The sequence below is a fragment of the Cupressus sempervirens genome, chromosome 6 (assembly GCF_028749045.1).
Source record: "Cupressus sempervirens isolate cs-2001-9-10 chromosome 6, ASM2874904v1, whole genome shotgun sequence".
Classification (NCBI taxonomy): Eukaryota; Viridiplantae; Streptophyta; class Pinopsida; order Cupressales; family Cupressaceae; genus Cupressus; species Cupressus sempervirens.
In genome coordinates, this window is record NC_143123.1 from 462,204,197 (window position 1) to 462,348,375 (window position 144,179).

The window sequence follows — 144,179 nt, forward strand, 5'->3', positions numbered from 1 at the left end:
TTTTTTTGATTTGAAAGAAGCACTGGAAAGCTGGTTCTGAGACGGAGACATTGGTGTAGGTATTTTTAGGTTTTGATGCAGTTTTGTTGCTCATTTTTGTAGTTGATGTCCAAAGTTCTATTTTTGACTCCGACAAGCTTATCTTTTGCATCCCATGTCTATTTTTTGAAAATGTTATATTTTGGGAAAGCTGGTTTTGTCATCTTTTTAGAAATGCTGTCATTTCTTTTAGATTCTGGCCCATGCTCTTTCTATCATATTTTTGACATTTTTTCTCTATGGTGGATATCTTGGGTGTTTCAGGTCCAAGAATCATTTTTCTAGCATGAAATATTTTTTTTGGATTGTACTATCTTTTGTATCAGCTTTTTTTCTTTTTAAATCATTATAACTATCATTTGTAAGCACTTTTATGTAAATGCATTGAGATAAAGTGTCACTCTTGCATTTCAGGTTTATGAATGTTGTTTTGAGATAGTTGTACTTGCACTATTTTATAAAGCACCATGGGGGGGATAGTTGTTTGTTATTTTTGGCCTTCTTCCTTTTTTTCCCCATGCAGCATCGGTGTGACTGTGTCTTTATAGGTGTTTGTAGCTCTTCCCTCCCTCATCGTTCTTGGTTCTGTCTATAGAGGATTTTGGACCACCTTCTTGGTTGCCTGTCATCTCACCCCGTCTGCATTAAGGGGGGTTATTCTATTATTCTAATGCATCCTTGGTTTGATGGTTCAATAGTGTGAGCTATGTATTCAGTGGTTGATCCTATATACGAGGCGATTGCAGTGGCTAGCTACCTATGCATTTCAGTGAGATGGATCATGTACCATATAAACATGCTCAGTTCATGCCTTCTTCTTTCATGGAGGTTCTTCAGATCAACAGTTTCTTTTTGATGGCAGAATTTGTGACTTCTTCATGCTTTAGTGATGTTCTTCATGATCACTTCTTGTTCCTATTTTAGGGGACATTCTTCTAGTTGGAGGCTTCTTTAGTCCTTCACTAGGTTACCTCTTTTTTGGGGAGGGTTTTTCTCACGTGGTTTTCTCTCTTTCCCCATTTTCAGAGGTTGCATCTCTTTGCATTGTACATGGGTACCTAACATGGCCTTGTTGTTGGGACCCATTTTGCATTTCATCTTATTTTTTTGAGCTTAAGGCATTCCCCTAAGTTGCACTTAAAGGGGGGTGTTAGAGTAAATGATTATTTATTCTATTTACTTAAGTTTACTTAGGTTAATGCATGTAGTTAATTGTTGTAGTGATGAGTTGTTGAAAACATGGGAGTTTGTTCCCTTCTAACATGTTCCACCTCTTTGTGGAAGTGTGCTTAGTTGTCAACCTTATCTTCTACAAGCTTCTTTGAGGCCTTTATATTCGGTCTCTCTCTCATTGTATTTTCTCAACTCATTTTTCATTATAAATACATTTTCATTGTTTTTGCAATATCTTCTCTCAAGTTCGTTTAGGGTTTTTCCAAGCTCCACCTCTTCCTTCTTGGTTTCTCTTCGACAGGTTATTTGCATGCAGGTGATCTCGGTGAGCTGTGGAGTTGGATTTCATCAACTCCTACACATAAATCATTCTCCATTTGTTTTGATTGTGGAGAGTTACGAGTGAAAGAGGGTAGAGAGCTCCAAATGTTTTTGTGCCCTTGTGATCAGTGCATTTCGTTGTTGTGATCTCTGTATTTCATTATCATGCCCTTGCTCTGTGATTTCATTGTTGTGATCTCTACATTTCATTGTGGTGCCCTTGCTCTGCAATTTCATTGTCCTGCCCTTGTGATCTCTGCATTTCATTTTCATGCCTTTGCTCTGTGATTTTGTTGCCATGTCATGCTCTTGTGATATTTGTGCCCTTGCTTTGCAATTTCATTGTTGTGTCGTGGCCTTTCTCTAAAATTTTCTTCAAGGGCTATGTAAATATTTGTTTTTGTTCCTTATAAACAAGTATCTCTTTATATTTCCTTCTAAACATGTATATCTTAAAAATCTTTTTTAAGGCGCTTATTACATCTTAGCACAACATAAAATTGATCTAGTTGTACACATATTCCAGAATCCAAAATTTAAAAAAAAATCTCACTCAACCCGTGCTAAGTGACTTACCTCAAGATCTTGCACAAAAATAATGCAGACTAGGAAAAATGGGCAAAGTTTGCAAGAAATTTTACAAAAACATATCATAGTAGATTTTTTTAAGAAAGAAACTAGCCATAACCCAATTAAATGGGTCTAGTTGTTGATTAGTTGGGTTGATTACAAATTCATGTAGAAAATTCATAAAATTAGGTACAGTAAAATGAACAATTAGTTGTTCCTAGCTAGCAGGATCAAATACAATTTTCCAAGGTGATAAAATTGCATATGTAAGGAATTGAAGAATAACTTCAGTGAAGAGTTGAGTGTAAGGAGTTGAAGAAGCAAGTTCTACTTCATTGTAAATGTCATAATCACGAGGCTCATTCCCTTACAGAAGCCTCTACCACAATGATATTACCTCTAAACCATGCAAAGGATGTTGAAGTGGTTCCTATCTTTGAAACACTCTTATAAGCATTTGATACTTGGGTTCATCATAGGGAAATTGTACCAATACTTGAAACACTTTTATAAGCAAATGCAAATGCAATACATGACAAATTGCACAACTTGTAGTCCTCCCGATATTAGGACTGTAAATTCTCAAAGATGCTTGCAAGTGGTTCCAATGTCATCATACCTACCATAACACTTTCTTGGATTCTATCCAATGGCTCCCATAATATCCTCTATGTTGTCTAGTTGTTGTTTCTGTCGTGTAGTCTCTTTCTAAAGCCTCTCCTTCTCCTTCGCTCTCGTGCCTTAAATTTTGATTATCAAACTTATGAATATATGCCTCTACCATATCTAAAATCAACTTCACATTGTGTTGCAACTCTGGAATAGGTGTTTGATCATTGATAAATTTCATTTCAGCATTCAATTTTTCAAGATTGGTCAACACACCCTCACTTGCAGACCTCTCATCTCAAGCACTTTCTATACTGTTTCAACACCATGTTCTTGCTTTCGAGCTAATAGTTCTTCAGGTGCATTTTATTGTAAAACATTAGTTTTGTTGAACAATTGTAAACTCTTAGAAAGTGCATTGTTATTTTCATATATGTATTTATATGTATGTATGTATGTATGTATGTATCTATAAATGTTCTTTCTGTGGACACCGTTTGGTGCTCCCCCTATTGGTGTTTGCCCTTTGTATTGTTTCCAGTCCCTTAGACCCTTTTTGGTCTCTTGTTGGACATTAATAAATTTATCTTATCTTATTTTATACATATGTATATGTATATATATGTGTATATAAACATACATAGACACACATATCTGTGTGTCTATGTATGTATGTATGTATATATATAGTGAGATCTTGTGGATTATAAACAAAAAAGAAAAGAAAACATGACATTAATCATTCCCCATTTTTTAAAAATTGATTGTGGAAAGTTGTGCGCAAAAGAGGGTGGAGAGCTTTGAATGTTGGTGGAGATCAATGGAGATCTAGGATTTTGTTGTCGTTCCCTTGTGATCACTACATTTCATTGTCATGTCATGCCCTTGTGATCTCTGTGCCATTGCCCTGTAATTTTCTTCAAGGGGAGAAGAGGTACCTGTGTAAATGTTCCTTTTTTTCCCCTTCTAAACATGTATCTCTTGTTCATATATAATAGCTTTGGTTAGATTCAAGGATAACTGATTATGATGATTGTATGCATATGTTCATGTATGTATGTATATCAGTTCACTATGTGAACTAGTTTACATGCATACATACACACTTGCATAGTACTTGTGCTAAATTAAATTAATCATTCATGTCTTGAATTCACACAAGCAATTATCCTTGCATTCAAATGAAACTATTCATACCAAACTAAGTATGCATAAATCTGTACTTACAGATTATATTATCTCTTGGTGATTGAGTAAAGATCTCGTGTAATATCATCCAGGTAGTGATCAGATGCATTCACACTAAGTCATAATAGGATCGAGAAGATGATCCATTTATGTTACTTCATACTTGTTTTATTGAACATTTTGTTTAATATAAATAGTAACACTAGAATTATACAGCTACAACTAGTACTCTTGTTTATTTTATTTAATCATATACATTTAAGAACATTATTTTTCTTAAATGTAGATTGTATATTATTTTATTTAATCACAATATGAGCTTTCTGTATGAGTGTAATTTATTATTTGGATAAATCTTTGGAACTGCTATGGAGTTTGATAAAATGATAATGATGGATAGAGTGTGGTAATTGTAAGGCCAGATTTGTTTTACTCAATTGCTTAATTTCTTGAGTTCATCTCTGACATAATTCTAATTATGTATATGAGGATTATATATTTCTTCATTGTTCCCAATATCTATGTTCATTCTAAATATGCACTCTTGCTCATTTTTAGCACATTCTTTGACAACAATTTATCTTTTTACTATTGTTAGGGCCTAAGCTTCGGAATCAATGTAAGTTAATTATGCATGGTAGTAGAATTTCTCCAATTTATCGACATAGTGCTAAGTGGAATCCAAAAAATTGCATTTCAATTCTCTGTTGGGGACATAATCATATTTTATTCCTTGATTTTGGATGTAGTAATGAGAGTTTTAACTTAGGCCATAGGAGAGCATTTGAGTTGTGAACTTAAAATTGGGAACATTTGAGCTAGAAACAACATCTAATCTTCTATAAGTCTCTCTCCTCTAAACATCCAATACACAGAGCCATTATCATCATGAGTAGACTCACTCTCCTCAAATGAATTCAATCGAAACTATTCATACCAAACTAAGTATGGAGAAATCTGTAGTTGCAGATTATATTATCTCTTGGTGATTGAGTAAAGATCAAATGCAGTTTTCCTAGGTGATAAAATTGCATATGCAGATGTATGTATGTATGCATGTATGTACATATGTATATATGTATCTCTGCATCTTATTGTCATGCCCTTGTGATCTTTGCATCTTGTTGTCGTGCCCTTGTGATCTCTGTATATGTATGTATGTATGTTTGTATGTATATATGTATATATGCATATGTATGTGTATATATGTGTATATACACACACACACATATGTGTGTGTCTATATATGTATGTATATAAACAAAGAGATCTCTATTTATATACAGATACATATGCATAAACAGAAGCTTCTCTAATCACCTCCTAGGGGAAATTTAAAGAGATACATGTTTAGAAGGAAAAGAAAAGAACATTTACATAGGTACCTCTTCTCCCCTTGAAGAAAATTAGAGAGAAAGGGCACAAAGATCACAAGGGCATGACATGACAATGAAATCACAAATCAAGGGTATGGAGATCACAAGGGCACAACAATGAAATGCAATGAACACAAGGGCACTACAACAAAATCCTAGATCTCCACTGATCTCCACTGAAGGCATGATAATGAAATGTAGAGATCATAAGGACACAACAATGAAATGCAACAATCACAAGGGCATGAAAATGAAATATCCACCAATGTTCATAGCTCTCCACCCTCTTTCACGTGCAGATCTTCACCATCAAACCAAATGGGGACTGATTTATGTCATGTTTTTTATATATATGTATATATATAATCAACTTCACATTATGTTGTAACTCTAGCATAGGTGCTTGATCCTCTATAGCTTTCATTTCAACATTTCAGCATTCAAGTTTTCAAGTTTCGTCTTCATTATATGTTTGGTTATGATTTCCTCCAGTTCAATTATAGTGCATCTCAACTAGTTGCTCTAATGATGCAATCACCCATCTATCTCTAGATTATGCAAGCACTTGTTGTTTTATAGAATCTAGATAGATACTGAGAGTTCCAAAGCCATAAACTTGAAGACCATCATGTGTGTGTGCCACTTTAGGGAAAAATTGGATGTCATGTTCTTGTACATATATTTCAATCACTTCCTTCAAACTCAACTAAGGTGCATCCATGGAATTATTCAGGTGAATCCCACTGCCCATGGAAGTCAAGGCTTGTTGCTGATCATAAGCTATTGTTGCTTGTTGTTATTGAAGTGCCTCAAATTAGTGCTGCTTCATCACCCTAAGATAGCTTACATTCTCTCAAGCCCTAGGTTGTTCCACAGTCATACCCTCTACATATTGATTTACCATTTCAAGCACTACATTTAGCTTACTTCTTATCCTCTCATTAGCAAGAAGCTTTTGCCGAAATAGTCCTTTCCACCCTAAAAGCCACTCTTTTACTTCATTAAAATTAGGACTTGAACAAAGCCAATGATACAAAACCTGCTGCCACTTTGGAAAAAATGTTGCCTCCAATAGTGCAACCATATAATAAATGGGAATAGCACATGCTTGAGCCATAACCCACTTAAATTGGTCTAGTTTCTGATTTGCTGGGTTGATTACAAATTCATGTAGAATTGTCATTAGATTAGGTACGATAAAATGAAAAATGATTTGTTCCCAGCTAGCAAGATTAAATACAGTTTTCCAAGGTGATAAAAGTGCATATGCAAATGCATCACTTGCACTCCAAACATGAAGTGCATTCCCCAATTTATAATGAATGGTTGGATATTAAGGCTCCATACGCTGGCCCAACAATGGAAGCCAAGGATGTAACCATGCATGTATTGGTATAGTCTCCCTGCGAGGATCCCAAGTATCTACTGTTGCTGTTAATTTGGGCATCACTATATGATCCAAAATGTTATGAAGTACTGAAGCTGATAGTAACTTCTCCCATGTCACCAAAAAATGTAGCATAGGTTTAGGGTCCCTTGGCTCCTACAAATTTGTAGCATAGGTCTAGGATAGTAACTACTTACACTCAACTCTTCACTGAAGTTATTCTCACTGCCATAATAACATTACCTCTAAACCATTCAAATGATGTTGAAGTGGTTCCCAACCTTGAAACACTCTTATAAGCAATGGAAAAGCAAATGTAGATGTAATACATATATTACTATTAATTATGTATATGTACGTATGTATGTATATGCATATATACATATGTATATGTACATACATACACACATGTGTTTGCCTATGTAGGTATATATAGAGAGAGAGATCTTGGCACAACAGAAAAATTGATCTAGCTACATCCATATTCCAAAATACAAATAATAAAACAATAAAACTCACTCAACCCATGCTAAGTGACTTACCTCAAGATCCTGCACAAAAATAATGCAAACCAGGAAAAATCATCAGAGTTCACAAGAAATTTTACAAAAACATATCATAGAAGGAACAATCAATTGTTCCCAGCTAGCAGGAACAAATAAGATTTTCCAAGGTGATAAAATTGTATATGTAGATGTATGTATGTATGCATGTATGTATATATGTATGTGTATATGTATGTGTATATATATCTATATATGTATATTTGTATGTATGTATATATGTATGTGTATATGTATGTATGTATGTATACACACACACACACATATATATATGTGTGTGTGTGTGTGTGTGTGTGTCTATGTATGTATGTATGTATATATACAAAGAGATCTTGTGGATTGTGGAGATCAATGGAGATCTAGGATTTCGTTGCTGTGCCCTTGTGATCGCTACATTTCATTGTCGGCATCTCGTTGCCATGCCCTTGTGATCTCTGTAAATGTATATATGTATATGTATATACATATATACATATGTATATGTATATGTATACATACATCTCCACACATCTGTGTGTGTCTATGTATGTATGTATGTATGTATATAAACAAAGAGATCTTGGCACAACAAAAATAATAAGAAAACTCAACATGTAGCATGGCCACAGATGCGATGACAATGCCTATTGGTAAGTAGATTCCTCTTTCTCTCTCACATTTTTCATGTGTATATTTCACTTGAACTATTATTTCTTAGGGGGCATTTTGTAATATTGGATTCATTTGATGTAGGACTCGATGAGGACATTCTTGGATGTACCCGTGTTAGATGTACAGGAATCACTAAATAATTGTGATGAATTGCTTATGAGCAATGAAGATGGACTTTTCCTGAGAATAGCAGGAGGCGATGAGGACATTCCAGGCACTTTAAAGATTGATAATTTCTTAAAGATTTTTGATGTTAACGAGGAATCTAGATGTTGGGGGGGGGGATGAGTTTCCACCTTCAAGTGGTTGGCCTTGATTAGTAGAGAATATTAAATTATTTTTGAAACCAAGTGAAGCTCAACATTAACCTATGATTGCATGACAACTAATTGTGTGAATCTCTTGGTTTCAGGCAATGCAGAAGGACACCGTAGTTCAATATGCAATCTCAATTCATATGCATAGACCCATTAAATAAATGTACACATGGTGGGTTTTTTCAGCTTCCCCTATTGTCCATGCATATAGAACACAGTTGCAAATGCATTCTCTATTCAAAGTGGCATTCACAAGTTTATCAAATCAATGGTATGATGCCAACGGGAAATTTATTAATGGAATGAATGAATTTTATTAATGAATGAATGAATTTTAGATGTTAATAGGGAATTTAGACGTTTGGGGGAGGGGGGAGTTGGGTCAAATGAGCTTCCACCTTCACGTGGTTGGCACTTATTAGTAAAGAATATTAAACTATTCTTGAAACCAAGTGAAACTCAAAATTAACCTATGATTGCATGACAACTAATTGTGTGAATCTATTGTTATTCCTTAGACTCGTATTGCTTCCTGAATTATCAAAGTAAACATAAGAAATATTTTAGATCTCATTATAACTAGAGAAGCTGGGTGCCCTATCCATGACTATTAAAGCCATAAAAAGAAGGCATTGACTTCACCTGTTGAGGAGGAATATCTCGAGACCAAAGGTGGAACCATGCCATGACTAATAAATCCAAACAAGAAGGCATTGACTTCACCTCAATAACCTACTTTGGAGACCAAAGACGACATGGAAACTATCCATTTTCAATGTCCCTCCACATGTCCCTCAAGTGATCATGCATTCTTATCCGACCATCTTGACCCTCCTCAACAAGACATCTGTTGAAAAGAGTTCCCCAACCAAGTGTTCCATAAAACTTGACGTCCCATTTTGCAATGGCCACACTTCTTCTTTCTCCAATGAAGAAATATGTTGCATCCAAGAACATCTTCTCTTGCTTCCCTAGAGCATCATAATGACTTTGAGCCTCTTTGTGATGTCCTCATGGGGAATCTGGGAATACTTATTCAACGTTTGCCTCCAATATTTTTTTTTGAATGATGCAGCAAGTCATCGCAATTGCAATGGCCTATTCCAATGGATAGTCATCGCTCCCATATCAAAGTTGTCGCATACCTGTCACTCCTCCAACGACCTGCTCCAACGAATAGTCATTGTATTTGCGATGGTCTACTATTGTAATTTTGACAACATGAAGATAAAACTTTTCCCTTGTCATCTTCCAAGTTACAAAAACCTTTTCCATCGCAATTGTGATGGATGCCCTTGCCGTTGCAATTTGCAATAGCAAAAGTTCGATGCCTGTTTGACGGGAGCCAATTCATGGTACTATCGCTTGGGTGACAAGTGGCCATCACAGTTCGGGCCCAAATGTAGTAGTGATGTTGGGGTTAATAAAAAATCTTCACTCCCACCCAAGCTTAATGCCCAACTTGATCTTAACACCATTAATGAAAGAGTTGAGAATATTAAGACTTCTAATGGACACTTGAATAGAGATAATGAACTAATATGGACCCTAAAATCTGTTGTTGTTGAAAAGATCAATGGTAACACAATAGATTCAATGAATGAGGAGTCATTTATTGAATTCAATAATAAAACCTCTAAGAAAAAGAGGAAAATGATTGAGAGACAATCTCTTTCTAATGATAGTAGAAAATCTAGATAAGATATTCTAGATTGTTTTAATAGATTGTATAATAATTCCAAATCATATTTGGAATGTGAGAGGTCTAGAGATTCTTAACATGAAATACATGGTAAGAAAATGGTGCAACAATATCAAGTTAAAAGATATTATATGCCTACAAGAAATTATGATTGTGGGTTTCCAAGCTTATAACATTTTGAAATTTATATGGGACCAATCTATAGGGTTTTACTCTAATCACCCTAGAGGCAAAGGTGACACTACTATTTTGGTTTGACCACAATGGGCTGAAAAGGTTATCTCAAATGGATACTCCCCTTATCATAGAGCCCTATGGGTTATTTTTTAGCAGAATGATATTTCAATTGGGGTATTATCGGGGTTGTCTAGCCTTATGGGGGTGGTTATCAAATAGCCAACCTAAAGAACATTGGATTTTTGTTGGGGACTTCAATATGGTGAAAAATAAAGAGGATAAGAGTGGGGGGAATGTTCATTATTGGAAAGGAAATGAATTTTTTTTTTTGGTCAAACTTCAAAAGGAAGTTTAGAATTGTTGATCCTTTAGCTCTTGAGAAGAAGTCTTTCTATGATATTTGGTTCACATGATGCAATAATAAATCTGGACATCAAAGAGCTTATTGTTGACTGGACATGATTATGTAGAGGATCCCATATTCTCTATTGAAAATCAAGATGGACATGTCCCTATTCGTGTCTCTCCCTTTTCTATATCAGATCACCACCCATTTTATGCTAATGTCTTTATGGATAACTTTTTAGATAGTAGGAAAAAGAAAAAAGTAAGTTTTAAACTCAATACTTCCTTGCTTAATGATGAAGAGAATGATGATGCCATTATAATGATGACTAGTCTTTGTAAACTCTATAATCAAGGGCTAAAAACTAGGAATATGTGGAACCTACTAGTGGAATCTTGGAGGAAATTATACCAAATTATTGGTAGGAAAAATGCTATTGATTGAACGAAGGAGGAAAAAACACTACAGAGCACATTGAATTCCATTGAAAAAGAACTACAACTTAAGGGTTGTGATCCTCAATTGGAGCAGACATTAGTTAGGATTAAATGCCAATCAAGAAGAATTCAATAGTACAAGATAAAAGGGCAGAAAGATATAAATCAAATTAATAAGGTTTCTACTAAGAAGATATATAATATGCTCAATATTTTTGATAGGGTGAACCATGGTTGAAAGTCTGAGTGTTCAGACTCTAGGTAGCAATTTATCTTAATTTTTTTCTAGCACCCTCCTTGTGAGCCAAAAGAGTCTTGCTTTAGATGGTTATTTTTTTTGAGAAAACTTGTTGTTGGTAATACTTCGCCACATGGATTAGGTAGCCCTATTATGTGTGGAGCGTGTTCAGTTCTATAATCTTTTGAGAATCTATGTTTTGAGTGTGTTTATGGCCATGGTGTTTGGTCCACCTTCTTTGGGTCACCCATTGTTAGGATTAGTAGACCCATTCTTTTATGGAGTGAAATTTTAGCTGGTTTTGTGGAGTCTTTTGATTTTAAAGCTAACACTTTCTGGTCTATTTTAACATGTGAAATCTTATGGTTCCTTTGGAAGGAACATAATAGAGAGATTTTTCAAAAGAGGAGACAACTTACTGAGTTTGGATACAAACTCGTACATTTTATAGTCATCTCACAAGTTGTTCTTGCTTTAGAAATTTCTAGAGATAGGTTCATGGTGCTGATGTGGGAGGTACAAATCTTGATTCACTAGGAGGACCTAGTTTCCTACCAATACTTTTCTATTCACAGGGACATGCTTAGTCATAGAGAAATTGATAACCTAAACCAATTCATTAAAGGATTAAGTATTGAAGATAGATCCATTGATACAAACAAAGTGTCCCATGTACAAACTATACTCAAACATATGGATTGGGAGAAATGACAAACAATTACCAGATGTGTGGAAGGATACCTCTCTCAAGCTTAATTTGAATCTTTTTGTATTAATAGATATTATAGATTGTAGGTTACTTCAAGTTGTAATTAGTGTAATCAATAGGTAGTTACTTAGGTGTTACCCAATAGATTTCTAAGTTTTTTTTGAGACTGTAAAATTATAAGGTAACTCGAATACCTTCTAAATCACTGATGTAACCCAACTACTTTAACTATGTTAATACAAAAATATCTATCGCTTATAGCATAATAAATCACCAATGTAATGATAACTATGAAAGCACATAAACACCAACACAATCAACACGAAGACTTACATGAAAAATCCAAACTGGGAAAACTCACGAAGGAGCTAATAATCATGAAATGAAAAATATCAATTAAGGTGACATTAACTAACACCAACAACAATTGAATTGATAGATCTAACAAAAAAACCACATACCTTTAATCAATCAAATTTTCTTGGATTAGAGAAACCAACAATTGAAATGTGAAGAAAACATTTTAGCTTCTATATTGTCGGCTAAGAGATGCAAGTTCTTGTAGACTTGAGCTTTAACAAACTTAGAATTCCAATAAAAATTAAACTAGGTATGGTTTATAGTCAAGTTTGTAATGAAAAATACATGAATTCAAATTGATTGACAAGTGTTTTCAAGGCAGGATAAAATTATTGACCTCAACAAATTCCAAGTGATAGGAAATATTAAAACCTTTCCTATAGAATATGAAATTGTTCTATCTAGGATCTTGAAGGCGCAATCAAATGGATAATTAGATATCATTCAAAGTAGAATTACTAAGATGGGAAGATTTCATTGAGGATTATATTTTGCAACTTTTAAATGAGCCTTTCCATTATAAATGTTTTTAAAGGTAGCATTTTTCTTGTTGGAAAAGAATGCTTGGAGTAAGGAAGGGATTAAACTTAAGGAAGGAGAGTCAAGCTCAAATCAAGTATGACTTGAGGGAGATAATTTTTGAAACCAAATTTGCATCAAAATGGAAGAAGATCAGAGATACAAACCATGGACCTATCAACATAGAAAAGACAAGAAATTGAATGTACCAGAGCAATCCATCAAATTCGGCAAGGAAAATGGTGAGAAATGGAATTGTATAATTAGTTGCCTTCCACTAGCAATTCAGTGCAATGAGTTAATGGTAGAATGTGTCAAGCATTATGAACCACAAACACAGAAAATATATAATCTAGGTGGGAGACTCGTGCGATCACTTATGAAAGTGGACATATGGGATACATTCAATATTCTTGAGCATAAGGTTGGAATTTACATGTTAAAAGAAGCCTTGAAACACTACAACGCTAAGAATCACTCCAAGGAAGCATCACTCTGTTCCCAAACTTGAAGAAGTGGTATTTTCATGAAGATATTAGAGATCTGATCGTTATGTTGAGTTGAGCTATGGAAAATTCACAAGATGCACTTTTTCAACCATGAATATTATATTTTATATTTAAAAAAAGATAAGGCAAGGATAATCAATGACAATTTGGATCTTCAATTAAGAAATTCGGAAAGGAAAAAGACATTTTACATAAGCTTCCATATGATATATAAATTATTGCAAGGCTTCACAAGTATGTAGTATTAAGATGTATAGGCTCGATTGGGTCAAGATTAAGGTGATTCATGTTGTATGACTGCTACCCACAATTACATTTCCCAAAAAAAACCAGATCTAAAAAGAAAATGATGCTTTTGACATGTCTGTTGTAAGGACATTATAAGGAACTTCTCAAAAGAGAGTATCAAAGCAAATTTAAAAATTAGTGCAGAAATAGGGTTCATGATACATTCAAGTTCCAAAATTTAGTCACATTAGGGTGCTAGGAAATTCAACTTGCCCGAAGAAACTCCTAATATTTTTAAGGAACAATTTAGTGGTGATGGAAGGTGTGTTTAAATTGCTTTAATACGATAAGATTTATAAGCACACACAAACTAGGATATCATTTCCAATTCATCTTGAAAACTCAATCGAGATTCGTCCTTCACTTAAGCAACCGCAGCAGGAGGATAATTTGAGCAGTTCCCTTGAAGGAGGAACTTTGATCCATATCACCAAATCAAGATATCTTATGGGACTAGGTATAAACATCAGACAAAAAATTCTGGTAAAGAAGATTGAAAGAAAAATCCTCTAGATTAATAGTGGAGATAATTAGGATATATAAGTGCCTTCAAGTTTCGGATCAGCTCGAGGAAAATATAAAAAATGACTATAAAACAGTAAAGGATAAGGACCCTCCTTCCATCAATTGGCTTGAAAATGACATTGACTTAAAAGCATCGATGAAACCAGGGACAACATTCATCGAGTATTAGGTGGATCAACATGTGGCCAAATTGAAAGAAAGTGGAATTCCCTTGATTTATAAGTTGATGAAGGATGTGGATGAGCAAGGAAGAATCATCCAAACAATCACAAAAAGTCAACAATAAGCAAGGAAGTGGATGCAGCAAGAAAGGAAAAGATAGTGCCGAGGCATCACAAACAAAAGGCACCAAAAGGAAAGAAGCTCTAAATCAAGGATCACTATAGAAGAAATAGAAATTGAGGGCCACTCATTTGGAAGCCAGTGCTTCTTCCATGCAAATGAATGGCATATCCATTGTGCATAATTAAGAGCCCAATGAATTTGCAGTAGAATTGGACGCTACTAGAAGTTAGTCCCAACAAGTCTCCTACTGATCGGCACGCAAATTTTTCCTGAGTCGAAGATCTTTTAGATGAGTAATACAATATGATTGGCAGTGAAGACATTCCTAGGGGTAGTGAGATGTGCTTCCCAAATGAGAATTTCAACGAAGATTTGATTGTGGTATCCCAAGTGGCTAAAGAAAATGATTACTAACTTAATCATATCATAACAGTAGTATGTGTCAAACACCAAGATCATACGTATGCAATGTAAACATTGGGGCTGTTTTACTTGAATACACAATATCCTAGATTGATTAGGCATTTAGAGCTTCTTTGTTTAGGAGATGATTTGATATTTGGCATTTCATCTTGGAATTCTAAGTGTTTCATCTAGCATGTTAAAATGGTCACAAAACTAACACCAATAGTAAGCTACTGATTTTGTTGTATTAAGGTATCATAATCATGACAATGCTTATTGTATTAAGGCATCATAATCATGCTTATTGTATTAAGGTGTGAGGCCTCGCCCCGACCCTTCGTAGCCTTAGTTGTTACTTTATCTTTTTGTTACTCACGACTCGAGATGTCGAGACATTATCAGATACTTGAACATATCGTATTATTTTATGTTGTGTGATGTTATTTTCAGATATTTAATGTTCGTCATTTAAGGTTTTAGGTATATGTATGTTGATGAATTAAGTAAAATGTAGGATTAACACATTAATTTTGGAATCTTTATGATGAAGGATATAAGTAGGATGCAAGAAACCCTGATTGATGTATGTTTCAATTTATGTGAATTTCTGATACGTATATATGTACATGTGATTTTCGGGACTACTGATGGTGCAATGAGTGTGCAGATATTTTTTAGCCGAGGAAACCGACGGAGGAACAGAACTGATCCCTATATGCCATTTGTGGAAACTTTTTTGTTCGTAACTAAATTAATTGTGAGATGTATGAATGTATCTTTCTATGTTTAGTAAATGTGAATGTCTCGTAATTATGTTCTGTTAGTGTCGCTTGACACTCGTAAATTGGTTATGTTCTTCAGTATGCTGATTAGGGTTAGTTGTGTAACCTTTGGACCCAAGTTAGTTTAAGATAGTGTCAGTTTGCTAATTGGGTTCTTAATTGAGGTTAGTCATCCCTTAATCCGGATTAGTGCATATTCTACAATGTTAGAGTTGTTAGATGGTCCTATTTTATTCCTAGCTTTTGTTTGGCTCTAAACCTATTCCTAAGGCTTTAAAACATGTAATATTTATACCCAAGGGGTATGGGTATGGGTTAGGGGTCTTTTCCAAACCCTAAGCCCCTTTTATTGACTTTTGAGGCCACTCAAAAAGTCTCTTTTTGCTTTTGTGCGAAAATTGACTATGGCTACCATGAGTTTCATTACCCCACCTCCACTTAGTGTTTAACCATAGTGTGAGGTGAGTTAGGAGTTTCTAGAATTGTAAGTGGGTGGGAGAAGTTATTGATCCTTTTGGTGGTTGAGTTTGAGGCTTATTTAGAGGCCCTTCTTGGTCTAGTTGGGGGTTGTTACCCAATCTCTACATTTAGAGAGGAGTTTTGAAGATTGAAGCAAGGAAAGGGAAACTCTACTCAAACTTGTTCATTGCCATTACCTCTTGTGAAGGTAGGAAATTCTCATCTCCCTTGTTCAGTTTCCATGTTTGTTTCATGTTTATGCTACCTTGTTGTTGTTTCAATGTTTGTATGTTTGTGGGTATGTTGGGGAGCTTTGAAAATCATGTTATTTTTCGATGATTTCCTTTCATGTTTATGTTTGCAATTTTGAGATTTTTCTTGCATGGGTGTTTTGGTATTACTCACCTTTGGAGAGGGCAGAAGTGACCAATTTTGGGAAAGGTCTGTTTAGTCGGACTCCAACCAGTGTAGAGTCTCTTCTCAGGATGAGAAGAGGGAGAAAGGGTAGGGTGTTATGGGCCCCTACCTATCAACACAAATCTTGTATGATTATGGTATGTCGAAATGGAAGAACGAAAGTTCTTGGTATATAGCCCCGATTGGACATTTGTTTGGTGTTGTGCTTGACTTCTCCTGGTTGGGAGAATCCACCTTTCCCTAGTTTTTGATTCATTGTGAATCCTTTTGTGAAAACCTTGTATGAATATGCATGTTTGAATTGTTTCTTGGACATGCTTGCTGTCACCTGATCAGATTTTGTTCCTTCCACGGTTCTTAGAAAAGTGATGCAGAAAAAGATAAATACTCCTTGATAAGGGCCATGAAGGAAAATTATATTGGATTGTTGAAATTTTGGAAATTGGAATCCTATGTATATTGTATTTCAATTTTGTTGTAGTGGTCACGACGCCGGGTTTTCTTCCTGGTTCTTTCCCGGCTGAGCTTTTGAATCAGGTTGTTAATAAAATAAGTGATTGAGTAATTTTTGCTTCTCTTGAAGTTTTCATATTTTATTTTGTCATATGAATGTATATCAAAAATAAGATGAACGAGGATGTTCAATTATGCAAGATTCAATTTGTAAATGTCTGGTATCTTCTTTGAGTTTGATATGATTTAGTTCATGGTTGATTGTGTTCAAAGTAAATTTGCAAGAACATGTAGAAAGAATTATGTCAAGATATCCAAACTTAAATTTGAAACACAATAGAGGAAAGAACTTTGTGTGTTTTGATACTCCCTTCAAATGAATAGAACATTATCATCCTGATCTCCTTATTTTCTCAATTGCCCTAAGATTAGTTTAGTCACTATGTTATTCAATTGTGCTCCATCAGTTATAATAGATAGTTAAATGAATATGTAGATGATTATTCCATGTAATGTGGGTATCATTGAAATGCATAGCATTTAGGGATCATAGAAAATATTAACTAGGAATTCATAAGAGATTTACGTAGATTTTGATGATCTTGCAATAGTTGATTTTGTGGAGCATGATGCATAATAAGGTGATAAGTTAATATCATTATGAATTAAAACACCAATCCTATAAGACTCCATAGTAAGACTTAAACCTACAAGTAAGTTTCGGATGCATGTAAAAAAAAAAAGCCTGTAGTAGCACATATATCATTCTGAAATTGTATGGCAAAAAAAAAGGTGAGTTCATGCTATTACAGACTAATATAATAATAGACCAGTAATAAAATAAAACCTATACTTTATAAAAACTTAAATATCCTAGCTAACTAATATCTTTTCTTACCATTTAAACTTTAAGCTTTAAATTCCTTGCATCCACTTGACGCCAGCTCTTAAGAAGGTTATGATTAGCCTTTTTGCATGGTAAAACGTCAATCTAGGGTGACGTCATCCTGTACACCACCTCTTGACTTTGTGCAAAGGTTGATTCTCACTTGGGGAATGCGTTGTAATCTCTTGTTTAGTGTTGAAAGCTTTTTGTATGTGTGACCATTTTGTCTTGGGCGTCACCCTCACTTCTTTTTTTTGTGTAAGGCACATCTTCCTTGGGTCGACCCATCCTTTTTGCATTTGCTTGGAAGTTGGGAGCCGACGTGATGTAGGTAGCTGCGTATGGGTCTTGTTTCATTTAAGTGCAAACTGCCCTTTTTCCTTTTGGTCGCCCTTATCCTTTACAGTGATCAGCGCTTGGAAAGCGCATGAGTTTTTGAGTGGTCGATGTGACATGTTGGGGGGAGTAAGATAGGATGTGAGGGGTGAATAGTTAGGCTAGTGTTAGGATTTAATTTTTATATGTTAGTTTAGGATAGTAATTTGTTAGGATAGTTAGGATTTATTTGATGTTAATTTTATTTTATTAAAGTTATAAGTTAGTTAATTCTATTGTTTAGTTTAGGTTTTAATTATGATAGTTTCTTTGTTTAGTTGAGTTGTTTTATTGGGATTTAATTAGTTTAGTTTAGATTTAGTTAGAATTCATTTTTAGTTTTATGATAGTTTGATTTTAAATTTAGTTTAGTATATGTTATTTTCTTGCTAGTTACTTTTATTATTTGTTAATAGTTTTAGTAAGTTAGTTGTAAATTAAGTTAGTTTAGTATTAAATTATTTTAAAATGTAATATAGTTTGGATTTTAAATTAGTTAGTATTTTTTATATATAGTTTTTTTTAAAATTTAGTGATCATTGAATTTTGGTATTTGATTTATTATTGTATTAGCATTATATTAAAAAGTTTAGTTTTGTTATGAATTAAGTATCATGTTAACTTAATATTAATGGTAAATTTTACGTGAGACTCATAAGAATGATTAAAATTGTTTTTCTTTAGTATTCGGTGGAATTTCTGTTTTATTTTATTATTCAATTAGAATGCAAGAACGTAACCAATTATCGATATCAATCTTTTAACGAAAGTTCTGATCTTAACAATGTATTCCTCCACAAGAGTTATCAACTTATGATGTAATGAAAAGAATCTTTTCTTGTAATGTGATCGCAAACTTATCAACTTGAGCATTATAATAATTATTAATTTAAAAAAAAGATTTGTGTGTTTTTGCCCTCGTAGTTTGGGCATGACATAAGGCATCATAATCATTATAGTGCTTATTTATAATCAAGTTGAAAGTCGCATGTGCTTTAAGAGAGTGTAAGGTAATATTAGCTAAGAGAATAGTTGACCTTGGCAATATTAATGACACAATAGCTTTATACTAATGAAAGATGAAAGTTAATTTGTGACATGAGATATAGATAAAATAAAGTATTTTGTGAATATGACTCAAATAATTGTGATCTAAAGTACTGTGAGATTGATCCTCAGTGGATTTTATTAAGAGAAATTGTTTCCATTTGCAATCGCTTTTGCGACAAGAATGGTAACTGATAACTATTGTCTAGATTCTTGTAAACGCAATCACGTAGTATTGTTCTAGGTATACAATGATTAATAAATTTATTTTGGAAAGACTCGTGATAAAGATTTTATAACAATCATGCTTTTTCTTCTAGTGATCATATATATAGTCATCGTGTTGTCACTCTCAAAAAACATGTTTATATTAAAAATGAATAACACTCACAAGACTACTAGTCTATGACATCAAGAATATTCTATTTTTTTTTTTTTGAAGTTCCTTTCAATATAAATTGTTGTGGATCTTGATGAAGTCATCCAGAGTAGGACCCTAGATAGCTATATAAGGTAGGATAGCTTTATTTTATTTGAGGATCTGATGACTTTCAAAGAGGATTGCATTGTGATTACGGTAATGGTTTTAATGTATTTATTCTTCATAATAACTAAGAAATGGTGAGGCAATTACATAGTTAATTGTCGTGATGTAAACTAAATTTCTGTGTTGCCGTCATTCATAGAAAAGAAAAGAAACTATTTGGCACAGTCAAAAGACTACTGTGATTACAGACTACGGAAACTCGAAATCTTTTACAATAGTAAGCAGATTATAAACGCATATATTATCTCATTTGCTTAAACAAACTGTACTATTTATCTGTCCACGGCATATATTCTCTTCAGCAGATATTGTGTAAGTGTTCCTCATTGCTAACGGGTTATTGCATTAATTGTTTGCACATTTTATGTACTTATCCATCAAACTGATTGTGTCATTACATTCACTTGGATCGACATAAAGCTATCCTCCTACAATTCAGTAAGAAAAAAACTGAAGATACCGGTAAAAGTAATGGATCGAAAACAACCAGCGTTCCATCTGGTGGACCGAAACTGCACGCTTAATTCTCAACTGAGCCACTAGAATCTTTTTCGAATTTGTCTAATTTGAAAGAATACAACAAAAATTGAGGCCATTACGAAGAAATAGGTTCAAGATTTTTAGACTATTTTCATGAATTATTTTGAAATAAATAATTGTTACAAACCAAAGATATAAAAGAATAGATATTTACAAAATCGTCTTATGAACTGCTAAGAGAAAGAAGTGATTGGAGGACGAGGGAAGATACAAATTATGTTGCTTGTTTATGAATGCTTCTTCTTTCTACCCATAGTTCGGAAGTTTTTATGCAACTGCAGTGACCAACCTATCAGAAAGACGAGAAGCACAGTTGCAAATGATAACCAAAACTTCAGAATCCATGAAGGCATTGGCGTGGGGTAGAGGCCTGTTCAAACACAAATAGGCGTAGTCACTCACAAACCATTTCAAATTCAAACATAAACTTCGAAAGATCTTATGTATAGGCACGTTACCCTTCCAAAAAAAAAAGTAACGATAACAGAGAAGAAATGCAAAAGCACAGATAAGAACTATTACCATGTCCAAACTTAATGCAAATTAATAGCTCCATAATGCAGATGGCAAGAGAGAGCCAACAAAACGTTCCCACCTTCTTTATTGATTTTCTGCAACCATCCAAAATGTTACGGTTTCAGTTCATAGTGTCAAAAATTTAGCGCAAATTATTTACTTCAAACTGTTTGATTGCTTTTTCTTTTAGGGTACTATTTATCATATCATTTTTGCAGGCATATACTCATTGTTTCTATGCCTACTCAAAGGAAAAGTCATCTCTTCGGATTTGGAGGATATCGTTAAAACTCAACACATCCAGAATTTTAGGGTAGGATTAGCAATGGCAGCCAGAGATTCCAACCTAACAGTGCCAGCCTAGTTCCACAGAAACGAAATGTCTATCCAAAAAAAAATCTATAATGTAATTTAATGTAATAACAATAATCCGCCAGAAAAGAAGATGAAGTATAACGTATCATAGAAGATTGATACGGATCAATGTTTTAATAAACGTTCAATCCTATAATGGAGTAAAAAAACTCATAATTACACATCCACATAGGGGAGAGGATCCAGTAGTTGAGCGCATTCCAATAATTGTGACAGTAGTTGTTAACTTAAAACCCACCCTTGTTGATTTAATATCCAACATTTTTGACAAGATTGTACCAATAGATGTGACTTTAAAGTTGTTCTTGTTAATGATTATTATCCATAAGTGAATGAAAAGTGTCCCTTTTCCCCAAAAACAACCAATAGTGTGATGCCACATCAGCTGCACAACTATAGGGATCTTCAATGCACTATGATTGGTCTCACTTTTTTTTTGGGCTGTTTTGGACACTTTGACAAAAAGCATGCTGATGTGACATCATATTTAATGATGTGGCTCTGAAACCTTAGTTATAAGCAGGGGACTTGCCAAGTAAGCTACTATCAAAAAATGAGAGTGATTTGAAATTTCCACATAGGATTTTGAGAAGTGCGAAGTTAGGGTGCACAACTACTAGGTCCTCTCCCCTAATTCAATTCAATAATAGAATATATTATTGATAAATATAGAAAAAAACAAAGCACACACCCCTAATTGTCAATTCTTTAATCAATATTGTCTGACAAGCAAAGGAAGTGGAAACTGTATCTGCCAGAGCCAAAGTATATTCTACAAAAAACGCGTCTCTCCAAAAATGCATACATTACGGAATTGTCAATTCCTTTGGCAGCATTTCTCGACAGACAGAGAATGTGGAAACTGTATTAGCAGCCCTTCAAAGAAAGATATATAAAAATGAATTTAACAGCGTAGATTAATCTCCAAATTGGTTATAGTCTATCCTAAAAAGGCTCTGGGATTAATCTCCAAATTGACCATTCTATCCTAGATATGAGCTGAATGAGAGGTAGGAGGCTCCAATTTTGTTTTGTTCCACAAATCTGCCCTACACAACCAGCACATTATACATTGCCAATTATAAAAGAAAAATGTCAAGATAATGTTCTTTTTGAATTAAATTGTATTACATATTTTTTAATTAATGTTTCAGATGACACACTACGATTCACCACAGAATGAAGACAGACTAATGGAAGATGCAAATGCAAATTAAATAAATAAAAAGATGGAAGAGGGGGAGATGGGCAACACATGTTACCAGAGTCCACATTAGTGAAAAAAAGGTTGAAAAAGACATAAAATAAATGAAAGAAAGAAAGAAATCAGAATAGATGGAAGCTGCAAATGCAAACTAAATAAATAAATGGATGGAAGAGGGGGATAGGGGCAACACATGTTCCACATTGGTTAAAAAGGTTGAAATTTTTTGAGAAAGAAATTGAGTGAGGAGATTAAAAACTGGCATGAAACGTAAGACTAGGAAAAAGAATGAAAAGCGGCTATATTGATGAAGAGAAAAGTACCTAAAAAACGACAGAGAGACAAAAAAAAAAAGCTAAAAACAGGAAGTAAATGATTAGGAGGGGAAATAAGTAAAGAAACGACGGACCACAAGAAAATAAATAAACAAAATGAGTATAAATGAAATTAGGAAAAAATAAGTTGAAATAAAATAAAAAAATTAATTAATTATGTTCTATGGATGAAATACTGGAACATGAAACAAAATACATTGAAGTTTGTTCAGCAAAAAAATTAAGACAAAGTTCTTCACAGATATCTTTACAAAATATCCAATCCAGATGCTATTACAGCTCAATAGGAAATGCAGCAATGCTTCAAAATGTTCCAGCACTCTGAATAAAAAGTATAATGATACTGTATTCAAGCTTGCAATTGAGGGAATATATGGGTGGTGTAGCTCCGGGTAATTTCAGGAAGGAAAATTGTGATTGTATTATGATGTAACTTCTAAAATTACCACATAGAGCGGACATTGATAGAGTGCCTTCAAACTGAACCTCCATGGCAGGGACGAATTGCACCTACAGCAGGTACGTACAAGACACCTGCAGCCATGGGAGAAGGATGTATGAGAGAGAAAGGGGGAAAAAAGGTTCTTTATAGTCTATAATACAAACCATGTGTTTTTGAGTTTTCACATAATGATAGCGACATGAGACTACCTCCTATTCCTCACAGGACGCATTGTGCTACGAACAAGGCTGATATGAATAGGCATTGCTAAGGAGTTTATTCGATTTATATATTCAACCAATGGTTACAAGGAAATGCCAATAAATACACATGATCCTGGATATACACCAATCAATACGGATCAGTAAAAGACATAAGCATGAATAGGCATTACATTGATTTGTTTCTGGATTCGATTGTGTTAAGATTTTTACTTTCAATGTTTTGAATCACACTACGTGATCTTTCATCCTGATGTAATACAATGGATTGTGGAAATTTGATCTCTTTAAATGAATAGGCATTACTATGGAATTTATTCAGTTTATATATTGAACCAATGGTGACAAGGAAATAGCAATAAATACACACGATCCTTAAGGAAGTATTGATTCCAGCAGACACTGTATACACTGTCATCAATATACAGATCAGCATAATAAATAAAGGACATACAACTACGGTATTTATAGTTTGGAGAAATACTCAAGAGTAATGTAGACCTTTGTCATGACCATATTGCTATGTATAAATGGACTGAATGTGTCCCAGTATATGGGATGCCATATTCTGAGACCATCCCTTAGGGCCTGTTTGGTGAGCAGAATAGGAATATGTATTCCAAAAATTTTGAATTCCTTGTTTGGATGCACCAAAACGGGATTGGAATACGAAGTAAAAATGGAATACGTATTCCATTTTTGGCCCAAAAATGGGGTTTTGCAATTCCACCAAAATAGGTGGTATTGGAATACGTATTCCTATTCCATTTTTTTTAATTTTAGAAAACATAAATTTTCGGGTCCACAAATTCCCATCAAATATTGGCTGAACCAAACGGAGAACATGAATACGTTCTATTCCAGAATACGTATTCCAGAATATGTATTCCTATTCCGCTCACCAAACGGGCCCTTAAGGATAGGGAGGAATTCATCAGATTATAATGTGGTCTGCCTTAGACATTTAGAAAATTCTTCATAAAATAATATGTAATAACAGTAATCAATAAAGCTATTAGCAATTCTGATCTGTCTGTAGTCCTTTGATTTCTTAAGATTCATAGTGGGCACGGAGTTTGTGAAGGGAGAGGAGTAATTCGATCACGTTGAGTAGAGATTCCTAAAATGGGTGAAAACCATGAGGGAACCTCTCTTAGATTGTTTCCACCAAGAGCAGTAATTCTACCATCCACTATAGAATTAGACAAACAAGGAAGACGACCTTATCCTATAGAATTAGACAAACAAGGAAGACAGCCATATCCAGAATTAAGTAATAGTATTAAGTGATGATTCTTAGATTTAATTGCACTTGTACATTTAATTAATCTTAAGGAATAAGAATATAATTATTATAAACTCTACTTAAAATGTATTATGTGATGATTCTGGCATTAAATTGCAGTTGTATATAATCAATCTTAAGGAATAAGAATATAATTACACTATTTACTTATTGCTTTTCGGCCAAACCCAATCCTAATTTTGGCCCCACTTGCATCTCTAGATAATTTCCAAGGCCATCTAAAAAATGTCATTGCAAGTGATTGGAATTCAACAAGAACAGGTATCTAGTTTTGGATCCAATATTTTCATTAGCTTAAAGACTAAAGAAATTGCTAAAAAATTGGCATAGGCCATATAGAGCTAGAGAGATAATGGAAAAGAACTCCTGATATATGCAAACTGCAGTCTCACAAAAGGAAAAGAAAGCTCCTTTGATGATCCATGATGGATTTTTCGGCATTTGCAGATGCTGCTGCCACCTTCCACTAACGCCAAACATCTGACTGCACTTGGAATGGTGTGCAAATCAACTCATACCTCAAGGCTAGGAAAATAGGATCTTCATCTATTAGGTTCATTCAAGTATAAAGAACCAACACAATTTTCTATATATAAACTGCATATCATGGCTTGCATAAGTACTACCTCTAAAACACAGCTTCAACACTTCAATGTTCAAGCTAAAGGTTTCGCACAGTCAACAAAGGGTTGGAATTCAAAGCCATCTCATATGAAGAATATGACTCCAGAGGCCACTTGGTATTCTCTATTCATTCTCACAAGAACAACTAGAAATGTAGAATAAGTGAAATAGGTGCTTCAATATGGACATGTACACGTCATTGCAATATCACTGTTTTGATTGGCAAACGTATGGACACAAGACGAAACATGCTATTCGAAAATACTAGGGACGTTAATAAACTCCATGCTCCATGGTAAAGGTAAATGTGTAACCACTTTTTGGTGGATACTAATCTTCAACTTTCCCCCTGCATTTATGAAGACCATTCACGAATGGACCATTAAAAGTATAAATAATAAGAAATTGAACATGGCTGAGAACACAAACACAAGAATTACTAGAAGACAAATTGTGGCATCTCAATAAGAGCTATAAAATAATAATAAATAATTATATTAAAAAAAAACTTCAAAAAATATATCGACTTCTTAGCTGAATCTTGTGCAAGTTAGACAAGCAACCATTAGAAAGTTTTTTATCAAAGTGGATGTGACTAAGTATCTGGAGTAGGCATGGGCATGTGCACACCTTAGAGAGAGAGAGAGAGAGAGAGAGAGACCTGTCTTGCAAATACGAGTTGTATTCACGGATGGTTGGTACAGCAATAAGCCACCATATGATCAATCTGTAGGCATTTAATGGATTTCTAGGAGGAATCCAGAGACAAAACTTCAGGAAGAATGCATTAAGCTCCACTGTCAGGAAAACAATGATCAAGCCAAACACTTGAAGAAAACGCCAAGGACCTGATAGAGGTTGCCACTCATCCTTGTCCCAATTTGCAGGGGTGAACTGACCCAGAGTGCGTTTTACCTACAACATAAAAATCGTAAAAGGAAATATATAAATATACTGACTAGAAAATTAAAATTTTATGCAATAGATCTGCACAAAACCATTGGATATAGATCTCATTTATGGTCTAAAAACAGAAAGAGTTAGTATTGTTTTATTGGGAAAGATGCCTACTATGTAAATGTATTACATGCATACACATATGAAGTTGCTACAGAGTGAAAGGCTGCAAGTTTCCTCCTCCTAGTAACAAATGCTTAGATGCGCTTTATGCAAGATATTACCAATGTGCATCAAGCAATTGTTTGTGCTTCACTAGCCATGGAGGTCATCTTGAGATGTCCTTTACACAATGGTTAAGATCACTCAGAATCTAAATCTTAAAAATAAAGTTGCTTACTTAATTGGATTAAGCATTAAAGTGTCTAAACTTTTAGGCCATGTTTTACAATGCTGTAAATAATCTTGATCTAAGATGGAGTACTATCAAGCATGGGAATCACATGAACCTGATTGTCATTGTATAGACATACTTCAGTTTTTTTGTATCATGTGCATGTGTCCTAACCATATGGTGCCTCTCTTGGCAATATAATGATGAGAAGAGTTCACTAACATGGGGAGTCAAACTTACAGAGAGAAATGACCCCTGACAGATATATACTACACCCAAGCCAAGGTCCGTCAAGATGGAAACCAGACATTTGAGACATACTGCTTCAATTGGAAGTCTTCCAAATAGGGAAAAAGAGAAATTTATACTTAATTATTATAAACGAGATAAGAGTTTCTCACACCCTGGTACACTCTAATATAGATTGTATGAGGAAGATTTTGCAGGAGACAACTATTAATGTCAGTACATTTACACCAAAGTTTAGGGAATGTGCATTGGGTAGAAAATTCACGACTTCTTGAGTAGAGTCAAAAAATCCTTATGTACGAATAAGAACAGCTAATGATTTGCTAAGTATTTGAGAGTCATTCAAAGTATTCCATACTTCAGAATTTCAATTAGAGAAGGAAAAAACATTTAATACTTGATAAAGCCTGTGCTGTAAATAATCGAACAGATACAATCGACAATTCTGGAAGACGAGATAGGTAAACATTCTGCCTTATGAATACATTATTTCCAGAGCTATATAATTAGATTGGGAATTCTAAAATACAGTATATTTTTCTACTTGGATAAGGAAAACTGAGCATGAAGATAATACTTGCCTTACCCATAATACTGCGCTGTCGACTTATTCCCACCCATTCATAAGTTTTCCCATCAAAATAGCGCACAGTTTTCATACCTGCCCATATACCTTCACAGGAAAAAGCAATAATGACATTAGGACTAGATTTGTATACTGCTCTAAACAATTCATGATAAAAAAACAGAAATCGAAGTAAGGTTTGTGTTTTTTTCTGAAGATTGAACTCTCCAATTTAGGCTAAGTTACAATGAGGTCAGACGTTGAGTATGACATTTGTGGCCCTGATTATATAATTCATAAGCTTTCTTGATGTCTTTTCCACATTCCATGAGCATTCTATATTATTTGTCACAACCCATTTTATTTACTCATTATGTGAATAAAAAAATTGATTATTATATAACTATTTATCTGTGTGCATTTTTCGATACAATGAACTAAATGTGATGACACTAAATACATTTTTATGTCTTAGTATTTTATTGTTTTACGAATATCCATGACTTGATATCTTGTTAGTCTAAATCTTTTCCATAGGTCCTCGTATTTGAATAATTTATGAATAAGATTGGTAAAATTGATTGTGTTTTGCATATCATATACAGCCAATATTTTAATTATTTTTATTGACTTGCAATTATGATATTTTGATTTTGACACTGTCTAACTACAATCTATTCCCATGAGGTGGATGCTGGTCAGTTTTTTCCCCTCTAGCTTGTTGAGTTAGGCATCATCTGGAAAAGGGAGGCTGATCATGATAGTGGGGAAATTGTACCATACATTTTAAGAACTTGTACGCATGCATGAATCTTAAGTTGATTGTATGATAATGCAGTGTAGACACGTAGAGGTTTTCTCGAGTGCCATCACAAGTATTTGTACTTTCATTGCCTTTCTATCATTGCATGAGATCCAATGAAACACAGGGACTCACTATCCCCCCAGCCCCCCTTGCCCCTCGAAGTACTCATCCCTGAGTACCTCCACCTATGCCATTAAGCAACCATGCCACAGCTGGGATGGGTACTTGAATTTCTATTTGAATTTTGATTTTTGAATGATACAATTGGGTATGTACTATGTTACTATGTTAAATGTTCAATGATTTTGGTTAGGGTTGTGGTTTCGCTATATCAATTTGGTATGCCATATTGAATAATCATTTCATAACTAGCATTTCAAGTTCTACATGTATAGTATAGAAGACCCCCCACCCCCTCCACCATCCCAACATTGTCCTGAAATTGAGGCCCTTTGTCACCTTGTTCTAGCATTCCAATGTCGCAACATACCCTAGCATTGGTGTTACACAAATGAAATCTCTCTCTCTCAGAGTAGTATATATGTTTGTTTGAACATGGTATTATGCAAGTGCCATAGGGGGAGTCACAACCATTAATGATTGTGACTCCTTTCAAACACAATCAATATGAATGCCGATTCATATTATGCATTAATTCAGCCGATACATATTAGTTAAGAACGTGTGTGTGTATATATATATATATTTGTATGTGTCAATCACATTTATATATCTGTTCATCCATCATTATTAATTTCAAGTTCATGATACATATGCTTCAATCTGATGAAGCTATATTCTTAACAATGTGTGTGTATGGTATATACATACACATATATATGTACCGTATACGCATATATGTGCATATGTAAGTTTTATTCCCTGTACATATATGCATACTGCCTATAAAACTTGTTTGTGTGTTTCTATATGCATGCATGCATACATATATCTCTACGCACATATGTATTGTATATACATATACATTGAGATATAAGATTTTTGTTTCGTTTATTAGTATTGCCTCCTACTCCTATCATGGTGAATCTGTCTTTGCATCCTCGGGCATCCTCAGGATGTTGTTAATAGTTCCTCTATAAGTAGCTAACTAGGGTCACCTAGTAATTATAATTTGTTTAGTTGCAAAGCTGCCAGCAGATCCAGATCTTGCCCAATTGTGATACTATTGTATCGAGCATCTTTAGGGCTATTTATATCAGTATACATTGGCATTGTGGGGGGTTAGGATGCTAGGACGAGTTTCTAGGATGAGGGGACAAAGGGCCTCGATTTTGGGAATGCAGGGGGCCGGCTGCGAGCAACAAGGGGAAGGGGGGTGTTGTATACTATACATATAGACCTTGAAATGCTAGTTATGCAATGATGTTTCAATATAACATACCAAATTGAAATACTTGAACATATTGCAACACGGACGAGAACAATTGAACATTCAACATAGTAACATAGTACGTAGCCAAGAGTAACATTCAAAATTCAAAATTCAAGTACCCATCTCAGAGGCGGCATGGTTGCAAAACAACAGAGGTGGCAATACTCAAGTACTCCAAGTACCAAGTGCAAGACACTACGAGGTTCTTTTTTTTTTATTCTTTTTATCGGCGAGGGGAGGTCGAGTACCTAGGCTTCAAAATAATTATATCCAAACTTTTTTATGATAATATTTTATATCGATGGTTTCCGCCTTTCTATTGTTTTTGTCCCAGACCTTGTTTAGTATCATTGGAACTCCCTTGGTTAAGTCAGGTCAAAATGTTTGTAGACTTTCTTTTATGTCAATCTGCTTTATGTATCAAAGTATTAAAGGACCTTGTTCTTAATTTCAAATGTCCAAGGAAATGGAAAATCATGTGGTTAGGAAGGCATTTGGAGTTCCACTTTGACAATAACTCCAAGTGCAATCGTGCATTTAGGAGGGGATTTGGAGTTTTTCTTTGTCAAATCTTATAACTCCAAGTGCAATCCCATGGTCAAACAAGAGTCTAAGGCCTTTCAAAGTCTGAATCCCTCAATTTAAATTTTCCCCTTAGTGGTCGTTAAGCTTTAACAATATGTTAACAATGAATGGATGCAGATTTTCATGGAAAAAAATGTGGGTTTTGGCCAAAGTTCCCAGGCTTGAACTTGACTCAAATTTGGCAAGGCAGACTTGACTAGTGAATTGACAAAACAACTCACCAAAGATTTGGCCAAGTGAAAAGACCCTTGAAAGTTAAGAGATTTTTAAGGATTTAAAACTTGTTTCATGCACTCGTTATTGAATAGAGTTTAAAGGCACAATAACATCATCAAATAGAGGCAAGTTTGATCAGATATATTAAATACATCAATCACGTAACTACAAATGCAAATTGATACATTGACAAAAATTGACACACTAATGAATAACCAATATAATCAAACACAACAATAGGCATTTATGCTGACTACATCATCCCCCCAAAAGAAAGATTTGTCTTCCAAACAACAATCCAAAAAGACTAATGACAAAAGTGTCAACAATGACTCATACTACATAAACTCAACGTTGTAGCATACTTCAAAACTAAAACAAGGGTCTAGGGGCAACATCCTAAGTGGGGTCAAGGGGAAGAGCTTGTTGCGAAGGGCTTGTTGAGAGCATAAACAATACTTATAAAGCCCAAAATTGTAGTTTCCAAATATCTTGTCGAAACAAAGCACAAGAACTCAAGGGAATGCAATTGCCATGATAAAGGGTGGCATTCATGTAGCTTCTATTTGATGCTGTCATTGAAACTAAGTGACCCACTCAGATTCTAGACATGACAATGTCCCTACTTCCTAGATTGATTATAACTTGATTACTTGATGTGTGAACCTATACTCAGTAATTAAATAAGTCTATCTGCTATCTTCACCTTATAATCATCAAATTTGATTTGAAATATTCCTTAAGACTTTCTTATTCAAATTCTATTTCAAATTGATATGAGTACTCCCTTTTGACTATAAGTATATCGATGCTCCAAGACTCGTTGCATATTATTCGAGTAGCTTGGGTCGGTAAGCAAAGGTAGCCTAGGCAAGTCAACCCATGACTTGGTGGGTCATTGAGTCAGCAAGTCATGGCCCAACTTATCAAGTTTGTGGTCCATGACTCAGCTAGTAGCAACCCATTCTAATATGCAAAGAAACAAAAAAACATAAAATAAAATCTTGTTTTTACATAAAATAAAATCTCGTTTTTACATATCTTCTCTATTTTTGCCCTAAAAGGTGATCTATTTTCTTGTTATGAGAGGAAATGTGTGTGTGTGTGTGTGTGTGTGTGTGTGTGAGAGAGAGAGAGAGAGAGAGAGAGAGAGAGAGAGAAGAAGAAGCCATAGGTTTGCAATCAGCAAAAAAGAGATAAAAACCTTCCACAAATCACATTAAAGTAGTAGTATGCTTGCATTGAGAGCATCAAGGAGTCCATAGCAGCTGCTCCAAGACTTCTCAACTGATTTGATAGAGATAAGTGTCAAATTATATAGATTTTGTTGGTTTATTTTGTATGTCTATGGATTTTTCATCTTTTTGTTAAGTTTTTCAACTTTCCAAATCTTCAATTTTTTCTATTAAAATAAAAATTGCATACTTCAATGAAACAAGTAGAATGATAGAAAACACTATATTTTAGAGAAGATTATAAACATGTATTTACAATTTTTTATGAAAAAATGTAAGGTTCACTGAATTTTCCATATGTTTCCTTTGAAAATAAAAATTTTCAAAACAAAAAAACAACATAATGCCCAAGTGTAGAGATTGCTGAATTTTTCTATTAGTTTAGAACTTCGGAAAAATACAATACACAAAATGGTAATTTGTTTGTGTTCAACAACATTCACCTTTTTGAAAACATTAATTTTTCCCAATGCCTGAAAAGGATGAGGCTTGGAAATATACTGAAGACTTTCTTCATAGAGGCAAAAATCAAACAAAATGTTATTTTTGTAAAAAAATAAAAATGGTGGACTCAATAGATTTAAATACCTACGTTACCGGGTTCAGACCCTAGAGCTCAGGTCCAGATTCGAGCCCAGGTCTGCGGCGGGTCCAAACAGGGTCCCTGTTTGGATTGTGGGTCCACACGGACACACCGTGGACCCGGGTGAATCCGGGAGTACCCACACCTTGTGGGGCTATAAAGTGGTAAAAAAAACATTAAAAACTGAGTTTTTTAAATTGTTTTTCTTCAAACCCTAAAGGAAGACATATTAGATACTATTCATTCATCTAATCTCTCATTTGCTTTCTCATTTTGCTCTTTCATTTTGGTGTGGCCATTTTGCAAGTTTGAAGAGAACGTTGTAGAGATTGTTTATGGAGTCTCAAATCCTTCAAATAATCAGTGTTGTGTGTTCCAGGTATGCATTTGATCCTTCCTTTTGTTTCTTTCATAGTTTGTTTTTAGTTTTTTTATTGTTCTAATTTTTTATCAAGTTTTGTATAAGTTTCGAAATATTTTTAATTTTTTTTTATAGATTGCAAGAATCATGGAATGAATAGTCAGAGTTCAGTGGGTAGGGAGGGATCCCAAAGATTTAAAATTGATAAAAGCTCTCCTTTGTGGAAGTATACAACAAGAATTGAGCAATGTGTTGGAGGGGGAGGGTATATATGGAAATGTAATTTTTGCCAAAGCCAATATAGAAGCTCATATTACTGGGTTAAACATCATTTTATAGGCCCAGCAAGTCAAGGGATTAGCATGTGTGAGGGGCCCCTAGAGGGAGGTAAAAAGGGGTTGCCGGTTTCTCAAATAGCAGGCATGTTAAAAGAACAACAAGAGGCTGACAAGTTAGTGTCAAAGGTGAAAAAAGATAGATCAAAGCAAAAACCACCAACAACACCCTCTCAAACAACCACTAGACCACATCCCTTCCTACCTACCCCATCTATAGATGAAGATGAAATAGAAACACCCCCATCCCACAAGAGAAGACCATTAGATAAGGCATTTCAAAATGAAAAGAGAGAAATTGTTGACATAAAGGTTGGGCGTTGCCTCATTAGGAATGGTGTTTGATTCAATCCAGTGAGATCACCTTATTGGAGAGAGATGTTGCAAGCAATAAATGAAGCACCTCGTGGTTACCGAGCCCCTGGATATGAAAATTTGAGAACCACCATATTGCATGATGAGAGAAAGAATGTAGAAAACCTCCTCAAACCAATAAGAGATTCTTGGATCCAAATGGGTTTGGGCATTGTCTGTGATGGATGGAAAGATTGCAAAAACGGTCCATTAATAAATGTGATTAATGTCTGCCCCAAGGGGGCAATGTTTTTGAGGGCGGTTGATTGTGAAGGGCAAGGAAAGGATGCAAATTTTATTGCCAAACTTCTCATTGAATCCATAGAGTCTATGGGAGTTGACAATGTTGTCCAACTAATAACGGACAATGCTAAAGTTTGTAAAACTGGAGGTGCTTTGGCAGAAGCAAGATATGAGCATATATTTTGGACACCATGCACTGCCCACTCCTTGAACTTGGCCATGAAAGCAATTGGCACCCAAATTGAATGGGTGAAAAAAGTGTATGAGGAGGGTGAGGAGATCCAAATGTTTGTGACAAGCTACCGTATGTCACAAGCAATTTTCAAAATTTTCTCCCACTTGGAATTATTTAAGGTAAATTTAAAACTTTATTTAGCTTCATTTATCATTTTGTGTCATACTTTATATAATGGAATACATTTGTTTTTTTGTGTTGCTTACATAGTTGATATTTGAAATGTGTTATTATATTAACATGCAATTTGAATTAACATGGTATTAGGTTGGTGAAACAAGGTTTGCTTCACACACAATTGTCCTTAGACAACTTGTGAGGGTGAAAGAAGCATTGTGTCAAATGGTTATTAGCAACAAATGGGGTGGATGGAAGCAATCCAATACAGAAAGGGTCAAAACTGTAAAGGATATGATCTTGAGTGATGATTTTTGGAATAGGGTGGAATATGTATTAGAACTCACCGAGCACATCATGTCTGTGCTTCGGTTTGCCGACATTGATGAGCCTTGTTTGGGGGACATATATGATACCATGAACTCCATGCTAGAAAGAATGAAATTGGTAAGTTTAAATTTTTATACAATACTTTATCCTTGTTTATTGAGAGATGTTTATTTTTTATTTTAATTAAGTTATTAACACTACATCAAGATAATTTACATGTACATCATTTGACATCCCAGGTCATTTCCTGAGGATACCTTGTACAATAAGGTGAAGAAAATTGTTCTACATCGCTGGAACAAGATGACTACACCTTTACACCTCCTAGCATATGCACTTCCTCCCAGGTATTATAACGGTGAGATACTTTCTATTCCTAGTAGAATGGCACCATATAGAGATCCTGAGGTCGCTACTGGGTATAAGAGGGCATTTAGCAGGCTCTTTAGTGATCCTGATGTGGTGTTGAACGTTAGGAGAGAGTTTGTTGATTTTGTCTCAAGCAAAAATGCAGACCCTAATGCAATCAATGACCAAAGTAGAATGGACGCCATTGGATGGTGGTACTTACATGGGCAAAGTTACATGTACCTCCAACCTCTTGCCATTAAGATCTTGTCACAAGTATATTTTTTAGATTTGTTTTCATTTCTTATGGCCACTTAGCTTGTCGAATTAGCACTCTTAAATTCCTATTGTATTGTAAAATTATAATTTTTAACATTGTGTTGGTTGTCTCTCTAGGTTGCGAGCTCTTCTGCTGTTGAGTGGAATTGGAGTACATACTCCTGTATCCACTCAGTGAAGCATAACCAGTTGAGTTCGAAGAAAGCAAAGGACTTGGTATTTATTCACAACAACTAGCACCTCCTGTTACGCAAGGATCCAAGATACAAGAATGGGCCAGAGAAGTTGTGGGATGTACTACCCGAGACTTCTGACTTGGATATGACCATCCAGGATATATCTAGAATTGCCTTGCTAGATGATGAGGACAAGGAGAATGTGGTTGCATCTGGGGCTAGTGGAACCAATTTGGGTTCCAATAATGAGGAAAATGATATAGATGAGGATGAAGCCATTGATCCCTCATATTTTGATGACCCTTGAAGGGCATGTGCATTTTTGATACTATGAGTCTATGATCATCGATAAACTATTAAACATTTGTCATTGACTCATTTATCACCATATTTCAAACTTTATTAAATTAAATTTTTATCTGTCAATCTGATGAAGTAGTCTATGTTTTGAAATTCCATTTTGCATTTTAGTAATTCAATGTATGATTTTATTTACAACATTAACATAGATTAATGAGTGAGTATTTAATGTTTATCTTTGACATTTGGCATTGATCAATAATCAAGTAACATTGATATATTCATTTTATGAAATGACTTAGTTAGTTTTACAACTATGCAAGTTTCTTTATATACATAAATATATGTATATATATATATATATACTCACAAATCCACCCACGAACCCAAATGGGAAAAAAAAATTGGTTCGAACCCACAAACCTGAACCCTAAACCCGAATCCATCCTCGAACCCAAATCAACAACTTAGTTAAATACCATATTGCTAGGACACATCACAATAATGTTGAGGCAATTTGTTTCTATTAAAAACATTTGAACAAGAAAATGAAACTAAGAAGAGATAATTAGAAGAGTTAAATGCTATTGATTTACATTCATCAGGTGCGAGCATAGGCACATCCTTAGTTGTATTGGAAAGAGTTCCTCCATGCCTCCCTTTCGTCCTAGTGCTTTTGCTAGTCCTAGTGCTTTTGCTTTTGCTAGTGGCACTGTACCCTTGGTCCTAGAGTTTGGAGATCCAAGTTGGACAATTATTTGTCACATAGTACTCTTGGCGCACAACCCTCACTTGAGAGCATGGGTTGGAACAAGAAGGTCCATGATGTTGGAAGAAAACAAATTTGTGAGTTTTGGTGCTTTTGCAACATTCATTTATTACTTTTGACTTGATTGCTTTATGTTAAAATTTAAATTAGATGAGTCTCCTTGCCAAAAAAGTAAATTACATGTAGCAACCATTTGAAGGTCAGGGTCAAATTCCCATGTTCATATTGAGTTAAGTGGCAACCTCTTGTTAGAAATGGCTGATGATATGAAAGTTGAGCTAAAAGAACCACTGACAGTCTTAGAGACAAAAGGGTTGCACCATGATAGATAAAAATGTGTTTCCTACATTAGTGATTAATTATTTTGCTTCCCTAAATACATTGAATATTTTAAATTTTGATTTATTGATTAATCAACAATCATTGATAATTATTTTTCTTTATTTTTTTAGGATTCACCATGTTTTTGAAGTCCATTGATGCTTCCTCACATGTAAAAAATACTACATACTGATGCGAGGCTATTTAAGAAGACATACATGAGGTACGGAAAGAAAATGTGGTGCAAGTGGTAATGGATAATGTCGCTAAGTTATATTGCAGCATCATAACTAACTTCAAAGTTTTGATGGATAGGTATCCATAAACTTATTTAAAGTTTTCTTATCACATCTAAATTTAAAACAAATTTAAAATTGTCGTAGGTAAATGTTTTGTGGAGAGAGGCACCCAAAAAATGTTGGTCTTCATGTGCAGCCCATTGCCTTGACCTCATGTTGGAGGATATTCATAAGCTTGAACGGGTAAAAGCATGCATTGATAGGGCAAAAATTTCTGCAAATTTGTCTACAATTATGCACTACTCCTTAGCATTATAAGGCAATACACAAGGCAAAAGGAGTTGGCTCATCCTTGTATTATGAGATTTGCCTCAAATTTTCTCACACAAAAATCCTTGATAAGACAACTTTTAGGCATATGTGAGTGAGGAGTGGAATCCCTCATCCTATGCTATGACTACTACAAGGATTGATATGATAGATTACATTTTTTATGAGGCAAGTTTTTCGACCCCTTGTGTAGAGATTGTGCAAGTAAGTTTATTAGTTTATTACACAATTTTTGATATTTATAATTTTATATGCATTTCTGTTTGTTTGTGAATTTTCAACTTTTCTCTTTTTCATACACGCTTCTAGAGACAGAGAGAAGGTCGATCTAGTCTTCAATGAGGACCATGGTAGACTCACCAAGAAGACAATCAAGTACAACAGATGTTGATCAGAGTGTCACCTCACAAGCAAAGACTATAGCTACTCAATCATCTAGGACCTACCTACACCTTTGTAGGAGGCCGAAAAATTACTTTGAAGTTGAGGCTCAACTAGACCCACACACTTCCTTGTTGGTTCAATGTTTTCTATCCTGGATTCCCTAGGTCCAAATTGGGCATTTTCGGTTTGAACCACCACTCTGTGGGTTTGATCTTGTTTGGACCCACAAGCAAACCAGAGCAAAACCACGGACCAGTTCATACTCATGGCAAGTTCAGAAGTCCTACGGGATGAATTGGACATCCTAGTTATTTGTTATTTAATATAAATGATATAATTATATATATCAGGCTCTTTATTATTATAATATGTGATTATATCATATGTATATATTATATCATCGTCAAATATGTAGTAAAAAATTGCAATGTCCCCTTTCATTTGATATGTTGTTAGCCCTTCACAACATGGCTTTGTGGGCTAACTTGAACTTTACTAGGATCAGCATAAGTTTTGGTCTAGGCACTTAAACATTTAGGCCAATCGGAGTTGATGCAACATAGGTTTCTATATACTTACTATTTACAGTAAGTGAATAGGGTCCATATTTCCAATTTGGTAGTATTTGGACTTGGAGCGTCTTGTCGAGAGCTTTCCAACAAGCTTTTATAGATTGCTTTCTATGTTCGATAGGATGTTTATTTTAATGTTTGAACATTAAAATATTTTCATAAAGCAACTTTAAAATTAACAAGGGAAAATTATTACTCTCTTATGTGGAAAAAGGACATTTAAAAAAGAATATGAGAGTCATCCTCTTGTGCTTAAAGGGGAAGAGGGTGCTCATTTTCAATACGTTTGGTTGTTGATTTTGAATTTCTCTCTCTTGGAGAGCTTTTGAAAAGTTACAACTTTCAGTAGGTGAGAGGACAGAAATCTTCAAGCTCGGATAGTGGACGAAAACCCGTTGTCAGTTGGAGACAGGTGTTTCACATTGTATTCCAAGTTCATCTTTTATGTTATCCAATCTTGTATTAGTTATTGTGTATTATATCATCATCAAATATGTAGTAAAAAATTGTAATGTCCCCTTTCATTTGATGTGTTGTTGGCCCTTCACAACATGGCTTTGTGGGCTAACTTGAACTTTACTAGGATCAGCATAAGTTTTGGTCTAGGCACTTAAATATTCAGACCAATCGGAGTTGATGCAACATAGGTTTCTATATACTTACTATTTACAGTAAGTGAATAGGGTCCATATTCCCAATTTTGTAGTATTTGGACTTGGAGCGTCTTGTCGAGAGCTTTTCAACAAGCTATTATAGATTGGTTTCTATGTTCAATAGGATGTTTGAAAATTAAAATATTTTCATAAAGCAACTTTCAAATTAACAAGAGAAAATTATTACTCTCCTATGTGGAAAAAGGACATTTAAAAGGGAATATGAGAATCATCCTCTTTTGCTTAAAGGGGAAGAGGGTGCTCATTTTCAATACGCTTGGATGTTGATTTTGGATTTCTTCTCTCTTGGAGAGCTTTTGAAAAGTTACAACTTTCAGTAGGCAAGAGGATAGAAAGTTTCGAGCTTGGATAGTGGACAAAAACCCATTGTCAGTTGGAGACAGGTGTTTCACATTGTATTCCAAGTTCATCTTTTACGTTATCCAATCTTGTATTAGTTATTGTATCTGCAATTGATTCTGACTTAGCTAAAGGTTATAGTGTAATATTCATTTTGGAAGACTATTTTTTCTATTGTCAATTTGTATTTATTTTTAGTTAATTGAAAGAGAATTGCATGCAAATCTATCGTTTCATTTTGGGGAAATATCCAATTCAAGATATTACAATAGTATCAAAGCAGTGTATCCTATCAAACTGTGAGTTTTAATCCGAGACAAATCTTCAAAGAGATCTTATCAAAAAAAATTCTAAGGAGTTGGTGAATTAAAAAAATTGGACTTTTGTGAAGTATTAAGCTATGAAATATATCCAAAGGTTTTAATTGTTTCTAATACCATGAATGCAAATATAAGTCAAATTGATTCTTTAAAAAACTAAAGAAACATTTCCACGACGATGTTTCATAATAGAGCATATTACTCTATAGTAGCAGAATAAATATTTGGTGCAATTGCAGGTGACTTTGAAGAATATCCTAAAATATTGTTTGACATATTGCGATAAGAAAAATTGTCGAGCTTTTGGTTATTCCATGGCCTAAGTTTTCTCCCACTAGAATTCCTATCAAGCATGGCTCTTGGATTTGACAAGACACAAAACATTGATCATCATTTGTAGAGCTCTTCAATTTAATAGCAGAAAGGAATTCAATATATTGTTGTGAATACCTTGATATATTTAACTTAAATAAAATTAGGAAATACTCTTCGCTAAAATATATGTGTTGGTGTTAAACTCAGACAATCGTTGTTTCTAGTCTATTGTTGAGTACCCATAGTGTAGCCTATAAAACAATAATAGCTACATGAATCATTTGAGACACTACAAAAAGTTACTAAACTAGGAGGAATAATCGATATTCTACAATTTTCTTGTAAAAGGACAAGTGTCGGGTTACAAAAATTTGGTCATATTCACCCAATAGCATGATTTTGCATGAATTGTGGGCCTCGAATTGATTATCATTATTCATTGATTTATAAATTTTAAAATCAGCAAGTATTCAGGCAAAGGACTTTTGAAATATTCTTCTAATGGGGTCTGTCATAATGGATGAGAGATTGGTGCTATTAATTATTCTCAAGCATTAGCCACAAGGAAACTAAGGCATGTATTGATGTTATTGATTTGGAAGTGGGGCTCCAATAATAACCTTGCTCATGTAACACTAAACATTAGCATACGATTCAATTATCGGGTTGTGCCTTCAAATATATATATATATATATCGCCAAAACTAATGTCTGGGGAAGCAAATAAAGTTTGTGGAATTATCACATGTCATTGGGTTTAATATATTGAAGATGATACTTTAATTGAAATATTGACTAAATTATTTCAAAAAACTTTCTAGATGGTATAGCCTATATCGTGGATGAAATATTCAGACAAGAAGACATAGTATCAAGGACATACTTCTCTGACTGTAGTACATTCCATCTAGCATGTCATTGTGTATCCCAACAACAAGGAGATTCAAGTAGGCTTCTGAGATGGATGATTAATTTTCCTGAATTTGTTAAAGGTTAGACAACAAATGAAGAAATTGTTCGTGAATGTTAAATGGTACATACATGTTCTCTAAAAGCGACAAAAACAATCTGGTTGTGAGGTATTTGCAAGTTAGCAGGAGTTGAAGTTCTAATAGTTGGTCTATATTGGCGTCAAGGATAACTTGGTGAAACATTGTAGACATTTTCTTGCGTAGTCTTGGTGGTTGTTGTAGGTGAATCCTTTCTTGAATGCGCATTATTCCAAATTCATTGTGGGTGTTAGAAGCATAATATCACAACATGATTGATACAACATGCAATCTGGCAAATGATGATAAAACTAATCTACAATCTAATTAAATCTGAATACCGCTTCAACTAAATGTTGTTCTATTGCTGATAAACCTGTGCATTACTTCATTTGATTGATAAATCTATGCGAAAGTATGTCTAGCAAGTTTAGAGAAGTGCTAGGCCAACTTCTTTATTGCATGAGACATTGAAGATTTGACTTTTTCTTTTTGCTATGACAGATTTGCAGTACTTTTCATTATTGGTGCTATCTGAAGTTAAATTCTAGAGTTGGTGGTGGATTTGAGAATACGATTTTGACTCTCATTTGGATGAGCAATTAAAGCAAAACCAATTTGCAGTTAAAGGTCAGTCCAGGTGCAAAGAAACATATAGCCAGCATACCAGGCAATTGTTTGACAAAAATCCCACATTTCTGAAGTAGTGCAACAATTTGGTATAAAGAGTGTTCGCTCTTTTCAATGTGTAGTTATCACCTTCAAAGGTTAATCTTTGCGCCCTACGCTGACTTAACCCAAGCTGGGAAAAAATACATGGCTAAGGAAAAATCACAAAGGATCTGGAAAGTTACAACAGTTGGCCAAAAAATCACAACTCTGAATGAATAGAGATACTTGACATGCATGATAAATATAACAAACTTCTTTCACATATTCATAGAGATTTACCATTCAACAAGTACATGGATTCTCATCCTAAGCTACAAAACAAGAATAATATTGTCAAAAAATAATACAATGAGATATGCACTTTTGGCACAAGGAGCTTGCAAAGGGTAGCATGGGGAGTTTTCAGCATTCAGTAGTCAAACAACAGTTGGTTCTGGAAAAGTAGATCACCCAAATACCAGCGATTTGCAGCCATCCCAGGATTGTGTGAAAGATGTTAAATTTCACACAGGTCTATTGAAAGGTAATAGGGAGTTGGAGGTTTCTTGCAGGGCTGCCTACACTAGTGCTCTTGATGGGCATGTTGATAATGCATTGGAGAAGTTTGTCCAATCGGCCAATGATAATAACTGCACATCTTTTATGAGTGTTTATGCTGATTTTGATCCAGACTTAATGGTCTCTACACACAATATGGATTCTGCTTGTGATGAATTTGTTTTTGAACATAACGTTGTCCCTAATTCCTATACACCGTTGGATAGGAAAGATGACATTTATGATGTGGATATGTGTGATGAAACACAATCTCCCACCACATATGCATTTGACTTCTCTCATCCACCTACTAGTTCACTTTATTTGGAGAGTAGCTGAAAATAAAACTGTTGTAACTCTGTCACATTTTGCTAACATATATGAGATGGTTGAAAAAGATTTTTGGAGGGAACAATTACAAAGAAGATACATTTTTGGAGGGAACAATTATAGAGAAGACACAAGGACTCGAGGAGGTTTGTAGGTGATTAGGTAAGGGATGAAAACAAATTATCTACATCTTCTTTCAAATCATGATCATCTTATTAGTCTCACAAAGACATATTCTAAGGTGTTAAGAAATAAGGAAGAAGTGGGCATCCTTATGAGCTCATAAATGCCAAGGACACCCTAGAGGCTACCTTAGTGGCATTTCATGGAGCACAAAATCAGATTATTGAGCTTAATAAAAAATTAAATGGTGCATGCTTAAATTTAGCACAACATCCAATTACGGGAGTTGAGGAGGTTGTTAGTGATGACAACATGATGTCTAATCAAGTTGAGCATGATTCGTCCACTTCCAATGAACAAATTGTACTTCATGATGAATCATTGAGGGAGGTTGGAGTTATTCATCATGACTTTATAGTGAGGAGTACTCACCATTTTTTCTTTAATCCACATGTTGGCTTTTTGAGTTGCTCTATACAAAGGTGTTCACTCTCGTGACACATATTGTTGGATTGCCCCACAATACCAACATGATGGCTTGGTAATTATATCAATAGGGCACATATTATGATCTTCATTGGTGGAGGTATTACAGGAGCTAGTTTGTGATATCACCAACATCACATAGGTCTACACTCGGGATCTAGGTGGAGCATTCACATGGGTGGTTATGGATCAAGGTGTCAATAGGAGTGATTTGTTGCATTCCTTTCTCGATTGAGATTGTTATACTTTTGAGCTCCCGTCACCTCTTGATATTAGTGGTGTGTGTAGTTACAACCCAAGTCACAATGTTCGACGCATTTGAGGGATGAGGTTTAGATATTTCTGAATATTACTTTTTTGTAAATTATTCATTAAAACTTCACAATTATTCAACTACAAAAACTGGGGGTGTTTTCCAGTTGCCGTGAATATTTAGAAATTGTTGTATTTTTCTGCCTTGAATTCTTAGAAACTGCTATATTCATCATTTGGCGTTCGTTTTTTGGGTTCTTGAATCGATTTTTCTCTATAATAGTCCTTCGGCCATTAAATGCACGGAATAATTTCAGTAGAGGCATATTGGTATATGCAAGCGTAGCAGAGAGGCGGGGAAAAGTCTTGACGAAAGGAGTGGGGGAGGAAGAGCATCGTATTCTTGGTTGGGAAGCACCATTATACAATATTGAACGGTAATATTTATTTGGTATAATGCTTTTTTAATTGTAAATGAAATATTTTAGAAATTTTAATGTGTTAATATTATACTAGTTTTAGAAATATATTTATAGATTTAATGTTTAAATTGTATTAAAACACATTTAGAACATTTAATGCAGTTAATTTTTTTCTAATTCTATTTCTATTAACGTATTACCAATATATTAATAGAAATACATTTAAAACATTAATAGATTTTTATATTGTAAATGAAATATAATACTAGTTTTAATATATCCCTTTAATTTCTTATATAGTTTTTGAATAAAATATTTTAGAAACTTTTAAATGATTAGATTTTCTTAAAAACCATTTTATTAAATAGTTTAAAATTAAATTCTATTAAAATAAATATGTTAAATAATATAGTTTTAAAATTACTACTTTTAAATTGTAAATTGACGATATTTAATTGTTAAGAAATGAAATCTTTGTTATAGTTTTTTATATTATTTTGTCTTATTTTTATAAATTCTTATTAAAAGTTAATAAATAAGAAAAAATTATAATATATATTTATATAATTCAAATAATATGATTATAAAAATGCTATTTACTAATCTTTAACATATCTAAGTTAATTTTAATAATATTATTTAATGTGACATTATTTTATTTTAAAATTTAAATTAACAAAGTTAAATATTTTGACAAAAAATTTAACTTATTTTGTTTTGAAGTTCACAAATTAATAATTTTTTACTTTTTACCAAAAAAGTAGTAGTGTTTTAAATACTAAGTATCATTTTGTTCAATTGTACCGATTGTAATATGGCTCCCAACAAATCAAATTTTGAGGCATGGAAATATATGACTCATAGTGTCCAAAATTTCTTATTGGAAGTTTAAAAAGGGTCATGGATCACTTGCTTGGTATTAGGGGGGGTAAAGGTGGAGGTTTTACTACATGTCCACGTGTGACCCAAGAGATATTTCGACAATTTTTTTTAACTTATTTTGTTTTGAAGATCACAAATAAATTTTTTTTTACTTTTTACCAAAAAAATTAGTAGTGTTTTAGATACTAAATATCATTTTGTTCAATTGTATAGATTGTAATATGCCTCCCAACAAATCAAATTCAGAGGCATGGAAATATATGACTTGTAGTGTCCAAAAGTTCTTATTGGAAGTTTAACAAGGGTCAGGGATCACTTGCTTGGTATTACGAGGGGTGAAGGTGGAGGTTTTATTGCATGCTCACATGTGACCCAAGAGATAAGAGCTATTTTAGAGGAAGAGCATTCATCTTCTATTGCTGAGAAGATGGAGGAGGCACAAAAGAAACAAAGAATTGAAGATGATGTCTCTAGATTCACATCTACTATATCTTCATCTTCCTGCCTACCTCAAGTCATAAGGGCATCAAAAGAGAGTGGAACATTGAGCAACTTTTGGAAGCTAGGTGAGAAATAGCAAGTGGACGATTTACTGGCTGATTTATTCTATACAAGTGCTATTTGATTCAATATAGTTAGAAATCCAGGATTCTGTACTGTAATTCAATGGTTGTAGAGTTTGGCAAAGGGTACATACCTCCCTCTTCTAAGACTTTCAAAACAACTCTCTTGGAGAGGTCAAAGATAGAACAACTATTTTGAGAGATGGATGGTCGAATATATGTCAAAGGCCATTGATCAATGTTTCAGTGGCTTGTCCTAAGGGTGTTGTATTCATGAAGGTTATCGACACTGTGAATCAAAAAAAATAAAACTTCTGAATATATATTTCAGATATTAGAGGAAGCAGTTCTTGAAGTAGGGGTTGCAAATGTGGTTCAAGTGGTTGTGGTTATTGATAGTGCAAAAATTTGTGTGAGAATTGGGAAGCTAATTGAAGAGATGTACCCACAAATTTATTGGAGTCCATGTGCAGCTCATTGTTTGGATCAATTGCTTCATGACTTGGCTAAATTCATGTGAAACATGAAGCAATTCGTAGAGGAAGAATTGTTGCAAATTTCATATGAAATCATCTCACATTGAGCCTTTATAAGCATCATGCATCTAGGGAGTTGTTGAAGCCTTGTGATACAAGATTTGCTTCATTTTATATCACTTTGAAAAGAGTGGTTGTAGAGAAAACAACATTGCAATCTATAATTTGTTCCAAAGATTGCAAAAAATCAACACCCTTAAGTGCTAACGGAAAGATAATAGAGCAAATTGTTTAAAATAGTAGCTTTGGTGAAAGTGGGGCAAAGGTCTTAAATATATGCGGGTCAATTTTTGATGTGTTCTATATGGTTGATGGTAACACTCTTTGTCTTGGAATGTTTTATGAAAGTATTGACCATTGCAAGGAAGCCATTCAAAAAGCATTGAATAATGTGGGAGCAAAGTACATAGAGATAAAGGAGATTGTTGATTCAAGATGGGAAATGATGCACACTCCTTTACATGCAACAACTTACTATTTTTAGCCTAGACGATTTCACATTGATAGACAAGGTGATGCTAACATTATGGTAAGGTTTTATGAAGTCATTAGTAGATTTCAACCAGATCCAACAATTGCACTCTAGAGAACAATATTGGAAATATAGGAAAGCAGAAGAGATTTTTGGAATAGGAGTAGCCAAATGTGATATGGCATGAGATGAGGTACCTAGTTATAAATGGTATATGAGCTACAAGGCAGAAAATCTAGAACTTCAGCAATTTTCGATTCAAACATTAACTCAAGGAGCAAGTTCATCAACTTGTGAGAGAAATTGGAGTTTCTTTGACCACATCCATTCCAAAAAGAGGAACAAGTTGTTGTTTGGAAAGTCAAGTGATCTTGTCTATGTTTGCAACAATTTTAAATTAATCATGAAAAAATCAGCAAATGAATCATCTTCTTCATATCAACAAACTTAAGAAGACATAGCAGTACCAAACATAGATGAGCCCAATTTTTTGATGAGGAATTGGGTGGTGGTATTGATCATGATGCTACACCATCTAAGTCAAGTGCTCTTGATGACTTAGAGCTCTTTTGAAGTTATGAAGTCTTGAATTTTGATTATACCTTTGCGACAAAAACACATCTTTGCAATTGTGATTTCACATGTTTCTTTTGTTTTGTACTTTATAAATGTGTCATCATGCTTATAAAGTTGTCAATTTTTTTAACAATTTTAACTATACTTTATAGGATATATTACATACATTTAAAAATAATAAAAATTATAAAGGCAAATTCAATTCGATTTTTTTTCTGAATTTTGACTCTTCCTGAACTTCATTTTAATTGTATAGTTGTTGAACTCAAACCTTGTGACTTAGTTTACAACTAGAGTTAGGTTCTTGGTTGGATTGAGGACTTTTCTGTATATGATAGCAGCACATGGCAAGTTGATTTGATAGATGATGCACATGGAGTAATCTAGGATCTCAATATTATTATGATTGGTCCATTGTTATTGTGGGGAATTAATGTGTGGCTTCACAATCCTAGACATGTTATTTGTATTAGAGTAGCACAGTGGCCAAGTGGAGCAACTTCCTTGAGATTGATACGGGATCTAGACATTTTGGTCACAGTATGAAGATATTAATTGCTTGAGGGAAAGCAATCTTTCATTAAGTAGGACTGTAATGTCCACTTTTTCTAGACATTATAATCTAATGTGTCGTTACCCTTCAAACCATGGTCTTGTGGGCTAGTTAGGACTTTACTAGGATTAATACCAGTTTTGGCCAAGGCACTTAAATATTTAGGCCAGTCAAGTTAATGCAATGGGGACTTCTATATACCTACTATTTATAGTAAGTCAGCAGGGTCCGTATTCTGGTTTTGTAGTATTTGGACTTGAAGTGTCTTGTCAAGAGCTTTTTGGCGAGCTAGTCTAAGTTCGACATGATGTTTATTTTAATGTTTTAAGATTAAATTGTTTTCATAAAGTGACTAAAAAATTAAGAAAAGAAAAGAAAAAGTCACTTTATCCTATAAAGTTATATTATTCTCTATGTGGAAAAAAGACAATTAAAAGGGAATATGAAGAGTCACCTTGTTGTGCTCAAAAGGGGAAGAGCGAGCTCATTTTCAGCATGCTTGGTTATTGAGTTTGGATTCCTTTTCTCGTTTGGAGAGCTTTTGGAAAGCTACAACTTTCAGCAAGTGAGAGGGCGAAAACACTCAAGATTGGACAGTGGACAAAAACCCATTGTTGGTTGGAGACATCGCACAAGTATTTCACATTATATTCCACATTCATCTTTTTTGTTATCTAATCTTTCTATAGCTATTGTATCTACGATTGGATAGATTTTGGGTTTGCTGAAGATTATAATGTAATATTCATTGTGCAAGACTAGATTTTGTTGTAAATTTGTATTTACTATCAGTTGATTGAAAGAGAATTGCATACAAATTTGTTATTTCAATTTTGGTGTTTCATTTTGAGATAAAAAATGACTTGAAATATTACAGCCACCTGCAACATAGTGGTAAGTCGTAAACCTCTCATCTAGGTCTTAGGTTCGAGTCTATTGAAGCTTAACAAATAATAATAGTTAATTCAAACAAATAATAATAATAAATCTCAACTTTGGCCCATCACCCATCAAAAAAATAATATATCAAATATATGATAATATATAATATTTACACAATATTTATTTAATTTGTTTTTATAGAAAGGGATAAATGATTTGACCTAGAGCTATGAACCAGTGAGGCCACAAATTGGGGATGGCATCCCAATAGGATTTGAACATTGATAGCAAGAACAACAAAACCTAACCAACACAACAGGGCCACTATTGGCATTTAATTTATATTTTGATATTATTAAAAATTATTATTATATTTAGTATATTATTATTTTATTATATCCTTTGTTTAATTAGATCTTATTATTCAAATTTTATTTTTATTAAATCATACTTTAAAATGGGGATGATAAATTAGGGTTTCAAAGGGTTGCAAGGGAGAAATAAGTGAAAATTAAAAAAGTTGTTTATGTTTATAATGTCCCAATTTTACATTGACACCAGCCAAGTCATTTTGACATGGGAAACTTGACTCCTGACTCACTAGCGAGTCCGGGGACTCTCGTTTTGGTAGCCAAAATAGCAGGCCTATACATGAAGGGAAGGTTGTAATAAGAGAAATGGAAGATAGTTTGCACAGAACCAAAGTTTAATTAATCTTAAAATAGATGCTACTCGAGGAATTACTATCAATCTAGCATTGTATTTAATATAGGACACGACAAATTTTAGAAATAAAACATCTCATTGAGGTAACAAGAATCTATAAGAAAATAATGAGGAATTTTCAAAAAAGACCATAGGTTGTTGGCATAACTAATTAATGATGATGGTTGACAGAGTTACTTAATGAGGATAATGTTTGTCAATAGTTGTTGAAGATTGGTACATGATTTAATAACAAGATAATCAATTATATTGTTGTCATTGATGTCAACTATTTGACTAAATGTTTTAATATGTTACCACATATTCATTAGAGCAAGTTGTACAATGAGTTAAGTGTTTGCTATTGTACAAGAAAGTCAAGTAATGTGTTGTGATGCTAAATTTATGACACTAATTTATGTGAAGAATTGGGAAAGTTATGAGTATAGGAATCAAACTGCATAACTATTGAGCCAGTCAATGACGAGCAATTGAATGATTTAGAGGTTTCTTCAAATCTGTGTGGAATTAGTTGAATCTATTGTTGGATGTGATTCATGATAATGTGAAGATGATATGGTTAAGATAGCACCATATAATATTTACAAGTAAAGGTGATTTTATTAGTTGGAAGTGATGTTGACAGGAAAAGGTAAATTATTAAACAAGGTCTTATCAATAAACATAAAAGAGAATAGGTGAACTGGACGAATAGGAATGAACATGTAAATAGGAACGCTTATTGGCATAGTAACAAGAGGATGCATTCCCCCCCAACCCCTCTTTTGCCCCACATGCCGGAGACGAGAGTGCACCAAGGACTTGGGGACTTCACTCCCCTATCCTGAGTAGCACCAGCAAATTCTGCCACCTCTACCGAGGATGCGAGGACGTCCAAGTGTTGACTATTTGCTCATTCGACTATTTATGTTGAATGATCGATGTTCCATTCAATGCAATGTTCAAGTATTTACTCTTTCACATCTTTATATCTTATATTGCAATACATATTTCATAACTAGCATTTAAGTACCATATGTATAGCATATACAACCCCTCCTGTCCCCCACCACTGTCTCCAAATTAAGGCCCCTCTATCCCCCTGTTTCATCGTCCCCCTGCCCCCAAGGCAGCGTAACTATGCTTATCGGCGAATGAAGAATAGTTAGTAAAGATTCAAGGCGTGATTGTAAAATTCGAATTGCCATTGGGATTGATGATTTGGTTTGGACAATTGGATGGTTGTTGCATGATTTATGGAACGAATTGACATTACAAAGATCAAGGTAAAATATTTGAGGAGGATTCTTCAAGAAGTTTCTACATAGTCAGAATGGCTTATGGAGTAGGAACAAATCCAAGGTAAAGATCGAAAGCAAGCCAACGCGGTCGAGAGGAAACAAAGGATGGATGGTTAGATTCATCTAGGTAAATCTGGATGGTTGGATTTAGGTTTAGGGTCTATGATTGTGGTAATTCTACTTAAGGGAAAAGAGAGAATGAACTAATTAGTAGTTGCGTGTGATATACAAAGTTTAAGAAGGTTGCGATCATAGAGGAAGTTACAGTATTGAGTGCGATCAAGTCAAAGGATTGAGTATGGTATGTTGTTAAATTATAGAGCTTTATTGGATCTGATCTAGCAGAGGTAGTGTAAATTACAGATCATTTATTCACTGTTACTCTCTAACTAGATCATTTATTATCTGTTACTCTCTAGCCATTGTAATAATAACATCTCTTAATCAAGTGGATCCTAATAGATCTCATTGTAAAATCCTCTAACCTGGTGACATTCTCAAAAAAGTGTTTAAAATCCTCTAACAAGGTTCCTACTAGCAGGGTATAAAACTTTAACAGGTTTCAGCAAAATCCCTTATGCAGGTAGCACCTAATGGTGTTGTTGTAAACCCTTAACCGGGTAGGCTACTAACAAAGTGTATTTCAAAAGAGTACAACAATTTGTGAGCATCATTCTCACATCGTGGTTTTCACCCTAATCAAGTTTTCACGAGATGTATTTGGTGTTATACTTGTGTGAATATTTTTACGTGTTGCATGTTACACAAAAGTTTACTTTACTTATTGTGCTAAAGTTTAAGAGGTTAAAGTACTTAAGAGTTTGATCAGTTGGGTGTTAGTTGAAGTTTGATTTGGTGATTATTAATTCAACCCCACCCACGCACTCCCCACCTCCCTCCCCTCACCCCTCGGCAATCAATCTTGTACTTACATAGGTTTCAAGCATGACCCCGCAGTGATAGGTAGGGTTTATTACATATCCATAAACTCTTCTATTTTTTGCGTTTCATCGTCCTCATTCAAGGTATAAGGGAGGGAAAGAGTAGTTTAAACATAAGATGCATTCCTCAATTTGATGGAATCATTTTCTCTTTCAAATAATTGTTTCTCCCACGAGATTATGACTTTTTTGCAATCCCCAATACTGTCCTATAGTTGTATTGATTGTTCTCTACAGACCTAATGGCTGACTTGAATCGTCAATCAATCTTAGAGATTTATTCAAGGACGAAGGCATTGAATATGAACAGTGGTCATATAATGGAAATGATGTTATGCAAACTAAAAGGTCAATGATCTTTTTCAATGGACATAGGTACTGTTATTACAGTGATCTTAATGCTGTTTTTTAAGTAGTAGACTGTTATTTTCTTTTCTTCAAAGCATCCATGCTGTTTCTCCATGTCTTTGCTAAGTTTCTTTTATTTGTTAACATTCTTGAAGAGATCGATGTATGAGCAATTTCATTAGCTGAAGACAAGGCAATGTGCTGTTCTACAAAACAGTGAATAGTGAAAGAAACAAAACAGTAATCTATGTATGCAAGGCCAGTGAACATAGTAGTCAAATATCATGATTTCATAGAACATGAAGATCAGCCAGTGTTGAGAGAAGTCACAGTGTCTTGCACAGTAATAGAAAAAAAAATTTTTTAAAACACAGTAAATATGCCTCAGCTAGAGTTGACAGAGCATCCCAATAATTGTCATCAGGATATTAGTAAGTCATGAAGGCACATAAAGGAAAATAGCACAAGGTATAGGTAGACAACTACATTGTCACTGAAGATGGAGAAAAGCATCAGAATAGTAATAAAAGAAGCTAGAATACAGTGGTGCAAAGAAAAATTCAAAAGCGTTGTTCAAAATCACAGCATAAACAAAGGTATATGACAGTCAAATGAAGGGGCACTAACTTGAAATGTGCAGCACTGTTGTGTGTAGAAGACGGTATGCCACAGTTAGAACCGCGATTTCATAATATCAAGGCTAAGGAATGGTGAAACAGTGAGTGGACAGCATTGTAAGCAGTGTAACTAAATTTTTAATGCAAAGGACAATGAAAGAAGTGAAAACGCTGTTCTATAATAGAAAGATAAAAGTATTATTTCACAAAGCATAAAACCAGTGACAACCAATCCAGCGACGAGTGTTTTAGGCATGGACATAGAAGCATGATCATGTAGATGGTACAAAGATACTATGATCAAAGTCTTGGAAAAAGAGTGACCGTTCTAGCAAGATCAATGAGCAAAGTCTTGGTAAAAAAGGGGGACAATCCATGGAAAGAAGCAGTGTTTTGAACAACGTAGTAACAAAAGCATTGAAGAGAAAGGGCATTCATCAAATGATTATTGAGTGGAATCAAGATCTAATGTCAAAGAGCAGAAGAAAAGAGATAAGAACAATGGTATATATGTTATGCCTGCTCTATGTATAAAAGGAAAGTGCTGTATATCAAAATGGTGATATGCATGAAGAGAGAGGCAAAGGTGCTAGTATCTGGTTTTGGCAAACATGAATATAAGACTAGCAAGCTCATGCTGTGGAAAACAAAGGTTATAACAGTATATCAATATTGAAGGTCAAACAAAGAAGACTGTTCTCTTAAAAAGTCTGAGGACGGTGATATCTACCAACAAGGGTAACAACATGATATTCACTGTCAAGAACAAAGGAGTCTTCATATCATGAAATACATAGAGGTGATAAAACAGCAGTCATAATATTGACTATGGATGCAATGAGACTCATCAGAGTCTTCATATCATGAAATACATAGAAGTGATAAAACAGCAGTCATAATATTGACTATGGATGCAATGAGATTCATCAGAGGTTGCTTCTGGATTCTATAGTATAACAGTTTTTGCATCAACGTATTTGGGCAGATTGACAGTGTAAATCAAGGATCAAACAATACAAAGAGCAGATTTCGATGTGAGAAAAATATAATAAAGAATGTACAAGAAGAATGTGATATTCAAGGAAGGAATAGTGGCATGAATGAAGATGTCAAAATACAGTCAAAGGATTTTTGAAGGTCTCTGCTCTTTAGCAAAGAGCAGATCAGAAGAGCAAGGGTGAATTAGCAATATCAATGAAGATGCAAGTAGTATTCAAGGTATAAAGGACAATAGTCAATGCAATACCAGCTAACAGGAGCAAAGAAGTATGCTCCAAGGAACATCAAAACAATACAAAGAGCAGATTTCAATGTGAGTAAAATATAGTACAGAAAGTATGAGAAGAATGTGATATTCATAGAAAGAACAGTGGCATGAATGAAGATGTCAAAATACAGTCAAAAGATTGTTGAAGTTCTCTCCCTTTTAGCAAAGAACAGATCAGAATAGCAAGGGTGAATTAGTGATATCAATGAAGATGCAAGTGGGATTCAAGGTATAAAGAATGACAATCAGTGCAATACAAACTAACAGGAGCAAAGAAGTATGCTCCAAGGAACATGAAAACAGTGGGCAATCAACAGTAACAGAGCAGATTTAGACATGACATGCCAGAGGCAAATTAGTTTGAGTTTTGAATTTCAAAATTCAGAATGTCTTCAATAATGAATCCTACAAATATGGAAACAAGTGGCTTTACAAGTAGAGTTTTGAATTCAAAGGGGTCGGCCAAAGAGGAGATCCACACTTCGAGAAAGATTTTTAGTCTTAATCAACAATCTAACCCCTGATTTGAATGCCCGCAAACAGTGGGCAATCAACAGTAACATAGCAGATTTAGACATGAGATGTCAGAGGCAACGTAGTTTGAGTTTTGAATTTGAAAATTCAGAATGTCTTCGATAATGAATCCTACAAATATGGAAACAAGTGGTTTTAGAAGTAGAGTTTTGAATTCAAAGGGGTCGGCCAAAGAGGAGATCCACACTTTGAGAAAGATTTTTAGTCTTAATCAACAATCTAACCCCTGATTTGAAGGCCCGCAAGGGTTAGCCACCAACCAAGGGGAGTTCTAAGAGTAAAATCAGCATGGCATCTTCAGTTCTGAGTCCTAATTTTGAGGGATTCTCACGTCTGCTCACCCAGCAAGTTTGATTTTAAATTCAAAGGCAGTTGGCACATGATATTTAAAGACAAGGAGCAGCCAACACTTTCAGTTGACTCATATAATCCACTCAAGTTAAGTCAAACAACAGGAGCATCAAGCCAAAGGGAGTCAAGAATTCAAATTTCAAATTGTTGGAACCTTCTCTTAGTATAACTCAAGTTCCCTGTTTTCTCTCAAGTCTTTGTTCACTTCTTCTAAGCTCTGGAAGAAAGATATTTGTAGCTCATGTTCAGAATTTTCAATGCTTCAGTTAATTTCTCCTTTTGATGTTAATAAAAGGCAGCAGCTTATCCTTCTCAATCAGCTGGTTATATGTTGTAAATGAGTGAATTTCAGCAAATGGTTTACTTGTCTTCATTTCAAACAATCTGTTGCCTCAAGAAGTACGTTGAGTACGGGTTACATGTTGTGTAATACTGTTATAACAGCAATTTGTAGTTGTGAAACATAGTGTTTCTACTACACAACTGAAAACAGTGCCGCCATATTAAGTGCTTATGTGCTCAATACTTTTGGTTGAGTCGTAATATCATAAGTCTTGATAGATCAGACAGTGTGTCAGTTGTGAGTTTTACAATTAAATCTTGGTGCATCACCTTTTAGTAGCGGTAGCATTTCATTTCAAGCATCTCTTCCCCTTTTCTTGGCAAATACTAGTTTAGGTGAGTACCAAAAGAAGTCAACCTTCTCCAGAGGTTCATCTTCATTATTGCTTACCCACAACCAGGACATGCTCCCATGTTTCATCAGTAGCTACATTTATGCATAGCTAGGGTACAGTATTTGGTGATAACAGGTGGATAGCATTATGTAAGATTCTATACTTACTATAACTATTTGGAGTAGAAAACAGACTATATTTAATGCTATTGAACATAGCTGGAATACACGCCAAAGCCAAAAAATCTTAAAGGCCTGAAAAAAATCAAGAAAACTTGGCCAGCCTTCGGCATAAACTCAGTAAAAAACATAATCACTTAAAAAATTGCTTAAATTTATTTAAATGCATTTTTCTTGCAAAATTCAATGAGAAGATGCATTCAATGATACAATAGATGAAAATAGAAAAGAAACAAGCTTAATCTAGATATATTTAAATGCAAAGTCGGTACATAATTGCAATCTCACGAGGAATGTCAATGACTAGAAGCAAAATAGTAAAAACTCAAAGTAAATACATCATTACAATTACATCTTCCTCTTCCTTGCTCTAGCAAAAACTAAGGGAGAGGTAGAACTAGAAGGTTTGCACTGGGCATGACTGTGCCTCCTTGCTTGGTATGTCTGAATCAGTTTGTGGTTCGTCCTCCGTCTTGGATGTTGTTGTGCCTCTAGCTTCTCCTCGCTCTAGCAATGAATCCTCATTCAACTCAATGTCATCCAAGTTGAAACCAAATCCACATGCCTCCTCCAAATGATTGATGGCTTTCTTTTCAAAAATCACCACAAATCCGCTTCAAATTGATGGACATCAGTTTTCGAGTGCTTAGAAGTCCTCTCTCAGCAAAATACAAGCAAAGAAATGAGAAATGAAATTAGTTTTGTCCATTTTTTGCATTTATGTGCTGTTATAAAATTGTGATTGATTTTTTAACAAAAACTCGTCAAGTTTTTGCCAAAAAATTCGGCAAGTTTTTTGTACTAGTAAAAGTCATAAAAGCTTGCCAAGCCAAAAAACTCGGAGGGTTTTTGCAACTTGGCTAGTATTCTGCTAGTAGTTCATCTATGCTATTTAGTTTTATTCAAGGAAAGAATATGTCAAAAGTTGGGAAATGTTATGTGTTAGTGTAAATAATTAATTATTATTACACTTTACTTAAGTTTACTTAGGTTAATGCATTAGCATATTAGTTGTCATGTAGACACCTAGGAGTATGCATAGTCATATGAGTTGTCTTGTTGGCAACATAGGAGTTAGCAACTTATTTGAGCACATGGTGTCTACAACATTTCTTTACGAGATACACCTATGTAAACGTATCCTCTCATCATCGCACAAACTCCTGTGCTCAATGGAGGATAATCCACTCTTGGTGGACATGTGCTTAGTTGTGATGTTTATCTCTTTGCTGACTCCTAGTCATTCTAGATGCCTTTATATATAGACACTTCTAGTGTGTATTCATATGATATCCATTCTCATTATTGTTATTATGATCATCCAATTATCTGATAATCATTATCATTTTGATCATTATTGAGATTCTCATTTGATCATCATTAGTCTCTCTTGTGCTATCTATTGAGCTTCTTGATCTTGGCATTGAATTATCGCCTTAGGAAAATTCTTAAATGGTATTAGAGCTATACCAAATTCTTACATTATGTTTATAGGAAAATATCTTTTAAATTGTATTGTATATTTGATTAGTTAATTTATCATTATTTTGATGGTTCAAGCAAGAGATAATAGTGTTATAGACAAAAGATAGTATTTTTATATAGTTAGAATACAATCATTAATAAATGCGTTGACCCTACCAAAGTCATAGTAGTATGTGTTGTTAGTGCATTGTACTCTTAACAAATTTAGGGTAGCCAAAAGTCATCAATAGCCAAGAGGTACCTAGGATTTGTGTGACTAACTACATGTGATAGTGGTTTAAAATGCAAACAATTGGTTCTCAAATTTAGGTATGGCACTACTATAAATGTCATTATTTGCCACTCTCACTAAAGGGTCAGACCAATTCCAGAAGGAGTTGGTCAGACAATTTACAAAAGGAAGACGATTAGCAAACAATGTGGCCTATGTAAGGAGGTAAAGAATTTTGATGTTCTCCTTACAGTTATTATAGAGACCATATTGGTTGAACTTGAGAAGAAGGAAAAAATAGGTGTAACTTTATTATGTTAATTTTGAAGTTGACTTTTGTATAGACAATTTTCACCTGCATGTACCTTATAGAAAATCAATTCCTCAAACCTCAAAAAAATGATCCATGCAAGTGATTAAATATTTTAACTAGATAATGATTGTCATGCTTTAGTTCTACTTGAAAAAAGTTATGTCTTTTAAATTAAAAAAAAATTAGTATTAGGATGGGTGGGTGACCTCCTAGGAAGGCTTGGCGACTATACATGAAACATGGGCCAATAATTATGGTTCAAAAACTACATAGTTGAATTCCAATAGCAATATCACAATTTGACATGTTGTGGTAAATACCTCCCACTCACAAAAGTTAAAACTCTTTCAATGAGTTTCTTTGTTTGCTAACATATTATTTGTACTTAACAATTTTAATTGGGAAGCTTGTTACACTAGTCTATATACCATGTCATCCACTCTACAAGCACAAGGCTACCAAGTAATGAAGCTTGTGGTTGTACACAATGTTCTATATCTACTAGATCACAAGATGATTGAGTACAAAATAGTATTTGTGTGGTGGGATGTATACCTGAAGAGACTACTGGAGATTTATGAGAATCAACATGTGCATACAATCAAGTCAACTTTTAGTTTCAAGAGTTAGATGAGCCTAGTATATTTAATGATGATTGTATTACGAAGTAATTGGTAAAATACTTGCTTGATATTAACAGAGACCAAGAGGTCAATATATACAAAAGAATGAAACGATGTTTCCTTAGGAAATGATTGTAAAGAATACAAACTTTCTATTCTAGCTAGAAGAAAACAAATAGTTATCTACAGCCTAATTGAAATATTAGAAACATTCTAATATTTACAATAAATTACAAATAGATAACCATTAACAAATAATAGACGCTATCTATTATCATAATACCCTCCCTTAATGGTTAATCTATCCACAACACCAAGTTGTCCTCTGAATTTTACAAACTTATCAAGACCAAGAGGCTTAGTGAGAATGTCTACAGTCTAATCCATTGTAGGAACAGATTGTAAGTCTATTGTCCCGTCTTCAACCAGTTGTCATATGTAGTGATAGTGAACATCCACATGCTTGGTTTGCTCATGGAAGATTGGATTCCGGGTTAATTTGATAAAGCCTTCATTATCAATAAACAAAGTGGTCGGTCCTGCTGGTGACATCTTCATATCCCCAAGCATCCAATGAAGCCAAACAACTTCACATCCTACCTTAACAGTCCCTCTATATTCAGCCTCTATGGAGGAGAGAGAAGTTGCTTGTTGCTTCTTACCGGTCCATGTGCTTCTTATATATCTAGAAGTCGACTTTTTATCGTCAACAGAGCCTGCCCAATCTAAATCTGTGAACCCATTGAGTCTAGGATTAGAACTCCAACAAAAAAACAAGTCCGTACTCCGATTCTGAAGTGCTCTTCACATAATGAAGCACACGCTTTGCTACCATCCAATGATCAACCTTGGGAGCTGTCATAAAACATGAGATGTAGCTAACTACGAAGCTGATATCAGGCCTAGTAGTAGAGAGGTAGATGAGGTTGCCTACTAGTTGCTTGTATGTAGTATCATCAACGGGAGAAGATCTTCAGACTCAAACATGTATATCAAGACTACTGACAATGACATCATCCTTCTGGTTATTTATGTGGATGATTTGATCATCATTGGCAATTCAACATCTTTGATATAGGGAATCAACCAGAATTTATGCCAATCTTTTGATATGACTGACCTTGGGCTCATGCATTGTTGCCTAGGTGTTGACGTTTGGCAACAATCTTCTGGTATATTTATCTCTTAGTCCAACTATGCTAGGGTTCTGTTAGACAAATTTCGTATACAGGACCAGGTGAAGCATCTAGAAATCTGGATGCTCCTGTAGGGGAAGCTAGAGGTGTTTGTATAGGGATCACTGGCATATCTAGAGCTAATGGAGCCCTCCAATCAGGTGGACCTAATGGAAGTTTAACTCCCAAATCATGAGTCTTCATAGGTTGATCTGTTGGATCAAGAACATGTGAAACATGCATGAATGGCTCTCGCTGCTCATCAAAGAGTACATCATGACTGTACAAGAGACAAGATTTCTCAGTAACGATCAAGTGGTAGGCTTTGTGAAGACTATTTTATCCAGCAAGCATAAGTTTCTGACTCTTGGCATCCAAATTGGTGCGTGATGCATCAAGGATCCAAACTAAAGCAAGGGAGCCAAAAACTTCCAAGTATTTTGAAGCAGATAAAATAAGGAAAAAATTAATTTCGAAAATAAAAGTCCGAAAATTTCAATAAGAAATTATCATTTTTGAAAAACAATTCAACCGTGCTTTGATACCATATTACGAAGTAATTGGTAAAATACTTGCTTGGTATTAACAGAGACCAAGAGGTCAATAAACACAAAATAATGAAACAATATTTCCTTAGGAAACAATCATAAAGAATAGAAACTTTCTATTCTAGCTGGAAGAAAACAAATCGGTATCTACAACTGAACCTAAATATTAAAAACATTCTGATATTTACAATAACATTACAAATAGATAACCATTAACTAATAATAGATGCTATATATTATCGTAGTAGCATCTGCCATGAAATTTGCATTGTACAATGAAAAAGGGTTGGCCGATGTACTTTTTTAACAAACCTAATAAATATATAACCTATGTTTGGAATTTTGGATACATTATGACTTCTTGTGATAAAATTGTAAAGATAAATTATGACTTCTTTTATTAATATTTGTCATTGATTTTAGAACTGATTCGTATATATTGTGTTAAAGGTCAAATCCCCACCAATCCAAATTCTAGAAAGAAAATGTAAACTTTCTCCCCACATTTCTTTGTCCCACAAACTTACAGAAACACTGAAAATAACTTAATAAAGACACCATAAATATTTTGAAAGCTCCAAGAAACGCTAAAAATAATTGAATTGCTCCTTCCATGATTTACCAAATATAAATTAAAAAATGCATAATATTCAGAAAAACTAAACATAATTGAACAAAGACACCATAACTATTTTTGAAACTAACAGAAACACAAGAAATAACTGACTTGCCCCTAACATGATTTACCAAATTTTTAAATCAAAACAAGTAAAATGTTAAGACATCATAAATATTCAAGCTGAGAAGATCAACGTCTACCCATAACTAAAGGACAAGTTGGTATAAGCTATAAACTCAATTTGCCAATCTTATTTGGTTTAAGATTTTTGTTGGAAATAGCCATTTCAAGCACTCAATAAAATATATATAATAATTTGAAATTTATGACCTCGGTTTAGATTTGTAAATTTATTGAAAATCTGAAACATTTTTTAAGGTCAACCATAAGATGTTCAATGTAAGTTAAGGGCCTATTATGAAGAGATCTTGTAGCTACAACATCAATGAAAGAAGAGAGGACTAACCAAAAAAGTTGCAGATGAGTATATCCAGAATAATACTGTCCCACCAGCACTCATTGAAATTAGGTAGCATGTGGTTGAAAGTAACCTGAAATTATTCCAATATGACATTTAATGATATAACAGCAGTTTCAAAAACAGACAGCAAAGCTCTTGCTCTTGACCAAATCAAAAGTACAAATTCTGATAAATTTTACTGCTGCACATTTCACTTCTAGCGTTCTAGTATTCCTAAGCTTGCATATCTGTTTGAATAAAGCTCTACTTATCATCACATTAGTTTATACTGTAACTGCCACTAATTATCAGAAACTTACGTGTTTCATTCATATTTCAAAACCCTGCCAGTAACTTGTATATCACGAGCTCTAGTAAGCAAAAGCAAGAAACTTTTCACATACCCAATAACTCATCACAAAGTTGTTGTCAAGTATACACCATGTTTTGGCCCATACTTTCCAAAAAAATCCTGGCTTTGGAATTGAAGTAAATTCATTTCATCTTATTTTTTAACCCTATGTTACATATTATTTTTTAATTTGAATCTTTATTTGCATTTACCTCCATCATTTCAAATCCAATAGACAATAACCACAGAAGTGGTTGATTGCGGATCATTATAGCTTTTCCCCACCAACCAAGAACATGAGCTATAACAAATTCATCGAACAATGTTTCCTGAAAACGACAAAAAAACTATTAGAAGTGAACCATCAAAAAAATTCATTGGGATGCAACATTGTAGTTTAATGGGAAAAGTGCAGCAGTGAATGTTAAATGTATCTTATGAAATTTAGTTGAGGAAGTGACTGAAGACACCATACATAAACATTATTAAACCTGCTCTTCGGGTTCTCTGGAGTGTAAATACGACAATCTGTACCATATGACCTCTCTGGGAGTTCTACATTCAATAGAAAAATGTGTGAAAACTCAAAAGTCCAAACAAATTCCAAACTAAAGGGAAAATAACGAAATGAAATTAATTTCAATTATAATATAATTTTGAGTATCTTCCACTACTAATTTCCAATGCACAGAAAATTATTTAGGGTTACAAGATTAGCACAATACCAACACCCAAATCAGGATGAACAAACTTCATGAATTGTCGAGCATCATCACGATTCTGGAAATTCAAAAAAACATCATTTGTGAATCTGAACAAGTTTATTAATTTCACAAAGATGGTTTGAAGTTTAGAACTCATGAAAGAACATTACAGTAAAGGATAGCATTTAAAGCATCATAAAAAATCCTACAACAGAAATAGAATTCACCATCAGAGTGGTATAGAATCAAATATTTTCATGAACCGGAATCAGTAACAGAGAACAAATATCATATCCAAGCACTGAATATCGACCTCCTATCAATGACTTTCTGACATACTAAAGGACACTTAGAAACATAAGTCATTTAGCAACCACACAACACAACTCAGACAATTAACTCATGAATACAAACAATTGGACTTTGTAAAAACATTCATTTCCATCAAACGGTAAGGAATGGTTTGTTGATGTGATACATATAGATGAAACGTGTTGCTGTTTTAGCACTAATCAAAGATTGTAGTGAGCTTACTCCTTTAGCACTAATCAAAGAGTCTAATGAGGACATTAGATGAGGATGAGCTCTCTCAAATCAGTCCTAGCTAGCCACTCCCCTTCCACCATGAAACATTCAGTGCAACGAGGACATTATATGAGGAAGTTGGGTGAATGGTTGCAGAGTCCCAAAGTGTTGCAGAGTCGGGAAGTAACACCAAAGATAGGTGATTAAAAACAAAATTTTCCTCTTTCTACATTAAATGTATTGTATAGCTTGATTCATACTTTTTTCTTTTTTAATGTTGATTTTGTTGTGTAAATTACAAATATTTAAATTGTTGTAATATGAAACAAAAGATCTTAACAATTTGTTTTATTATTTGTTGCAGTATGATCTAAAAGGCCAAGGAAACAAATTTGTCTTATTTATTTTAGAGAAACAAAGAACCCTATGATAATCATTATAATATTTTTAGGCTTGCCAATTATGACATATAAAGTCTTATGATTAATCAAATTGCAAGATATTTAAAAGTCTATTCAAAAATTATATTTAATAATACGTGCAGTTCAGTCTAAGTTCAACATATATAAAGTTATTTTGGTATATACATGTGTATATATCATTTTCCAATATGTGTATATCATGTCATCTTTGTATATAATTGTTTGTTGAGTATATATAATGAAAGGAAATTGGGAGAATGAATATTAAGATTTTCTATTATTAACAATATTTTCCTCAGAAAGCTTCATTTTGACTTTGAAAAATAAGAAAGTCTGTACCAGATTTCGGAGTTACTTCAAACAAAAGCTTGATTTAAATTTATATAAACAAAATCAATGTTAAAACTTTGATTCCTCTAAGTTAAAAGTATATCAGGAGATTGTGCAAGCACTTTGGATCATTTATTCTAGTCCTTTATCATCTATGATTAGAATATCCTTTAATTTTTTTAAAATAGTAGTTATGACCGTTTTTCTTCAATTTGACACATTTTCTAGATCCAAGTTTTTTCTGATTTTTTCAAAAAATCCTCTAGTTTGTTGATGAATTCCCCAAACAATTTATTTTTCTCTGTTTTCTTGTTCTCGTTATGTCATGGTCACTCTTAGGCTGATATCAACAACAATAACAATCTCATGCTTCTCAAAGCCATAGTATCTCAATCATGGTTTCTTGATTTTTTTTGTTCACCTTGTCACCATCTCTCTTAAGATAATATCAGTAACAACAGCAATCTTGTCAATACACTTTTGACATAAATGACAATATGTTTCCCATACTAATTTGACATAAATGACAAGAACAAAGTTCTTTCACATCAATGACAATATTTCCAACATCTTGAAGTTGCCTACCAAGATCCCAAATCAATCCTAAAAATAGCATGAATCTATCTAATGATGAAATGTGTTTTCATTAACTGCTTATCTATATTGTAAAGTTGTTTTAACCAATTTTATCTTTCGTGCATTGAATCAATGTTGCTTCATTATTCATATTGTCTTGCAAAGATTCATAAGTCATACCCTACAATAATAATTGCCCTATCCCTATAACTTCTAACTTCTCAAGCATTGATCTTCATTAAGGAAGATTTCACCATTCAACTTCCATTGCACTACTCTAATATGATGTTACAAGTTGTGGATGTTGAACCAATATAGCTTTACTTTTATTTCACAAAGTGGGTCATCTTCCTTGATTTTCATGCTTTTCACAAACCATTAGTCTACTTCTAAATTCTTATTTGTTGCCTTGTGGTCTTCCCTTTCTAGATACTCTTTAAAAAAATTTATAGGTTTCTTTGAGTATTTTACATGTGGCCTTAAGGCCCAATACATCTTTTCTGTTTTTTTTTTGTTTAAATTTATTTTCAATGTTATACTGGAAAAAATCGCTTTATTACCAATACAGTTAGAGATTGAAAATGTCTTCATACATCAAAAGTAGATTTTTCTTTATATCTTCTCCATCTCCACATCTATCATGACTAACAGTTAATGATTCCTTATATGTCTTCACACATCAATAGTATATTTCTCATAATATTTTCTACATCTCCACATCTATCATGATTAACAGCAGTTTAGAAGCATAGCTATTGCCTGCTTAAGATTCTAAAATCTAAGGCTACTTACTATCTATTCATAAAATTTGTGAAAGGTGTTTCCTTTTGGATATGTGTGACTATTGTTTTTTCTATTTATTAATTTTGACATCTGAATCAAGTCTTGAGTATGCATCTATGCACTCATCAAAGTTATTTTTTATTATGTTTAGCTCTTCCTCTTCCTATGGCTGCTTATCTCTAGGTATTTCCTTTTTAGATATGTGCGATATCAAGTCTTGAGTATGGATATATGCACTCGTCAGAGTTATTTGTTATGTTTAGCTCTTCCTCTTCCTGTGGCTGCTCATCTCTAGGTAAGAAAGTGTGTTGTGTGATTTTGGTTGGTGATCCTATTGGAGCTCTAGGGTTATGCTTTGACCCTATATGATTTGAATTACAAGCCTCTCCATTACTTTGTACACCTGAATAATTGATTGTATTGTTCATACATTTAAGTCTTTGAATGAAAATTTGAGTTTTTTGTTCACAGTTTTTCATTCTCTCTTCTTCCACTTGATTGGCCATCTTATTGTCTCTAACTTTGTTGTGCTAGCCTCTTATAATGTTGCCACTAGACATCAACTATATTTAACCCTTTAACCCACGAGCTGGCAAGACTGCTGCTCTAGATACCATTTGTAATGTGTCCCTTTACAAATTTTCAATATTTTTTAATTAGATATTCAAACACTCACAATAGTTCAAGCACGATTAGCTACAAATATTGAAGCTTATATCCAAATTTGAATATACTAAACTTATATTCTTCTGTAATCTTTCTTCCAGACTGCAGCTTCCTTATTTCAGTATTTACCTTGGAATATTTTCCAAATTTTTGTTTAAAGTTTTTTCATCCACTAGCTTGTAAGAAAAATTAATGGAAAACATATAAAATGTATTCCTTAAATCCAAATTCAAAAATACTTAAACTCATATTCTAAAATACTAAACTTATATTCTGCTGTAATCTTTCTTCCACTCTGCAGCTTCCTTATTTGTACATTTACCTTGCAATGTTTTCTAAATTTTTGTCTCAAGTTAGGGTTTTTGGTCCACTAGCTTGGTAAGAAAAAATAAGGGGTAATATATAAAATTTATTCCTTAAATCCAAATTCAAAAATATGTAAAATGTATTCCTTAAATCCAAATTCAAAATTACTAAACTCATATCCTGCTGTAATCTTTCTTCCTTCCAATCTGCAGCTTCCTTGATTGTATATTTTCCTTAATTGTATATTTACCTTGCAATGTTTTTTTCTAAAGTTAGGGTCTTTCATCCACTAGCTTGGTAAGAAAAATTAAGGGGTTTTGACCTCTATCTAATGAACCACGTATAAAATCATTTACAAAATGTATTCCTCATATCTATGCTTGCTTCTCCATTTATTTCCTTCAATGGTCATTATTCTTGCATGTCCCTTGACTTTTGATTAAATTAAACTTTAATTAATATTTTAGGATTACATTATATATTATTTTTATTATTATAATCTCATTTTATTAAAGAAAAGGGATGGACATTTAAGCCAGAGGCCGCCCGGCAAGAGCCAATATAAAAAAGTTTTTCTTCTATCGAAACAAATATCACTAAATTATCCTATAACTAATCAGCCATAGAAACAATCCAAAAAAGCAAGCTCACAAATGCTATGTCTAGGGTGTCTTAGCACTACAAAATGAGGTAATCATATTGAATAACCTTCAGATATTTTAATTTACTCTCATTCATTCATTTCAACTACAAATGGTTGCAGCTCTCAATTTCATCAACTTTTCATTCAAATTTTAGTATAAATAAGAACACAACCAAGTAAATGGGCATCAATTTGAAAAAACAAAGATTCAACCATTTGGACATCCATTTGAGCAAAGAGAACGATCTCTCTATAGTCTATCACCTAATTTCTCAAACGACCATTTAAATGCCAAAAAAGACGGCAGCATCAATATCAGTATCAACAACTGAAAATTAAAAAATTAGATAAATCAGAAAAGTTCATGCATTCATATGACACCTCGAGTAAAAGCATATTATTCTTTCTTATGAAGCCTTACATCAATAACTTCAACTAAAAATTCAAAAACTAGATAAGGACTTCATGTCAGGCATGTATTTAAATGCCAAAAACAGCAGCATCAATATCAATAACTTGACTGAAAATTCAAAAATTAGATAAGAACCTCCACGTTAGACATGTATGCATATTCAAAGATGGAAATTTAAAGATAGATTGACTTTTTCATTTAAGTGGCTCTTGTTAAAAGGTTATTGCAATCACTAATATTATTGCAACATAACATAATTTAAAGCACATTAATGTGACACTTTAGTGCTATCTGTCAATTCATCACAAGAAAATACATAAATAGATTAATCATTACAATAAAAACTATAACCTAAGTAACAACCAAGCATAATTCAATAGGTTACTTCCTTTATGATTGGCTTCAAATATGTTACCAAATAGGAGTAAGGTCATTCATCAACCTGATGTGGAGGGATGCTTAAGAGGACAACTTCCACTCACTAAGTCTTGGGAGGGATGCTTAAGATGACAATGCTTAAGAGGACAACTTTCATTCACTCAATCTTGCTATGGAATAAGTCTTTAACAATCACCAACTATAAAATCGGAAAACTTCATGCAACCGTACGACACCTCAAGTGAAGCATGTTATTGTTTCTTATGAAGCCTTACATCAACAAACAAAGATCAAGTTCAATACCCAAATACCTTATTTCCCTACTTTATTCCTTATAAAAGTTCTCCCCCTTATATCTACAAGTAGAGATCAAGCTCAAGTATTGTGCCACTTTCGTGCTATCTATCAAATCGTCACAAGAAAATACATAAATATAGATTAATCATTACAATAAAAATAACCTCACTAAAAACCATGTGTAATTCAATAGGTCACTTCCTTTATGATTGGCTTCAAATATGTTACCAAATACGGTCATTTATCAACCTGTTGTGGAGGGATGCTTACTACAACAACTTCCACTCGTTAAGTCTTCCTATGGACTAAGTCTTTAACAATCACCAACTATAAATCAGAAAACTTCATGCATCTGTATGACACCTCAAGTGAAGCATGTTATTATTTCTTATCAAGCCTTACATCAACGTGCAGAGATCAAGCTCAATATCCAAACACCTTATTTCCCTCCTTTATTCCTTAAAAGTTATCCCCCTTACACATCTACAAGTAGAGATCAAGCTCAATACCCAAATGCCTTCTTTCTATCCTTTATTTTTTTTAATGTCAAGGCTCTCCCTTAGATTCTAATTACGATACAACATTAAAATGTGAACTATGTTGAAAAAATTATTGTAAGATAACAACTTGTGCACACTCTTTTCACTGAAGTACCATTACTTTGGTTTAATCTTATGATTTCAGGTAATGTGATTTCTTATTATATTTTAATGGACATTGAATGCATTTACAGGGCATTTATTAAGGCATGGGAAACCAAATCTAGCCAAAGAAGCATCCAATGAATTTGTGGAATGAGGTGGTGAGAATATTGTAAATGTGATGACATAAAGATTTTATGGTTATGTCAATCATCTTAGTCCCTTTAAGAAGCAGTTAGTCCTAACATGTCCCAATATGTCCTTTTGACATTTACGGGCATCCATTTTTTTTCTAAAGGAAAAATGACTTTTTAGTCTCGTAATAAGCATTGTCTCAAAATGCTTCCCCTTTTTAATTCCAATCTAGTATAAATATTGTCGAAAAGAGAGAATTTGTACTCACACAAGGCCATCTAACCATATCTCCAAATGGGTTTAGAGGGCAGCACTACTCAACAATATTTGTTCTTTCCCTTTTTTCCAAGGGTCTCACATTAAAATGTATGGTGTTTTAAGAATTCATAAGATGCTATTAGAAATGTCCCAAGATATGAGAGAAAAGTTAGAAATAATTGAATATCAACTATGGATATCTCAATTTAGTCAAAGGACATGGTACACAAGGTCAAAACATTGTAAAAATAGTTGAAAGATGAGTTGAACACACTAGATGTTCTGCCTCTCAAGGTACAAAAGGTGAAGTCATTGTAAAAATAAATGAAATGTGTGTTGGACACATTAAGTGTTCCACCCCTTGAAAGCAAGTGGATTATTGTAAGATGGTACAAATAATTAGGTATCATGTGAGATAATATTATTTTTATCCCACAAATCCTTCGATGGTGTGTATAGATGATAATATAAAGGAGAGAAGCTATGACTGAAAATTGTTCCTAATTGTTCCCAATCATCGTACTAATAAACATTGTTCTTGAAAGTTTCCCAAGACAATATTGCAATTTGGAAATCTATTCTTAGAAGTAAGAACTATCTATATAAAATATGCTAATAACTTTAAAAGGTTCCCGATAAAGAATACACCTTTGATAATTTAAGTCAAAATTATATCTATCCTTACTCTTTGGTGACCCCTTATGGGGCATATGGCCTTAAAGCAATGTTAATGAAATTCTTGATAGTCAGTCATCACCAACAACAATGTTTTGGTATCAAATCTGTTCAACATTGTTCTTAAAAGTTTCCCAAGACTATATTGCAATTTGGAAATCTAATCTCACAAGTAAGAACTATATATATATATAAAATATGCATACAATAACATGAAAACGTTCCTCATAAAGAATATGCCTTTGATAATTTAAGTCAAAATTATAACTAACCTTACTAATTGATGACCCCTTATGGGTGTTAGAGATTCTAACTGCGATAGAGATCTTTATCTCTAGAAATATGAGCATTATTATCGTTATGGTCTCCTTCAACTAAAGAGGACAATTATGATTAAATTGTAATATTAAATATAAAGACATGTGTTAAGGCATGGAAATACAAAAAATTGTATTTGAAAATAAAGACTTATATTTTGGAATTTGAAGAGACCTTTGGTTGGCACGTGAAGAGTCTCTCTTTATGCATAAATATTGCATCAAGTGTACACTTGAACTTTTATGATCAAGAAAATGATATTTTCATGTGTGTGGCTGGGTTTTTCCCTTCATTTTAGAAGGGTTTTCTCAAGATAATTTGTGTATCTCTTGTATCTATTTGGTTCTACCTTATTGTTGTTCAATCTTCTGATTTGTGGGCAAAAATTCAATAGAGTATTAGAGCCAGGTTAGATAACAACAATAAAGAAAACTTTTTTGTTCATTAGTTTGTGCATTTCGTAAGAAATCTATAAGTGTTGCTAGAATCGATCTTTCCTATTTGAACAATATTCTTCTTTTTGTCTCTTTTGTGTTTGGTCTATTCCACAAAGAAAGAGACATGCATATTTTATGTATCAGTGTCTTGAATATGTTGAAGCTAGTAGTTGTGTCAGCAACTTATCTTGAGGTTTTGGATGTGTATGTTCATTATCATTCTCAGTCATCCGTTTATAATTCCATTTTGTCTTGGCCAATGCATTCTCTTAGGCCTCATTTGTTTGTTGGAATAGGAATATATTTTTATATTTGCTGTCTAGTGCAAAAAAATAGAATATAGAATTGGAATACGTATACTCATTTTGCCCCAAAAATGAGCATATCTCCATTCTAAAAAATAGTTATTGGAATAGACCATTCCTCTTCTTAGTAACAATTTTCCAAGTTATATAATTTTTGAAGTCCACTCGTTGGCGTGCATATGAGTATCATCAATTTGGGGCTCATTTTGCTCATTTCACAACTCCACGAGTTTTTGCTTGGTGCTCATTCGTCATTTTACAACAGCATTAGAAGGTTTCTGTTGGAGATCATTTCACCCAGGTCTTTCACATCTTGTCCTACACTGACGGTCTGCAATTTGAGGGTTTCTTCATATCGTCACAGGTATCTAGCGTTTGCCCTTGATTTTCTTTTGTCTTGTATGCATATGTCTTCACAGTTTGTTTCCAGAACTTGTTTGTGGCACAACTGCCCTTGCATTACGTACTTCAGAGCCATGTAACTGCTGCAGCATCTCAAAACATAAGGCGTCGTTAACTCATACCACTTGGTATCACCATAATCACATGTATATATCGTATGTTGCAACACCAAATCATCTAATCTTGTTGACTGGTAATAATAAGAACTGATTGCATTTAGAGAAGTGTCAATTGATTGGTATTTTTTATTGCTGAACTCTGCTTGTTATATGACCTCCGTCTGAGTTTAACATTGTAACCATAATGGCCTTGTATATGTCGCAATGTTTCAAACTTCCAACTGTTCCTATCACAAGCTGCTCTTATCAGAGATTTTCAAAGGTATAGCTTGCTGATATAATAGTTTTGTTTAGTTGAAGATTAAGAACTACTCCTTATGATTCGGCTATTAATGGTAAACAATCTAGATGAAAATACTAATGATTTTGTGGACCTTTACCTAGTTGATGTTCTTTAGTGTGGTTGGTTCAGGATTGAACAATCTTTCTCTGTGATTCCCCAGCTTACCTTTATTTGATATGCCCTTACCTCAATGTGCGGTTGGTGACGATCATAAAGATGCCTGAACATTCACCTTTCCTGCAATTTCGGGTAATTGAAGATTTTCCATTCCACAGTTCAATACACGGACCCAGTGACAATAATAGGCATCAGCAATTACATCTATTATATTAAGCAAATAAATGTTGCATAGAAGTTAGCTGCAGTAGCTCCTTCAGCATTTCAGCAATCACAGTTCAGAGTCTTTAACGTCTTAATCTTCCTTCACAATGGAACACTGCAGTCCCTCTAAAATCATCTTGATTGGTAGAACCACCTATCTTTTAATTTAAGGTAGGAGCTTTATTCAACAATAGATGCTTGGCTCTAACTCTGGCATCCTTGCATTACGCACCTTTATGATGTTAGTTCAAACATTGATTTTCTCCTGCTTTGAAATCTTGCTCTAATTTGATTCAACAATACTAGAGACTCGTCATTTCTTACTTTAAAAAAAAAAGTTACATAGAAGAATGAAAGGACCATATTCAGGGATTAGAATGTCTTGACAAAGTTGTTTTCACGAGGCATCATTTTGTAAGATGAATGGCCATGGATTATAGAATGTGTCTGATAAGTGCTAAGATCTAGTTATCATATTTGACCAAGTTTTGATGCTGATAAATGTGGCATTTCCAGTCAGTATGTTACTTTGTGAAATCCATTTTTTAATCATTAATTCATGACCAAATTTCAGAAGGTGCAATTGAATTGATTAAAATCAATTGTTTTTAAGCTAGGTCCACCTGAGACCCAATTTGCTTCACCATGGCACTGCTTCAAAGTTGAACAGAGTGAATTTTAATATCAAATCAAAATTATTGGAGACAATATAAGATATTCAGTATTTTAATGCAAACTCTCATTCTCCTACTTCTCCCAAATACCTTCAAAATGCTTTAGAACCAATTTTAAGTCTTTGAAGTTGCACATTTCATTATTTTGGTTTGTTTCATCAAATAGTAGGATCAAGGTCGTCAAATGGATGATTATTGTTCTAACATTTGAGTACAAACAATTTGTAGTTGGCTAGGAATATCATACCCAGAATTAATGAGTACAAGAAAATGTTATTTTTGAATCTATCATTGCAATGGTCAACCAGGGTGTGAAAGTGTACCAGATATTATGGTTCCTATTATAGGAATGCCTCAGGCATAATGTTCAAACATATTATCATATTTTCCTTTCATAAAACTCAGGTGTTCATATCATATACATATATGTATGTATATGTATATACATATACATACATATATGCATATTGAAGCATAGCATCAATTGAAGTGATATACTCATTACATTGAGTATTTGTATTCATGATTTATATGAACATTGTTTTATGTCTTATATATTGATAAGAATTATATATATATGACTTAACTAACGGGCTCTTATCATCAGAAGAGACTATTATGTTATTGGGTCCTTGAATGTAATTGCTTTTCCACCACATGATTGTCGATTAAGAAGCAAACTAATTGTATTTGCTTATACATTGACGATGTTCAGTTATGTCCACATAGGGACATGACTTTGTTGTTAAGGTTGTAGCTTCTGTCGGATTGATTTTATCATGAGATACCTTGTTGATGGTAAATCATCTTTAAGATAAATATCTTATATATATAATATATGTAATATAATATATATTATATATTATACATTATAAATTATTATATAATAATATAATAATGTATTACATTTATGGTTAATATATTAATATTACATATATGCTTAAAGATGAGTTATACATATGGTTATTTATTAACTAATGATGATTAACTATAGAAACATGTCTCTTCATGAGACATGTCTCCTCTCATATTTATGAGTCTTCAAATCTGCATTTTGAAATCATCAATCACATTGGCAATGTTACTACATTTGCGAAAATGATCTTAGAAAACCAACATGGTATCAGAGCCAACTACAAATGTAGTCTTAAACAAACAAAAGGAAAGGGTGTGGGTCTCTTGCATTGATTGTGACCACACCTGGAACATAGCCCGTGAAGTCTCATTGTTCATTAAGTCAATTATTATTAAGTTTCACAAATTATATTGATTGGCAAATTAAGATATAGATTTGTGAGTCAAAACTACATTATCAGCAGTCAAGATTAGAGGACATTATCTGTCAATAACATTAAAAGATTGATTGGATGAAAAAAAACCACATCCGTGAAAACCTAACACATTGTTCTTAATATTGTGGGAATGTATGACAAATATGGGACGTAACTGAATAGAAAAGAGCATATGAAATTTGACTCATGATTTATGTTCAAGTCGTATGACGACTAAATAAATGAAAAGGGGAAGCTACTATGAAGAATGTGCCACATGGAGAACATCAAGCAATTCAATCGATACCAAATTAGAGGTTGCTCCAATAAGGAGCAATTTTATAATGATATGAAGTAACACCAGCTATAAGTGGTAAAGGAATTACAATCGTACACATTGCAAGAGGAGGATGAGGCATTCTTCAAGGAAGGAAGATCTTGAATAGAGAGTATGGTCAAAGAACTATATTATATATCAGTCAGTTTGTCTAATAATGGAGCAAAATGAAAACTGAAAATTACAGTTCTGCACATCCAAATCCGACATTAAAATAAAATAAAATGGGAAGGTCCACCACATGGAAAGAAAATGAAGTTATCAACAAGCAATTCATACTTTAGTGAGATGTGAGCATTGTAAAGAAACCTTGCATCAACACACTTTCCATTATTAAAAAAAAGTTTAGGCAAGCACCTAAGCAAGCCACGTCACCCTTAGAACGGATAAAGGATGGAGATACCAAGAAAGTGGTAGTCAAACTTGACGCATACAATGTTTGGCGTGAGAGTTAAATACTAGGAAAGCAACGTCATCATGTGAACTATAAGCCCTTATCAAGACCGTCAATATCAAACTCCCCTGTGTTTACTAGGAAGAGACATCAGCCACATAGCAGCTCATAGACAAGTCAGTTAAAGGGGACATTACATAATGTGTTTCTAAGTCACAAGGTTCGAGTTCGAGTTTGTGTTTGACAACAATAAAATTTGGATGAAGTTTGACAAGGATAAAAAGTTCGGAAAAAAAATTGACATTTAATTTTCCTTATATAAATTTAATTTTGTATATTTAATAATAAATTGATTAAATTATAAAAATAACTCAACATAGTTAGATGAAACTAAAATAAAATAAATAATTTAATTATTTATTAAAATAAAATAATCTTACTTTAAATTTGAAACTTTATGTTTATATTTTAGTTTGACAATTGATAAGTTAAAATTATAGAAAATAGATCAATGTAAACATTACAACAAATTTACAATCATTATAATGTAAACAAAATTAAAGTTTTAATTACTTATTTAATTAATATATAAATTCGAAAAGTGTTATTTATATTATATGAAATAATAATTCCCCTAAATTTATACTAAGTAATAAATATATCTTAAATATGTACATTAAATAATGTGTTTTAATGTATTATTTAGTATTGCATATACATTTGCCGGACTTAAAAATACTTTGGGGACTTGTATTATTGACTCTCATTTTGACTGCTCACCATGCTGGAAAAGGATTTGCGTTGCAGGGAACAATCTAGACGCCTAGTAGACAATCTCTCTATGCAAATTTTCTTTTGACGGTTGGCGTGTCTTGTATCGATACAACTTGTTCATTTCCGTCAATTCCAACATTGGCATTGCTTGCATCGATAATATTTCTTCATTTTCGGGACTTCCATTCATTCCGCCCAAGAATGTTTTTCAAAGAACCAAATGTATCATCTAAAATAGCCCTAACCCTATTTCGTACGAATTTTGGGGCGAATTAGAATGAATTTTATAGATTCTTTTAGAATTTGCCGAATTTTGAATTTCATACAAGAAATATGGCGAACCTTGTGACACAGATGTGTTTAATAAACAAACACATTTTAGAAGATAGGTGACTCGTCGAGGCAAAGGTGAGAACATTTGGATTGCAAGATATATGGAGAGAAAGCATGGATTTCATCAACCGTGATCCATAAAGTATAAATCCTAAAACGTAGTTTAGATGAAAGAGGCACTGGAGTCATCAAACATTAGCTTCACAAAGTTTATTGGGTGGCGAACTTTCTTTTGGCAAATGGTACCAAACCTTTTAGATAAGACATTGTGGGTCCCAAATAAAAGGATGAGACATGACATAGAAGTGACTTTCATATTGGGTAGTGACAAAAGAGTAAGGCTTTGGGTACCAACCAAATTAAAAGATAGGTATAATAGTTGTATTATTTTAAATTCCCTTTTCTCATTATTGTGTATGAGATATATTACTTGACTATAGCAAGTATATATATAGATATCGGAATTAGGTTAATGCTAATACTATAAATAATAATAATATTATAAATTAGCTAGAAGGATAATAGACAGCAAATAATATGTTCAAAATAAAGATATATATATATACACATGTATATATATATATATATATATATATATATAGAGAGAGAGAGAGAGAGAGAGAGAGGATTGTAAATGCATATATGCTCAAAGTTTATATTTAAATTAGATATTATCTATATTTTATTGAAATGATATTATCATTATGTAAATTTATTTTTCTTTCAAGAGCTATGTGCCTTGATCTTTTCCTCTGAGAATATTATTGTAAGAAAAAGAGGGAGATTGAGATTGAGAGAGAGACTAACATTTCATTAGAGGCAGCCTTGAAAGAGAAGGAACAGATAGAGACTCTAACTCATTTAACCTTCAGTGATCATGATCATATTGATTCAAAGGGAGTAAACCAATGTTGTGATGGAATCTTCAGTGATCAATAAACTGTAACAGTCAAGAGGACTGAAATTCATGCAACTATGTGAATGGGCATACCCCTTGTGTACATCATAAGAAAGTTGTGACTTCAATTAAACTATCTACGAGTCTCTCTTTGATAAATAAAACTTGACATATGAGTTGTAGAGTCATTCAAGTGGCACAATCATACTCAATCATGATATTGGTGTATTGTGGACGAGTTTGTGTTCGCTTATACCATTAAGCTTAATGAATGTTTGGAGCTTCAATGAATGAAAAGAGCAAGTTGGAACTTAGAAAGGAGTTGTCATATTTGATACAAAAAATTTCAACAAAATAAGAATGAGTGCAAATTTTACATTGTGGGGGGGAATAATAGTCAATTTTCCAATTTCAAATAATCTAAATGGACAACTTCTGACTCTTTGTGTGCAAATAAGTATTCATATCTTTACATTTATCTACTCTTTGTAGTCTCTCTCTTATATATAATTCTATACATGCTATAAGGGTTATTTGTCTTGATCTCTTCCTTTATATTTTGAAGATGTTCTTATAGGAAAAGAAAGTTGCTACTTTATACATGCTACCAAATATTGTGCAAACTTAATCTAATGATAGTAGCTCCAAAGACCCTAGTGATCAAGATGGATAAAGTGAGGCTCTTGAAGCATCTTTGATGATTGAGATTATGAGATTCCTCTACATTAAGAGGGAGTATGACACTTCTTCGAAGGCAATGCAACAGCTTAGAAGATTGATACTCAAAGGGAGTCTAGAAATACAAGTGTGTGACTGCATGATTTTGATGGGCCTACTCCTATGTATATCATGAGGAAGTGTTGAATTATCACCAAAAAATCAGAAAATTGATTTAGAGTGAGTCCGACTGGCATACTTGAGTGGAGAATTTATGAGGAAGTAACTAGAGGGCTTGACTTCCTAGGATCGATGTTCAGAGGGAGAAGTTTTCAGATGTCATCCCTTGTGAAAGAAGTTCTAAGTGAAATTCCTTGAAATGCATTCTTCTCTGTGAGAGAGAATTGAGGTGAAAGCCTTTGTAACACCCTCTAACTGGTGGTTACTATTTCACATATGACATGTAATGAAAGGTGACGATCTTTCATTGACATATATATAAACAGAAGGTAATATTATAAGATGACAATCTTATAAATGGTAGACCTGTTATCATGACAGACTTCATTAAATTGTTGTCCCAAAGTGCTAGAAATCATGATAATAACAAACAGAAGGTAATCTTTGTAAGGTAATGATCTTGCAAATGATAGGCATGTTATTATGATAGTTTTGTTCTGGATACACCGAAAGTCATTGATAATGAAAGCATTACGATTACTCTAGATATTGATTCGGACAATTAGAGATCATAATATATGTTATGATAGTGTTCATAACATTGTGATTGTAGTTATTTGACAGGTCACTATTTTAGAGTGTTAATGTGTATAGATATCCTTGATACTGATATCTCATAAAAAATTTGTCACTTCTCCCTTGCTAAGGAGTGTTGAGGTATAGCATCAGTCGAAGTGATATACTCATTGCATTGAGTATTTGTATTTATGATTTATATGAACATTGTTTTATGTCTTATATTATTGATAAGAAATATATATATATATATATATATATATATATATATATATATATATATATATATATATATACACACTTAACTAATCGGTCTCTTATCATCAGAAGAGACTATTATGATTGTCGATTAAGAAACAAACTAATTGTATTTGCTTATACACCGACAATGTTCAATTATGTCCACGTAGGGACATGACCCGAGTTGTGTCTCTACAAGGACATGACTTTGTTGTTAAGGTTGTAGCTTCTATCAGATTGATTTTATCATGAGATACCTTGTTGATGGTAAATCATCTTTAGGATAAATATCTTATATATATAATATGTACTATTTATATTATACATTATTTATTATTATTATATAATAATATTATAATATATTACATATATGGTTAATATATTAATATTACATATCTGCTTAAAGATGAGTTATAGATATAAACACTATAAAGGGCATTTTAAAATTGGCCAAAATTTTGGATGTAACCTAGAATATACTATGTATTGCTACCTTCTCCTTTATTGTTAACTGTTGTAAACTTCCTTCTTTTTGCTTTTCTGAAAATCAGAAATCTCTTCTCTGATTTTCTCTCTCTCAATATCCTTATTGAGAAAGATTATTGAATTTTGTTTAACACTTAGCTTCATTTTATAATAGCGGTTGGGAAAAGTAGAGTTTTACTTGAAGTCTACTTCCATAAAGTAGAGTTCTATTTGAACTCTACTTCCTCAAAGTAGAGTCCTACTTGAACTCTACTTCTAACTTACCTTTATGAGCTACAATTATCAACACTCCCTCTTAGCGAGGAAGGTATTTACCACCACTCCAAGTTTGTCTCGAAAGAAAACAAACTTCACTTTTACCAAGGGTGTGGTGAGTATGTCTGCAACTTGTTCATCCGTCAAAATATACTGAAGCTTAATTGCTCCCTTCAAGACCTTATCTCTAATGAAATGATATCTAATCTCAATGTATTTTGACCTATCATGAAACACTGGATTCTTTGAGAGTTTTATGTAACTTTGATTGTCACAATTAAACACAGTAGGCTCCAAATTTTGATCAAATATACTTGTAAGCAACTTACTAAGCCAAATTGTTTCACAACTTGCCGAATTGGCTGTCATGTACTCAACTTCAGCTGAACTGAGTGCTACTAAAGTTTTTTTCCTGCTAAACTAGGAAATCATGGCTGACCCTAAATTGAAACAACACCCTAAAGTACTCTTGCAATCTGTATCACTCCCTGCCCAATCTAAATCAGAATACCCTTGCAACTTTACCCATCTCCACAAAGGTATTGCAAACCACGCTCCACTGTGCCTTGCAAATATCTGAGCACATGCTTTGCTGCGATGCAATGAACCTTCCTTGGCTCTACCATATACTGACTCAAGGTGTTTACAGAAAAACAAATGGCTGGTCGAGTGTTGATGAGATACATCAATGAGCCAATTAATTGCCTATATTGTCTAGAATCTACCAATTCTGACTTTGAAGAATCATCCTTCTTCAAGTTGGTTACCATTGGAGTAGCTATTGATCTACTATTCTCCATCTTAAATCTCTTAAGGATTTGTCGTGTATACTTCCCTTGACCAAGAAAGATCTCTCTCAATCTTTGCCGAACCTCAAGTCCTAGAAAGTAATGCATCAACCCAATGTCCATCTCAAATTCTTTTACCAAATTTGACTTGCACTCATCAATCAACTTCTCTTCCCCTATAAGAATTAAGTCATCCGCATAGAGCACCAAGATGAGGATCTCATATCAAGTATGAAGTATAAGTATAGGTTGAAATTTGTTTCACTCTTGGTAAAACCTATGCTTTGCAAATAGTTGTCGATCTTGGAGTACCATGCCCTTGGAGTTTATTTGAGTCCATACAAGGCTTTCTTAAGCTTGCATACATGCGACTCTCTGTCATGTACCTCAAACCACTGTGGTTGCTCTATATATACTTCTTCCTTAATGATTCCATTGAGGAATGTTATCTTCACATCCATCTGCTGAATCCTCCAACCTAATTCTAAAGCAATGGATATAACAACTTGAATAGAAGAATATCTAGCAACAGGAGCAAAGGTCTCCTCGTAGTCTACTCCCTCTTTTTAAGAGAATCCTCTAGCCACAAATCTTGCTTTATACTTCTCAACATTGCCATCTGCCGCATTTTGATTTTGAACAACCATCTATAAGTCACTACTGACTTCCCCACTAGTCTTTGCACACATTCCCAAACATCATTCTTCATGGAGTTATGCTCCACCACGACATCTCTCCGCACCTATTGGCTAGTTGCTTCCTCAAAGCTACAAGGCTCTAAGTCTATGATGTTAGTTATCAAGGCCATATACGCCCGGAACTTCTATGAGGCCTACTCTCCTTAAATGTGGTTCTGGGAGCCTCAACATGTTCTCGAGCATCTTTCAAGGTCCGCTCAAACCATCTGGGCCTCCTAACTAATTCAGAAGGATTTAATTGTCCCTCTCTTGAAGTTTGGCCCTTTGTACTAGAAGTTTGTGAACTCTTCACACCTTTTGAATCCTCCTGCAAAATATCCTTTGCAACTGTCGGTGGATCATGAGATTTCTTGGAGGCCAAGTTTTCTTCAAACTTCAAACTTGACATCCCTGCGCACAATTGTCCTTCATTGTATTGGTATAAAGCCCCTGTAGGCTTTTGACTCTTCACTATATCCCACAAGAATGCCTTTCTCACCTGAGGGCTCCAACTTTATCCTCTTCTCTATAGGCACATGAATATTGTAATGTCCCCTTTCTAGCATTCATAGCATGATGTTGTCGTTAGCCTATTTCCCCACAGTCCCGTAGGCTAACTAGGACATTAAAGGGGCTTAGAGGCCATTTGGCCTAGACAGTTTCAGTTGCAGGTCTTTCTGAGGGGTTCTGAGGCAACTTTGGGCATACTTACTATTTATAGTAAGTCATCTTGGACATGGCCGGACATTCAGTCACAGTGGTATGTCGATGGTAATTGTTTAAAATCGACAGGAAAACTTATTTATCATTGATAAGATTTGTTATGCATTGATAAAGCCATTTTATAAAGTTAAATTTAAATATTTAACTTTATTAATGCATAGACTATAGTTTGTGGGAAATATTTAAATTAAAAGAGTTCCCTTTATTTTTATAACACATTGGAGACATAAGGTACATAAAGGGAGTTATGTTTTATCCCACATTGAGAAAACGAAGGATTGAGCTCTTGTGAGAACACTATAAAAGAAATGGAAGAGCTTTTTTTTTGTATGCTTGGATGAAGATTAATGTTATGTTGCTGGATATCTGATTATCGGGCTTGGAGGATGGAATCCCTCTTTGCTAGCATTCTCTTCGCTGTTGGAAGACACAGTCAGGAGGATCAATGGTGTTTTCACTTCAGGAAATACACTGGGTTTCATTTGGGGCGTTCGCATAAAGAAATTTAGAAGGGTTTGAGGTGCAGATCTGAAGTTAGTTATTGCTATAGTGCCGCATGAACAGTATTTTGCTACAGTTGGCATGAATAGTATTTTGCTACAGTACGGCGTGAACAGTGTTGGTATCAAGTTTACTTGTTTTTCCGGCTGATTAGAAGTTTGGAAGGCTGCCGACTACATCTGCAAAATACTACGGCAACTAATTCCAGGTTTCTTCTGTCAAATTTTGATACTTTGCATAATAATTGTTGAATACAAGTCTGAATAGTTGTTGCAGCCTTTAAGGAAGCTGTAAGTGCACGTCTACATTTAAAAATCACCCTTTATCAGCAGATTGAAAGAGTTTCCAGATTTTTCATATATTGTTGAATGTGTGCCAAGTGTTTGTGAAAATGTTATGATGTGTATTATGCATTTTAATGTCACTTCATAGTTGTTCGTAAATCTACTCATTGGAAAGCAATTTATTGAGGACATCAGCTTTATGAGTTTGCATACAAAGTGTTTGACAATATTCCTTAAGTTAAATTTCTACAAGTCAAAGTTCAAATCAGGGGAGGATATTACAAATATAGACTAGACAACCAAAACTCCTAAGATGTCCTATCTCCAGTTTAATTCATGTGAATGCCTCCTCTGGGGTCTTGTCCTCTAAAACCTTGTGAGGGCTCCTGTTTTGTAAATATACGATTGTGTTGCATGCTTTTGCCCATAGAAACAATGGCAAACTCTGATCATGGATTATGACCTTTACAAAACTAATGATAGATCTGTTCTTCCTCTTTGCAACCCCATTTTGTTGCGGATTGTAGGCAGCTATCTTCTCCCTCTTGATTCTTGCATCTTTGTAGAAATCTCTGAACTCATTTGAGGGATACTCACCCCCATTGTTTGATCACAACACCTTGATCTTCTTCCCTACCAGATTCTCCACTAAACTTTGAACTCCTTGAATAGAGTGAAGGCCTCACTTTGGTCTTCATGAAGTAGATCTAGGTTTTCCTAGAGAAATCATCAATGAAGGTGACATAATAGGATGCACCATTCATTGATGCCACTAATATAGGCCCACAAACATAGGAATGTATTAGATCCAAAATCTCTTTGGGTCGAGTTTCACTATTGGGTAATGAAGCTTTGACATATTTGCCAAGAACACAACCTTTACATACCCGTTCTTGCTCCGGACTAAAGTCTGGAAGTCCAGTGACCATCTCTCTTACTATAGGTAGTGCATTGTGATGCAAGTGCCCCATTCTCTTGTGCCACAACTCACACAAGCTCTCACTATTATACACCAGTGCCTAAATGGAGTTACCTTGTAGCCTATATAAGTTGCCTTCCCTAACTCCAATCCTCAAAGTTGTATTTGGATTGGCTCCCTCTAGGCATATAAACACTTGCCCTTTTTGGAAGGTAATTGTGTAACCTTTGTGCTCCATAACTAAGATGGAGAACAAGTTCTTAAAACCAGGTACATACAACACTTCCTGGGCATCAATTGATCCTCTTGACTTAAGCTGAAACTGCATGAGTCCTTGTCCCTTAATTGCATACAAGGCATCATTGCCAAGCTCCACAATGTTCCCTCATTCATACTCAGAAAGTTGACTGACCAACTCTCGTACTTCAATCATGTGACAGAAGGCACCACTATCCAAGTATCAAGGACTTCTAACTATAGTGCTAGTAGAAAGACACGCTACAAGGGAAAAATCATTCTCAAATTTTGTTGCAAATTCACTCAATTGAGTCTCTATTGTTGCTGCTGCTGCTACTTGTGTCTTTCCCGTGCCTTTCTTTTTCTCTGGACATTGAGAAGCATAGTGACCTTTCTTATGGTAGACAAAACACTTGATCTTGCTTAAGTCTTTCTTCTTTTCAGGATGATGTCCTTATCCATAATTGTTAGCTTTGTTGGTGAAAGCTTTCCCTTTGCTTTTCTTAGTCTTAGTGATGAGGGCCAAGTTTTCATCACCACCTCCTTGCTTGTTGAATCTAATCTCCTCATGATTCTCCTCTTGAATACAATCATCCCACAGCCTCTACAATCTGAAACGTTTTCTCAAGCACAAATTTCCTTCACAAATAGACCATATCTAGATTTACACTACTAGATTTATTCAACAAAATAAAGTAGCCGAAAACTTAGAAAAGAAAAACACAATTTGTATGCTCTTCAATCAGTTCATCATTCAAAATAACTTCAGAACTTACAAGAGCTCCTAGTACATGGGAAAATGGCTCTAAAACAAGTTAGACACAAAACAACGAACCTAGAATATACTCGGAATTGCTACCTTCTCCCTTACTGCTAATTGTTGTAAACTTCCTTCTTTCTCCCCTGCTGAAAATCAGAAATCTCCTCTGATTTTCTCTCTCTCAATGTCCTTCTTGAGAAAGATTATTGAATTATGTTTAACCCTTGGCTTCCTTTTATAATAGCAGTTGGTAAAAGTAGAGTCCTACTTGAAGTCTACTTCCATAAAGTAGAGTCCTACTTGAACTCTTCTTCTTAGGTGACTGCTTTAATTAGTTAGGTGGACAAAGTAGAGTTCTACTTGAACTCTACTTCCTCAAAATAGAGTCCTACTTGAACTCTACTTCTAACTTACCTTTATGAGCTACAATTATCAACAATATGTGTATCGGTTGAATGCATTACATCTGGCATTGATAGTTTTGTATAGAATTTATGGTTCATATTTATCGATGATCAAGAACATTATATTTGTGATGTTTGTTTAATGAAGATTCCTAGTTGCATGTTGCAACAAGATAAAGATCTCATATTTAGAGGAAGATGTTGATTCAGAGGGAGGATTCATTTGTTATCTCTTCATGTATGATGAAAGTAGTTCTTGATTGAGAGGGAGTCCTCAAATCCCCTCCATTCTTACATATGTTGTTAATATTTTGGCATAGTAGGTTTTCAGACTCTTGATGGAAACAAGTCTTCGTTGTGATTGCATTTCTTGTGTAATTCAATTTTTGGGTTCGCTTGTGTGAGTTTTTTTAGCATCAGATCCATCATCAAGATGCGAGAATGCAATAATAAAGATCTCATTTTCAGAGGGAGATGTTGATTTAGAGGGAGGATTCATTTGTTGTCTCTTCTTGCATGATGAAAGTAGTTCTTGATTGAGAGGGAGTCCTCAAATCCCCTCCATTCTTACATGTGTTGTTAATATTTTGGTATAGTAGGTTTTCAGACTCTTGATAGAAATGAGTCTTTATTGTGATTACATTTCTTGTGTAATTCAATTTCTAGATTTGATTGTGTAAGTTTTTTTAGCATCAAATCCATCCTCAAGATGAGAGAATGCAAGAATAAATTATGCAGACTAAGCCTCACCAAGGGGCACATAAAACATAAAAGTCAAAAAATAATAAAAACAAAGGGAGAAAAAAGAAGGAAAAACTACACACAAAAAAAGCAAATGATTGAACAAAAACTAAAAACCAAAATCCAAATTCCAAGCCCACAAATAGCTAAAGTCTAACACAACAAACAAAAAATAAAGCAAAAAAAAAACCAAAAATAGATAAACTAATATAGAAGTGTAATGCATATAAATGACCAGGTTATTCACGCAAATAGCCTTGGTCAAGAATAAAATTATGCAGACTAAGCCTCACCATGGGGCACATAAAACATAAAAGTCAAACCAAAAATAGATAAACTAATATAGGAGTGTAATGCATATAAATAACCAAGTTTAATATGCACATAAATGGCCTTGGTCAAGAATAAAATTATACAAACTAAGCCTCACCAAGGGGCACATAAAACATAAAAGTCAAAAAATAATAAAAACAAAGGGAGAAAAAAGAAGGAAAAACTACACACAAAAAAAGCAAATGATCAAACAAAAACTAAAAACCAAATTCAAAATCCAAGCCCACAAATAACTAAAGTCTAACACAACAAACAAAAAATAAAGCAAAAAAATACCAAAAATAGATAAACTAATATAGGAGTGTAATGCATATAAATGACCAAGTTTAATAATGCATGTAATCTGTGCACATTTTTCTATGCACGAGTTTTAAAATAAATTTTATATTAGTTCAAGGCCATTTTAAAAAGGAAAGCTAACAAACCTAAAGGTAAATAAAAGCACACAAACAAAACGAAAAATAAAAGTGGGTAAAGAACAACCACGAGAATAAAAAACAAAGAAGTCCACAGGACTACAAAAGAGAAAGAGAGAAAATAAAAGAAAGAACAAAGACCGATTATGAGTTGTAAGGTCAACTTGATAACTCTTTCAATCCTGGGAGTGAATATCATGTTAAGAAAGTCCATGATGACATCATGTTGAGAGATTTTGTGATGGGAATTGGAAGTCCTATTGAGAGAGTCCATGACTGTATCACGTTGAGAGAGTCTGTGATAAAATGTTGGTTGTAAACCTTACTAACTTGTCATGTTGAGAGATTCCATGATAGCATCATGTTGAGTGAGTTCGTGATTTAAAAAAAAATCATGTTAAGTGATCCCATGATTGTGAGTACTTGTTACAGGTCTATCATATTGAGTGATTCCATGATTATTAACAATGAGTAAATTGTTCTCATGTTGAGAACTTGGCATTTTGGTTATAGCCTTGTGTGACTATTCAGCTAAAGATATATCTCTAGTTAAGAGGGAGTGTTGGAGATTGTAGTTGTGATAGAGATCTTTATCTCTAGAAATATGGACATTATTATCATTATGATCACCTTCAGCTATAGTGTCATGTTGATCTATGTGATTACATTTTATAATTGACATTTTGGTTACAGCCTTGTGTGACTATTCAGCTAAAGATATATCTCTAGTTAAGAGGGAGTGTTGGAGATTGTAGCTGTGATAGAGATCTTTATCTCTAGAAATATGGACATTATTATCATTGTGATCACCTCCGGCTAAAGAGGACACTTATGATTAAATTGTAATATTAAATATAAAAACGTGTCATTCATTTTGCATTAAGGCATGGAAATACAAAGAGTTATATCTGAAAATAAAGAGTTATGTTTTGGAATTTGTAGAGACCACCTTCGGTTGGTATGTGAAGAGTCTCTCTTTATGTATAAATATCGCATCAAGTGAAATGCATCGTACACTTGAACTTTTATGATCAATAAAATGATATTTTGATGTGTGTGGTTGGGTTTTTCCCTTCATTTTAGAAGGGTTTTCCAGGACAATTTGTGTCTCTTGTATCTATTTTGGTTCTTCTTTGTTGTTGTTTATCTTCTGATTTGTGGGCTAAAATCCAACAATGGGGCATACGGCCATAAAGCAATGTTGATGAAACTCTTGATAGTTAGTCATCACCAACAACAGCGTTTTGGTATCAAATGCATTCAACATCCAAGTTTCAAAATAACTTATTTCTCTCACCACATAAAGATCCATTATATCGTTGTCCAATTTTACATACAATAATAATAAGGTTCGTCCATAAATCAAATGATGACTAAGTACAACTAAAATCTAATTGGAATGATAAAAAATACACAATATAAACATGTTTTTATACACAAAAGAAAACAATAAGCTGAAAAGGAAAATTAAGGACAAATACTAGGGGTATTTTTAGATTAAGAGAAACTACATGAAAACAATAAGCTAACCAAGTAAATTAAGGACAAATACTAAGGGTATTTTTAAATTAAGAGAAACTATAAGTAATTTACTAATGTGCAATAAAGATCAATGCTCCATTTCCCTTTGACTTAAATGAGTCATCTTGAGGACTTGAAAAAGTCAATTGTTTCTCTAATAACTTGTCCTTGAATTGAATTTGATCTAATAATTAAAAAAATCTCGTGTTGCTTTTATTTTGCAACTGAGATGATGGAACAAGGATATTATTGTTCTATACTGGCTTATGAAAATAAAGTCAAACCATTTTAGAGGATTCCCTTGACTACTATATATATATATATATATGTATGTATGTATGTATGTATGTATACGTAACCTAGTATTAAAAAGAAAAACATGAAGACACGTACTTCCATTTGTTATCAAAGTGAGTACCTGAAAGAGCAAAAAGGTAAGAGATACTAATAACCATTTTAGAGGATTCTCTTGACTACTCTATATATATGTGTGTGTGTGTGTTAACATAGTATTAAAAAGAAAAACATGAAGACACATACTTCTGTTTGATATCAAAGTGAGTACCTGAAAGAGCAAAAAGGTAAGAGATACTAAATAAATGACTGCTATTCCATGAACCAACCGCCAAATTGCTGGATGAGGTCTTATCAAGATTCTGTTAAAGTCAATCCATATCACATTCATCAGCAACAAGGCACATAAAACTTTTTTCCTAGTATAAATATATGTCAAAATTTATGAAAATTAAGTTTCAAATCAACTCAAATCCCATGTCAGAAAGTCTTTTTACATTCTCTACAAAAACTAGTAATATTTCCAAATGCAACTTGAGAAGTATAAACAAGCAAAAGGTCTTACGTTGAAGGTGCTTGCAGTAAGCAATAACCAAGGAAAACAGCTATCATGGCCCAAACACCCCTTAAAAATCACAAGTTCACATTACATTCAATATTAGCCAAATATATATTTAAAGATAAATATAAAATCTATCATAGATCTCAGTCACTGCTAATTCTAGAAAATCTCCCCCAAAACATGTAAAGTGAATGCAAATAAGTAATAAATCTGTCCTTTTAGATACTAACAGAGAAGTGTGGCTTGTTGGACAATGATAGGACCAGAAATAAAATTTGAGCTTGTAATGAAACTATATTTCAAGTGTTTGGAAAGTAAATATAAGTGTAAAATGCAGTAGCAGCCTCCTTCCTGAGCTGTAATCAAAAAAATTAATCAAAGAATTTTAAAAAAAATGCAGCAGTTGCAGAGAGTACCAATTTTTTGTTCTTAGTCAAAATTTAAGGCACTGAAGCTGTGTGAAGTTATTGTGTACACTGATGTTCCTTGAAAGGAAAATTTACTATGAATGGCATTCAATCGCAGGCAATACCAAACAAATTCTCCCAGAAAATTATAACAGAACTAAAATTCACGACAGTTCATAGATTTACCTAAACTTTGTGCACTGACCCAAGGCAAGTCATTATCATCACATTCAGATTTAAATGAACACAAACAAAATTCATGATAGCATATGAATAATTAATGTTAATGACCAATGTGCTTATATTATAAAAGAAGGTTGATAAAGAGTCATAATTACAGGCAGCTATGTGCATAAACCAAAACTTATAACATTAATTTTTTTTCGAATTGATAGTATATTACAGAAACAATATGCATTTAGGAAAACTACATTAACTAAATAAGCAAGTAGCAATGCAAAAGAAACGCAAACTAAAAGGTTATTTTAAGAGGGAGTGATTAATAAATTATCCTCCAACAAATACAACTTAATCTGCTCCACACATCAAATCAAGAAATCTGGAAAATCAATCCATGTTGTAAACTCAAATTATTGTTCCAAAGATTATGTACACCCACTTAAAATAGAAAGAAAAATAAAATCATATATTAATGTGAAGTTGAATGAAAAATGTGAAACGAAAATACAGAACAGTGAGACAGAATAGAAGACAATAAAATATAAACACACACAGATGTATCATGGTTCACCACAACTTCTGGCTATGTCCACACTAAGAGCAGAGGAATTGTATTATTGAAAAGATAAGTTTACAATGGATACAATAGCATATAAAGCATGTAAGGGTGCGGTCCCATGGAAGGGGGCTTCCTAAAAAAGTTCAGCGGTTGTTCTAGAGATTTTTTAGGATTATTTTAAAGCGGGAGGTCCCATGAATTTTGTAGTGGAGTAATTCTTGAAAAGTTTAAGCTCCATAATTTATGGAAGCATGTGGTCTCATGAATAACTTTTATTTAACATATTTCATTCACTTAATAAATAAAAATGTTTAAAAAAATTATTGATAAAGAAATAGAAATTTGTATGTGATTGACAAGTGGCAAAGAAAAGCCTAAGCCGGTGGAGCAATTTCTAGCCCCCACCTTTTTCTCCACCTGCTCAAATTTAAACTATAAAAGTTTGGGGCTGCTATTATTTAGGAGAAGATTCCAATTAATCCTACATCAAATCATTTTTTGGTTTCATAGGACCACCCACTCCATAAAAATAGATCCTGCAGCTCCCCTCATGGGACTGCACCCTAAGATGATCAGCTGAAGTGTCAAGACAATTGGAGGGAAAACCCGAGGCAAAACCCAAGGCAACTGTTGGGTTTTACCATCTCAACAAGCAATGTCCGCAAGTAATCAAAATAAGTCAATGAACTTAAAAATTCATTCAGTTAGAACATAACGGAGGCAGACTAGAAAATTATCCTCGAAAATTGCATTTGAAGAGTCTTTTTCTTTCCAATGCAAGGCAAAACAGTAAGTGTCAGTCGTTGATTTACCTAAAAGTAAAATTGTGAACGTTAGCCAAGTGTATCACATAAAAACAAGCCCAGAAGTTAATGGCTAGTCCCATGATCTCTTTACCAGACCCTTATCATTTTATGATTAGGTGTATGAGAAAAGGGCAACCAAAACTATACACTCCAAACTGGTCAGATACACACTATCAATCATGTGCACGCACTCAAATTATGATCCAAAATTGTTGATCTACAAACATTAGTGCTAATATTCCGTCCCAAAAACACCAGTTATAATTCAACTTTCACACCTTCTAAACATTGGTGTGAGAATAAATGAAATCCAACGTATTGTAGGCAGTTACCTCTTAACAGAAGTTACTCGATCAGTGTCTGCTGTTTTTGCAGGATCTAGTGCTCCACAAGCCCATCTAAAGTCAGCTTACAAGTAAATACCATTTTGTGGGGTTAGACAAGAGCAGAACATTAGATCTTGCATTCATTATAAAATATAAAAGTTGCACAATTACTTTCATCTTAAAATTTCGAAGCACAAACAAATGGATCATCAGTTTTGTGCAAACATAACCTGAATGGCACAAACCATGTCCACCTACAAAATATGTCAAGCTTTAAAACAGGCTATGCAAACACGTCTTATGTTATGCTATCAGGATTTAACTGTCTTATGTTGTTTTGTATTGGGTATCAGTTCAAGTACATATATACCTGACAGCTTATTTTTAAGTAACCATAAAAGGAAAAGCATACAGAATTCATAGTGATATTAACATTATTTTCTTATCAGTAAAAATATTCTGCAGAGGGGCATTGTGAACCATAAATTTCAAATTAAGCTTCAAGCCTGGGACCGGTTTAATTTCATGCAGAGAAAGCACAAATTGTTACAATTTTCTTAAAATCAGTGGACCTTCAACATTCTGTTCAACAACTTTCTTTTGTCTAACTTCCTCTTTTTTTAGCTTTCTCTGGTTAACGGAGTCAATGGAGAGTGAGTGTTCACTGACATCTTAATTGTTAAAAACAAGTGTAATTTCCTGTAACAAATCGTTCGCCTACATTCAAAACAGACATCACTCGCATCTCTGCATGTTCAACTGGGTACATCAAAAGAAAAAAAATGGAACCTTTTCTCCACTATCAAATCTCTATTACAAAGAAATTAGTTACACCAATAAAGGAAGCAATTGCCTGCAAAAAATATGGATTTGGACTCACATTAGAAGCCCTGCACCTACAAGCAACAAGGAGATGGTATGAGGCCTATATGCCCATGCTGTCCAAGGATCCAGTTCATCTGTATCGCTGCCTAGCTTTGAATCATCGTGTTCTTCAGTTGTTCTTGATTTTGAAGCCATTGGCATTGGAGCTTTATGCTCCATAGCCATCTACACTGGTACCTATGTTCACTGTTGGATAGCCAACAAAACAAAAATCTATTCCTGCAAAAACGAATTGAAGTAAGTTCTTATCCTAGAATTCAAATATCAGTTCATAACTTCAAAACAAAGAAATTGATGTTGTATGTTCTAAAGCATTTGCTAGCTCTTTTACATTATAAAGCTTCTGTGTTATTTTCCAACATGACAAGAATAAAGGCTATGAAACCGAGATTTCGAATGAAGAAAGAGTAAAGAATTTAAATGGCACTTGAAGGGACCAAAAGCAGCGTATTGTCTTCAGACTATAGGGCAAGCTTCAACTTACCCATTAGGCGTTATATTTAATTAGAGACACATGTTCCCTCTTAGTCTGGATTGGATTTGACGAAACAAGTAAGATATAGAGCATTATCTACATTTAGTGCTTCTAAGGAAATAGAAAAAAGGAAGTCAATATTTAAGAGAGCTTTTGTACCTCCATAAACTGTTTGTCAAACAAAGAAAGAGTGCAACTTGCCAGCAAAGAGAGATTAGAAGCCACTCCTGTTGTTCGACTCTTCAGTTTGAATCCCCATTAATAGTCACGCTACCCCAGTTATACAATCACATGCCATAGAATTCATCCTTGCTTTCAAGTATAAATCCTATGTTAAGGCTTAACTTGTTACCAGAGGTGTTGTTTTGAAATGGACGTAAATATATTCCCTAAAAGAAAAGTTCACAGTATTAACCATTAGGTTTTTAAAATTCTAAGACATTATTTCCTCCCCTAAAATCTGGATTGGGACTGCTGCGCTTTTTAATCAAAATGTAGACCTAGAGCCTAAATCCAACCACGTTATTTTCCTGTTCAGACTTGAAATGATTTTCTTCAAATTATTTTAATCATTGCCCATGTGATTCATTAATTTTAGGCTGCACATTCTATTCTAGTAATGTGGCTAGACACTTAAATAATGAATAAAATAACAGTCCGTTTATCCATTTTTGGTTTGCATCCCCAAAGACAGTCTAAATTAGCTTTTCGATTATTACAGAATGACCTATTTACTCCACAGCCATCCCCGTTTTGCAAAAATGGTTCTCTTGACAATCCTCCCTCAAACAAAAAGACAATTTGTAGCCTGCTCATCTAATTTCATAGGTTCAGTTATTGTACCTGGCTTTAGCAATTTCCAACTAATAAAAACATTAGCGTATCATGTCATTATATATTTCTCCACTCTTTGTTTTGCATTTAATTAAGGGATTTATGATGTACACAAAGCTTTATTTTCCTATATACACAAGCTAATAAATGCAGATTGACATAACTTTAACACGTGGAAGTTTGGAGTAAAGTAACAGGAAAATGTGGGCAACTAACCACAAAAACAATAGAAGACCATGGAAGTACAATGTGCACCAATTAACAAGCACCCGTAATTAAGGATTAAATGTGGTGGATAAAGATACTACTTGATGGAAATTCTTTACTAATGGACCTCTCAATATGTAAAGACTAAAAATGCTCCTCAATTGCTTGTGATGTGAAGAAAACCTGTAACCAAATATAATGAACACTCTACAGTACTTGCCAGGGTAAAATCCTGGACATCGTAAGACTTGAGGACTTGGGAGGGGATGTCTATTTCCTGCAGGCAACCTGCTCGCCATTGGGTTTATATTATTGTAATATTAAGAAGAAAACAATAGTAAAAACCCTACCCAGTAGCTCCCAATTCGTTGAGTTAGATACAAGGTTCCACAAGTACTCATTCCTGTGGGGCAAGGTGATGGTTAGGACAGAATAGGACTTAAAGGAGGCATCTCCTTTTCTAGGACTGGTTAACATATGTGGGCTAATCCTGTAATAGAGGTAATTCAAATAGATAGTCTTGTGCTGTATAAAGTAAAGCGCTTATGCAATTGGTATTCTGCCAGTTAGTGCTTAAAAGTCGTCAAATAACAGAACTTAGCAGTCCTGTAAAAGCGAACACTTTGAACGCTCATTCAAGGCGAATATTAAAATGACTCGAAAAAATTGGCCTACGAAAGGTACAGATTCATTCCACGATGCCTAAAATGAATCCATACCGTCCTGTACGCCAGTTATTTGAAACGATTTGCGCACTTGTCTAATTCAACCCCTACAACATAACTATAAGCTTGAAACAAAAGTAACCGAGTACACGCTCACCTGTAACAGTTCTGAAACTCCTGCCGAGATAATTCCCGTACACAGCTTTAAAACCCCGATAAGAGATGTAAATTTCCTCTTAAGCCAATGTACGAAATATTAGCCTGACGATAAAAGAATTCGATTTGGTCAAAAATTTGAAAATGTTTCCTACAAAGCAAAACGTCCTTTTCTGAAATAAATCTGTAAGATACCACGACCTGCTTATAGCACCTTTCCTCTGCGCACTTGAACAAAGATGCCAATTATCTTCGTAATATTTTGTGGTTGTGCATCAAAAACTTAATTATCAAAAGAAAATAAGAAGACTCAAATAAACTGTCTCACGGGTGATGATTGTGCCAAGTTTACCCGTAATCATGGGAATCTTGATGGAGGAAAAAGAAATATCATTATCTTCTAAAAGCACCACCAATCCACCTTTCAATTTTACCTTTATAGGCTTGATTTAGTAAACTCTCATTGCTGGCCTGCACTACAGAACACGCAATATATACCTACGGTTTATCATAAGGGTACACTACACTACCAAAAAAAACGAAGATATGTATAATTTTCACTAATAAAACAACTTCCTCCTAAACTAATGAGAGTCCATACTTCACAATGCATTGTAGTGCTACCATTACGAAGTTGATCAATTTCGACTGTAGTGTGCACATTCTGAGGTACTTTTACAAAGGGATTTGGCAGGATTTCCATTCTATACTAAATAGCTAAGCATGTGTAAATTGGGCATTTGGCAAATGATTCGGTCCATTTACAATTATTAAGTAATCATTAGCAACAGACAGCTGAAAGAAACCATTTCTGACAGCAATGACCCACAGTTTGATCAATACTCACTGGAATGACAAGATCGAGGAAACACACTTTATTCGGTACGAAACAAGCTGATTTTAATTTAGATATTAATGACTACAGGTGATCATAGAATGCTTAATGAGACTGGAAAAAGCACAGAAGTGAAAACTGTAAAAATGGCCTTCTCTGCTGGACATTGGAAAAATAACAAGACTGAAGGTACCCGGCAAGTGGGAAACCCTCCCTCCCAACCCTGGCACTTAGAATTGTAGGGCCCAGCCCATGTTACTATAGTGTGGGATCTGCAATTGGTTTAAACCCATTTCACTATTCCACCCACATTTGATGTCCAGAAACATGAAAAGAACAAATTTGTATGAATGCATGTTCTGTGCGGCTCCCACAGACCACAACCAACTAATCCAAATCTTAACAATTGGACAGAACATTATCTGTGACCCCAATTAAAGTAAAAGCAACATTAGCGACTCCGAAGAAGATCACGGTGAACCGCTAATACGGTCATACGACCACCAAATTTGACTCCTTGAGTGATTGAAACAGAAGATATTGCCGCAGAAAACTGAAACCATTGACAGCACAAACCCTAAGCTTTCCAAACCACGGAAGTGAATGCAAAGTATGATTAATAAAGGCTAAAAAAGCGAAACTAAGGACTCACCTGAGGTCATATGGCAGAAAGCCTTTATTTACCGAGCAGCAGGCCACGAATGGAGCGGCAGCAGCATTAAAAGAAAGAGTATTTCTATTTGAAGAAATTAGGCAGAGTACTAAACCTCTCTTCAGTCGTTTTCTGTACAGAATTGACTGAGATGCTCACATTTCCTGTCACTCTTGCTTCTGTACGGGACGGTTTGCATGCATTCCATGCTCCGTGGAATGCGCCCCGTGCTATCTGGTAAAAAATCTGTACCTTCTGCTCAGGAACGCCCGTGACTATACAGCCACGAAAATGCACTTGCTTTACATCGCTTTTTTAAACTTTTTGAAAAATTGACCGAGTCCTCTCCTTCGTAAGGAAGTGCATTTTCGTGGCTGTATAGACGTTGCCCTCAGGAAGAGCGTCTTCTCCGCTCTTTTATAGAAGGCTGCTTCTACTCTACTCATTGGCGCGCTACACGTGTGACTATCTCACTAGCTGTGATGTGAATATCAGAATTTAACTATGTGATTTTTGAGTCAAACTCGATGACCCATGTTTCATGAGTAGTGATTCAACATGAATCCATCTCTCATGAGAATAAATGGAACACTTAGCACTCATTGGATCTAGGTGATGCTCACAGGGGTGAAGCACCGGGACTTCCCGGGAGGTCACCCATCTCAGTACTACTCCAGCCTGAGCGCGCTTAATCACACAGTTAAATCCTGATATTCACATCACAATTTGACTAGCTGTGGAAATCATCTCCTACTTATCTCACTAGCTGTCAGTAATTGCTCGCAATTGATTTGGCATTTTCTCAATGACTTGATAAGCGTGTGGTTCCATGGGGCTTATGGGTGCCGCTCCTGCTTCGGCGGTTGCCTCTTTATGGAATTTCTTGAAAAGGCCACTTTAGAGTCTTAAAATACCTATATTTAAATAGAATTTTCTTAATAAAGATCAACCCCCACTCTTTTTTTTTTGGGGCATTTCTCCAAGTCGGTGACTGAAATCTCCTTTATCCCATAATTTTGAGATTGGAAAATCAAAAAGATTCTTTTCGGGTTGTTGGTCACCCCGATCATGGTATATGTTTGAGAGGTCCGGGAGAGCAACTTATCTAGCCACAAATGGAAAAAGATAGAAAGAATATAAAAGAATCTCATCACTACTAATTGTTGTCAAATCAACAATACCATACGAGATCCTCTTGTCTGAAACTAGGATGTTCTCGATGGAAGCTTCTACAGTTATTCAGTTGTTAAGTTATTTAAACAAGGTGAAAAATATAGAGACACGCTGACCCAAGTCTATGGTTGAAGAGGGACTAGTCCGAAGAAAGAAAATGTGGATGAAGCGTAATGAAAAATGGCTAATTAAGTAGGACATTGACATACTAGATGTTACATGCCAATTTTTGACCTAATTTAAAATATAGCCATTGAGGTTCACATGAAGTCAATTGGCAGTTTAATTTGTTATAATCTTGTGAAATGGTAAGGTGGTTAGTCGTTATAATTTCAAATGAAGATAACAAGCTAGTTGATCATTTATCATGAATTCATGGAATTGAGAAGATGGTTAACCATTATGATTAAATAATTTATTATGATAATATAATTTAACTGCGGGAAATTTCCTTGCAGGAAATATGTCGAAGGGGTGGAAGCATTGTCAGAAAAGAATTAAGCACTAGAGCATCACCATCACTGGGCAGATGGGTTGAAGACCTAGCGACTTGAAACAAGATACATCTATGGGACCCATATGAGCTATTTAAATAAATAATTTGAGAAACATAAAATAATTGAGTTAAAATATAAAACGTACCTCAAAGGATTTAATATGATCTTTCACATTATTATAATAGATATATCTATATACATACATATGGGTATAAAAATGAGATGGCAACATTATATTATAATAATTTAATAAAATGATGTCACCCCATTAATATTTACATGTACATATATAAATATAAGATTATAATAACATTCGAATTATAATAATATTTGAACTATAATCTTCCAACTCTATTCTTTCCATTTTAATATTCTTTGCTTTTAATCGATTAACTCTTGGCATGATAAATTGACAATAATTAAATTATAATCTTTCCAACTCTTTCTTCCAACCTGTTGGTGTTTGAAAACGTTGTAGGTTTCCAATTACCCCAATGAGAATATGACATATCTAGGGGCAGCTAACTCCCATCTTCAACACATCATTTCAGACACCAGACCAACTATAAGGCTTGACCCTTCTTCACTTTAGGTTCTGCAAGAACTAGGCAGGTTAATCTTGAGGTTATGATGTATGGTACCAGTGCAATTTAAACATAGATCTGAACCTATTTACTACAGATGAAAACCCCTTATATCTCCTAATAACTCATGTCGTAACATAGATCTATAGTAGCTAAATGCGAATCTATGAAATTCATAAGTTGAGTGAGAGTTAATTCCTTTCAGCCCACTACAAGACATGAAAAATTGAATATATTTGATTAAAAGATTTGTGCAAATGACATTCATATTAGCTTGCATCTGAGTTAGTGATCAGTGCCTTATCCATTGAAACATAGAGTCATTACCAGTAGGATGACCTAACTTATTTGCCTTACAATTAAGTTTGTCAACTGAAATTCCCCAATTCCATTCTTACGAAATATCCCCTTCATACACCTAGAAACCCTATCAGAACATTGAAGCAATTACTTAACTCCTTGAGTCAAAAGTAGCAATAGATCTGACATACAACTCATCCAAGCTGCCTTAAATTGAATAAACCTTATTCATTCAATCACAAAGTCAATAGCATATGAAGAATCAAGAGACAGAATAAGAAAACTCAGATAATTCGTGTAAATCCCCTTTTATATTCATCCTTGGAAAGACTGAATACATAAACTGGTAAAACTAAATGAATCTCTAGATAATTCACATGATCTAGCATTAATCTCCATTATCTCAGAATAACAACACATGAAATGAACAGAAAGATGCACAAGAGCGGATGTGTGGCCTTCACTACTAAAACACAGCTCAATAGACAGGAAGCAAAACCATCTACAATCCTAGTTTCACAGTAGAACACTGGAACCCTATTGGTTTCCCTAGAGAAAACTACCAACAACTACAATGGATGAAAGAAAGCAAGATATAAGATGAAGGAATTCCCGAATCTGATCTATGCCTGACATGTGTCCACTTGAAATTCTATCCTTTGCAACTGAATAACCTCTCTCTACCTTCTCCCATCAACTGCTAATCATATCCTTTCTATTTTTCCTTTCCAAATGCAAAATATTTCAGTAAAAGACAAAGATCTGCTAATTGAACCTAGATATGTGTTGGTTGATCAATTTTTAGCCAAAACACCACACATACTCAAAATAACTTGATAAAAGAGGCATTGAATGTGTTTTAGGTGTTTTTCCACTAAATCCTACAACTGGTGACTCAAAACACCTGATAAAACACGTCATTCAATCTCTTAGAGAAAACCTCCTGTAGCATGAACCAGTGGCATTCTGTGCAAAAACTAACTCCATATTTGAAAAATTCAATTTCTCTCGATTCTGGCGATCTATAACATCACATATTTTTCTTACCAGGAACCCTTAGAAAGCCAATTTGAAAAATGTCCCCCTGGTATGAAACTTTGGTCTGCATACCTTTTAAATTTTAAAATTTTAAAATTTTTAAAAAGCTCTGAAGTCTGAACTTTAGAATAAATGCCCTTTTGATTTAAAAGCCTGCACGTACATTTGAGAAAATATTTTAAAATATTGACATTTTTAAACACTTTATATTTTTGCCCTTTTGCCTTCAATTTTGAGGTCAAACCTAATTTGACCAAGTGCCACATGGCGGCCTCTAATTGGCCAACCTCTACATACACCTACCACTGGACTGCCTCGTCATCACCTCGGAAGCAACACCACGTCATCATCGAGCGGGCCCACTGACACGTGTCAATCACCCACATACTCGTTTCACTTGACTGGTGAGCACTTTCATAATGCAGGGATGTGTTGATCGTTCAATCTCGCCACGTATCATGATTTGGGTGCATCTAGTCTGAACTTGCACATCTTTGCCACATCACCATGCATGGGACTTGCTGCCACGTGGCACACACCCGCAATTCTGCATTCCTTAACCATCAAGCATCTTGATTTTGCGGGCTTGCACCGTCCACAGGATGCGAACACATGTCGAAATCTAAGCCACCTTGCCACATCATCATATGAGTGTCTTCGTTTAAAATTATCCTCCTTTTTTGCACCAATTGGACGGCCAAGCGGGCCCCTCATCACCTCCTTTCAACATGCAGCTTACAAAAGCCCTTGTCTTCAAGACACCAAGTTTTATGTAAGCATTTGTATTTAAACTATAAAAGAACCCCTCCCACGAGGCATGTGGGATTATTTGTTTCAATTTTTCCTTCTGCCCTATCAGCATGGGTGACTTCTTTGTCTACATTCTCTTATGCGTCTAGCGCTAAGCCCCCATTCTTATGTGGGCGACTTTCTCCTTCTATTCTACGGCACATTAAGATCAATATCTAAATGGGGACAACTTTTTTTTATCTCTATCGCGGCCTTAAAACGCGGGGGCTTCCTTTATGCTAGGCGGCTTGTCTATTGCGTGTGGCTGCTGAGTAATTTACCTGCATGGATCTCTGCTCATTTTAGGCACTGGTGTTTTCACACTAGTTGCCTCTTGTTGCTATCCTCCATCCCAAACAATGGCTTTGGATCTCCTTTTAATTGCTTGCGTGGATCCTTTGTTTATGATCGCATGGCTGATTGGCAATCGACAACTTCTCACAACATACGGCTTCAGATCCTTATGAATACTATAAGTTTGTTCAACAACTTATGAATACTATAAGTCTGTGGACCCTCTATTTATGTTTAGCATAGGGTTTCTTTCTTTGGCTGGTGTCTTCACATTGCATTCCCCTTAAACGTCTGCTGCTTTAGCTCTTTGGCGTCTTGCTCTGATTTAATCCTCCACACTACATGCAATAAGTTTCCTCTGGATATGGCGTGAGGCTCAACCTTCTTCATGCATGAGCATCTTGTGCTATGGGCTTACGACTTTCACTGCCTTTAATCCAAACGTTTTTTGTTTTGAATCTGTGTGGGTCTGTCTTAAGGGAAAGTATATTCCTCCCTTTTGCCCCTTCACGCATCCTTTCAATTGGTTTGTTTCCTTTTAACGGCTTCCTTCCTTGCGCAAAGTCTTTTCTTTTATGTAATTTGTCTTTACTTTCATGTTTTCTTTTAACATTCGGCCTGCATTTACAAGGTTTTAAAATAGGGGCTCCTATCTATTTCATGGCAACTCCACTTTTTAAGTAAAGTGTCAGCCGCTCTCCTCCTTTGTTGATTACATGCCGCCTCCCATTCTTCACGTGGGGATGGGGCTCCTTTCTATGTGCTAGATATGGACTTAGATGCCTCCCCTTTTCAAATTGAAAATGTTTTGAATTAAAACTAGGCACTCTCCACTGTGTTTTACGCCTAGCCGTGGACATCTCTACCTTATCAAGACAAAACATCTGCTCATAGCTTTTATGCTAGCCGGCTCCTTTCATTTCTCTGAGCGTGAATTCCTCATGTCTTCAAACTTTTGACAATGGCCATGTTCCAATGGAGTCAATTCCTTCGAATTCAATATGCCCATCGAAGCACATCCACCATTTTCTTAATATGACAATTGCACAATCTGTGTGCATCTTTGCAACAACTTTGTGTAGCACTGTCTCACCCTCATCATTAGCAGCGTTAGAATCAACCCCTTGTGAGTGTATCTTGATACTTTGCCTCTTGCTACAAATTCTTCATATCCGGGTCTTAAATCCATGAAAGAAGAATTAAACAAAGAAACTTCTTTTACTTCTCCCTTTTGTAACATTTTAATTTCAATTCTTAAAGAACAAAGCCTTTCAGGGAGATTGTAATCAGATTGAGCTATATCAAGAATTGCATTTAATTCCATATTTCAATACCATCCTTCTCAAGGTATCACTTATCCCTTTACAAATGTCCCAATCTGTATGTTCAAATGATTAAATTATGCATTGCATTGATATCAACAAATTTTGTTGAGAAAATGTTGCAACCATTATTACTATACCACCTTCATATTTCAAAGGGTCACATTCATTCAAACCAATTGTAGTCACTTTGAAAACTCCATGATGCCTTATCAATCAGATAGAATTAGTTGGGCCCCAAAGTGGGTCTAGCTAAAATAAAATTCGTTTCCGAACAACTGAATTGTAGAACTGATCTATTCACCATCTGATACAAATTCAACTTAGATCTGACCACTAAATCAACATTTGAAACTTGTTTCATCTCTTTCTGCAACTAGTCAAATTAATGCCAGAAGGTCCTTTGACTGTCCTTGAAAATTGATCCAAACACCTGGCCTGGCTCTGAAATCTGACATACTGATTCTCTATTCCGTATACTTCTACCCTATTGAATCTCATCTCATGACGAATTCTTAGTCAAAAGATATTGACCATCAAAGTTGACCTCTTAGAACTATCTGCAAGCAAACATGTTAGAAAACAATAAATAGGGTTTGGATTTGGCTTTGAAAACTAGGCAAATTGACACTTGGGAGAATGAAAACTGGGGTGTTGGTTCACTGTCATGAAGAGAGTATAAATCCATGATTTGGGCTCATGACGAATAACAGGATGCAAATGGTAAGCGGTCAAAGCAGGCTACTCAGATTTTGCAAATTGGAAACACTGATAGAAAACATTTTTTGCAAACGAAATGGACTTGGAAAAGTGTGCAGATAGATTCATCAAGATTTGAAAATTGGCACACTAACAGTATTTTTGGAGGACAACATAGTGGTACAATCCATTTGATCTAACCTATCATAGATTAGGAGTTATGACATCATGAACAGGGGTACCGAAAAATTTGCATGTGCTGACACCAATGAAAAGTTAGAAATTGCGTCTGGAATCGCGTTTGAAAATTGATCAAACAAATTCGTCATAAGCTCAAACTTAAAATATAACATGTCTCTGACCTCTAAAATGCAACACAAAAGGAAATTTGACATTTTGGTCAACTGGGCCAAAGTTATAACACGTCAAATAGGGCCTCCCAGAGTTTAGAACTGTTCATATCAGCATGACATTAGTAAACTACCAAATTTGAGGGATTCAAAACCTAGTCAAACAGATATGAAATGACTCAAAATTTGAAACATAGGCTCTTAAGTATGGACACTAAACACTCCCAAAGCGGTAAGTCATGAAAAATTTGTAGGTGTGAGATATTCACTTGCAAACATGGCCTCCTATCGTTGTTTGACACTTAGGCCAAAATGCAGATTTGACGATTGCTCAAAATGGGACTTCATGAAATGACTCAAAATAGGAATTTAACTTCATGAAACAAGTGGAAACACTAAAAGAAAGGTGCTAGAAGCATTAAACACCTCTTGGGGCTCAAAAGTACATTCGGGTACATATGCCTTTAAAAGCACTTATAGGGCTTAAATTCTCAAAATTCTCAAAACCAGGGCTACAATTTTGATTCAATTTTGATTTTTTATACCTAGATTGGGAGAATTTTACTCTGTAAAAAATTAGACCAACACAACCTTTTATTATCTTTTCCTCTTTTTGTTTTAATCATAATTAACACATGGAATTCGAATTGGCTTATAATCTTTTTAACCCATTAAACACTTGGCATTTTAAATGGGCAAATAATCCTTTAACTGATAGAAGCTGAGGAGCCATGACTAGCCTCTAAGAGAAGCCAAGATGACATCTCCTTTCCATTTTCTGCTATGTTCCCATATCAAGTCGAGCATAATCATTCTCAACTAAAAACATTCTTTCTAGCTACTCAACCAAAATTACCTTGTTTTCCCTTACTCTGTTAGCATTTGAAATCCACAATCAAGTCTCAACTAACGGATGAACAAATAGCCAAACAGGAGTTCCAGCCAAGGATGGGAGGAGCCATGTCCAGACAAAACTTCAAGCCCAATCACAGGTCACGAATATATACAATTGTATTTCATAAATTTCTTCTTTTTCTGAGTATATGTCCAACTACAGTCGGCTAGACATTGCTAAGGCTGAAAGTAATATATTATATGCATTCATAATTTATACTTTCTTCCTTTTCTAAGTAGAATGGTCAACTGTAGTTCACTACACATTGTTAGCACTAAGATTAATGCTTAATACCTTGCTGTTGGTCCTTGTATTACATATAGTTTCATAGAAGAACTTCATAGTAATATGTTTATGATTAAACATCATTTATGAAATTGAATGGTAGTTGTAGCAACTTAAAAGATTATATGAACCAACATCAATAACCATACTATCGAAACAAATACTCTTAGATTCTCTAACACCTAGGATTCATTGGCAATGAAGCCATGAAATGGTGAAGAGGTGTAAATAAAAATAGAATGTTCATAATCTTATAAACACCTAGGATTCACTGGAAATGAAGCCATGAAATGGTGGAGAGGTGTAAATAAAACAGAATGATCAAGCATCTAGGATTCACCAGCAAAGAAACCATGAAATGGTGAAGAGGTGGAATGAATATGCAAGAACGCAGAAGAGAAATAAGATATGATTAAATTAATTAATTAAACAATACATTTTGTCATCTTAAAGAATATCTTTTTCAAATCACAAATTGTGATAAGCTAGAACATATATGTTATTCATACATTTGTTGGGAATCATCAAACAGAGTCGTTTGCACTGAGATCTGAGCACCTACTATTCACCAGCTATATAGCCATGGAAAGGGTGAAGAGGTGAGATAGAGTCTACAAAGAATTAGAAAATAAAAGTTGGATATGATACATTAAATCAAAAATAATATTATTTAATAGCTCATGCATGATTTTGTTAATTGTATCCTCCTACCGTCAAGTCGAATGGTGTGTTTAAATACCAGGATGCTCAGTAGATGATAGATGTTCCTTGTCTATTCCAGATAGGGAGAGCTTTTCTCGTTAGAGATTGTGTGGGGAATAATTTGAGGTCTGACGTTGGGTGGTTAATCCCTTGACAATGTTTCACCTCTCCCCAAGTTGTTGGATGTACAATAGACAAAGATAAGCTATACATTCAATTGTTTGTCGAAAATAGGTAATTTTACTTTTATGATGTATATGCAAGACAAAGGTAAGATTAATTGAGTTATATCATCATTACAACTATTTTACATTTAGTTGCAAGTGATAAATTTATCTGATGGATTATTATATAAATCTTCCATTTATATGAATAATAAATATGAGCATATCTTCTAATCTTAAGCTATTGCCACAGTTAAGAAATCGAAAGAAAAGGAATGATACAGTGATAATTGAAGCCTTAACTGATACAATGGTATTTGAAGCCCTAAATGATCCAATGGTAATCGATGCCCTAATTGATACAGTGATTTGTGATGCCCTAATTTTATATAGTGGTATTTAATAGTAATTATCATCTATTTTTTATATAGTGATACTGAATGGCAGTTGTTATATGATTTTGTTATAGTGGTATTTGTGGACTAATTTGGGTGATTGCATAAGCCTTCTTACAGTGATTTATCGGTTCAAATTCTATGGTATGTGGATTTTAATTTTTATAGTAATTCATTGATGGTGTTTTAAGTTCTTAGTTAAGAAATTTTGATTAATTGATTTTAACCATCAATCTCATTCACATGAACATGACTGATATAATTGTCTTCTTATGAAAATGAAGTAATAACTATATTTTTCGAGTATGTTAGTTGTTAATTAAGACTTAGGAAAATCGATTGTTACACTAGAGCACCCCAATACTAATGAAGAGATAAAAAGACTCGCACTGGAAAAATTTAAAACTGTCATGTGGACAAAACAAATGGGGAAGAAAAAGGCCCACTATGTGAAAGAGTTCAATCCCACATGGTACCACAAGATTAAAGATTACCTACGAGTAGAAATGAAAGGTAAAAATAGAGTATTAGTGGCATTGTTAAGAATGAGATCCCATCATCTACAATCTGAGATAAGTAGGTGGATGGTACCTAAGGAAGATTGGGAACCAAGAAAGTGCATCTATTGCAGTAAAGGGTGCGTCGAAATGGGATGACACTTTATCTTTGAGTGTGCTACCTACCAAGATATTTAGGAATAGTTTGAGGACAATTTGAAGTAGGGTCAATTACATTAGCTTTTTGAGGAGACAAGACTATGCAAAACAACTAGTTTCTTAAAACATATTCATAATAGGTGGGCTAACATAGAAAAGAACATGAAAATGGTCCCATAGACTAGTTGGTCTCGTAGATGTTACTAAAATACCTTCATTCATTCATTCATTCGCCATGGCTAATAGGGTAGTCGAGGTGTCATCGATTTTTTATAAACAATAAATGTTAAGTTACTATTTCGTTATATCCAATGTTTGTAGCAAAATAGAGTTAAAATGACAATAAGGATATTAATGTTAGTATTAATATTTATATTATTAAATATAATTAATAGTGGAAAAACATTAATGTGTTGATAAAAATAATATCAAGACAATTGAATGTATTAGGGACATTATTATTAATAATTATGAGTTCATTATGTGCCAATAAAAATGTTAAAAGTGTAAAATTAAGAAAATTATATATTTGTCTACATGTATCTCCCCAACTTTATATTCCCTTTATCATCTCTTTATATCATAGTGCATATATACCTCTCCCTCTCTTCAAATATTTAGCTACAAACAACTCTCTCTATCTCTCTCTCTCTCTCTCTCTCTCTCCAAATATTTAGCTACATTTGTATCTCTTTCTCTTTTCATATATTTATATATTATCTTTCCTCTTTCTCTCTTCATTTTTGTAAGAATGGGGAAATATGTTTGTCATTTATATTGTTATATATTCAAATAAATTGATAATAATAAAAATAGGTCCATTGCATAATAGTTAGGATTTACATGATTTTTAGTACCATGGTTAGAGTTAGGGTTTTGATTCTAGGGTTAGAGTTCAGAGTTAGGATTTGGATTATGTTTTATGGTTTATAATTATGATTATACTTAGGATCACAATTACGGTTAAGGTTTACATCGTCATGGTCAAGATCAAAGTTTACAATTACAATTATGACTAGGTTTAAGGTTTATATCTTGGTTGTAATTATGGTTAAGGTACAATAGGATTAATAGTTAAGGTGGCTAGCATAAGAGTTTAGGTTTACACCTTGGTTGGGGTTAGGATTGGGTCTAGAGTTTTGCTATGGTCTTGTTTAGGATTAGGGTTTAATGTTTGGATTAGAGTTAGGGTTTGACTTAGGGTTGTAAATAGAGTTTAGGGTTTCAGTTATGGTTATGGTTAGGATTTTTTAGGGTTAGGGTTAAGGTTAGAATTGAGGTTAGATTTAGGAGCATGGTTAGTGTTATGGTTATACTTAGAGTTTTTTATGATCAAGGTTAGGAAAATGGTTTAGGCTTACATCATGATTGGGGTTAGAGTTGTGTTTAGGGTTTGGCTTATGATATTATTTAGGACTATGATCAAGGATTACAATAATAATTATGGCTAGGTTTAAGCTTTAAATATCATGATCATAATTATGGTTAGGTAATGGGTTTTGATCAAGAATAATATTTAAGTTTGGGTTAGGATAAGAGTTTAGGTTTATGTCATCATTAGGATTAGGATTAGTTTTACAATTTGGGTTTGGATTTTGTTTAGAATTAGGTTTTTATATTTGGTTTAGGGTTAGGATTAGGGTTGGAGTTGGAGTTAGCATTAGTGTTAGGGTGAGGTTTAGGGTTGTACATAGGGTTTAGGATAATAGATTACATCATGGTTATTATTATGGTTAGGGGTGTGATTTTTCTTAGGGTTAAGAAATATGTTAGGATTGAGGCTCGAATTAGTAATATGACTAGTTTTATGCATAAAGTTAGGTTTCTTATTTGGGTTAGGTTTAGGATGATAGTTGAGATTTATATAATGATTAGGGTTAGAGTTCTATTTAGAGTTTTAGTCAAGATCTTATTTAGGATTAGTGTTATGGTTAGGATTATTGTTTGATGTATGTAATATGGTTTATGGTGATGGAGCATAATTGCCTTCCTATTTGAGAGATTTAATTGACAAAAAATAGAGTGGAATATTTTGTAATTGACCTTAAATATTTCTTTGATATTGTTAGTGAATAGTTTTTCCCTCCCAACTATTTATGTTTACATTAATAGGAAAAATAGTTTTCATCACAAATGAATCATAAAAATTCATAGACTCTCTATGTTATAAGGTATAGCTCCCTTCTACAATGATTCATCCATATAGCTCTTATTGTAAATGAATTATAACATTTACTCTTTTAACCTAAAAGAACTTAAGGAAAGCAAAAAATTCTCTCATAAACACAAAAGAATGTTATAGATTATACATTTGATATTTGATAAATGTCACACAACATATATTTAAAGATTTCATATTTATGATTAGGCTCACAAAACTTAATAAAAGAAAAATCACAACTCCAGCATAGTCAATGAAGCAACACCAATGCAAGAATGAATTTCACATGAAAATACCATCAAGCAAGATAACCACATGATCATCAAAGAGATGCCAAGAAAATAACCATACAATTAATTCTATTATCACCAAATTAATGTCTTTAAACAAAAAGGAAACAACTACTGACTTAATCAAAAGCAAACTATCTAAGTCTAGTGAGCCAACCCTCAAGGTTGATTAAAACAAAGTATATATAGCCACACAGGGCTTTCTGAATTAGTTTTAAAACTAACTCCTTAAGGAGTTACCAAATGCTTAAACAAAACCCAGTTTTGAAGCATAAACTAAAAGAAAATAAGAAACTAAGGCACATGGCCTCACGATCATCTTCTAAACTCTAGTTGTCTCATGTATGTCATCATGTAGATCTTGGTAGTTAGAGCAACCACCACTAGCTTCTTTCTAGGCCTTATGTGCTACAAGGAAATTGATCAGTTCCTATTGCTGTAGGATGCCAAGCTACTCCAGTCAAAGTTTCCACATCTTCACAATCCTGTAGATATGATCGAGCTTTTTATCTTGTACCTCTAAATGATATATGCAGATGATCACCATGGAATCTTCCCTAGCTATGATGGTTAAATCTTTAACAGAGACCTCGCTCATTTCTTTCAGTAACTCCACCTTAGTCAATAAAGTCATCTCCACTTCCTTTGGGGGTTTCTCATTTTGGTCCTTGTTATTTATTATATTAATATCAATGCACTTGATGTCAGCCATTAGGATCTCCTTCAAAGACTTCACTTCCTTCAGTAGCTCAAAGAATTCCTCTAATCCCTATTCAATCACTATATTTCTCCATTCTAAATTAGTTCTGGCAATGAAAAGAAAATCAACATCAAATTCTATCTCTTAATTCTTAGTCAGGAACTTTTCTATTTCGTATTCTTGAACCTCTGAAATATCAATAATGCATTTATCCCACTTGAAATTCTCAGATTCCAAGGAATTCATTTATGATTCCAGAGCAATCACCAACTTGTCAGCTCTCGCATTAGTGTTAGTAAAGTGGGAGAAATAACTGGTTGCTTAGGTATGAACTGCATTCAACCATTCACCACAGGCTTGAGAAATAGAGCAATCTCTCTTAACCTATTCAAAAAAACTTTTTTTAAGGGGAGAAGTCACATCAATGACATAAATAGTAGTTGACAGAGCCTTTGTAGTTGGATTTTGAATCTCATGAATATATTCAGCCATCTTTCAAAAGGACTATTTCAGTTCTTGTTTATCCCTCTGATCCTTCCATATGCAATGAGAAATCCTTGAATTTTTAGTAATCCATATTTTCATATCTGTTGATCTAGAATTAGGACCAAGGATTGTTTTCTCTATTGTACAATCTTGGGTAAGAACATCATCTATATTGTTGTCATCTATTGGCTTCATCACTTCAACTATCCTTCCATGTATTCTCATCAATATTTAGTATGATCTCAATCTTTGCTTTCTTAATTTTAGGAGTCTTTCTAATACATTTGCTTACCATATCACCTACTGGAAGAGTTGTTGGAACTATACTCCTTTTCTTACCCACAGACAAGTCAAAACAATTAGGGATGAATGGATTTTCCTTAGGAGGAGGGGTTTGTAGAATAGGGGATGAACTGAGTGCCATTGAACTTAGATTATTGGCTCCCTCCACTTGTTGATTCCCTTGCTCCATTTCAAGATCAATCGTAATTGACTTGCCACAAGTTTCCTTCAAAACACTAGGTTGTTCCTACTTCTTTCTGCTATGAGAGCAAGTCCACTTGATGGAAGGAGGGAGTTGAATTGGACTTTGAACAAGGCATTCAAGTTCAACTCTTGACTGTGGTTTACCTGCAGTGGGAGAGGGAACAACTTCATTAGTATTTGGAACAACCATGGGTGAATTGGGGCTAGCAAGGACTTCGTGAATACTGTGAGTCGTTGATTTTGACTATCTTTTGTTTAAGAGTCATTGTTCTACTCTGGTTAGGATAGACAAGGTTCTAGCATGCAAGTCATCTACTTTTGGTATCGTCCAATCAATTGCCAGCAATGGGTGAGCCTCCACTTGTTCAATATAAGTTGGGTAAATAGTTTCTTCATTTTCCTCGTCAACCACTCCAAAGTTATCTAGTGAAAGATCAAAATATTTGATCTAGGGGCTAGTGACAATCTAGACCACAACCTTCTCCTAACCTCAAAATCATCCTGACAATTAGCCTAGAAGTCTTCTACATGAGGGACACCAAGAGTAGATGAACCTACCTCAAAATATCTTAGGGAAAATTGTTGGTTATTAGAGTTAGGTTTGGTGGAATAGGTCGATAGGTTCATGGATTTAATTTCAGCCTTAAGCTTCAAGGCATCATGGATTGTCTTGCACTTGTAATCTCTAAGTTCAACAAGGAATGTATGTTAGAGTAATTATTTGTTCTAACTTATTAATTAAATCACTTTGATTTAATTAATTAAGTTGCCTATTACTCTAGTTTTCTTAAGCTATCTTGTAGGTGCATATAATTAATATTTTATTAATTATATTGTGCAACCCTAGCTTTTTTAGGCTTTAGTTTCCCTTTTCGGGTTTCGTGATTCCTTTATAAGGATTCACCTCTTTGTATTTTATTCACTTATTGGATTATATGAGATATTGCTCTTTGCATGTCCATAAGATGGATCTGGCTTTTTGGCCTCCATGATTTTTCCTTGCCTCTGTTCTTTTCTTCATCCATGTGATAGGTTTATGCATGCAGGTGTTCTTGGGAGATTAGTTTGACACCTAATCTAACATGGTATCAGAGCTAGCTTGCTGCTCATTGTTCGTGGTTTGTTGAAGCGTTTCAAAAGCTGCATTTTTCGAAGCAGTGGGAGGTCGTACGGACAACTTGAAAAAATAAAATTTGGGGGCACTTTGGGCTCAAACGGATGCTTCCATTGGATCCGAAAGGCCGTTTGCAGTCAAAATCCATATAAAATTTGTCCATTTTGGACATCGTTGGATTGGGAGGCAAATTTTTTTTGTCCGACAGGGCCGTACGGCCCCCTGCACGCAGTACTGGGCGTCAAAAATTTAAAAATTGCAAAAAAATCTTTTTTTGGCTGTTTTAGCCGCTGGCGGTTAATTAACCGCAGCGGAGCCGCTAGCGGTCACCGCTGACAGCCACCACTAGCGGTTATCGCTGGCGGTCCGCCAGTGGCTCGCAGCGGCTCTGTAATGCCCCACCCGGAGATCCTTGGAAACAAGGATTCAAATCAAGCCAAGATTTTTTTTTTTTTACAAGTATGAATGCAAATGAAGACATCATACAGGGATCACAACGATTGCAACGGAAGACTTCAACACAATCCCGGCAACCAACGAATCTCCAAACGCCACTACCAAACCGACACACCCAAACAAAACCAACAACCACCACAACAAGATGAGGGCACAAGAAATGACCACTCATCAACAAAACACCAAGCTGGGGTAAAATGCAGAATCCCAAAATTTGGCTAAGCCTGAAATCCTGAAGCCCTGAAAATTGGCTAAGTCTGGATTTCTGAAGCCCTAAAATTTCCTAGAATCCATAACTTATCTCTCAGAGGTCTGAAACCTATCTCAAACGATTTGTCGCATATATTGAAATATACGTCAACTTATACTTAAACGATATATTTTAAACCCTGAAGGACAACAACAGAAACCCAAAACTGAATTTCAAAAGAAACCTCCTGAATTCAAAATGCAACAACATAGGCTCGAAGAACGCCCAAAAGGGTATCCAAAACCACTCTCAAAAAGATCGGATCATGAAGAAAAGTGCCCGCTGATGGCACGCGCAGGTTTTTCACAAAAATCGTGCGACACTTTTTACTAAGGGAGGGCGATACTTCTCCTTAAGGCGTGCGACACTCTTCCAGTGTCGTACGACATTTCTCAAGAAGGCATGCGACACTTTTCAGCATCGTACGACCTTTCTCAAGAAGGCGTGCGACACTCTTCCAGTGTCGTACGACATTTCTCAAGAAGCCGTGCGATACTTTACAGTGTTGTATGACATAGTTTGCATGGGCGTGCGATACTTTTTAAAGTGTCGCACCATGTTGAACAAATGTCGCCCATAAAAACACGAAAACACTCCCAGAAGCAAAAAGGACCAAAATAGAGCAAAGAACCTCCACGCCAGGGAGTACCGGATCCACAAAGGCTCGAGGAATGAACACTCGAGTGCAAGAACAACACAAAATGGAGAACATCAACCATCTAAACTACAGCAACATAGAACACACTGAATATAAACATCGCAGAGAACAAAAGCAACATCGCAATGTACATAAATACATCTCAGGAACAAAACAACCAAACTAAGTACGCGGTTCCTCCCAACCGTCAATAGCATCATAAGACCATCGTGGGTCCTAGCCATCCCCCACGCGTAACATCCCAAGCCACCGACCAAATCGTCGGTACTGTCGTAATAGGGACGTCACTACTAAAAACATGCAACAATATAAGCATAAGGAAATCTAACATGCTAGTAGTAAAGCATAAGATAATCCTACAGTAGATAACATCACCTATCACATGCTAAACAACAATAAGCAACAGATATGCTAATACAATAATTCACAGCATCTAATCATATGCTAAACATCATAATAAGGGAATGCGCCAAATAAAATAACATCATCTAAACATGATATACAAGCATCTCAATGAAAGCATAAATCACAAGAAAGCATACTCCGGAACCCGAAGTACCAAGTGAAGACATCCAGCAACGGTCACACTAGGAACAAAAGATCGTCTCTGTACACCGATCCCTAGCAGTGGTGAAGGTAGCTACGCCTCCCAACCACGTGGCACCCGTAGGTCCACACCCGCCGTGCTGATGGAGATAATGGTCCAACCACAAACACACATAAAGCACAACATCCAAGGCTAACACTCACGCCAGACAGTATGATGGCTGCAACCAAGAACCTAAGACAATGCAAGGAGTATAGGTCCTGGTCAGACACTCAATAGGCTACTAAGTAGGGGCTAACATCATGGAGAGTCGCTTGGCATCGACAAGCCCAAGCTAGTATAAGCAGCTACTCTTCTCAACAGAAGGCGCACAACCTAGGGAAGCTACTCTTCACGACGGAAGGCGCACAACCCACACATTTTAATTATCTTGTATTTATTACCACCCAAAGTTTTAATTTAATTATCACTTATATCAAACTTCCTCTGCCAACCGGGAAGTAGTCACCAGGTTACAGGATAGAAGCCCCCTCCATATGCTACCCTACCCTACCCATGCTCATCCTACGACAAGTGCCCGTGGGCATGCATACTCCCATCCCAACCCCAATGATCATAACTTCCGGCAAATCCACGAAAGATCGGGCCTCGCAAGTCACCCAACAAATGTACGCGTACGTACTTGTGTGTGGCGCACCACCATCACGAAGATCATAACACAAGGACAGGAATGAGAACACGATGCAAAGAAAACACCCAACTGAAAGCAACACGGGAAGGATGGATTCTACACGAATCCCAAAGCCAACAAAACCATACATCATAAAATCACTCAACCGGCCTCAATCCGAGAGTATAGATTCTACATGAATCCTAATGATGCAACAAGACCAAAAGTCATGAACTTACTCAACCGGCCTCAATCCGAGAGTATGGATTCTACACGAATCTTAGGGTTCACGAAACGAAAGCAAAGGTCCAACAAAAACATAACAAATATAAAATCACTCAACCGAACACAACGTCGGGAGTACGGATGCAACACGCATCCCAATGCAACATAAAAGTGTTAAAGTGGTCTGACTGATATCCAAACTGATCATCAAGGTCCACGACCCACATTGTGCCAAGAAAACTCGAGAAAACAGGGCGACACGCAAAACGAGGTAAAAACCCCAAAAATTTGAAAAACTTCAAAATTAAAACCCATTTGGCCTTTGGGTTCAAAAACCCCAAAAATCCAAAAATAAATAGAATCGAACATTGTATGCAAAAACGGCCAGCATAACGGTGCAAAATCCCAAACCCTCATCCCAAAAAACAGGGAAATGTTCATACCCGCCCAACCGGGTAGAACTAGCATACAGAAACGGAGGGGAACACTAGTTCTCAGCCTCCAAGCAAATGGCTACCAAAAACAGAAGCTGAAACGAAGCAGAAACAATAAAACGGGAAAGCCCTACCTCACAGCGAAAAGGGCAAAACGAGAATCTGAACCATAAAATAAATATCTCGCAGAAGTAGCTGAAAATCGCGGCAATCCAAGGTTTCCCCGAGCTGGATCCAACGAGCCCAACCTCGCGATGATCCCACGCCCGTAGCTCCCACAACGAACAAAACAGTAAATCCTCATGAAGAGGATTTTGGGTTTTACTCTCCAACTTTCCCATTTGAAAGTGACAAGTGAGGAATTAAATTCTTTTTTGGATATTTATTCACTTTTCGAGTGAATAATCGATTAGGGCAAATAACCAGCCAACCTAGTTAAATCCCGAATCGACCCAAACGAAAACAGGCTATTCCTATAAATAGGAATTCATCTATGGCAAAGCTGCCAAAAATATAAAATAAATCAATTAAAAAGCCCGAAAACTCAAAAACACATAAATCTCCTGAACAACTTTCGCGACAAAGCGAAACTCTAAATGCACAGACACACTTACTGGTCTAATCACATAATGCAAATGAGTTCGAATTTAATAATCACCGAAAGGTTTAAATTAAACATTTAATTGAGGATACGTCGACCATACAAGGGCGACATTGGTAAAATATGAACGGCTGAATCACTAACTCCATGTGCCACTGCCAAGGATATAAATCCTGCACACTAAACAACACGATCAGGTGCAATTGCATATAATAATATAGCCGAAGCAATAAAAATGCATTAAATCACCTAATTTAACCATTTATTTAATTATATTAAAATAATCTATTTACATCACTCACGTTCGCATAAAGCATAACAACGCAGGAATGAAGTAAATAACCATAGCATTAAATTCATCACACGACATAATAAGAGATATGTCCAAATACCAGATAACATCACAAAACACACTGTCATCTCAAAATGGCATCATCATGCAATATGATTAATTGAACAGCATAGTAGTCTAAAATCCATGATACTGGAATCAAAGTGTAGCATCTGACCCTCGGGTCCTCTCAAATGTAAACATAACATGAGTAACAAATATCTCTCTAATCAGAAATATAACAAGGTAAATGCCTCAGCACATAACCCAATAAATCAACATGGACAATCCATTCTATTTACTTACACATTTAATAATGATTGATTACTTTGCATAAAAAGGCATTTAAAACACATAAGCAAACACAGTAAAAAACATGACTAACCACTGCTACAGGAACCTAGTCCAGTGTAGCATGGTAAAAGAACATAGTGCAATCTCTGCACACATCTCAAGGTAATCACGGAACAACCTCATGATACCACATTGATCCTGGTAACCACTGGCACAAACCTCAGTGAACCAAGAATCACATCATAATCTCAAAGATCAGACAAAAGCATAAACAAAGCAACTGATAAAGAAACATAAATCCAAACACCTCAACGGTGTACACCACTCAGGGTCACAATCATGATCCCATCACAACAAAAGATCAACAAGGTTGCATCCATCAGGACGACTTACAAAAGTCAAATGGGAGAGGCACTACATCATCCCCCCCAAAGACTAGGCTTACTCCTGGAAGCCTGCAATCCAATAATAGAACCAAACACACCAAGAACAAAATCAAAAGCGAGCAATAGGAATGACTCAAGAAACTCTCTACAAGTCAAACCCAAATCACTCCAACATTCTCAAACCACCATGTTAACCCCCAAATAGGTTAACCACGAGAGAATGGGTGTCACACAAACACAAGGTCCTCCAACAAGGAACCTTCTATGCGCTAGGAAGAAACCATCTAGCCATAGAGTCAACAATACAAGGTAAGGAACAAGCCACTCTACCTTGTCAACAGGTGCCCAACAAAACATGCACCTACCAAGAGACCACAAAACCAGGTCAAAACACTAAGCACTTCCAACAAAAGTTGGAATCATGGGGAATAACCATCCCAAACTTTCCAAGAATACTATCATGTCACACATGATCATTCTGGAATCCACGTAAACTCACCCTTAGAACAAAGAGGATGAAAGTTTACCAACAAAAGGACACACTCCAAAGGACTACTCACCACCAAGCATAGGAGCATAACACCTCTCCAAGGTACAAAAGCTCAACTAACACTGGGAACTAGGGCAACACAACCCAACCAGACAAGATATCACCTTCTCACAAGGTTCAAAGACTTATGTCAGTGGACACAATCACGAAATGTTTACATACCAACTCACGAGATGGTAACATGTGTCCAACGATACCATGTCCCTCTAGCACCATGCTAGGAAAACTACACCCAAACTACCACTAAACTCAATCTCCAGCCTCAAGTCAAAGATTTAAGAGAAAGCTTGACTGAGACAATCCACATGAAGATATAAGCTTAGGGAGGAGGATATTACAGAGTATAGGACTGAGAGGGAGTCGCTCTCAACCTCTGTCGCTCTCAACCTCTGCACAAAATCAGCCCAAGATGCATTAGGGAACTCACAATTTCCCCCAACCATCAACGTACTCACAAGAGAACACTAACTGAGCTAGTGGCATAACCACACTAGCTTGCTCTCTCAAGAGAGAAAGAATACATAGATGTGCCAAGGTCAACATCCAGAAAGGAGAATGTAGACTCATCAAAGAACTGAGTCACTCCCAAAAGACAAGGCAACAACAACCTTGAGCAAGGAACGCTCACAAACCACACTACACCTCACAAGGGTGGGTCAGTGCAATAGGAAACACAAAAACTCGAGCACGAACCCCAACAAGTACCTAGTAGATTATGAAGACAAGATAACTCTTCCGTTATGAATAACATGAGGAGTTAAACTTCTCCAATGGCCATAAATACGATCTGTCATGATTGAATTGGCCTCTACTCGAAAAGGTACTCAGAACATCGATCAACAACTCCAGAAGCCATAGCCTCACAGTCGAACTCGGATCGAATCCATTTGAAAAGTGTCGAAAAGATATCGACAAGGACTACAACATGAAGAATCTAATAGAGACCAAGACCTATGATCTGAGCCACCACTCAAATCAAAACAACAAAGACAAAACCAACAGCCTTGGTCACCAAGACAAGCAACGGACAAAATGTCCAAATCCACACAGGAGCACATATGCCCAAAACAACATAAGGCATGGAGAGAAAGGTAATTCACACATTGAAACCATCATTACTCTTCTTTCATAATTTCATTAATTACACATAACATAAGCACTAATGCATAATGAACTGAAAGATTTTCAAGCAAGGGTCCAAGAGTCACTTACCATAAAACAAGTACATATCTTTCAATTTCTTTCAAAAATAACATTAAGTTTAATCACCATTTAAACCATTCAGTTACAATAACAACTTTAGATCTAATAAAGACACACTAGCATGTTCTCCATGATATTATCCCTTGAACGTACTACCAGAGGTTTGAGATGAACATGATAGAGTCGCAACACACAACTGGGCAGCAATAAAACACATCCAGAATAGTCATCACGAAACATAATCAAAGAGCCCAATTGGGAGAATTGTCGATTCCAACAGTAAGTACCAAAAAGAGCTCATTTCAACAATAAGTCAAATGTGACAATTGCCACAAAGAGAGCGATAGATAAAATTTGATGACTACTCCAAGAGAGGAAAATACTAAAAACCAATGCTAGCCCAACAACATGAGGAAAGTACCTCCAGCCAAATAAAATAAGGCATCAAACAAATCGCATTACAAGTGATGACCGAGTACAGTCACACAAGAGGGATAAATCACCACACAATGCTAAGGAATACATCATCCTAGCAATGTTAGAGAACACACTCACACACATCAAACAATATCCCATCAGTAATCTCATGCATATGCAAAAAGTAATAATTTCCATGCAATGCAACATTTAAATATCCATCAAATTAATAAAAATTTCCATAAGCTTAAGAAGTAATCAGATTGGGGACTTAAGTCATTAACCCAAGGATATAATGCAAATCTACAACTTTGCAATGATTCACAATAAACACTCATTTTCAATGAAAGGAACCATTTCATCATTATAACAACAAAATAAAGAATCACAAATAAGATTCATTCATCAACTTACAATTCAGGAGAAAACAGGGAAACAATTCACCTACTCCACAAGGAGAAACAAAAGAGGCACACAAGCCAACACATGGACACTAATCAGTGGTTCCATCCAAAAAGGGTCACACAAGCACACAACCAACCAAGGCACATCGATCCCACCTACCAGGCCAGGAAGACTCACTTCCTTCTCCACACACTGCTCTAGTTGCATCTACTGGACAAGCAAGTCCATCACGAGTAGATACCAAAGCAACAAAGATCACGAGTTCTCACTGAGACATTCGCACTCAACCAATGCAGCAACAACTACAAGGGCAACATAACACAGAGATCCCAATGTTTGAACATGGGCTCTGATACCAGATGTAATGCCCCGCCCGGAGATCCTTGGAAACAAGGATTCAAATCAAGCCAAGATATTTTTTTTTTTACAAGTATGAATGCACATGACAACATCATACAGGGATCACAACGATCGCAACGAAAGACTTCAACACAATCCCGACAACCAACGAATCTCCAAACGCCACTACCAAACTGACACACCCAAACAAAACCAACAACCACCACAACAAGATGAGGGCACAAGAAATGACCACTCATCAACAAAACACCAAGCTGGGGTAAAATGCAGAATCCCGAAATTTCGCTAAGCTTGAAATCCTGAAGCCCTGAAAATTGGCTAAGTCTGGATTTTTGAAGCCCTGAAATTTCCTAGAATCCATAACTTATCTCTGAGAGGTCTGAAACCTATCTCAAACGATTTGTCGCATATATTAAAATATATGTCAACTTATACTTAAACGATATATTTTAAACCCCAAAGGACAACAACAGAAACCCAAAACTGAATTTCAAAAGAAACCTCCTGAATTCAAAATGCAACAACATAGGCTCGAAGAACGCCCAAAAGGGTATCCAAAACCACTCTCAAAAAGATTGGATCATGAAGAAAAGTGCCCGTTGATGGCATGCGCAGGTTTTTCACAAAAATCGTGCGATACTTTTTACTAAGGGAGGGCGATACTTCTCCTTAAGGCGTGCGACACTCTTCCAGTGTCGTACGACATTTCTCAAGAAGGCATGCGACACTTTTCAACATCGTACGACCTTTCTCAAGAAGGCGTGCGACACTCTTCCAGTGTCGTACGACATTTCTCAAGAAGCCGTGCGATACTTTACAGTGTCGTACGACATAGTTTGCATGGGCGTGTGATACTTTTTAAAGTGTCGCACCATGCTGAACAAATGTCGCCCATAAAAACACGAAAACACTCCCAGAAGCAAAAAGGACCAAAATAGAGCAAAGAACCTCCACGCCAGGGAGTACCGGATCCACAAAGGATCGAGGAATGAACACTCGAGTGCAAGAACAACACAAAATGGAGAACATCAACCATCTAAACTACAGCAGCATAGAACACACTGAATATAAACATCGCAGAGAACAAAAGCAACATCGCAATGTACATAAATACATCTCAGGAACAAAACAACCAAACTAAGTACGCGGTTCCTCCCAACCGTCAATAGCATCATAAGACCATCGTGGGTCCTAGCCATCCCCCGCGCGTAACATCCCAAGCCACCGACCAAATCGTCGGTACTGTCGTAATAGGGACGTCACTACTAAAAACATGCAACAATATAAGCATAAGGAAATCTAACATGCTAGTAGTAAAGCATAAGATAATCCTACAGTAGATAACATCACCTATCACATGCTAAACAACAATAAGCAACAGATATGCTAATACAATAATTCACAGCATCTAATCATATGCTAAACATCATAATAAGGGAATGCGCCAAATAAAATAACATCATCTAAACATGATATACAAGCATCCCAATGAAAGCATAAATCACAAGAAAGCATACTCCGGAACCCGAAGTACCAAGTGAAGACATCCAGCAATGGTCGCACTAGGAACAAAAGATCGTCTCTGTACACCGATCCCTAGCAGTGGTGAAGGTAGCTACGCCTCCCAACCACGTGGCACCCGTAGGTCCACACCCGTCGTGCTGATGGAGATAATGGTCCAACCACAAACACACATAAAGCACAACATCCAAGGCTAACACTCACGCCAGACAGTATGATGGCTGCAACCAAGAACCTAAGACAATGCAAGGAGTACAGGTCTTGGTCAGACACTCAATAGGCTACTAAGTAGGGGCTGACATCATGGAGAGTCGCTTGGCATCGACAAGCGCAAGCTAGTATAGGCAGCTACTCTTCTCAACAGAAGGCGCACAACCTAGGGCAGCTACTCTTCACGACGGAAGGCGCACAACCCACACATTTTAATTATCTTGTATTTATTACCACCCAAAGTTTTAATTTAATTATCACTTATATAAAACTTCCTCTGCCAACCGGGAAGTAGTCACCAGGTTATAGGATAGAAGCCCCCTCCATATGCTACCCTACCCTACCCATGCTCATCCTACGACAAGTGCCCGTGGGCATGCATAATCCCATCCCAACCCCAATGATCATAACTTCTGGCAAATCCACGGAAGATCGGGCCTCGCAAGTCACCCAACAAATGTACGCGTACGTACTTGTGTGTGGCGCACCACCATCACGAAGATCATAACACAAGGACAGGAATGAGAACACGATGCAAAGAAAACACCCAACCGAAAGCAACACGGGAAGGATGGATTCTACACGAATCCCAAAGCCAACAAAACCATACATCATAAAATCACTCAACCGGCCTCAATCCGAGAGTATAGATTCTACACGAATCCTAATGATGCAACAAGACCAAAAGTCATGAATTTACTCAACCGGCCTCAATCCGAGAGTATGGATTCTACACGAATCCCAGGGTTCACGAAACGAAAGCAAAGGTCCAACAAAAACATAACAAATATAAAATCACTCAACCGAACACAACGTCGGGAGTATGGATGCAACACGCATCCCAATGCAACATAAAAGTGCTAAAGTGGTCTGACTGATATCCAAACTGATCATCAAGGTCCATGACCCACATTGTGCCAAGAAGACCCGAGAAAATAGGGCGACATGCAAAACGAGGTAAAAACCCCAAAAATTTGAAAAACTTCAAAATTAAAACCCATTTGGCCTTTGGGTTCAAAAACCCCAAAAATCCAAAAATAAATGGAATCGAACATCGTATGCAAAAACGGCCAGCATAACGGTGCAAAATCCCAAACCCTCATCCCAAAAAATAGGGAAATGTTCATACCCGCCCAATCGGGTAGAATTAGCATACAGAAACGGAGGGGAACACTAGTTCTCAGCCTCCAAGCAAACGGCTACCAAAAATAGAAGCTGAAACAGAGCAGAAACAATAAAACGGGAAAGCCCTACCTCACAGCCAAAAGGGCAAAACGGGAATCTGAACCATAAAATAAATATCTCGCAGAAGTAGCTGAAAATCGCGGCAATCCAAGGTTTCCCCGAGCTGGATCCAACGAGCCCAACCTCGCGACGATCCCACGCCCGTAGCTCCCACAACGAACAAAACAATAAATCCTCATGAAGAGGATTTTGGGTTTTACTCTCCAACTTTCCCATTTGAAAGTGAGAAGTGAGGAATTAAATTCCTTTTTGGATATTTATTCACTTTTCGAGTGAATAATCGATTAGGGCAAATAACCAGCCAACCTAGTTAAATCCCGAATCGACCCAAACGAAAATAGGCTATTCCTATAAATAGGAATTCATCTATGGCAAAGCTGCCAGAAATATAAAATAAATCAATTAAAAAGCCCGAAAACTCAAAAACACATAAATCTCCTGAACAACTTTCGCGACAAAGCGAAACTCTAAAAGCACAGACACGCTTACTGGTCTAATCACATAATGCAAATGAGTTTGGATTTAATAATCACCGAAAGGTTTAAATTAAACATTTAATTGAGGATACGTCGACCATACAAGGGCGACATTGGTAAAATATGAACGACTGAATCACTAACTCCATGTGCCACTGCCAAGGATATAAATCCTGCACACTAAACAACACGATCAGGTGCAATTGCATATAATAATATAGCCGAAGCAATAAATGCATTAAATCACCTAATTTAACCATTTATTTAATTATATTAAAATAATCTATTTACATCACTCACGTTCGCATAAAGCATAACAACGCAGGAATGAAGTAAATAACCATAGAATTAAATTCATCACACAACATAATAAGAGATATGTCCAAATACCAGATAACATCACAAAACACACTGTCATCTCAAAATGGCATCATCATGCAATATGATTAATTGAACAACATAGTAGTCTAAAATCCATGATACTGGAATCAAAGTGTAGCATCTGACCCTCGGGTCCTCTCAAATGTAAACATAACATGAGTAACAAATATCTCTCTAATCAGAAATATAACAAGGTAAATGCCTCAGCACATAACCCAATAAATCAACATGGACAATCCATTCTAATTACTTACACATTTAATAATGATTGATTACTCTGCATAAAAAGGCATTTAAAACACATAAGCAAACACAGTAAAAAACATGACTAACCACTGCTACAGGAACCTAGTCCAGTGTAGCATGGTAAAAGAACATAGTGCAATCTCTACACACATCTCAAGGTAATCACGGAACAACCTCATGATACCACATCGATCCTGGTAACCACTGGCACAAACCTCAGTGAACCAAGAATCACATCATAATCTCAAAGATCAGACAAAAGCATAAACAAAGCAACTGATAAAGAAACATAAATCCAAACACCTCAACGGTGTAGACCACTCAGGGTCACAATCATGATCCCATCACAACAAAAGATCAACAAGGTTGCATCCATCAGGACGACTTACAAAAGTCAAATGGGAGAGGCACTACAGGCTCCACCGGCGGCTCCCAGCGGCTCCGCCGGCAGCCACCACTGCTGCTCCTCCCCGCAGCGGTCCTACACCCTCCCACTGCCCGGTCCCCGCTCTGCCTGTGGTGGAGGGATTTTTTTAAAAGATTTTTGTTTTTTATTATTATTTTTTTTAAAAAAATAATTTTTTGCATTTTCAGAGGCCCTGGAGGTTTTTTCTCCGTAACTTGAGCATACGGACGTATTTTTTCAATCTGAAAAATGTGCCAAAAAGCTGGTTCTGAGATGGAGATGCTGGTATAGGTGTTTTTGAGTTTTTATGCAGTTTGGTTGCTTGTTTTGGCAGTCAAAGCTGGATGTTCTATTTTGCACTCTGGGAGGCGTATCTTGAGCTTTCGATCTCTGATTTTGGACTTCTTTATATCGCTGGAAAGCTCTTTCTGTGCTCTTTCCAATGATGCTAGTTGTTGTTCCAGATTCTATTCTAGGCACATCCTATTCAATCTTTTGTGTTTTAGCATTCTGGTGGATATTCTATTTGTTTCAGGTCCGAAGATCGATTTTGTTGCTTCAGTTGCTTCGTTTTGGGGTTTACCTTCTGTTGTTTCAGCCTTATGTTTTTTCTGATCATTGTTGATATTCATTGTAAGCATCTTTATGCAACGCACTGAGATAAAGTGCCACTCTTGCATTTCGGGATCCTTTTCATCATTGTGATTCGTTGTACTCGCACTATTTTATAAAGTGCCATGGGGGGGATAGTTGTTTGCTGCTTATAGGCCCTCTTTCTCTAATTCCTCATGCAGTGTCGATGAATGTGCCTTTATTGGTGTTTTGTACCTCACTCTCGATGTGTTTGGCTCTTGTGTTGTAGGAGATTCTTGGCCCATCTTTTCAGCTGCCTGTCACCTCACCTGCCTTAAGGGGAGGTTATATTGATGTTCTATGCTTCTTTGGTTGATGGTTCATGCCTTCTATTTCCATGGAGGTTCTACAGATCAGCATTTTGACAGAGTTTTACAGTTCTTCATGCTTCAATGATTCTCTTTTGATCTCTTTGTTCCTTCTTCTGGAACATTCTTTGCTATCTCTTTTTGGAGTAGGGTTTTTCCCATGTGGTTTTCTCTATTTCTCCTCTTTATAGAGATTTTTTTGTGATTGGGTACCTGATCTGGCCTTGTTGCCGGGACCCAATTCTCTTTCATAGCTGTGCTAGGTTAGCTTCCTCCCAAGCTTCGCTTAAGGGGGGGTGTTAGAGTAATTATTTGTTATAACTTATTAATTAAATCACTTTGATTTAATTAATTAAGTTGCCTATTACTCTAGTTTTCTTAAGCTATCTTGTAGGTGCATATAATTAATATTTTATTAATTATATTGTGCAACCCTAGCTTTTTTAGGCTTTAGTTTCCCTTTTCGGGTTTTGTGATTCCTTTATAAGGATTCACCTCTTTGTATTTTATTCACTTATTGGATTATATGAGATATTGCTCTTTGCATGCCCATAAGATGGATCTGGCTTTTTGGCCTCCATGATTTTTCCTTGCCTCTGTTCTTTTCTTATCCATGTGATAGGTTTATGCATGCAAGTGTTCTTGGGAGATTAGTTTGACACCTAATCTAACAATGTATAGCCAAATCCTTTTTAAGTTTTACAACTCTTTTCTACCTCAGCCAATTGTCTACATATTTCAATCAATACAAAATGGTCCAGGAAGTGTTGAGGCAATATTAGGGGTTTTCCTTCATATATTATGACTCTTAGGTAGGTGAACTTTGGGAACTAAGTAAAGAAATTTCCATAAAGTTTAATCAGTTAAGCAACTTCCTCTGTTATTCTTGTGTTCTCTTTTCCCTGAAGCTCGAACACCAATTTAGCCAAGAAAGTATCTTGAATTATTTTAATACCTTTTAGGTTCTTGCTCTTTTGAAAAAGGGGATAGTATTCATCAATTGACATGCTTTGATTCTAGTCTAGGTGTGGTAAACCCTTCCATTCTTTGCCACAAGCCAAGATATAAAACAAAAAGCAAAACATATAAAAGCCAGAAGTTCTAGAAACTAGAGAAAGTTCTTCTTGAAGCCTAGTTGCTATAATATCTACCCAGAAAATAAATCTATCTTCTCCCAAAATTGTTTGAATGAAAAAGTGCATCCAATTCTCCCAATGAAAGGCATGGTGGTTCCCTTCCACTCTATTTAGTAGTGTAATGACATCTTTAATCTTAGGAATCAATGCAGAAGGTGGGAACCTCCTCTCTTAGATTTGAAAAGCCAACCTTTAGAAATTATATTATTAAACTTGGTGACATTCGTAGAGAAATGTGTGTAGGAAGAGATGATAGTCCAATCCTCATAGACCTCATGCAAAGGAATCCTCAATACACCCATTACAACAATCTGATTTACATATACTAAGACCTCACCTTTAACAACATAGATACACTTTTCAGCTATTGCATAACTATCTATGCATGCTAGGACTAATTCTGGACAAGGAAAGGCTTCAAGGAAGGTAGATGCTTCCAATAACCCACTCTTTGAAACCTTCTGGGATATAGACCCAAGCTTTGGGTTTGAAAATTTGGCTAATAACTTATCCATGTCTTCCTTTGCAAGGAAGGTGTCTTCAATATTAGACAAGACACTACTTATGATAGATTCCTTAACCTTTTCAAGTAATTTAGACAAAATACATCCATTGTAGGAAGGGATAACCATAACAGAGCAAGAACAAAAGAATTCACAACCCTTACAATAATTGAGGAAAATAAATAACACCTGACAAGGAAAGGTGAGAAACTTATCGTGGTGCATGCAAGCTTTGTTGAAAGAAATTCTTAAGTTACCTTCATCTATCTCCAGAATAAACAAGACAAATCCTTACTTAAAAAGAAATGGCAAAAGGAATGAGAATGAGGTAACTTCTTTTAAAACATAAGACCTGGGTCAAAAGCATGTGAATGGCTAACAAGACTGATGAAGGGACTAGTACTTTCCATCATTAAAGGCTCATTTAGACTTTGCATGTACTAAAACATGTCTTTTCATCATTACCATTAACTCCCAATTAACATGTATCTTTCCCATAGATCTCGATAAAGAAAAGTTATTTTTTGTACCGCCACTTGCTTGGACACGTGCCATTGTTGAAATAAGATTTTTCAACCAAGAAAACATGAACCTTTGAACTACAAAAATAGTTCAAGGTTCAAGTTCAACAGTCAAGAAATGTTGGAAACTATGCTCACAAGGCAACAAAACTTAGAATTACGGGTGAACTTATGAACTTGAACAAGAAAGTTCATCATTCAACTTCAACAAGGAGAAAAAGTATTTGTGAGAACAAATGACTCTCCAAAACTTGAACTAACCCAACAGAAGAAGACTCACAAACTTATGAACATTTAAACTTGAACAAAAATGTTCAATGTTCATGTTCAAGAGTTTGTTAGACCAAAAACATAAAATCAAAGAGCACTGCACTAGCCAGTGTTAAACTAAAGATTTCAATCAGAGACCTTTCCCTTAGAAACAAGCTTAAAACTACCATGATTATGAATACATATAGGTGAAGCATACATGGGTAATAAATATACTCATTGCACCCTAACATGGGATTGCTAGTTGTAAACTAGGTTTAATTGGGGATATACATATTTTGTGTATTTATCTGTATGTAGGCATTTTATAATGTGTATACATTTATACATATATAATTTTATGTAAAAATCTTCAAATAGTGTGAGTTGGTTTAGTAGTGGATATTTTGTGTTCTTGAAAGAGAGGCCACAAGTTCAAATTTCATAGAGGGTAAGGTATGTACATCTTATTCATAGTATAGTTAGGTGTCACAATAAATATGAGGTAGTCTCACATTATTCTAACCTTACGTAGACCCAAAGATGGATGGTTGGTATCATGAACAGCAAAATCTCTTTTCCAAGTTTTTTTAACATATGTGTGTATGCATAGATAATGTATATGTATATACATGTATGCATATATGTGTACATAAATATACATAGACAAGTATACATATGTGGACATGATAAATGTTGTTTTAATGGATTATTTGAACTTTTTTATGGTTATATTTATAATTTTTTTCATAAAGTAATATAAAATTTTGGAAATATTATGTTGCGTGAATGAGGGGAAGCAGTTCCTAAAATATTCAAGGGATTACAATTTATATAATATAATTTATGTTTGTTCCATTAGATATGAATCAGTATTTGAAGGGGGATTTTTAATGAATAACTACTTTATAGGGTAAGAAACATATACCTCTGCACCAAGGCCTAATTTTTTCATCTCTTTCACTTTTACATGGCCCTCTACTTGCCTAAACCAGTCATGGTCCATAAAGTCCCTAATTCCACTACCTCTTCTTCTACTAGTATTATGGACACCCTTGGCCCAAGTATGAAGAAATTTATCAATAATCTGAGATCAAAACTTGTTTCCCATCGAAGTACACTTGAAAACCTTATCCACATTGATATCGAGATGAATTCAATTGATTGTTAATATATAGACTAACCCCTTAATAAGAAAAAAGGAAAGGGGTCTACTAAAAAGGCCAAATTTACCATATAAGAGATTATTTCTAAACATGAGGTTGGGGAAGAAACTAGCTCACTTAAGAGATATACTAAGTTGGCTACCTACCCTGTTGGTAAGGGAAAACAAAAGAAAATGGTGGAGTCTGATAGTGACAGAGATGAGGATTAAGGGAGTGAATAGAATTAAGACAAAAGTAAAGATGTGGAAGATGATAGAGAGAAGGACATGAAGGTGGAAGGAATATCTAAGACACCAATAATTTTATGGGCATGTCTTTGAAATTATCAAAACAAGGTCCACTGGCCTCACAAATGAAATGATTCCAAAGGAAGAGAATGTTGGAAAACCAAGAATAGTTGAGACCTATAATGAAAATTTGATGGGGACCTATGTGCAATTCACTATCATGGTGGACAAGCAAGCAAAGATCAAAGTCGAGGTAGTTAAGCTTGAAAGGAAAACTGCAAGCATCATAGTCCATGTGTGATGAATAGCTTGGTAACTTATTTGTGCATATTATATGATAAAATCCTTAGAGATGATGAGAGCAAGGATGGAAACTGCAAGGAACTTTTTAAGTGCTTGATAGAGGATCACTGCAATGTGTTGTAAAAATTGGGATTCAATTTCAAATGATCTTTGATATGGATTGGGTCCCTTATGTATTTTTATCTTTATGTTGAATATAATGGTCATTATTGACACTATGTTAAGACTTTAAAAGTTATTTTCATTTTTTATGTCCAAAACTAAGTTAAGTAGATTAATTATGGTTATTACTAGGGATGACACTAAATCATATTTTTTATAAGATCTATTCTACTATAAATGGAACATTAGATAGGAGTTCCAAAGACTACAGTTCCCTTTTAGTGATACTACTAAAAGTTATGTGGTGATGTTTTTGATAGCCATAGTTTTCTAGTAATGTGTTGTTAATCTGTTGCTACTATCTATCATGTTTACTAAATTCCATCAAGGTTGTTTTATTATGTGTTAGAACCCTTGTTATGTTTCTTTTAATATTACAACAAAACAATTGGTTTACAAAGAGAGGCAAGATTCTATCACCACATTTAAACCCTATTGTAGTGAAGTGTGTTGCATATTATGATAGTCCATCTTTCAATATTTCTATTTTTATTCTTGGATGATTCTATATCTTCCACAAAGAACTTTTAGCTACTTGATTTGGGAGCATAAGTATTTAGGCTAAACTTCTTCAGTGGAAACCTAAGCACTAAGTGTTATCCTTTCCACCAAATTCACCCACAACATAGTCCTAACCTCATTCCTTATGAAATTAGCGATTTGAATACAACAATACTTGACCCTTGGTTTGACTCATTTATAGTTATTCAACTTTACTACTATACTAAGGCCCCATTGACTTGTATAATGATTATTGAATAAATGAACATGAATTTCATTATAGAACCATTTTATTTTGATATTCAATATGTATGTGTGTATAATTAAAGATCTAAAATGATTCAAAATAAGTTGTGTTGACAAGTCTTGAAAAGAGGAATCATGGACTCCTTAAATTTATCGATTAAGAAATCATGGATGTAAAAAGTTTGACCCTAACACTATTTCTTTTGAAATCTTTTTAATTATTTATCTCCCTACATGTCTAGTGTTTAAATTGCATATTTAAAGTGAGTGTTGGCATATGGCCCAAACCTTGTAATATTTGAAACCAAAGACTTTATAATAATCTACTCCAAATAACACATACACAAACATGATTCTAATTAACAAATACATAAAGATTGTGGTCATGGATGCTGTTAAAGATCAAAGCTACAAAAATTGAAGGCCATAAATTCCTATATTAGAGTTGTCTATGCAGTTTTAATCCAAGATAAAGAACAAATTTTTCAAACTATAAGTCTCTCTATTATAAAGCTACATGTGTATCCCCAAGGAAAATCATATACATTATTTTATATAATAGGAGAGTATTTATCATAATTTATTGATTTGAGCATGTATCTCTATAGTTAAATAACATGTATCTTTACTTAGGTCAATTATGACGTTAATTGTAATACTTAGTTAGTTGACTAAGCTAGAAATTCAATGTAACTTTATCTCTAAATAAATTGGTTAACTCGGTCAAGTCTACACACCTTAAGATTTATATTATATAATTTTTAAGTTAAAATTAATATTTTATCAATTTTATAATAAATGTAAAGGTTCCATTGATTTGCATTTCATGTTCATTATTTTATCTTTTCTTTTATATCAAGGTCAAGTTGAACCTCAACTTCAGCTAAGAAGAAGCCTTAACTTTGCAATGGCCTTAACTTACTAGGATGAGGTTAAGATTGATAATTTGCATACTACACCATATTTTAATGTGATTTTTTTAAAATAATGGTGCATAGTGTACACAGATAGATAGGAAATACATTGTTTTTACTCCATAAATACTCAAATGTTATCTTTACATTATTCAATAGTAATGTTGTTGATTATTCAGATTTGGGCAATATTTTTTATGACTTAATGACACATAATTCATCTATAATGAAGATATTAAGTTTCATAGATCAAAGGATAAACTCTCCTTATTCATTTATTATATTTCCTTCTACATCTTATCCTACATTAGTCATGACACATGTTCCTTTCTCTTCACTCTAATTCTTGTAGCCATTTTCATTGCTCTTATCATTGAATTGCACTTATCTCATCATTATGATTTCTTCTCATAATCAACCTACTATTCTTTTTCTCAGTTATATTGTTTACATTCAAAATTAATACTGTGTTCCCAAATCAAACTACAATCAACAATGCACCTAATATTTCATTTCATTGTTGCTATCCTATTTGTAGCATTCCTTTATTGTCATCCTTGCACTATAAATATCAACCTTTAAAGAACTAGTTATATGTAAATAAGAAATGATATTATTTTCCCAAAAGTCAAAATGATATCACAATAGAAATATTCACATTCTTATTTCATTTGAGTACTTTCTTAGCCATTTTTTATTCTATGGCCCCTCCTTTTTTAAATCTATAATAGTTAAGGAGAGTTTATGACAAAAATATTATCATTCAATGTTACTTTGTTGGATTATTTAGAGTATGAATAAAGGTGAGTGATTTATTGTGTTGTAAATTGTCATGGTATCTAGAGAGAAGGTCGTGTCTCTCCTATAAATTCATTTATGCCAGTATAAATGATAGAAAAAATGCGAAAAAAATAAGACTGAAAATACCTTTTTGCAAATTGAAGTCATTGAAATGAGTTTATATATGTATGTATGTATGTATGTATGGAGGTTGTAGCACCAAATGATTTCTCAAAGATTTGAAAGGACCTTTACAAATATTGCTAGGTCAATCAAACTAAAAATCCTTGTAAATCATTTTTTTAATATGCAACTAAAATTTATCGCAATTTGAAAATATGCAAGGTATGTGGTGAGTGTCATAAAACTTTTCAGATTTTTATTAAACTTGGACGTAAGAATCTATCAAACACCAAATGGTGGCACATATTTGATATGTTGCATTAAATTTTGTAGCATTATTGACTTCTTATTCTAATATATATGACTATAATGTGGATGATATGCAATAAGATATTTCAAATGTCCTATAGAGCTATGTAGAGATCTATTCTAGTTATTTTGAATTTAGAGGATGTTTTTATCCTATATGTGTGAGTATGCACTACTATAGATGTAGAGGGGTATAATTGACCACCTATATTTGGTCTCCTATCTACATGCATTTAAATATATAGACTAATGAAGTTTTGGAAAACTAATGTATATTGTATTTAGTAGTGTTGTGATATAGATTTGACTCTAAAGATATCAATTATTATGTTATCATCAATGTCAACTTAGTGTTGTTTGGTTGATAATGTATCTAAAGAACTGTTAAGTGCAAAAGTAGTTGATTCTAGTGTTGAGGTAGGAGTTTGAGTTAAATTGGAGCATGTGAATCAAATGGGAGACTTGGAGATGTCTCAAGATGTTGTATGTGGGGTCACACATGCTAGCAACAAGTATGGAGAAAATTATGATCAATTGAATGTTGATAGAGAAATCAAAAGAATAGTTAGTAATAGATTGTGAATGATTTGAGTGGTTGATCCAATCTGTGTGGAATTGAGTGTTGTTGTTTAGTCTATATTATCTAACCAAGCCATGTGATTATTTTTGCAAATGAATGATGATTAGTGTAGCAAAAATCATAGTTTTAATGGAATTAAATATTGTTTAGTAAAGAGTTGACGAAGTATTTAGAATAGTTGATATTAGATTATAACATGTGATGATTTAATTGGCATTGGTGATACTTTTTGAGATCCAAGTGTCGCGTTGACTTGTAAGAAGGATGTGTAACAGTGAGATGGCATCACATTTATTATGGTGATCTAATTTCTTGAAGTCATGAAAGCATGTTGGAAATAGTAATAAGGTTTGATTTTTTTGGATCAAATCAACGTGTGATTTCATTTGAAGGCTATAAGAGATTGGAAAATGATTGATTAGGATTTGGTAATATAGTTTATGGATGAGGATAAAGTGATAGTGAAATTCAAATACAATACATTTATTTAAGGTGGTGGTTGCCATAGCTAGTGGAAAATGTATCTATGTTTAGTTTCTTGAATGTCTGAAGTTGTAGGTCATGAATGTTGGGTGCGATCGACCAATGTGTGAATTTTTTGCAAGAGAAGAAAATATTGTTCTTAATTGTATTTGTACAAGAAAATTATCAATGCTATTCTTAGATCACTTTCACTTGTTGAATTTCAATAGGTTTTCCAAGAAAATCCCTAAACTAGATCACTCCTATTAGGGGGAGTAGGATCCTAAAAAGCTTGAAGGTTAACTCCCTTAACTAAGTGAATCTTTAATTAGAGCTCTAAATCCATTAATAGGGTAAATCCTATAACAAGGCTATAGGTAAATCCCTTCATTGAGTGACTCTTAACAAGGTTGGTCCTAACATGACATTTATAAAGCTCCTCATAGGGCTAAGCCTTTTGTTGGGGATACTTTAGAAGAGTGAAAATACACGTGGGTACTAAAGCCCACCATGGTTTTTCACTTTGACCAAGCATTTTCCATGGTAAAAAAAATGATATTCTTGTGTTACTTGTGTGGATGGTTTCATTTGTTTCATTGTTTATTACTTCATAAGTTAAAAGTTAATAATTTTGGTTGGATGGTCAATGAAAAAATTCAATTTGGGTTGCTTGGTTAATAAAGTTTTAGATTTGGTAGATTACTTATTCACCCCCACTATGAATATTAAACCTAACAATAGTAGTAATTATATTTTATAGTTCATAGAGCTTTCTCAAGTTTACTCTAATTGGTGGATCAATGCAACTCTTTATTTTTATTAAACTTAAATCCAAATTCTCTTCACCTTACATCCACCCAACTATTTTGATCAACTCAACTATGCAAAAAAAGAAGAAACTAACTTATTTTCTCTTGGTTGAGTTCCTTCAACTCTTATTAGAATCAACCATAATGTGGTATTATGATCAATAGAATTTCAATATTAATTGATACTACAAAATTATAACCATGCATGGTAAAGAACTCTTACATCTCTTTTTTTGTTTTGGATAAAGTATGGGTCATTATTAAAATAATAATTTTAGAGGAGCTAAAATGGAAATAAATCTAAAATTTTAAAAAAGGTGGTGTAATGTTTAGCACGGTACACTTATTATTGCTAGAAATGACAATGAGGTGTGTGGTGAGTAGCATGACACTTTTTTAATTTCTATTTTTGCAATGTATGTACCAAATATTGTACATGTACTTTTATACCTTGCTAGCTTCATATTCATATGTAGGTGAATCTAATTTAGTTGGCCTACAATAGGGTATTTGAAGTAGTGCATGCACTATCAGTACACATACTATTTTCCATCACATAATTGTTGTTGCTAGGATTTTCCAAGGGCTACCATTTTTCCACTCATGTTAGCTTAATATGAAAATTGTTTTAAAATGACACAACTTTCACCCATTATGTTTCTTATCTAATTTTTGATAAGCTTGAAAGGCTTTATTTGAAAACTACACAATGGTATAGATTTAGTCTATTGATTTGATTATTTTTGTTGATTTTAAATCCTAGAAGTAAAATTATATTCTCTAGTAAATGGTTATTATCATAACCTTTGCATACAAGATCATATTTTTTATTACTATTTTTAACATTGGGTTTTCTCTACTTCTCTCATACTTTTTAAAGGATCCATTATCTCTTTGTTTTTTTTGTCTTTTTTACCATGATGTCTTTCCATGTATGGACTTGTTGTTCGGGATATTTCTCTCAAATGAGATTAGTATCCTCTTTACAATCTCTTCTTTGCTTGGAAGTGGATATCTTGTATAATTGGATTGACTACTAATTAAACATAATGTGGCATCCTTCTTTCATTCTCTCTCCCTTTTCCTGTCATGGATTTGCTATTATTTCATGATGATACATTCTTCTTGGCATGTGATACTTTTTTTCATACAACATATTAACATCTTTTCTTAGAAATATTTATACACCTTAACAAACATGTCTATCATTTGATAATCCTTCGTTTATATATTTCTTCATGACTTTTGTACTTTATATATGATGTATTTTCTATCATAATATATCTGTTTTACATTAGGAGCTTTCTTTGATTTGTAGTTTGTTTTCTTAGAATTGCATATCATTATTAGTGACTATAATTAGGGATTTATTGCATATCATATCTTTCTTTAACACTTGGGGAGAAAACGTTGTGTATATTATCTCTCTTCTCTAAGAATCTACTTTCCTTAGTATAGTGAAATTTTTTAATCATGCAATATTATTTTTCTATAAATAATTATTTTTTGATTAGACATTCTATCTTATAAAAGGGTGTACATCCTTGGTCACAACCTCTTCTTTATTTGCAAAACTATGTTCATTTTAAACAATTTCCTTTTATTTTTTGACATTTGTTATCATTCATAAAGAATTCCTATTTCACTTCTCAACAATGGGATAAGGGGGTTCATTCTTGTTCCCTCCCCCCTCATTGTCTTGAAGATGTTATCTTTTTTCAAGAACTCCTTTTGAAGTTAGATTTCTTGCAGCCAAGATCTCTTCCTTTCAAGGGTCTTTTCCTACAAGAGAAATATCATTTCACGATTATGTTGGATTGTTATTCAGAGATGGATATTTTTGGGAAGTGGAATTATTTTTGGTTATGTTAGGCATTAATGTTTTGTTAATGATGTCAAAATATTTTTTTATCATATTGTTGATCAATGGAGAGATAGGCTTAGTGGAGCAATACACTTATGCTTGTAGATGTTATGGATGTTATATGGTGATTCTACATGCTATTTTTTCCATTGCATATGTTTTTTAGATGATTCATTGATGTTAAAAGGGTTTTTTTGAAGGCTAGTTATTGTCAGTATTTGTTGAGAATTGTTTTACATAGTGGTTTACCATTTAGAACAATGAGTTTTGATGAAGCAAAGATTTGACCTGTGATTCAAGATATTTCATAGATATGTGAATTTGTGTCTATCTCTATATTTTCTCAAGGATTGTTGGTTCAGAATTTAGTTTTTTCATTAAATAGAGAACGAGAATCTATTCCTTGGTTGAATCAGTCAGGAAATATGTTCTTTGGATTATTATGATTATCTATTAGGTGATAGTGTATTGATTATTATTGTAACATATTCTATATTTGTTCAAGTTAACATTTGTGGAATCACATTAGTTGATGTAATTTATTTTGTTATTAGGTTTCATATTGAGCCAACCTAATAAGTGTTTGAGACTTGTATAAGAAAGTGAATTCAATGTGTATTGATACGAGGATGATATGATGTGAATTTGTAGATATAGAGTAGCGATCATAGTTTTTGGGAAGAGGTATGAGTGAAATATAATGTTTTTCTTTAAACAAACTATACTGGCATATTCAATGCTTTCAATTAGTTTATTTCAGTATATTATTGTCCATAGTGAATTATTGTTTAGCTCTTTGGGTTGATACCCTTGTTATAATTAGGTTTTTGTCTAATCAAGGTTGTTTCCCCTATTTTTATAGAGAAATGGGATCCAAATGAGACTAAATGCATGTCCATTGCTCATTGTACCTCTCACAAGGTTTTATATGTACTAGTACATCATCTTGGGAGTTTGATCCCCATTAGGATTTTTTCCCCCTTAACTAGGTTTTTGTCAAAAACTAAATATTGGTGTTATGTGTTATGGTGCAACTTTCTTTGTGTTTCTTTAAAGGTTTCAGATTATATAACTTGTGGATGGTTCAATGTTTTGAATTAGTTTCGATTGTTTCACTCCCCCCCCCCCCCCAAACCAAATTGTGTGTGGTACATTATTATTCCTAAAAATTGGTATAAAGGAACTTTGGTCCTCTTTTTGAAGCTTAATTGATTGAGGATATTTACAATGATCTTGTAGAAAGAAAGTCTAAACATTTAGGGAACTAATTATGCATTATGGAAAGGAAGTATGATCACACACTTGATTTGTATAGAATAGAGCTCTAGAACATTACAAAGGAAGCTTATCAAATTCCAGATCTTGATAGTATTGATGAAGCTTGAATGAATAAATTTTATTGCAACATGATTTCCAAGGAAGCACTACTTAGTGCCCTAGTTGATACCAAATACATAGATGTGATGGAACATGAGACTTCTCATTAGATTTGGATAAAATCACAATCAATTTATGAAGGTGACAAGTTTGTGCAACAAGTGAGGTTACAATGTCTGAAAGAAAAGTTGGAATCTATGAGGATAAGTGAAGATGAGAATAGTAGGACAAATATGTATAACAGATCTTACTTGTGGAATTAGAGTTGTTGGAGGAACCATTATTGAAAATGAATTTATGTAAAAGGTACTTAGATCATTTCTATCTTTCTATGATACCAAGGTTGTTTCTATTGAGGAGATCATAACTATTTAGAACGTGACAAGAGAATTACTAGTTTGTAATTTATCTACTTTATAAATGATTAGACTTGGAGATGCTTTACCTAAGATAGAATAAAAATTTAAAGCCACTATATCTAAGGGAGATAATAAGATTTATTATGATAGATCTATAAGTTATACTCTTTTTGCAAGATTTGTTGGATATGTTGGATATTGGTGTTCTAATAGTTCTGTCACCTTAGTTAATTGGTCCACTGTCACCATGATTGCATCATGCCTTCTAGGGGTGATTGGAAGTACTACAATAAAATCCATAGATATTATATCACATTTCTATTCTAGAATAAGATGTGGTTATAGGAGACCTACTAGACGTTGGTGTTGTGCCTTAACCCTTTGAAAATCTAAATAATGAGACACTAAATTTGATATGTCTCTCTTCATCCCTAACCAAAAATATATTTGCCTCAAATTTGCATGTATTTTCTTCACTTTATGGTGAGCTAAGTAGGATGTATAATGGTATTCACTAAGGATAGCTCTACGAAGATCCCTTGATAAAGTTACATAAATCTTATCTCCATGTCAAAGTACAACATCCCCTTCAAGAGTATGTCCCAAAAATTGACCTTCCAATGGTGTTCCTAATTCCATTTTTACTTTAACTTCCCAATACCAATTACTTGATGGTAGAGCCAACAAAATTCACTCTCTCAAATTAATACTAAGTGTAAGTGCAAACAGTTCACATAGTCTCCTTCTTAGGGCATCTACTACAACATTATCCTTTCCTTGGATGTATCGTACATCAAAATATTTTTCACACAAAAATTCCATCCACCTATGCTACCTAGCATTAAGGTTTGGCTAAGTAAATATGTATTACAAGTTATGGTGGTCAATCTAAAGTTCAAACTTATGACCCAACAAGAAATGTCTCCAATGGACCAGAGTATGCACCACCATTGGTAACTCATGAGTTGGATAATTTAGTTGGCAGTCTTTAAGTTTTATAGACTTACATGTGATCATTTTTCCTCATGCATGATTACTGCTCATATTCCTTTTAGGAAAAAATCTGTGCACATCACACATTTTTCTAATGGATTTGGTAAACTAAAATTGGAGTGCTAGTGAATTTCTCTTTAAGGAATTGAAAGGATTATTTATAGTTATTCGTTCAAATGAACTAATTGAATAAATCAAGAGGATATGAATGTATAAGAAGGATAAATGTAGGAGACCTTCCTTTTTTACAAGCTCAACTCTTATCACTTAAGGAAGATAGATCTTGAATTTTGTGGCATGAATGATGAAGAGATGATGAAACCCCTAAAGGAGCTCCTTTAAACTCCTTAAAAGAACCTTGAGTGCAAGCAATCTCCTCTCCAATAACTTGTAAAAGGATCTTCTTGAATGTAATTGATAATGGCTTGAAATGCCTGAATGTGTGAAGGTGTGATGACTACTTACATGTGTGTACATTTGAGATACAAAATGAGACAAATGGATGGGTTTATAAAGGGATCATAAAATACTTTCTCTTATCGGCTGACTGGACTCACAATTAATACCTCAAATCAATCCCAATATAGGGCCCAAATAGGAGACCCAAAAATGGATCCCTAGTAGGGACACACCACATCCCTACTAACCAGGTCCTAAAATCTCCAATAATCCCTTGGGGTTCTAGAACAGGTCTTAGTTTCAGGGAATCAAGTTTAGATTACAAGAAAACCTAGTTTCAAAGTGAAAAAGACATTTCAAGTGATTGAAGGAAGGAAAGGGAGGACCCAATTAGATAAATCCTACCTCAAGATTTGTGCCATGAAATATGAATGCCAAGGAGGATCTATTAGGTTCTACTTCAATTCCACTTAGAAGAAACAAAGAAAGATGAGAAGCAAGAGGAGAATGCAAATCACATGTAACCCTCTCACTAAATAGGTGATGAATTGTCCTTAAATTGAAGTGCTTCCAATTTAAGACATTACAATAACATAAAGGGGTACATAAAAGGTGAATTCTCAATTATATGTATGGGAACCCCTCTAGATAAAGAAGCCAGATCCAACAAATTATGGAATTAAATAGCAACCAAGATAGACTAGAGAATGAAAAATTGGAAAGGTAAATGGGTCACCAATGCAAGGAAAACTACTATGAACAAAGCAATATTAACAACCTTACCTAGTTATCAAATGTCTTGTTTGCATCTGCCTCAAGGAGTCCTCACCAATTGGACAGTAAAATTAGGATTTTTTTTGGCAAGGCATGTTTGAAAAAAAAAAAACCACCCTTAATAAAATGAGAAAAAATATACAAACCAAAGAGTGAAGGAGGTCTAGGAATCAAAAGAATAAGTTGGAAAATAAAACCCTTGAGGTTAAACTTGTTTGCTGAATGTTTAAGGAAGAAAACTACAAATGGGAAAAAGTCTTATATCACAAATACTTAAACACCTCAAATCCTTTATCTTTGTTTAGAAAAAAAAAAAAAACCCCAAATGGATCAAGGATATGAAACTTCATGATGCAATAAAGATCCTTAATGATAGATAAATTGACTTGGGGTGTAGGGAAAGGGGGTGATATTCTCTTCTAGAAGGACTCTTTAAAAAACCTTTAAAAAATCCCTTAATGGAGGAATTACATTGGAAATCTTTGGAGGACACACCTCTATCTACTACTAAGAAACAAGAATTCATGGAGTTTCTGGCTTCTAGGATTATCTATAAAATTAGAGAATATAGGCTAATATGGGGAGGATCTAAGCAAGGGGTATATATATCTAAGAATGGATATAAAGCTCTATTTGATTCTAGGGTTGGAAATAAATAGATCTCCCTACTTATCTATGTTGGGATCAACTATGTCTAATAAAAGTAGGCATGTTTCTATGGACAACCTACAAAAATGCATTCTCATTGTAGAATGGTTTAGGAGAACTAGTTATGAAGGGCCCTTTGTTGATAATTGGCTAAATGCAGTGATGTAATTATTGTCATTAATGGCAACACATGATGTACATACTTTTGGTAAACCTCAAAAATAAAGATACTTAGCTTTTGGTACTCAAAAAATTGTCTAAGTATGAAATTGGTTTATGGGAGTACATTGTTTTATATGTAAAATGTTTCTAATGTCATATTATGACTAGTGAAGTTAGATGGAGATAGTATACATGTTGTGATGATGTGTATAACCTAGGACATTAGTACCTATAGTACAAAAAAGAGATATTCACATTTTACCAGTGAAACAAAATAACATAATTAAAGGTAAAGGAATTATTTTGTTTACAAAATAATTACTTGACCAATTAGGGCCGACATCCTAGATGTTTACTCTAAGTTGGAAAATTATATTATGGTCTTAGCATACCTAGCATAAATTTTTTAAAAGACATGGTATTTATGCAAATGACATCTTGCGAAAAGAAGTGTGCAATTATATTGTGATAAGTGATATGTGAAGTTTTTGTGAAGCAATATATGTAAAGTCTTTGAGAACTTGATTTTGTGATCCAAGATTGAGATGAGGTCAAAGATTAGTCAAGAAAGAAGTTATAACACCTTTATAACTAAGGACTAATTACTTTTTTGGGCAGTGAGCTCTTCTTGTAATTGGAAGTGCATGTTTGGGTAGTGAGCTCTTCTTGCATCTACTGTACTACAACTCCTAATAGGGTTGGAATCTCCTAACAGGGATTCAAAGTCTCCTAATATGGACTCTCTATACTAAATTTTTTGATTGAATCCTATCAAGGTCCATCCTCTAACAAGGAACATATATATCAATATATTATCTAGTGGGTATCATCCCCATCGGGGTTTTCCCTTGGCCAGGGTTTCCCTAGTTAACAAAATATGGTGTTATGAGTTATCTTTATGCATAGTTATTATTTCTGTTCAAAATTACTTGTTTGTTTTCTTATGCATGGTACAAAGTAATTAATAACATCTAGTTGGCAACAAAAGTTTGTAGAATACTGATTCACCCCCCCCTCCCAGTATTCCCTATTTCAAAAAATTGGTATAAAGCATAGTTACTTAGAAGAGGCTTAACAACTTGAGTAAGATCCCTATGGATATGGAACAGTTGATGAAGAACCTTGAAAAAGCAATTGAACAAAATGATCTCCTTACTAGAGAAAGAGATAAGATGAAAGATAGATATGAAGACTCCAAAGTATAAATTGGACAATTGAAGGACAAGATTGAACATCTCAAATCCAAGCTTGAATCTACTGAATCTACTGATGATGATGATTATTCAAAACTAAAGACAAAGTACAAGATCATGAAGAATGAATTGAAGATTACCAATCTAAAGTTGACTTTGAAGAATGGTCCTAGCAAAATTGAATCTGATTTGAAGATTGAAAATACAGATCTTAGAGCAAGTCTAGCAAAGAAGACATCTGAACTAAATTTGAAACATTGAAAGAAGATCATGAAGAACTTCATAAGTACAACACTATTATGAAAGGTGAACTAACTCAGTGCAAGAAACAACTTGAAAAGCTTTACACTAGCAAAGAAAAGCTTGATGAATCAATGTCAATACAAAGACCTACTTATGATAAGACTGTTGAAGTTGATAAATGATCAACCCCACAGCTCCCAAGAATCACTTGCATGCAAACACCTATTACAGAAGAGAGAGGCAAAAAGCTATGGAGGCAGGAATTGCCAGATCCATAGATGAGACATTCTTGATGAGCAAAAAATAGATTGCAATAATCAAAAGTGAATTCTCAAGTTAAGTTTACAATAAGAGATCATCCTTATAAAGGAGATCAAAACCCTAAAAAAGGTCTAACCTAGGTTGCATCAAAATAATTAATAAAAGAAATTAATTATTAGATGCCTAAAGTTTAGCTTAAGCAACTAGAGTTAATTAGAAAATATCTAATAACTCTAACACCCCCACTTAAGATAAACTTAGGGAGTAGCTAAAAACCTAGAAACTACTGCTGAAAGTAGAAATGGGTCCCGACAAACAAAGCCTGATGAGGTACCCAAGCACAACCAAATCTCTGAAAAGAGGAGAAATAGAGAAAACCACATGGGAAAAACTCTACTCCAAAAAGAGATGGAAAACATGCTGAAAGAAACTAGTGAAGGACTAAAGAAGCCTCCAAACTAGGGAATGTCCCAGAAGATAGGAACAAAGATGATCATGTAGAACACCACTGAAGCATGTAGAAGCTGCAAAGCTCTGTCAAAAGTAACTGCTGATCTGAAAGACCTCCACTGAAATGGAACCTGACCAGGTAGAGAAGACTATAATCTGCATCGAATCAGGAGGCACACAAAGGCAAACAACTAAACTCGAAGATACAGATGGCATGAAACACCAAAGCCTGAAGAGCTGATCAATCGAACCAAGGAAGCATGAGAAACAACAGAAGAACCCCCCCCTAATGCAGACAAGGGTGAGGTGATAGGCACCTGAAAAGTGGGCCAAAAGAACTGCATGTCAAGGAACCACGATCAAGATGCACAAAATAGTACATGTGTGTGTACTGAGGTGATCAATCTCAGACACGTCATGAGGCTAATGTCACGGAAGGGACACTCACTAGACAAAGGAAGATGGCAAACAAAGGAAAAAACATCAACCCCCCATGGCACTTTATCAAAGTAGTGCATGTACAATAAGGCAAAAGATATAATTAATCCCAAGAATACAGTAATCTGTATGAGTGTCCTCAGATGACACTACTCGAATCAGAAGGCAAACAAAGGCAAACAACTGAAACGAAAATACAGCTGCAGTATGGCACTTTATCTCAGTGCATTTGCAATAATGCATACAAATGATGGCTAAATAGATTAGAAGAGACATAAGACTAATACAGTAGATATTACAAGTCATGACGAATCATCTAAAGCAAAGAAATCAATCCTCGGACCTAAAACAACCAAGTTATCCATCAGAATGCAAAAAGAGCAGAAGATTGAATAGAATGTGCTTGGAGCAGAATCTAGAAAAACAACCAGCATCACTAAAAAGAGGTCGGAAAGACCTTTCCAATGATATAAAGAATTCCCAAATTGGAGATCGGATGCTCAAGATATGCCTCCCGGAGTGCAAAACTATACCCCTGACTTTGACAGCAGAAAAAGCTATCAAAATAGCATCAAAACTAAAAACTAACTGTACCACTACGATGGGCTCGGAACTAGCTTTCCGGCAATATCTCGTTTGCAAAAAATGGAGTCCGTTTGCCCAAGATATGAGCAAAAAAGCAAAGGTAGGTTCAAATAGAGGTTGAGGAGGTGACAAGAGTAGTGATGCAGTGCTGATATCAGTAGGGGACGAGCCCAAAGTTGACGGCCAAAAAATGCCATAAAATGACCCCTGTTCAAAAAAATTCAACTACCAGAAACAAAAGCCGAACAAAGGGCCGGTGCCAGATTAAAAATCGGTGGCCAAAAAATTGCATGTGTTTGAATAACTCGCACAATCTCCAAAAACAATGGTGCCCATTTACAAAAGGTCACACAGGCCCATTAACAATTCAAAATCCCAAGGTGCATGATAGTCGCCACCCAACATAGAGAAGAGAGGAGGTGAAGTTAGCAATGATGAAGAGGGAGGAGTTGTCAGCCTTCTTCGAAGCAGCGATGGCACTTTCCCATGGAGTTCCCGTCAGACTCGCCTAAAGTTGCACCGCCTCCTCTCCCACATTGAAATTTCTCACAAACCCTCCAAACCTCCACACAGGATTCAAGCCTCTGCACAAGATTGAAACCACCTGCCAGGAATCTGAGTTCTGCAAAAAATGAGTTGCTCACTGGCTGAGGTGGCTGGATGAGAGAGGCGCCTTCAATAAAAAAAAGTTACCTCCAAAACGTGCCAAACCAAACAACAAGCATGCACAGATAACCAAAAAACAATCCATGATAACAGGCCCAAACTTCTGACATGGGGGTGCTACAAGGCACGAGGAGAGCCAAGGAGGTAGAGGAGGTGTTGACAAAGACCTCAATGCAATCAAGTCACATGATTGGGATCGCTGATATCTGTAAATGGATTTGGTGACGCGTGGAATGAAGACTTGGAAAAATCCAAGTCACATCATAGAGGACCCTATATCACCGCAAAGCCAATAATAAAAATGGCTAATCCAACAAACCACCACCGATTGTTGCAGGCCCAAAACAATGGATGAATCGATCTAACAGAGCCCATCAATAAGGGCCAGTGGGACCTTCAATAACTGCCCCGTGAGTTGGCTCATGGCCTAAATCAAAGGCGTTAATGCACATGCATGGAGCTTCTCTAACATTTGCATGCATGACTGCACTTTGGAGTCCAGATCAAGCAAATGTAAACTTGCGCTTCTCAATGCGCAAATCACACCCTTTAAAAGAAATTACTGCTGAAGTAGAGATGCCAACGCATGAAATCAATAGAAATTAAGTGTCAACTCAGCTATCAGCAAAAATTTATGAACTTCAACCTCCAAAATACCGCCAGAGAGGAGGGTCAAGAAAAATGATCCGTGTGAGAGTCTCAAGAAAGCATCCTCCAAAAAATAAAAGTCGCCCAATCAACTGCGGATTTTCCAAAAATCATCGACCCTTGCTTCAAACTCTAAGTTGGAATGAATGCGCATTCCATAGAAGACGCTCCCATAGCTCAAAGAAAGCAGAGGCATTCCAATAACATGGAGGCTAGTCAATAGAGGAGGATGTCCACTGAGGCAGCACAAACTCCATTGGCAGTCCCTCACAAAATCTGCAGGGGTGAACACAAATTGCCAAAGATGCCAACGAACCTGCGAAAGATCACTATAATAAAACATCATAGCAGTGACAAGTATAGGAGCCGTGCAAAGCTTTGGTGAGGTGGCAAGGGCCTTAAAATCGTTGAATCCAAAAAGTAATAATGGAGCCCAAATTTCAGCGTGTGCTACCTCCATCTCACAGCAACAGCAAGCAAAAACTTAAAAAATCATCCTCCATCAATACCACTCAATCAGAACCAATTTGCAAGAAAAAGCATTTGCAATCCACATACCAAAACAAGGCGGGTATGGGTATGGGTGGCATCGAAGGCAAACATGCATGCGGATCTCAAAACACATGTGAAATCCCCATTATTGAGGTGATAACAGCCATAGATGGAGTTTTAGATCTAAAAACCAATGTCAAATCTGATGCCAAATCTCTCACAAATAGAATAGGGGCATGAAGATCTGGGGCTCTGATACCATGTTGAAGTTGATAAACGATCAACCCCACAGCTCCCAAGAATCACTTGCATGCAAACACCTATTACAAAAGAGAGAGGCAAAAAGCTATGGAGGCAGGAATTGCCAGATCCATAGATGAGACATTCTTGATGAGCAAAAAATAGATTTCAATAATCAAAAGTGAATTCTCAAGTTAAGTTTACAATAAGAGATCATCCTTATAAAGGAGATCAAAACCCTAAAAAAGGTCTAACCTAGGTTGCATCAAAATAATTAATAAAAGAAATTAATTATTAGATGCCTAAAGTTTAGCTTAAGCAACTAGAGTTAATTAGGAAATATCTAATGACTCTAACAAAGACTGGTCTTAATTATTTATTTAACATGTCTACAAGAAACCTGAAAGTAAATTTGATCCAAAAGAGAAAGATAAATTTGATGATAAGATTGAATCCAGTCAATCTTCTGATAAATCCAAAGAAGTTGAGAAGGAAACTGTGAAATTAGATGAACCTAAGCAAGTGGAATCTCCTAAGGAAACTATGTATGAATTTAGAGGTAAATATATTTCATGTAATGAAATAGGTCATATGAAAAGAGATTGTACAAATAAATCATTTAATCATATAATAATGATAGAAGAAATAGTAGAATGTCTGGAAACACTAACCTTGCAGATAGAAGAAGATCTAATGAAAGAACATCAAGAGAAAGTAGACCTTATGAAGAAAGGAAGTAGATCATGTGTTATAAGTGTAACAACTTTGGACACATCACCATAATTATCAAGCACCTATTGATTAGCATAATCCTAGAAGCAGAACCCTAGTATGTCAGTTATGCAACGACTTCAAACGTACAACAAAATATTGTAGAATGGACAAAAGCAATAATGGAAGAAACTTTAGAAATGATAGAAGGAATCATGGAAGAAACTTCAAAAATAGAAGCAACTGGGAGGAACTTTGAAAATGACAGAAGAAATCATGAAAGTAACTTCAGAACTATGAAAGACAACGAAGAACAAAAAAATGTAGTTAGTGAACTTCGAGAAGAACTCAATGAGGCATTTGTAAAAGGATTAGACATCTCAAAAGAAAAGTTAGATGATGGTGAGACAGGAAAATCTAACTCAATAATAGAGTTTGATTCAACTAAGTTGAATTAAGCTTGTTTA

At 34.7% G+C, this 144,179-nt stretch overlaps 1 protein-coding gene across 7 annotated transcripts; it reads right to left on the reverse strand.

Moving 5' to 3' along the window:
* Positions 1 to 20,266: 20,266 nt before the first annotated feature.
* PSS1 (phosphatidyl serine synthase family protein) lies at positions 20,267 to 93,912 on the reverse strand. 7 transcript variants are annotated; one of them, XM_089788567.1, is made up of 14 exons: positions 93,626 to 93,760; positions 92,140 to 92,243; positions 89,797 to 90,020; positions 88,923 to 88,988; positions 86,642 to 86,701; positions 86,348 to 86,438; positions 61,193 to 61,247; positions 60,943 to 61,022; positions 60,680 to 60,796; positions 60,122 to 60,206; positions 27,345 to 27,436; positions 25,885 to 26,138; positions 20,723 to 20,811; positions 20,267 to 20,570 (listed from the first exon to the last, which is right to left on the reverse strand). In XM_089788567.1, the coding sequence occupies exons 3-14, from the start codon at positions 89,964 to 89,966 to the stop codon at positions 20,428 to 20,430; spliced, it is 1,302 nt and encodes a 433-aa protein (XP_089644693.1). In that variant the 5' UTR covers positions 89,967 to 90,020; positions 92,140 to 92,243; positions 93,626 to 93,760; the 3' UTR covers positions 20,267 to 20,427. The 7 variants fall into 7 exon arrangements, with proteins under 7 accessions (XP_089644693.1, XP_089644694.1, XP_089644695.1 ...); XM_089788568.1 differs by lacking the exon at positions 93,626 to 93,760 and adding an exon at positions 92,340 to 92,546; XM_089788569.1 differs by lacking the exon at positions 93,626 to 93,760 and adding an exon at positions 92,337 to 92,468.
* Between the last annotated feature and the right edge of the window lie 50,267 nt (positions 93,913 to 144,179).

Excerpts from the sequence above, each read along its gene's own strand:
- PSS1 (XM_089788566.1), bottom strand. The coding sequence starts at position 89,966 with ATGGCTATGGAGCATAAAGCTCCAATGCCAATGGCTTCAAAATCAAGA. Across the intron at positions 26,139-27,344 it reads AGCGCAGTATTATGGGTAAG|GTAAAACGCACTCTGGGTCA; the intron begins GCAAGTATTATC and ends TTTATGTTGTAG. Across the intron at positions 20,812-25,884 it reads AACTCGTATTTGCAAGACAG|AAAATCAATAAAGAAGGTGG; the intron begins GTCTCTCTCTCT and ends GGATGGTTGCAG.